At 40.1% G+C, this 123,396-nt stretch overlaps 3 protein-coding genes across 4 annotated transcripts in view; all 3 read right to left on the bottom strand.

Annotated features, from left to right (window-relative positions):
• Positions 1-9,822: 9,822 nt before the first annotated feature.
• Positions 9,823-101,613, bottom strand: sema6bb (sema domain, transmembrane domain (TM), and cytoplasmic domain, (semaphorin) 6Bb). The gene is made up of 17 exons (XM_079466898.1): positions 100,909-101,613; positions 54,722-54,839; positions 53,393-53,507; positions 49,620-49,680; positions 49,464-49,526; positions 43,848-43,946; positions 42,292-42,382; positions 41,287-41,406; positions 40,731-40,819; positions 39,717-39,934; positions 33,709-33,840; positions 33,460-33,609; positions 32,508-32,687; positions 30,122-30,262; positions 27,708-27,785; positions 25,287-25,345; positions 9,823-11,630 (listed from the first exon to the last, which is right to left on the bottom strand). The coding sequence occupies exons 2-17, from the start codon at positions 54,825-54,827 to the stop codon at positions 10,750-10,752; spliced, it is 2,583 nt and encodes an 860-aa protein (XP_079323024.1). The 5' UTR covers positions 54,828-54,839; positions 100,909-101,613; the 3' UTR covers positions 9,823-10,749.
• Positions 101,614-112,053: 10,440 nt separating this feature from the next.
• Positions 112,054-119,614, bottom strand: abhd17ab (abhydrolase domain containing 17A, depalmitoylase b). 2 transcript variants are annotated; one of them, XR_013787310.1, is made up of 6 exons: positions 119,018-119,373; positions 117,880-118,256; positions 117,043-117,237; positions 116,641-116,820; positions 114,697-115,553; positions 113,555-114,602 (listed from the first exon to the last, which is right to left on the bottom strand). XR_013787310.1 is itself a non-coding variant. In XM_079467791.1 (5 exons), the coding sequence occupies exons 2-5, from the start codon at positions 118,248-118,250 to the stop codon at positions 115,328-115,330; spliced, it is 972 nt and encodes a 323-aa protein (XP_079323917.1). In that variant the 5' UTR covers positions 118,251-118,256; positions 119,018-119,614; the 3' UTR covers positions 112,054-115,327. The 2 variants fall into 2 exon arrangements, 1 of the variants encoding a protein (XP_079323917.1); XM_079467791.1 differs by having other exon boundaries at positions 112,054-115,553; positions 119,018-119,614.
• Positions 119,615-120,392: 778 nt separating this feature from the next.
• LOC306900165 (AN1-type zinc finger protein 5) overlaps positions 120,393-123,396 on the bottom strand; it is a 5,903-nt gene continuing 2,899 nt past the window's right edge. The window contains exon 6 of the mRNA XM_079466918.1: positions 120,393-123,293. Coding sequence (XP_079323044.1) covers positions 123,145-123,293 — 149 coding nt within the window. The 3' untranslated portion in view covers positions 120,393-123,144. The remainder of the gene's footprint in view (positions 123,294-123,396) is intronic.

Here is a 123,396-nt window from a genome sequence, read left to right as displayed (position 1 = left end):
TTTCCCCTTTCCTCCTGTTGTTCACGGTGGCCTAGTTCCACTATCTCTCGCTTTCCCTTGATGCCTAAAGGCAGCGTGGGACACGCATCTCTCAAATCTCTTTACGTCTCACTCTCCTTTCATCCCTTATCACAAAGCCATAAACTTCCTCCATTTATTCAGTCATTTATTTTCCTCTATTCTCTTCATCCACAGAAACTGGTAATTACATTTCGGTCCTTTTCGCTGGTAATACGCTTGACATTTTCTCGCACAATGATCGTTCACCCCTCGTCATTATTTATTTGGAAAGCTGAATATACATAATAATACTCTTAGGTAAGCTGAATATAAAGGCTGCAGTCACGTAATTGTGTTAGCGGGTTTTTGGGGGGCTTGGGCTTTTTAATCATGGAGTTTCAATCATTCTCATATTATTTACAATATAATAGTTGTTTGGGTGAGCAGGGAACATTGCACTGGAAGAATACTACCGTCAACTCTCTTAGAAAAACAGAGCAAGAGAGAAGAACATAGAAAGAAAAGAAATATAAAAACATCATCATCTAAAAATGTGTCATCTTCAATCTTTTTACCCATGAAATCATCCTTTTTGTGTTTACGTTTGACTGAAGAATGGGGAATTAGAGAACTCTTGTGGTGACTTTGGGAACAGCACATTCTGGCTTACATAATAGACGCTTATCCATTCTTTGCATACTCAGCTCAGAGACTAAGCTTCGTAAACATCATTAGCATTCATCGACCACTCGAGGCTTTTCTATTAAATGTTGTTAGAAACCTGAAAGCAATTTCAAGATATAACACAGTCTCTTTAACCAGTCTCCGAGAGAAGAAAAGAATAAAGACTTTCAGATGAATTCAAAGTGTGCTTACTCCATCAAATTTAGCTGTGCAAAAAAACTAAATAATAATAAATCCCATCCATTATAAAAGTGTGTCAATTTTCCTGGCCAGTATTTCTGTTTCCATTGAAGACGAACAGCAAAGCAGACAAGTAAATTGGGGCTGAGTGAATAAAAAAGGTTTGCATCAACAAGCAAAAATCTGTAAGTGGTTAACCATGCCGGGAATAAAAACGAAGAGGGAAAAATGTGTGTTTTTTCTCTTCCCGTGTGGAAATTGGAGTTTTGGTACGTGGTGGCTGGAAAGATTAACCAGGCTAAGCACTTCACAGGCACGACAGAGAAAGGGAGAGATGGAGGTCCAGGAAAATGTGGAAGGTGGCTATGACCTACTTATGGAGAATAGAAACACACACGGGGAACCGTAGGTTCACACACTTGTATTTGAGACTGCGTGTTTATGGACAAATGCGAGTTCACACAAACCTTGTCTAGATGCAAGGACTTGGAAGGGATGGGCTGACAAACTCAGGTATCACATCGTGGAAGTGGGTCAGAATATCCTATTTACTCCTGACAATTATCTACATGAGCGATTCAAGGCCGACAGCTGAAGGATCTATTCCATTTTCCACTGCAGTGGTCGCTCCAAGGCAGCCGCGTCATTTTCAAACGCAACCAATTGATTAAAACACATTGGCTAGATCAAAGCATAACCACAACTCACAGTTAATGTCCCTATACTACAGCAGCACCAACAGCTGAAACACGTCCATTTGTGCATAAACAACCACAAATTCAATGGCAGAGCAATATGCAATATCCTGGGAGTAAATCCCATCTGTCCGTCTGCGTGTTTCCTACAAGTAAATTCAGACGGTTATGTTTAATTAGGTACGGCAACATTAGCTTATAGAGATCGTGTGCCATATGGGGGGAGAATTAGACACATTGAGTTGACAAGGCATTTGTTTGTCTCTGAAGTGATGTAAGTGCTATGCAAATGTGAAATCAATGTTGGAAATAAAGCACATAGCCCAAAGGCTGGAAGACTTTTGCTCAGATTTTGCCCAGATTTTCAGTCTGGACTTTCAGTTTTTCTCTGCAAACTTTACCAAGGTAACATTGGATATATTGCATAAGGCATATGGACTGCTTTTACTTTCATTTATAAAAGAGACCAGCTCAGACACTGTGATACATTCGAAAGACTTCATTGCTTCACACAGGCTTAAAACAACATAAAGGGGGAATACAGGATGACATTTTCATTTTTGCTTTGCCAAAGGGATACCTCAATGGCGATGGTTATGGCTCTCATATATAAGACAAAACCATGGAAAGCCTTGTTCAAAGACAGTATGTTCAAGCACAGTGAACCTGGAGAATTCGTAAAAAGGGCAGCTCAACAAAGCAAGCTCTGTATCTGTCTTCAGAAAAGCCTTGTGATTGCGGACTGTCTTGTGATCAGGACCTGTGATTGTTAACAGCTCTGAGACAGAAAAAGATCTTTCAGCTCTGATGGAACACGCAAAACAGAACAAAACAGTTCTGTGCACAACAACAAATCGTAATTCGTGAATAACCGTGAGTGTATTATGATAAGAATTATGCTGATTATTAAAAGAATTACAATAAACAAATGGTTATTACAAAATTGGGCTTCATGCAGATCCACACTTATTTATAAAAAAAAAAAAAAAGTTCCTTTCTCTTTGGTTAAATGACTATTACTAATCATATACTTCTCACACACCCTTGATGCAAAGAAACGTGTGCGGGTCCAAGATCTGTACTTACAAATTATATATCATAATGTTGCACACAATGCATCACGATCATGTTTTCACACCTCAGGTGGAATTATAATGCTGTTCTGTTTTTTTGTGAAAATTGCAGAGCAGCGAATTCAGGAGATGCCTGATCTGGATCTGGCAAAATCTCATCTGTCAGATAAAAAGAAGGATAAAGTAACCCTGACTGACACTTTAAATACATCTAAGATTAAACCTTTTGGCTCCAGTTTCTATTGTGACACAGTCTTAATAATTAATGAACGGAGACATTTCATAATACTTATTAGATTATACGCAGACCAGGTTCTGACAAGCTTGAAAAGTTGTATGTACATTGTTGTGAATGTGCGTGTGTGTGTGTTTAATAGCACAATTTCAAACAGCTGTCTTGAATAGATAGTTTTCAAATGGTTAATGTGTGCTTTTTTGGAGAGTGTTTGTATGAATACACCATTTCAATCCACTCTCTTTCTATTATAGACTGACCCTTGACCTTTGTATCCATGACAACACAGCGTCTTCCAATCGGCACAATGTAACACAAAGTGCGACTCCTGCAGTTTTCCACGTCAATCATTCTCAATCTGTTTTCGAAAAAGAAATTATTTTAAAATGTGTCTTTCAGAGGCTATACAACCCTTTTTCACATTTCTAGTATGTTCTCTCTCTCCCAAAGCAAACCTTTGTGAGGGGCCCTTGTCATCATAGTTGAAATCAGATAAGCATAGCTGTAAACTATAAGATCTTATAATTATATAAGATGATATAATTTAATGCACGTATAATTAATAAAAACTGAAAGACAGAAAAGCTTAGACTGTCAGTAAGAACAATTTAGCCTATAGAGTTAAATTCAAGTTTTTATTCACATTTAAATAATCCTTTTCCTAAAGTAACACATGGCTCTGGAACCATCTAGCTTTTTACCAATCGGATGAAGAAATACAAATAAAGCATGATAGATGTTATACTCATCTATTGCACTGTAACTTCAATAACTGCATTAACTAATCTACTGCTCTGTAACCTTATTAACTGCATTAACTTGTATACTGCACCGTAACTTTAATAGCCAATGTCAATAATTTATGCATACCTAAGTCACTTGCACTATTTTAGTCTAAATTATTATCTGTTCACATCCACCTGTACATTAATGTTCATAGTATATAGCCATCTGTATATATTGTTCATAGTATATACCTACTGTCATATTTTCATAGAACATACCTACTGCAAAATATTTTTATAGTCCATGCCCACTGTATTATATTCTCTCATATTGTATTCTGTATTTATTCTAACTGTATATCCTGCACTTGCTAAATGCACTTCTGGTTAGACCTAAACTACATTTCGTTACACTGTACTTGTATATATGTAATGACAATAAAGTTGAATCTAATCTAATCTAAATATAGTTTTTCTCAAGAAAGCTAAACATATGAAAACACATCAATAATTCTCTAATTGTGATGACACAAAAAATTAAAGACGGACAGCTTCATTTTGAAGCCTTGGCCATAAGTAAAGACTCTGTGATGTCATCACCTGCGCGCACTGCATGATGTCCGAGTATGTCACAGTAATTAAAGTATTACAAAATTAATTTCCTAATGATTCTTGTAAAGTTTGTTACAGAACACCCCGAACGTAGAGAGTTGGTGCTTGTTTACATTATAGTGTTTTTGATTCGATACTCAAGGAGGTCCCCTGGTGGGGCAGGGGCCCTACGCACCTTGCTTATAGGAAGGATCGGCTCTATTTCTTTAATGACTAAGTGACGCGTACATTTGAGAAAGTCCCACTTCAGGTCCTCTGTGTTTTGGTGGCCGACTCGATTTCTTTTGATTACAGATTATTGTACTCAGACAGCTCTGAATTAGATTAATTACTCGTTGGGCCTAGTTTCCTGGTAATATGAACGTGCTGTTCTCTACTGTCTAACTCAATGATCTATATGAAGTTACACGGTTTTCGAATCAACATGTGCCTGAACGATAGCTGCTGATTGGACACTGTTGTTATAGCAACATTGTCATTTAGAAAACTAGAACAAGGCCATAATTATTTATCTTTTTTATAATTATAAATATATGCAAATTACCATTACGTCTGCAGTACCATGCTAAAGTCCAAGGCATCCACCAGCTTTGTTGTTTTATCATGTTGTTTAAATGACCATCCATCATTTTTGGGTCACACTAAATACTTTATACCTTTGCCTAGAAGCTGTTTTTCTGATTTTTTATTTTAGTTTTTTATACTTCATCCAATTTTCTAGTCTTTTCTGGCCGTTCTCTAATAAAGAGACAGTAATTACATATAACCATTCTATCATTACTGAAACATCATTGCTGGAATCTCATGATGGCTTTTGCACAGTACTGCATATAAATTGTTCATAAATTATGGGATATTTGGCCTGGAAAGCTAAAAGATTTTTTATATATAACCGTTGAACCTTTTGTGATAGCATTACAAAACTCTCAATTATAGGCCATTAAGCATCAAATAAGAGCAATAATGTATGTAAATCAAAAACGAAAATATAAAGCTAAAGTTTTGTCCAACAAATTCTAGCTGGAATGAATAGGATTACAAAATGCCAGCTATGACATCTCAAGCAAGAGAAAGTAGACAAAAATGTTATTTCCAATGACATAGTCCAGGCACTACATTCAATTTTCTGTATAACACTGTCCCCGTGTGGACTTTATTAACAACTGCAACAACGCTGCACGGTTTCTCTTGTCAATCATAAAATAATGATTTAAAAAAATCCTCTAAGCGTATCCATGAGACATAGCACCTTCGTCTTATGTGTAATAGCAAGTATGTTCTAATCTTTAACTAAATACATTTTACCTGCATGCTTTTTGCTATTTCGCCGTGCCATGCGATGCGACGCGACGCAGGCTAGAAACGCATTAGAAAACATTATAATAAAAAATGTCGTCCACACTGGATGCGTCTGTCGCTTCCGGTGTAGTCACGGTGTTATACATTTGTGGTTTCTAATCAAGCTTAGGCATGTGTGTGCATGTGTGTGTATGTGTGTGTGTTTTGTAACTTTAACACCTAAACAACATCTGCAAAATGATTTATTCCACTGACCTTCTCCTGGTTACTCCTGAGACACGGTGAGCTTGTTAAAATTCCACTTCCGAGCCAAATCCCGATAAGTTTATGAATTCATCTGGCTCTGAATGGTTGGATATAAATATTCATAAGCCTTGAGGGCTGCAAATAAAATGGAGAAGTTGAGGTTCAGATTCATTATGAGATTTCTGGCATTTCTACAAATAAATGACAACGAATCAGTAATCATGCTGGTTATGTTTCTTGCAGACCACAAATTGCTCTGCGGTGTAATAAAAGAGAGAACATGGTGGTATAAATAATCATTGTGATGATGAGTACTGATCTTAGAACAGTTCTTGGCTTTTATTTAAATGAATACAAGACAAACTGACTGGGAGAGCTCATGTTGTATTTCTCAGGTTTAAAGTTTCTTATTTGAGTAAAGTAGAAAAAAAACAAATAAAAAATATAAATTGAGACATTTAAAGGGACAAGTCACCCCAAAATACTGCTCATATGGCATGTCATAATTCAATTCAATTTTATTTATATTGCGCTTTTGTGCGTTATTCCAAAGCAGCTTAACAGGAGAAAAACTGAAAAACACAAAAGAGGTCAAACACAGCATAGTACATGGTGTTTACATAACAAGTTAAATTATTCTAGTAAATAATATCTAATAAACGCAATCTCCCGGTGGTTTATTTAGCATATTTAGCATTAAGTGAATGCTTGGCTGAAAAGATGTATCTTTAATATAGATTTAAATTGGGTGAGTATGTCTGACCCTCGAATAGTGTCGGAAAGGCAATTCCAGAGTATAGGTGCTACGTTTGAGAAAGCACGACCCCCTTTGGTGGATAATGTACTTACCCTTATGTCTTTTTAAACCTTTTCTGTCTTCTGAAAAAACAAACAACATGAGAAATTTCAGTCTTACGACGTTCTGTGGACTTCCTATAAAAAACGGTGTGTGATTTCTAAAATAACACTCTTTTAATAGGTATACTGTCACTTTGGTTGTAAACCGACCACACATTACCCTCTTAATAATTTTTAAAGGGAAAATATATCAAATGTCATGTGATATGAGAAATAAAACGAGAACGCTCGGTAAGGTTCTTGATGGTTTATTAGAACAGGAAATGATAAAACAGAGCACAGTTTCCATGCTCAATGACAACCAGAACTGAGGACAATGAATTCTCAAATGCAAAAATATGTGGGTGTTGGTAAACGTGTGCATTTGTGCTGTTGATTTGGAAAGCATGCATGTGACTGTCTGATTGGTGGAGAACAATAGGGCGCACAGTAGCATGTCGTGTAGAAGTACACACTACCTCTGCGGACTGGGACCGAGGCTCTGTTCATGCAGATAGTTCACTTAAATTACATTTAAGCACTGAAATAATTATGTACACTGAAGGGGACACGGCTTGTCATTTAATGACAATGGACCCAGTAACACGGAGTAATACAGATTAGAAGTCCATCACGGTAAAAGTGATTTTTTATCTTCCTTTCTTTCAGAAGAAACATCTCCTGTTCGATATTTGAGTACAGGCCTGCACAGTTCTTGAATCAAGATCAACACTGAAATTCAGGTCACAGTCGCAGCAAAATCATTGTCATCATAATTAAAAAAACCACACGCCAGAGAGCAAATGAAATCACTCGCATGAAATCGTAAGCCAACCTAAAACATTACCACAAAAACAAAACAAACAAATATAAAAATGAAGATATCAGTAATGGATAATATATTCTCTACAACTTTACAAAAATGCAGACTCCATTTGTGCTTGTCAGATTGAAAGCATGTCATGTCATTTCAAATCAAACCATTTTGTTTGGATCCTCTCATTTAGGGTGGCCCATTAGTTCTGACAGTTTGTGTCTGGGGGGGATTTAAGAATCTCAGAGCTTTTCAAGACAAAGCAGAAAACAGAAAAGTAGCCTTTCTGACATTGTGAGTGCCTGCAGCACATGTCATCACCGTTCACAGACAGCATTTTAATTGGAAGATGGAGATTTATGAAACACGCAAGATATATTCTGTCCAAACGAAACGAAAGCAGAGGTTTTACGACCAGCTCTATTTATGAGAATGACGACGCAGGAAAACAGTGCAACACGTCTTATTTTCTTTTCCCGGGGAACACATTTTATAGAGCTGGAGTGCAAATGAACTCCATTTCACGACCTTCTTTCCCCCTTTTTTTACTTTTTTGGTTGCTCAGAGATTCACACACTTTAAACCACTTTGCCTTGGTGTTTGTTTGTGGGGTTCAAGATTGTTCCTGGGAAATAATACAATAAGCGATGCTGTCATATCTTAATAAAAAAAAGACTTTGATGCGCTGCATGTCTGATGCTTTCGTTTTTTGCCTGGGGTGTTACTGCCCACATCTAATGTAATTGCCTTCTAAAATCAGGCTTTAAAGAACTGTAAGCAAGTGGGTGACTTTGTTTCTGCACGTCCACATCTCTCATGATCTTCTCTAGCTCTTATTAGGCCAAGACTTAGTGTAATCATGCATGTTCCGCCTAATGGTGCAGTGGAGTGAGAAAGCCCTCGAGATGGGCACAAGCATGCATGGGCGGACAGATTTCTTTTTACCAGGTAGTGGGCCTTAAAGATCCATCTATGGATTTGAGTGTTGCAAGCTTTTAGACTGCAGGGAAAGAGAACAGTGGACGAATGTTGAAATAAACAACAGTGTGAACATTGTTGAACGTGTAAAGCTTAGACGTCACTCATGCATTGGCACTTAAACCTATAAATTCTACACTTCATTAATCTCCATATTCTTCCGATTCAGCGCTTTCATCCATTTGTATTAAAATAACAACAAGCTCTCTTATCAACACCACAGCGGACTTTTCGTTTGGTGCATGTTTTCAAACAGAGACGTATCCTTCATGCTGGAATTTAACATTTTTGTTACCGAGCTTTAGGTGCTGACATGTCAAAATCCTCTCAGGCATCAAGCGCCACAACCAGCTTTTTCAACATACATGACTGCCCTCTAGTGGAGCCACTGGTGTAACGCTAGGTAAATTATGGGCAGCCCTCGGATAGAAAAAGGATATAACGTCGTTCACTGAGAGGTGAATGAATCAGATAGTTCACAGTTCTTTCATGCCTCCCGTGGGGTTTACAACCCCGAAACAAACAAACACCAATCCAAAGAGGGCCAGAGGAAAGTGAACAATGGTTGAAGTGGGCACCGGGCCACGGGCAGCTCTGTGGGTTTGATTTTTTTACTCTCCATCTAAATGTAACATTGTACTCATCTGCCCGGTGATTCTGTGTGGTTTTTGAGGGCCGGCAGTGAATGGGGACCCGGAGGGGCCCGATCTGTCTGGCATCTCATTGACATTCTCCTAGGCTGAGGCCACGACTCTTAACGGCTATTTGTTGTTGGGATGGTCTCCTCTGGCTGGACTGGACAAAGAGTCCTCAGTGTCGCAGATACACTCTGAATGCAGCTCCCTAGCGGTCCGACTCGGCCCGGACAACCATGCTCACATTCTAGTCAATGGACTGCTGAGAGAGGGAAATCAAGCGAGAGAGGGAAAGTGTTTTCGCGCTTCGCTCTAATCAACTTCACTTTACGTGTATGTATATTAAAAAGTTAAGAATAAAAGTAAATTTGTTTAAACTATGACAGTATGACAATTGTAACTGTAAGAATTACTCTGTTACTAAAAGCAAAGCATCTAAAATAAATCAAAAACTATGTTATATTCAGCTCTCTTACTGGCTGATTTTTAATCATTATTTGGTCTTAATCATTCATTCAATTTTTTTTAAATTAAACTTTTGATTTCTAATGAAAAAAACGATATGTTGGCACAATTATATTTTTGTCTACAAAAGCATACCTTGAGATTGAAAGATTTCTAAGATCATTAGAAACATTTCAGAAACGTTTGACTGGTACAGTATATATTGAGAGAGAGAGAGAGAGAGAGAGAGAGAGAGAGAGAGAGAGATTCATATGCTTTTATACTGTATGCTTTGCTCCAGTCTACTTCTCTTGTAAGTGTATGTATAAAACAAAACAAAACACACCAAAAACCTTCTTAGTTTTGGAAACGATATATAATATAATATATAAAACCAAAATAAATGGGTCCACCCAAACATATTTTCCTGTACACAATAAAAGTATTTTCCACAGTGCTTCTCTGCTCTGTGCTGTTAGGGCTGGTGTCCGCAAAGCATGGCCTGATTCATCCATGACTTTTGGCTAACGCTGTTCTTCACCCATTCACATCTGAATAACAGCACACAGGTCTTTAGATAAAGTAACATGGCAGTTGTCTTGATTGCTTCCTGACACTTAATACAGGGTTAGGGGACGGGGAAATCAGTCACTTGACATCAGAATCATTTATGAAACTCCAGTGTCAGGGTCATCCGTGTGGCTGTTTGTGTTCACATTAACACAAATCTTTCTGGCTACACACCCAGTTTTGGCGTTTGCTCGAAAACACACACAAGGAAGATTGAGCGTGTCTATAATTGCCCCAGGACATACAGTAAGGTTGCCTGTTTTTCACAGCGGATCACATCCATTGAATGGTTCACAGGGCGTGAGGTTACACAGAAAGACAATCCGTGACTGCATCTGTTTTGTGAACAGTCCACGTAGCCATTTGCGAGAATATGATTATGTTGCATTTAATCTCCCATCGCCTAAGCAATCCTTCAATTTGATTGGACAGGGCGTGATAGAAGCCGCTAACGCGCTAAGTAGCGTTGTGCCACAAGCTGGGTGAGCAGCCTTGAGGAACACAGCTTCAACACCATCAACCATTAACACTCTTGTTTTCTCTCACTCATGTAATAGCTGGCCGATTTGTCACATCTTCAGAGCTCAGCCACTCATAGGGGATTATAGAGACACTGGATGGCAGTGAGTAAGGACAGGTAGGGCAGAATTACCAAAGGAGAGTCTAATCTGAGTCTGTCTTGGGGGGTGATTCAATTCTGAAGGCCGTGAATAAGCCCAGACTCACTGTCCGTTAGGGTTACGTTCACTTACGAGACCCCGTTGGGTATGGTGGGCCGGTCGCACTAACGCAGCATTAGTGCGGGGCTGAATTGGATAAGGGTGGTGGTTGGAGGGAGTTGCGTTGTTGCTATTAAAATTTAACCCGTCGCGGGACCAACGCAATGGTTCGCCATAGTCCATCTGCGTGGTCGGAGCCGACACAACCCTCCTACGATCGGGGGAGTCCTGAGGGGTCGCTGGATAGTTGTACTCACCCGCCGAGTTGCGGGTTGTCGGGGCGGACACTCGCCCACCCTGATCCCTCTGACTGGGCGGGTGGGAGAGGATGAGATAACGCTGGCGCTCAGAATGAGGGGGCATGTCACCTGATCCCTCTTGCCGCCCACCCTGTAGATATTTCGAACTCAGGTATATGACTGCAGAGTTAGCGGGACAGGGCGTCCCGGTCTGTGTGAGGAACGTATGGGTCTGGTCCCAATCGCAGTCTGTGAGGTGAACGTTCGGAGTAGGACGTTTTTGCTGTAGTGGTGTCTGCTCGGGTGTAGGAAGTCCAGGGTCCATGTCTCCAGACTTCGGCCAGCCATTGGTGAACATATTTTCCACTTGAGAGCGAGGTCGATCGCCACTGATTCGTGTCACGCTTATCACAGAACCACTCCGGCCGTGTCCCAGCATGCTCTGCTCTTTGTCACTCTTGCGTCGACTCCCCAAGCCAGCTCCGCCTCCCCTGGATCGCTGCCTGTGCTTGAGGCTCATTAACCAACACACCATCAGACCCGACAGCGCCGCCCCGGTGGAAAACGCGGAAACTGCCGAAACCACCAGAAGGTTTACAGACACCAAGCCATCTGGTTCCTCGATGAAACTCTCCTGCTGAGGACCTAATCACACACAGAAAAGAAAAACAGTGTGAACATTCATAACAAATAAAATGAAATTACCTTGAGGTTTCTTTTTCATTTCTCTACAAAACATTTTGATCAAGGAAGGAAAAAATCTAACTAATAGCACTCATTAGCTAATGTGGATGGAGATTTAAACAGCTGTAACAACCGTCATCCAGATTTAAAGCATCTATCATCCATTATGTGTTTTGGAACATTAACTTTCAAAAACGTCTAGCAATGAATAATTGTCACAAACGCTGAAGCTTTTAAGTCGTATTTACCAATTAAAAAGTGCCCTGGGTGTCTGTGCGCTGGTGATAGACACACAAACAAAGTCAAGAGTAATGAGAGCAATGGATACCATCCACTTTAAAATGAAAAGCCTTGAGTTCTAAGAAGAACGCCAATGAATAATTGACGATGAGAAAACAGGCCGGAATAAAAACTGCAATAGATCAATTGGGAAAATATCAGGAGGCCTTTTCGCCTGCGGGGTACAAGCTCCAAGGACTGTTATCGATAAATCTGGACTGAATCTATATTTTAAGTAAAATGGTGAAATAGAACACAGAAGCTCCCTCTCCAAAAATTCAGTTCAACAGAGACTGCAGGTGAGCCCAAATAACGTTTGCTCAATTTCAAAGAGCTAGTCACTCAACAATGAACATTTTGTCATCATTTACTCACCCTAGGGTTGTTTCAAACCTATATACATTTATTTGTTCTGTTAAACACAAAGAAAGATATTTGTTAGAATGTTAGCCATTTTCAGTTCCGTGACATCTTCCACAATCATAGTAGGAAAATAAATTGCATCTTTTTTCTTCTGTTGGGAGATATTTTGAAGAATTTAGGAAAACAAACAGTTCTGGGGCACCTTTGACTACCATTTAATTGGTCCTACTATGGCAGTCAATGATTTGAAAATTGCTAACATTCTTCCAAATATCTTTCTCTCTGTTCATCAGAACAAAGTAATTTATACAGGAATTCAATGACATTTTCAACTATCACTTTAAACATTTACAGAGATGCAACATTAATATAATATATTTGCTGGAGGTTTGGATAGAAAACCACAAGGATATCAAAACAGGCTGTAGTTACATCACCCATTTTCTATCTGCCAGTAATTAGACTGAAGATTCTAGGGAGTCTTTGATTGAATAGCAATCTGCAATGTGCAAGATGAGTCATCAATATACAGCCACGAACAAATTTAGAGACCATAACAAATTTTAATTCAATTAGTATTTCTAGATGTATTGTGGTCCAGTCCTGTGTCATCCAACATCAATGCGAAAGACTGACAGCATGACAAGACACACACAAAAAAAATTTTGTTTAAGTAATGTACATATATGAATGTTACATGGCTTAAAAGTAAACCTGAACTTGTTTTCTTTGCAGTATTTGAGGTCTGGTGTTATTTTCACCAGTTCTCCAGTTTTTTATTTTCTGCAAATTAATGTAAATAGAAACATTTTTATTTGAAATTTGGAAGAAATGTTGTTGGAAGTTCACAGAATGAAACAAATATGATAATTTTACCAAAACGCATACCTATAAATAGTCAAGTCAGAAAAACTGAAAATAGTTTTGAAATAGTCTATTAACTTTTCCGTGGCTGTATTTTGTCACATCAATATATTTCTGGGTCACCCAGTGGAATGAGGTGGGTCGCACAGACACTTGCTTGTGGTGTGATTGACACCAAAAAGGTTTTGTCCAATAAATGACTAGCAATGACAAAGGTTTTCATAATGTATTAAGGTTATTTTATTGTGTATTTCCCCCATATTTCCATTTTAAAATATTTTGGGGGGTCTTGAGATGGATACTTGTCTAGGTGGATCCTAAAATGGAAATTTGGGAACCCCTGAAGTAGCACGCAGACATTGTATGGACGACATACTGACTAAAAATAATTGTTATATTGCCGGATTTATTTCTACAGTCACAGCAATGAGAACCACCAGAACAAACTTCAATTATAGATGAAATGCTCTTGGAACAAATTAATGAAATTGTCTGACAGATGCATCACAATGGAGACAAACGGTCACAATTTCACTCGGTGAAAATAAACAGCCGTAATTAGCACTCACAGTTACTTGTTTAAGGACACGATCAATACGAATGCCGCTATGACAATTAGCTCATAATAGTTTCCTCAGTGTGGGTGTTTGTCTGTACGGAGTGTTTTGAATTAAAAGCTGTATCTGTCCGCTGAGTACAGATATAATTTATTGAGACATGTTATGACACTGCCTATCAATTTTCTGGTGGTATACAGTATGTTTACGGTAGTTTTTTGGGAGGGACAGACCACATTACCAAACTGACACCTCCATCAATCTGTTCATGTGAATGCATTTATTATCATTCTGTCCCATTCATTCTGTTTTATTCCTTCTCTTTTTGTGTTTATCACTGTTTCTGCCCGGCTACCGTTTGCTGCCAGTCTCAATTCAACTCATAAACACAGGGTTTCCTGATTTGTTTGTGGTGAGGGCAAGGGGGTACGGTATATTTATCCACTCCCGGACAGATACCAGGTGTGTGTACCTTTTCCCAGTATGCTAATTGCTGAATGAAGGGTGGTAAACTCTTTGTTTTTGTTTTGATCATCTTTATGATTTATATTTCAGTTACTTACGGCGGGATGCGGTCGCATGTCTTTTTGAAGTTGTGTAAACGATGTTGGCATGTGGCGGTTGACATCACGGACCACTGACTAAAACAGCTCGTTTACCGTCTCACAGCCCACTTGGCATTCATGCGGTCCCTGTCAGACACAGGGGAGCATTGGGGGCCGGGTCTGGGAGGATGTGGTGAACTGGGTGGGATGCTGGGATGTAGTTGTATAGACTGTGTTTGTTCGTGTGTTTACATGCAGGATAAGGCAAAGAGGTGAAAGATAATGAAATGTTTCATGGCTCTGACTTTTTTAAACAAACTCTGAAGGAAGGATGGCTCAAATGTGCTGCCTTCTGAAATTGCTTCTTTTCAGGTCAAAGGTCATGATGAACTTGCTGATGGCTCAAAGCTCAGAAAAAACTACAATTATATTGAAACGGGAATAGTTTTCCAAATTGTTTGAGCTACAGTTATTAATAGGAAGTCTGTGAATGTGCATGCATTGAATGGGATTCGATTTTCAATATGGGGGTGTCTATAGAAAAAATAAGTAAGATTATATAAATCTAGTATATTGTCGCTGTTCTTCCCAGAGAGGAGCAAACATAAATCATTATTATTAGTCACCCTTTAAAATATCCTTAAGATTAAACTACAATTAACATGACAATATAAAAATAATTCTAAAATAATAAAAACTCAGACAAAATAAAATGATAATAATTATATTATTTATATGAAGATGCTTGGGAAAGTCATGTGCTCTGGATGTGTGACGTAAATACATCATTTTATAGAAAAGAAAAATGTCTACTTTTGTTAATGCATTTTTATATTTATTCAAATGTTTATTGCTATAAACCTTTAGGTAGCTGTAGTTCCAGTACACCATAACGTGAAAATGAACAAGGATCAGGTTTGAAGAGTGAGAAGTCTTCAATTCAGGGAGATGTGAAAACAAGTTTACCTTCAATCCCCAGGGAAAACTAGTTTGTAAGAAGCATTACGACCTACATCAAACACTCACACAGTACTGAATGTGCAAGATGTTTTGTTCCTGGGCACAGCCTTGATGTTGCCTCGAAAAATATTACCCAGACCACAATGGCCTTTATCCATAATGAAAGAGATGCATTAAAACATCTCTCTTTCTTCACTGTCTCGCCTGCAATGTGTTTATCACAAAAAAAGATATGGTGCATGTACATGATGAATAGATCCGTGCCATTATAGATGTTGCCTTTGTAGCCACTTAGCTTTGTCGTGACTGCTTAAGGAAACAAAACAAATAGATGGGAGTGGATGTGGGGGCACCAGGCCTTTCTTTTTCTCATTCCCGATGGTGTGACAGAATCCCTCTTTCCCCATTCACTTATTAAAAGCTTAATGGAAGGCAGCCGGACTTCCAGCCTGAAGAACAACGAGCTTGTCCTGAGCTGGAAGCTCCAATTACGGGTGAACAATAGTGGTGGATCGGTCTAGTTAGAATTGGTCTTGCAAGGCAATAGGCCAAGTGCTAAAAGACCCAGAGCCCAGGGACTAACTGCCTTGCTTTTAGCTTTTATTCCATAGACCTATTCACTAGTAGATGATGTTTGTTGCTTATCTATCTATCTATGTGAACATCCTCCCTAGCTCGTTCCTTGTTCCTCCACCCCTCCCCTTTCTCCTACTCTGCCACGTTCTTTCATCTTCTGCTGGCTGTCTGTCTCTAGGGATGCACCCTTATTCTTTAATTCCCTGTATCACTCTTCTGCACTCCTCCTTGCTCGCGCTCTCTCCTCTTTCAACCTGTAAGCGGAGACGCGGCTAATGAAATGCTAGCAGGGCCCTCGCCGAGATCTCGTCATTAAAAACCTCAGGTGGAATATGGATTTTCTTATTTCCAACCATCCCGGGGTTTATTAATTAACCGACCTTCTTTCTCAGTGTGAAAAGCGGTTGAACACACAAATGCGTGTGTGTTGCAAGCAGGTCCTTATCTGCTGTGAAGAGATGCTGGCTTATGTAACTCATGCAACTCGTTATTCTTGCAGTAGTTTCTGCATTGCATTAGATTGAGCTGCTGTGTGTGTGTGTGTGTGTGTGTGTGTTAACACGAAGCTCACATGGAGTGTGTGTGTGTAGTGGCTTATGGTTCACTGGCTTAACTCATTATCTTTTCTCTTTCTGTCTGTCTCGTATTCTCTTGCCTTCACTCTAACTCTCTCACACACACGCACGCTTCTTTCCTTCTCTGCAGAAAGACTGCAGGCTATTCTGTGTCTCTCTCTTTAGAGTTCGACTCTTAACTCTTGTCTTGCTGTGCCTTAGTCTTAGTTTTTCTGCTTCGTGGTAACACCAGAGGCACAAGTTGGTTTTAGTGTACTGGTATGCAAGTGACCCTCCAAGACATTCTAACTAGCTTACAGCAAACATTTCACCCACTTTTTTCACCCAATTTGTATTCACCCTCACAAAAGAAGATATTTTGGTACCCAAACAACATTGGCCAACATTGACATTCACTCATTTAGCAGACGCTTTTATCCAAAGCGACTTACAAAGTTGTATGAACCCAGAACCATCAAAATATCTACTTGTGTGATCTACAAAAAAAGAAAGTCATACAGGTTCTGAACAACAGGAATTTTTATTTTTGGATCTCTTTAACCAACATCAAGAGATCACACTGATTGAAGCACACTATTTGCAGGGATAAACATAATAAGTATGCTGGTCTACTAAATGGTGGTCTTATACTTGTTAAAGGGACAGTTCACCCAAATATTTACATTTCTGTCTTCATTTACTCACCCTCAAGTTGTTCCAAATCTGTATAAATGTATAAACACAGAGAAAGATATTTGGAAGAATGCTTGTTACCTAACAGTTCTTGGCCACCATTGACTAGTTAATACAATTTGTCATACGCCCCAAAGAACCATTTGCTTTCCTACAGTATATTCTTCCAAATATTTGATTTAGTGTTCAACAGAACAAAGACATTTATAAAGCAATTTTCCTACTATGGTAGTCAATGTTGGCCAAGAAATGTTTGGTTGCAAGCATTCTTCCAAATATATTTCTATGTGTTCGTCAAAACAAAGAAACAACTTGAGGCAGAGTAAATGAAAACACTTTTTGGGTGAACTGTTCCTTTAATTCACCAAAATAGAGTTACCCAGCACTGCCATACCTTAACAAGTCCAGCATGGTGTTACACATTCTGAGAAAATGGATGCAACAAGCATTTTAGATTAAAGCGTCTGCCAAATGTATAAATGTAAATATAGCCAAGTTACCCTGGTCTGAGCTTGTCTTTCAGAAGGTTTTCATAAAAGCCCCTTAGACAAAATCTGCAATTGTTTTTAACCCGTCTGTTTCTAGATAGGGTGTTTACAAAAAGATAGTGGCATAGACATTTACGGCGTCTTGGCTTGCATTTAAAAGCCCAACTCCCAGATCAATATACAGCCTGCAGGTCTACGGACAGCTCCATGTGTTCTCAATTAGCTTTTCTATAATTTTCAATAAAGAGCGAGCTGCTTGTGGCCTATATCATTCCAATAAGGTGAAAGGCTTCCTGGCACTGGTTCAGGGTTTCTAATTCCAACATAATTGTGCAGCTATAATCCACAACGCTTGATGATGATTAAGATGAAACTAAATAGAAGGTACGGTTTAAAATAATGAGGGCTGTTGAGAGGAGGCCGGACACGGATATGAGCCGCCCCACAGGAGTCGGCGTTAAAAGGGAAACGGTCGACTGCCACAGCACTGTTCCCTATTGTTGCGTGCTCACCTTTTCCACATTTTCCAGGCGCCGCCTAGTCAGCCACAATCAATTGCATTCATTTAGCGCATGCTTTTTCGACATAGCTTCTCTCAATCGTAGCAACTGTTGCCGACAGATCCTAATGAGGATGCAGATGAGAGTCCATTCAGCTGTGTTTAATTATCAAACAAGTATGCAGGATCACGGAAGTGCGTCGATGCACAAACTGCATCACAATGCGAACAGACGGGGCTCGCCTGGGCTATACAGCTACAGGAAGTAAGCTGGTAAATTGATAGCCTAGGTTTAGGAACGAAACAAGAGAACTCTCAAATGAAATCATTAAGAAATATTCCACAGCGGGTTATAAATTCAGAAAGCGACACTGCGCTATTAGTCGAGCCAATTGCAATCTGCATGCGCTGCAATCTCGAAACCTCAATTTAAAGTTAATCTTTCCAGCATGCTTTAGACGTAAATTTCACCTGTCAGTGTGTTCTGCAAATGGAAGTATTTTATCGCAGCTGAAAACACTTGGTTATTGTATTAAGGTAACACTCTGGTATTAACAGTTGTGCTCTCTGTCTAACCGAGATATTGAGTTTGCCGGTTTGGGCCGACCGAGATGTCTGGATTTTCTTTCTGCACACTTTCTGATAATAAATATATTTGTATCAATCACAGTCTGCAGTGGCCATTTACGACAAAAGTTTAGGGTCATTGGCCGATTTTTCTTGTTTATTTAGTACCATTAATCCATTTCAAACACACATTATAGTTTTGTAATGACAGGAATTAATGTGTTATTTTCTGTGTAAATTAAATGTGCTAAAAGCAATTCATATGTTGGCAAAATAACTCCACATAACGAATTTAGAACACACATTTTATAAATTTTTAAGATCACGAAAAGCATCAGTCAAGTGACCCTAAACCTCTTTAAGTCATATATAGTCTTGCTTTACGCACCCTGCTTTACGTTTTTTTCTGTTCACACACACACACACCTGTCTGAACTATCACTTTCACCCAGTCACCATGATCTGTAGCGGAGATTCTTCATGCCCTGTCAACACGCCTGGCAACCGCCACAGCAACATCCTCAACAGCACAACACGCGTTGGCTGTGCTCCAGGCTTCGGTGGCAGCTGCTGTTGTCCTTCCACCCTTTTGAGTCTCTCACTGACTGATGGACGCAAACAGGCCAATGAGGGTGAGATGCACTCAACCTTACATTTCTCACACATGTATTCATGCTAATTTCACTCTCGTGTAGACTAGAAATTATGGGAGGAAAGGGATTGTATAGGAACAGGGAAATATTGGATTTGTGTTGACCATGTGTGTGTCGCAACACTAAATAAATGACTCAAACCTCATCGTAACGTGCAAATATGAATTTCTACTTCAACTACATCTGCTGCAACAGTTTGTCAAGAAAACGGCTCTAAAATGACATTTATATTCAGCAGTACCCCTCACATTGGTTAAGTTTCTCTTTTTTTTGTTTATGGCACACACAGCTCTCATATTGGACATACAGCACTTTAGTCATATATTTCCCTATATATATATATATATATATATATATATATATATATATATATATATATATGAAATTCACTACAGCATTCTTTTACTGAAGGTACTTCTTTATCAAATTTATTTTAAACCTAGTTTACAACATATTAGATTTAACTTTATTGTCATTGTGCAGAGTAAGAGTCAATAAAATGCATCAGAAGTGCACGTCATAGACATATAAATGTGTCTGAGCAATAATGGGGTTATATGTTCATAAATCCTTTAAATTGAAGCTAAAGTCATTTTTACACCAATAATTACTGCCGTCTGCTGTGCTGCACATAAAACTTTGACTTTGACCCGACTCCCTGTTTCTTGTCTCTCATTCCTTCAACCCCCACACACCGATTTTTCATTTCGGGCCACACTGAAGCTTTCTCATTGGTCTCAACATGGCCTATCTGCTTGACGGCCTTCGGTATGGCTCACTCTGCAAGAAAGACCTTCGGAGGCATGTGAAATATGTGTGGGTTTACATACATGTCCGTGTTTCCCCTGAAGTGACTGAAATAATGACCTGGACATGAAGGTCATGTCAACTTCAGGAGAAACTGAACTGGCCCAGTGGGAGTGTTTGCAGGGTCAGAGGGCAAGAGCAGTACATCACTCACAAACAAAACCATCCCTCTTATAAAACAGATGACACCCACCCTACACACTCTGCAGAGCGTACAAAACCTGGTGGTTGGTTGTAAATTTTGTTTTTAACTTGAGTTTTGTCCTGACTGGTCAAGACTGCAATACATGACACAGTTTTCTGTCAATTACTTATTATGCTGTGTTCACACCGAATGCGAATTTAACCATTTGCACGAGTAGATAACATAAAAAGTCAATTCAGGGAGGCAAAATCACGTCAATCGCATCTTCCATGCGAGTTGAAAAGAGCTCATAGACACCTACTGTGTGAAGACACTCCCTTGTTACGCAATGTTTTTGCGTCACTCACGCAAATATAATGAACTAATACCACAAGTAATATTGCAATGCACATAATGATGAAAAATAATATTTTGCTTCGGTTAAAAACATCTGTCAAGTGTGTAAACGTAATGTAAACAAAATGTTGTTATACATTCAGTGAGGCACCCTCGCTATTGCTTGCAATCTAAATCAAATTACAGCAGTTCAGACTAACAAATTTCCCAATCGTCACCCCACAGTGCAAGAATGACACCGTCTAGCATAACTCTGTTAACTTGGACTTCAGCTAAATCATGATTGCAACTCACTGTCTGCCGATTCGAAACATCACCTTTCTTCTGGAAATATTTTTACAGCGGCGTAATTGCTTCCATCTGTGTCAACTCGGTCATTATGCTCAAATGTTTTTGCAGCAACGTACACACAAGAGAGAAAGGCACGAGGGTGAAGTGTAGAGGCAAAGAAAAAACGTAATGGAGAGAGAACAGTTAAACAGCTGGATGCCAGGATAGAGGGTTTGACTAGAAACTCATTTTGCAGCCCATTCATTCGTAACAGAAGCAGAGCGTGACAGTTTTTTCCTACCCTGACATCTCCCCTTCTTTGATGCCTGGTTTAATAGAGGTGACATTTGTCGATGAGCTTTCTGTGAAAATAATGTCACCCGTTGCTGACAGGTTAGTGGTTAACGTAAACCAAGAGCTGCTATATTTTATACCGAATCCCTAAACAGACCTAGCGATTTAACAAAACCAAATATTTTGACAAAGAAAAGGATACTGTTGAAGTTAAACTACCATAAAATCAGCCAGTAATCCGGTAATCAATATAGTTTTAAAGGTCATGACCTGGAAAGGGTTAACAGTGCATGAGGAGAGGATTCGGGAAAAGAAAGGGAAACTGTCTACCCTGGCTGGAATGTGAAATGTCACTGTATCCATTCAGATATTTTGCATTTCTGCCCTTGTACAATGTGTACCCAGCATTTTAACAACAATTTAATTGTTTCAAGAATTGTTGTTTACTTCTCAGGCACAGGCGTTTTAGCGAGTTTAGTCATCGGCAATCATCACGCAAGTTTTCACAACCTGGCAGCTTTCCTAAACACAGGGATGAGGAATAATGGAGAGCAGGGAGAGAAACAAAGACAGAGCCAATGAAACCTTCAAAATGCAGAACGACAGGTGGCTGCTGAGGGCACATCTCGGGCCTTGGAGGGCAGGACTCGCAGGTCAACTAAATTAAAGTGTCTGATGTCTACATCCACTTTGATCAGCTTCCCCTCGGAGCAGCAGGAATAAAGAAGAGCTGACATTTTGAAGCCGAGCGCTAAGTGCTCGGTCAGGACATGGGTAGCGCTGACGCATCTCTAATTACACTTCTCTCACTGACAAGCAAAATGAGAGAGACTGTAGACGCTGCCTGATCAGTTATTCAACACCAGGGGAAGTTTGAGGGGAAAGAGAGACAGAGATGAAGATGGAAGTAATGTGTTTGGGCAGATGACATCCTGCAATGTGGCATGTAACACGATTTAAAATAACATTGTTTTTACAATTATTTCTAATAATTATGTGTGATCAGACTTTTCAGTTTAAAGTAAATGGTCTGTGGACTCATAACATAGACTTCATTTACGGCATTAATAGTCATTTTGTTTTACGTTTTATGTTTCCCCAAAAATTCAATTCCATGTCATTCCAAACCTGTATGACTTGCTTCTGCAGAATGCAAACAAAATACATGTTAAATGGATGGTAGCCAAACAACGCTGACCTTCATTGACCCCCATTGTACCACATTAATAAAAATATCTTCAAGAGTCAGAAGAGAAAGAGTCATATACAGGTTTTGAACAGTAATAAATGATGTCAGAATGTGTATTTAAACAATACCTTTAACCATGGGGCGAAAAAATCTGATTGTCATGTAATGCAATCTCCTGTACATTTATAGACTACAAGGTCATTTGAAAAAACGAAAATTTTCACACTGCAAAAATACTTCCCTTAAAAAATGGATGCTTGAAATTTGAAGCTGCAAAAAAGGTGTCATAAAATTTCAAAAATTAAGACAAAAATTTGAAATACCTTACAAATATGTTCCAGAAAACAACTATTTGTCAAGTTCCCACATTTGGTTTGTAGCACAGTTAAAGACTAAAAAACTAATGCATCATTTTTCAGATAAACTTTTAAGTCAACTCATCAGGTAAAAAGAGAAAAGACACCTACACTGAAACAAAGAGAGTAAAGAAGACAGCAAGGGCGGGCGAGGGAATAAGAAATCATTTTTTACTGTCCAGAAGGCAGCTAGATGTCAGAGAGTTATGGTGGTGCGAAGCCCTTGGGACTCTCACCAGCGTTGATGGTTCTGTGACACTGGAAACATCAGAGCTTGCTCTCTAAATCACTCATGGTCTCACGTCTACACCCATCCCAACCCCCATCATCTGTCCTTGGACACAGGCTCCCGTCTGTCTGACAAGCACCGCTACTATATACACAGCTTATTCCATCTCTCCTCTCTGCAAGTATCCCTCCACCCTCTGCTTCTCTCTCTCACTCCTTGCTTTATGGAGCCCACCCTCAGAAATCATTCAGCACATACCAAGCCAAATAAGAGATGAAAATCGATGCTTCCCTCTGGCCGTTTCCACTAGTCACTTTTCTCCCCGTAAGCAGAAACTGTTAACATCAGCCATCTTTACGTCTGAGGCTATGTACGGACATGCATGTGAACATGTTTCTCAGGTCACGAGAAGTTCAGTCTCGGCTGATCTCACCACCGAGTCTGCCCACCCAAGTCCTCTTTCTGTATCCTCTTAAACCGGAGATGAAAGCCAGTCACAAGCCACAAACAGTGATGGATACAGTGTTACATCCTCTAAACTGCCCACCTCTCAACCCCGGGTCTGCATCTTTCTGGACTGCACGCTCAAGAGAACCAATTTGAGGGGTGTGATGGATGTGACGACCTGATAGGGTCCCTGCCTGGTCCGCCGATCAAAGCCTTGAAGGCAAACACTTATGATTTACTACAGTGGGAAAATTAGACATTCTCAATAAAAAAGTCTAAGGATCACTACTGGGAAGACCAGCTTAAACCAGAATGAAGTGACATGTTGATGGCATTTCCAGTGAAGATAGTTTTAGTAGTTCAGAAAAGCAGACTTGCACGTCAGCGTCCTACACTGGGAAACAACATCTAAAACCCAACTGTTTTGTTCAGAATCCTGTCGAGCTGCCTTAATGTCTACTGCCCACATTCTGTACAGTAGGTAGCTGACTTCTAAGAAAACAATCTAACTTAAATGGAATCTCATAAGTGGTGATTTGGAACGGTCTACGTAGGAAGCAGTTCTGCCTGCCATACAAACAGAGCTCCCCACATGAGACTCAATTGATTTTGATAAAGTTAATGATATTTTACATACAGAAAAAACACTTAAATACACACAGCACACACAAATACTGGGGACAATACAGAGATAATTCAGTCAAAAATGAAAATGTTGTCCTCCTTACTCACCCCCATGTCATTTCAAACCTGTACGAGTTTCTTCCTTTCGCAGAATACAAAAGATGTTTTGAAGAATGTTGGTAACGGCGGCGGTACACATTTACTTCTATTGTATGGACACGAAAACCAATGCAAGTAAATGGGTGCTGCCATTGTTTGGTTACCAATCCCTTTAATTAAATTAACTGGTAACACTTTAAAAGAAGTTTGTATTTGTCATCATTAGTAAATACATTAACTGACATGAACTAATGATGAGCAAAATAGTTTTTCAGCATTTATTAAACTTTGTGAATGTTAGGTAATGCCAATATTATTGCATATTTGTTCACTATTTATTAACTAATGTATGAAACTTAATAAATGCTGTAGAAGTATTGTTCAACTATTACATCAACGTACGTTAACAAATACAACCTTATTGAAAAGTGTTGAATCTGTTTTGTATTTAGAATGTCAACACAGCCAATGCTGCCTAGAAAACAAGGTGCCTTAAAAGAGAGCATAGTTATCTGATGCCTCTAAATATTGTCTGCTATGAAGATCACTTTGTTTTTGAACAAAGCAAACATATGCTGCTGTTTTATGAAGGGTACCTTCACCAGAAAACAGAAGCAATGGTTTGTTTACAAGATGTTATTCATGCTACCGCGAAAGAGGGACTATTTATCCTGATTTACTGATCTTTTCCACTAGCTAACACATGAGCAAATACAGCAGTTGGCTCCAGCACCCCATCACCCTCTGGCTTCTGCACGGCAGCAAAAACAGGGGCTGGGAAACTTCAAAAGCTCCTGATGAGCAGATTAAAATCCAGCCAGGCAGACATGATCATTATGCAATATTTATATGTTCAACTGTTTGTGTCTCGCATACGATGAGGAGGTCTCCTGTGGTGGACCCGGGAATAACGTGCATCGTTGCCTGTGCGAAATCAGCAGTGAGATCAAAGGGGTCCCACACCGAGTGAATATTTCAGAATGAACGATTGATTTTCTGCAACGAACCCCACCAAGAGAGGCTCACAGACGACTGTAATTGGAAATGAAAGGAAAGCTATAAATAGAAAGCGCAAATTGCACCAAACCGAGGCTCAAAGTGCACAACAGAAGCACAAAATGGACGGGAGGCGGAAAACGAGGGGGTAGCGGGTCTGCTAGACGTGAGAACGAGAGGTCAATGTGCGATGGAGTTTTATAGTTGCAATAAAAACGTTCTCTTACCGTCACAGTCGCCCAAGTGAGATGTGTTTCCATGACTGACGTCTTGCTCGAAGGGAAGTCTGTGGTGAACAAGGGAAACAGAAACAGTAGTTGAATCATTCATCAACAAACCACATAAATAGGCCGTAACCACAGCGTATGAATTACAGTAATGCCTGTGTGTTTTTCGCCTTTGTTTGAAAAGACAATTTATATTATGAAAGAAAAACACAATTTCTGCCGATATTGCCCTTTGCTCCTTTGATAATAAGTAATTGAAAGTATGTACAGCGTGTGTGCATGGGTTGAACTCTATCCCGACACGTCATGACGTCTTGAGACATCACAGAGCTCAATTAGAGATGTTTTGTGTTACCTTAAAGCCACATTAATGAAGAAGAACGACCAAAGTCGGCTCAGGAATTGCTTTGTTCCATTCGCGCAAGTCAAACAGAGGAAGGGCCGAAGGCTACATGCAGCAGAAAGCGTTCACCGGGGGACCGGCCTCTTTCCACTACTGTCGGCAATTAGTCAAAACCCAAGACAACAAGGCAGTCAGTGGGCTTTTTTAACTGCCAGGGCCTTGCCTTTCCAGAAGATACGTTTGCACCCGTGTGGTTAACCGGTTGCTGCGAAAGGCCTATAAAATATAATGTTTCAACAAACTGCAGGCGCAGAGCTGTAATCTCCGGAACTCCTCAGAGAGAAGATGGCTTTGGTTTTTAGACTAAAGCCGTGAACCACGTTGAGAATTTAAATGAGCAACCAGAATCAAAACCACCGCTCTCTTGAGGTTAAACATTAGCTGTATTATTTTACTGATTACTATATAAAGAGTGATAAACAGCCAAGGAAATTCCCAAAGAGATAAAACTTGTTTTGCATATTCACTGTTTGTGTATATTAGCAAATGTCAGTAATTGGAAGCTCTTTCACAGCGTTTCCGACTGTGAAATTCAATTGGTATGAAATTTTTTGGCGTTATGCAAGACGGCATCGATCCACAGGTTGACCGTCCTTGGTAAATCAAATCAGATCTGAGCAGTGGGCTATAATTGGATAAGGGTGCTGCGGTAAAACCCTCTTTAAGTTTTCGCTGTCAGAACTACAGGCAGACAACCTGTATTTGCACACAGAACTCAATACACCATCTCCCTGAAGACAGATACACTTTCACAAGTGAGACGGGCTCGTATTTAAACAACACCAACAAGGGAAATTTTTCAAACAAACACGGCAAGCCACTAGATGATAATGTGACCACAATTCTTTTTTATTTTCATATACAATACCATTCAGAGGTTAAAGGGAGCTGTGTGTAATTTTTTTGAGGATCTATTGACAGAAATGCAAGATAGTATACATCACTGTCTTCAGAGGTGTATAAACACCTTACATAATGAAGCATTATATTTGTACTACCTTAGAATGAGCTATTTCTATCTACACACACAATTTGCAACTTCACAACTAGATGCTGTAAAATTTCATACACTGGACGTTTAAAGTCACTAATATATATATATTATAATTTTTTTCCAAATATTAGAGCTACAGTAATAGTAAGTGACAGTGAAAGTTCTGACATGAAACTCTACATGGCGCAGTCCTAAAGTCTAAACCAATCTGGCATAATAACTTTACTACACAGTTCAGCCGATTGTTTACTTCAGTAGCAGCTATTTGCTTTTTATGAAAAAAACTTTAAGTCAAGAAATATTGCAGCGTTATTTATAGTAAATAGCTTATCAATGTGGGTCATTTTCTTTCTAAAATTCATGTACTTTCGCCCTGAAATTACTATCCATCTCAGATTATGTAAATTAGATGGCTTGGCCCCAATCAATTCGCAGTGAAAAAAACAAGCCACACCCACTCTCCTTTCAATTTCCTTTTCAATCGGAAATTTGTCACAACAGGAAGTAAACGATCGCAACTTCCGGTTCACAGGCACTTTAATAACACTATATTAATTCATTTACAAGAATAAATAAAAATAACTATTATTTATTTATAATAGTTCTTTTTGGCCTTTTAAGGCTTTATTTTGATAGTTTACCCTATGTGGCGGGATGAGAAAGGGGAGCAGGAGCCGAGAAAAGACCACTGAACCGTAACAGTATCAAATTTTCATTAATAACATTGTTCAATATAATTCTAGTTTTGTAATAAAAGAAACATAAATTCACAGTTACAACATTGCCTAACTAAATTCAGACATTTACATTACATTATATATGCCTTAAGATCTTAGGTCTGTAAGGTCAGAAGAAACATTTCACTCAAACCGAATGGTAGTGTACACAAATAAGTGTTTTATCTCTAGATATAATCCAGAACAGTATTGTGTTCTTTCTTTGGGCTCACCTAATAAATCCGTGTCAGGCAGTACAGGTGTAAGCTCATAAAATCTATGATACATGTGCCCGACTCAAGACTCACCTGGTACCCGCGCGGAGGAAAGAACAGGTGCTTCCTTTGGTCCAGCCGCAGTATGGGTCCCGTGAGGCAATGCAGTTCCTGTAAAAAAACAGGAAAACATGAATAGTATCCCTTAGCCTGGCACAGTATATAGTTTAATTCCGCTGGATTTCACCCAAGTACGATCTTCCCGGCTCAGTGCACACATTAGACGTGTGACATGTGTTATTGAGCATTACGCCTCAGTAGACTGCATTGATGGCCCGCGGTCCCAGCACACAGCACGCAGGCTGGTGTAAGATTCCACTATGTGCCTGACCACTGAGAAAGAGCTATGAACAGAGCGAGAGTCCAAAGTTGAACCAAAAATTATTTGGCCCCTTGAAAATGCCTGAAGGTCTTTGCATTATATAAGAAAATATAAACCAAGTCATCAGCATCACTTTCAAAGCGAGCCATTTTGCATGCAAAAAAAATGTGTAATAGATTTATAAATGGATTTATTGTTCTGAAGGATTGTGTATATTTTATTGCTACAAGTCAGATGGTTGTAACTGTGCCTCAGATACAAATCTAATGCATCTGTGTTTGTATAGATGGGATAGATTTATCAAATTCATTTATTGGTTGGGCTGAGGAAGTTCCTGCGGATCCCACTTACTGTGTTCCTCACAGGAGGTCCCTGTGTATATTTAGTTAGCACATTTTTTGCCAAGTATAAAGGTCGTGTAACAAAAGCAGTTCCTTGGGCTAAAAACTTTCAAGAATGTTGAGATGCGAAAAGGTCAACATCATGTCCCGAAGGGTTATGCTGCACATCAACTAAATAATTAGCTTCTATAAATTCTCCCTTCAAGCATTTTGGCCAGACTTTTCATTGTTTTTTTGCATCAAAAGAAATCTAATATATTGGCAAGCCTCCCAACCACTACTTAGCACAATACAACAAGTTGCAACAATTCAAAATTAAGCCAGAAGGTATTTAGACTTGGTTCTGTGAATTTGAGGAACATGCCCAAGGCTAATGTCAACTTGATGGTATTTATTTGATTGCAGATAAGGGTTGATATTTTGTATATGGCATTGCACCTTGAAGTGTGATTTATAGATCTAAAGTGGTGCTATATCTGTATATCTTAGAATTCAACAGAAACAAAAAAATGGACCTCATTAACTGAAAAAAAGTTTAAAGGGATAATTATCCCCCAATTTGTTTCATACTTTACTTCCCCTCTTGTCATTTCAAACCTGTATGACTTTAGGGGCTTTTGCACAGCAGGAACCATTTCATAGTTCCGGGAAAATTTGCCGGAAATACCTGCTTTTTGTTTTGTTCGCACTGCAGGAACTGGCAATCATTTTTGTTCCGGAGAACCTTTTAGGAGGAACACTTTAGCTCCTTCTCCTTGATAGGGGCTAGACGAGCAGGACAGGAACAATCTGTGGTGTAAGCAAACGCTGATTGGCCGAACTTCTGTTGTTTGTCTTTGTTTGACGGACGTGCTTAAATGACGTTGCTGTCGACCGGCTTATGTCACTAAATAGTTCCTTTTGCATGTACGTTTGCGATTGGGGAAATGCCCTGAGGGAAAACTAGGTTCATGAACAACAGCCCTCTTTACTCGTTCCGGAACTTTTTCCCCTGAAGTTATCCAGTTGGAATGCGCCTTTTCTTTCTTCAGCATAACACAAAATTAGATATTTTGAAAAATGTTGATGACCAAACATCGGGCCCTATTCACTTTCATTGTATATATTCAAAGCCACTGAGAGTTCCACAGAACATTTACATTTACATTTATTCATTTGGCAGACGCTTTTATCCAAAGCGACTTACAAGTAGTTTTTTTTATACAGTGGCACATTACTGCAGAGCAATCAGAAGAAAAAGTAATATACAAAGAGAACAGAAGATCACATCAATTATATTTTGGGGTAAACTATCCCCTATTTACTCTAAAATATTTAGCTTAAAGGTCCACTGAGAAATTGTTTGGATGATCTATTGAAAGAAATACAATATAATATACATAAGTATGTCTTTAAAGGTGTATAAAGACCTTACAAAATGTAAGCATTATGTTTTTTCTACTTAAGAATGAGCTTATTCTATCTACATACCGCCTGTCCCCTTGCATGGAATTCGTCATGTTGTTTCTATAGTAGCGCTAAATGGACAAACTCCTCGGCAGAACATGATTTAAAGTTAATTCCTTTGTCAAGAAGCAAAAACATGACAACATAGTAGATTTCATACACTGGACCTTTAATTAAAAAAACATTGTCAATGAGATAATAGGAAGTCTCTATTTAGACAGGTGGGTAAACCGTTGTCTTTGTGTCCTGTATGGGTAAGTGTATAATTGTATAAGTAAAAGATGCCACTTTACTGTGTAAGATTTCAAACCCGAAGAGTTTGTGTGTGTGTCACTCACTTCATACAGCGGGAATGCAGCTGGCAGCGCGCTACAGGCACTTTGATCACACAGGATGGGAAAGCCAGGAGGAGGCTGTGACTGATGCGGTCCAGCGTGAGAGAAAGCAGCTGTCTGGCCTGAGGAGAGTCCGGCCCACACCTGGAACAATCACAGTCCAAATCAATTTACCAGAAATAACGAGTGCAGAGAGAAAGTCAAAAACTATGTACACACTTTGAAGCAGGCTGACTTGGCTCACACATAAAGTGAACAAAGTTAAGGCAGCACATGGTCTGATACAACTGCACCTTGAATATTTCTAAATGAATGAGTAAAGGTCGGAGATGTGTGTCATATTAATGTGATGCCACCTTTGCATATGTAACCAATCTGATTGAAATCTGTGAGCCTGGCAGCCGCCCACTCCTCTATGCTTTAACTTAATACGCACTTAGTGTTGAAGAATCACTCGAGCACCTGGCAGGCTGGCTGCAGCGCACATTTGTTTGCATACATATACGCATAAATATGGTTATTGAAATGCTTACAATAATAGCCTTGATTGCACGGAGAGATCCTTAGTACTTTCTGCAATGAATAAGCAATGAGATCAAGCACAGGCTGAAAAATATATGTTGAAAAATGAAAGAAGTCTGAATGAATGATTCATTGCAGCTCTACGGCACCATTTTTTCAAAGCAGCCAAAACAAGTGATGAAGAGCGAAGCAGGAAGAGAGAGGGTGAGATAAAGAGGTGCGACTGGCAGGTATAAAGTGAATTAAGTGGAAAAAACAGCCTCTCTTGACACATATGAGCCGAGGAGTGAAACAGAAGAGATGAAAATGAATCACCGCTATAGTTAGATCACAGAAAAGAAGTTTGAACAGAACGATTAGGCTGAAATAAGCCAAGCAATTTAGATGTTACAGAGGAAGAAAAAAATTAGAGACGTGGAAAATTTAGATCTTGCATCAATGAACATCCAAGCCCTCCTACCCCAATCCTGCTCTCTTTTGGTTTCGTTACTGTGGTTTAATTGGTACCGATGATGAAAGTGCCACTTTAAACAGTGTCAGACTGCTGCTGACCTTCCAGACCCCACGTGTGTCAAATGATTTCCCATTTTACAGTCGTGTGATGAAAGGCAGCAGAGGTTATGTACGACCTTTCATCTACACTCTTGTGATTAACACATCCCTGCTGTGATGGCATTGCCACCACTGTTAAACACACACCTATAAACATGACATAATAAAATAGACATGATGCATTTTACACTGTACCAACTATACAGTATATTCTATCCACTAACCCTCACCGTACCCACAAAGCAAACCCCAATACAAACTTTTCAGCATTTTTACATTTTCAAATCAAAAAATCATTTTGTTTTATTTATAAGCTGTTTTCCTCATTGGGATAAAAAAAATCCCCACAAGGTTAAAAACAACTTTTTGTCGAAATTGATAGCCTCGTGTCCAAGTGATGCAACATGTGGCTCCGGGCGACAGTGTTCGAATCCCGGTCGTGGTCCTTTCCTGATGCTCAACCCCTTCTCTCTCCTACTTCGCTTCTTGTTCTCTCTCCCACTGCATATCTAAATAAAGGCAAAAACTGGTATTCACTGGTATCTGATCGGCACTGACAGCCTCATGGTTAGTGCACCGACACATGCGCTTGTGGCGCCCAATGTTCGGTTTCTTTGCAAAGAGGCACCTTTGCCAATCCAGGTCCCCTATATCCACCTAACTCTTCCCTGTCTGCTCTATACAATCCTGTTGTAATAAAGTAATAAAAACCTGGTAAAAAGCCTTTTTTTAACCTCCTGGTATTCCTATCCTTGTGGGGACATATGGTCCCCTCACATATACATGTATACAGCATATAGGCCTACACAAAAACACACATGCACGCACAAGCCTAAAATTATATATTCATACATTCAATTTTTTAAATGATGTCTTTAAAGACAGGTCCAGTTTGGTTCCCTTTTTAGCTCACATTTTCTTTCACCGATTTTCACAGACTGTGGAGATTGAGATTCGTTTATGTTCACATTTGTCACTTTATTGTTTCAGCATATTCCTTGTTTATTTGGAAATTAAAAACCCGCTGACAACTTTCACTTTATTTACAGCATGTGTTTTTACTTTGGTGTGTAAAAAATGTGTTTTGATTTGAATTAGAGAGCCAGAGATACAGAGAATGAAAAGAAAACCAGACTAAACCATTTAAGAATGCAGACACAATGGTATCCATGGAAAATGTTGCTTACAAACTCTGCACCGCCTTCAGCAAGAGATAATAACCAGTTAATGCCCCATCTGTTTAAATGACTCTTGTGGTCTTTCAACATGTTATATTTACCATAAAATGATGTTTCAACATTAACCTCTTCAGTACCTGTCAGGGTTGTAGCCTTCCAGTTCCTCCAGGAATATGTTGTTACTTGAAACTGTATTGTCTCTGTTTGGAGTGACAAGGAATTTGAGGATGGTGCCTCGACTGGAACCCAGGAAGAGGACTGTCTGGTTGCCATAGGGACCAGCATTCGTGTCCACCACCATTTTATTCAGCTGGTATCTGTAAAAAAAACATATAAAATCCACTCTTGAGACAAAGAGTAAAAGAGGCATTAAAAATTAACTAAACCCTGCTGCCAAAATAGCAAATCACCCGAATCTAAAGAACAATTTGCATAATTGAGACAAACTGGCACATCGAGGGACAGCGGCACAGTCTCAGTGATTCAGCTTTCTAAAATAAGATGATTTCCTACAGGGTTTGAAATTACACAAACAACTTGTCACTATAATTTTTCGTCCTGTGCCCTGTGGGATGCTGTGATACCCCAGCTGCTGGTACCCTGAAGTCTGAACACTGACAGACGCTACGCTAATGCTAGCAGACGTGGTAGTCTAATAGTCAGATGTTCAGAGAATGTGAACTGAAGAGTACTGAAGTTGAAAGAATGACCTGAAGGAACTTCAGTTAACTCCTGAGGTAAAGCGTTTGTGTTCATTGTTTAAAGGTGCAATATGTGAGATTAAGGAGGATCTATTGACAGAAATGCAATATATAAATACAGTACATACAGTGTCGTCTAAGGTGTATGAAGACCATACATAATGAAGCGATTTTTTTATTACCTTAGAATAAGCTATTTCTATCAACATACACGGTGTGTCCCCTTACATGGAACTTGACATGTTGTTTCTACAGTAGCTCTGAAATACGGCAAAGAAGCAAAAAGATGATGACATCTTTGTCCTGTGTCAGCCACCATAGTGCTTAGAAAGGGAGGGGTGAGCATTGGAGTGAGAGCCGCTGGTTCCAAAATAAAGCTTGTCCTTACCTGACCATAGTCCTAACAATCCAAGGTCTCTGACCGAGCGATGGGACAGCTTCATCCATCAATGGATGAGTCTTGACAAAAGTTAGCATGTCATCTGGGAAAGAGTTGGAGGAGTTGAACTTTGACCCCTGTATAGCACATCCACCCGGTCTGAGAAAAAAACAGGCACGTTGTGAAATTTTCAATTTAACAAATTAACTCTCTTTAAAGCAGCAAATTTCCCCGTTATGAAACCATTTCATTTGGTACCTTGGTTTAGGCACCACCTCATCTGGAACAGGTGTCCATATCGACTCGGGTGATTTCTGCTCTTTAAATCTTCCTTCAAACACTCCAGCCAGCTGTTCCATGTCGAAGGCACACACTGCAGAGCCGGGAATACTGCAAAAAAGAAACATGACAGTTTTCTATAATGGCACATTCTTCAACCTGTTCTGTTTTATTCAATAACATGGCTGTGTGCAGAAATATCAAGGAACGAAACACAAAATAGGTTTCATTTATCACAAACACACTGGATACAACATCAGCCTTGACTACATTGAGCCGTTTGACAGTCATTTCAAGGCAAATAGTGCAGAGATCATTATCAAGTGCTGTCACGGGAAACCTTAGGTGACAAGCTCATCAAATTCACTGACCTTCTCCATCCACACAAGATATATTGCCAGTATAATATGTAGCTACACAAACACCGAAGCAGGATGTATAATGTGCAATAATACTGTATGTGTATATAAGATTAGCAGGTAGGTATTTGTGCATTTGTGCATGTTCACACAGAAGACTCCCCTCTTTCTTTCCGTTCTCTCTGCTTTAAACTGTCCTGAAGTACAGTGATTCGTCTCTGGTGAAGTGACAGCTCTCAGCATCACAAAGACTTGCTTAAGAGGAGGAGAGAGTCATACCGAGTGACTCAGAGAGATGTGGGCGTAAACATGAACCGCACCATCTCTCTGTCTCTTCCTCCTCAGCATTTCCCGGCACTGTCAGACGTTCGGAGTGAAACCACAGCTGTATTCTCATGCATCCCTGACACAGGTGACTTATTCCTTGCCTCTCCTCCTCTTCACAGCTTCGCCGAGAACTTTATCTCACGCCGAGAACTTTATCTCACGTCATCAACTAAGGTGCCTATAACACTCCAGAACGCCACTTTCTCTGTGAAAACAGAATCCTGGGAGACACCCTTTTTGGTTGCAATCCAAGGGTTTAACAAATCTCTAAATGACATGCTCAAGTATGCTCCCTCAGCCGGGATTGTAACATAAACCTCAGGAACAGAATCCAGGGAGAGCAGAGGCCTACTATGGCATTGTGGGACACATCTGTAGGCTGGGTTTGTGTGTGAAGCTGTAGGCTAGAAAGCTGTTGATGATGATCTACTGATTGACAGCACTGAAGCTGTCCAAAAGCTCAACGGATTGAAGAGCTTGACCGCTGTGACAACACAAGTCAAGTAATTTTTTGACAAGACCTCCTGCAGACCTCATTAGAGTCATCTCAGCTTGAGAGAGTTCAGACTCATCAATGTCATCAGCCCTACATACTGCAGACCGTCTTAAAGGCCTGACAGGTGAGTGGCTGCAGCAAAGGCTCAGGAATGAGAGAAGTGAGGTTTCTGCTCTTTTTAATTGTCATCAGACATCACTGGATATACGGCTATTAAACCCAACAGGACAAATTTTGCCTTACATCCGGCGCCATAGGGAACAATGGCGATTCACTTCAGGATGCACATAGGATTACGATCAACAACTTGAGTCTAATTATTCGAACACTTCGACAACCAATAAAGAGAAGCTCTTCAGGCTTTCCGTTTCAAGGTACATCAACAAATATGAAAAAAAAAACACTTACTGGAGGCTTGATCACAGAGGCACGTAACTGTGCTCATCCGTAGTGCTGTAGGTTTGCCGAAATTTGAGCATTTTCTTACTAAACACATAATTATCAAAAATCCCTTAAGTGCTATGAGAACAGAAGTGAGCTAGCTGGCTGAGATTTTAACAGAAGTACGTCATCGTTCTGTTTGCATATAACCCATTGTATACCAAATATTTTCGCTTTCTTTTTGTTCACTTCTTTGTCTTGTTTTTCCTCTCTTTCTCCTCTTTGTTCATTCTTGCTTTTTTTTCTTCTTTTTTCTTTCCTTCATTCTTCTCTTTGTTGTAATAAGCCTTTGCTCTTCTGCCCATTTCCACATCTTTAAAGTTGTATAATAATAATTATTTTTGTGGATTTGAAATATTTGAATAAAGTGTGTTTTAAAACCTCAAACTCTCTTTCTTTCCTTCTCTTCCTTTATTTTATTTTATCCTCCCGCTTTCTTTCTTTCCTTATCCGTCTTGAAAACCAATTTACTTAGGAAGTACTGTACTACAACACTGCTGTACTGAAAGAACGTTTCATTATGGTAGCACTAATAAATTTGCTAATCTGAGCAGAAAAGTTTACCCGTGAGAATGTGTGTCTGCGTATCTCATCTTCTCTCTGTCAAATCGCTTCTCCGTTGCTCTTTCAACCTTTATGAGCCCTCTCTGTCTCCACTCTCTCTTTAAATGGTCCTCAGCTGGCCCAATTCTGTGTGTGTGCTTCTCCAGCAGAGTCTGGCTTCATTTCATTTCCTCATTCAATCTGAACTCTGCATCGTCCTCCTGCACTCACCAAGAATCCACTAAGAGGATGAATTCACTCACCTGCAGCCTCTCATTTACAGCAATTCCAGTCTATATCTCCTGTCCTGCCTGGAGCCATGGCCCCACACCTAAAAGCTTCAGGAGCTCAAATGAGATGCAAACACCTTTTTCGGCCTTATGGTTCTGGAGAGGGAACAGGGCTGTAGAGAACAGACTACACTTCATTCATTTTTAGGAATGTATTTTATAATGTATAATTTTAAGAACAAATGTTTCTTCGATTAATCAAAGAACACTTTTGAGAATAAATTTTCATTGCATAATATTCGGATAGTTTTTTTTAAATATTCTTTCATTTTAAAAATATTTGCTTTCAACTACACATGCACAGCTAAAAGCTTCTCTTATGGCATAGGGCTGTAAAACTCTTAATGGCTTTAAGTGGAAATCTTATTTTAAAAGATCGTACAGTCTGGATGAATTTTTACAATTTCTGTCAGACTTAGAAAATAATATTTAAATAATATTTAAAGGGAAAGTTTATTTAATCTTTTACTACCAGACAAACCATTCCTAAACCTGTGCAACTTGGTTCTGCAGAACACGAAAGACGATATTTTAAAGATTGTTGGTAACAAAACATAATTTGCCCCCATAGACTTCCATTGTATGGACAAAAAACAGCAGAGACATTTCTCAAAATATCTTCCTTTGTTTTCAGCAGAAATGAGGGTAAACAAATGGTGACAGAATTTAGATTTTTGGGTAAACTAACCCTTTAGAAATTTTAATCTACATTCAACATCTACAGCAATACTATTGTGTTCATCCGAGCAGAAGTCAGGCCCATTGAGACAATCTGCATTTTGATAACCCTCCTTCCCATAATGCCTCTACCCAACTCAACCACATCCCCAACATGCCCTCCTCTCATTCCCATAGTCCTCCCCTGCTGCTGCGTCTGCCACACGCTAACCAGTCCAGGCAATTTGTCTGAGAGCTCTTTAACAGACCACACATCCTCACGGCAGGCTAGCGAAGCCCCCTGCGCTGTTTATAGAAGACTGCAGCTGCAGACGGGAATGCTTGTTCAGCTGGGAGCTCCCCGCCACCGCACCTCGCCGCCGTCTTATCACAGAGGCGCTCAGTGCTTGTGTACGCCATCCATCTCTCTCTGAGCCTGCCGCGAATCCCTGCCCTCAGGATAAGAGAGGAGGAGAGGAGCACTCACAGATAAGAGGCAGTTGATTAAACGGTCTTTAAAGGGACAGTTCACATAAAAACTGGATAGACGTCATGTTACTTTTATGCTTTTGCTTTCTATTTTCAAACACTTCAATACTCACTCACTATAAATGCATGCAAAAAACGACCAAGCACATGATTCAAAATTTCTCCTGCAAGGTCATATAGCCTTGAAATGACATGAGGGTGAGTACATAATGAGCAAATGTTAATCTTTGGGTGAACTACCTCTTTAACTCCTCTGAAGGACAAGAAGGAGTGGTAGGGGTGCAGATGTGGCCCATTATTGACTTCCTCATTCATTCGTCCTTGAGTGACTGGGGAGAAACACATACTCTTCTATCCCCCTCGACCGCCCCCCCCCCACAGCAGCCATTAGCAGACCGAGATGTTATTAGAGTTGGCATTTGCTAAGGTTTGACCCCTGCTTTGACACACAGTCATACACAAACAAACACATGCACATTTGCATGCTGGGAGTCTTGCCCTTTCTTCATCATCAGAGATTCTTCCATTTCTCTTCATTTGTCACACACACAGGTCTCACATAGATATTACCCATGATGCACGCTCATGCACACATTATGCACACACATTTGCAGACCTTAGTGACACAAATTGTTAAGATTGTATACAGCAACCATATCTGTAAAATAAAATATTTCATTTTCTTTCATGAAAACATTCCCGTTTCCTCTTGTAGTCATTCTTTATTCCCATCTCAAGCCTTCTCCTGAAAGTTTTCCCTCTCTGCTGTTCTCACATTGCTTCCTGTAATTATTTCCAGCAAAATCTGTCAAAACATGCACTTGCTTCCTGATCCCAAAAATATATGTTTCATTGTTGCTTTCCTCTCTATGTGTGATGCACTGCTGACAGACTGTCAAGCATGTGTACATCTATACTCATTCATCCATCCGTCTCTATCTTTCACACCTCCTCTTTTGTACTGCCTCTCTACATGCCACTGAAACCATGCAATATCATTCCCAATAGTCACACGAATGCTCTATATTCAGTGGTTCTTTACCCATAATCCCCCAGGACAACCTTAACCCAGAGCGCTTGTACCCGTTTCCCAGCGCTCAGCTGGCACCACCAGCCTGCGATATTTCCAGCTCAACTGTCTATCAAAGAAGCTGCTGAAGCGCTATATTTGGGAGATCTTCTCAAGAGATACGCTGTCTGATTGGAATGGGGTGGTTGTAAGGATTAGACTATTGGTATTACATCTGGTGCATATTTTGGACATACAAAGGGCATCTGAATGATATGTAATGTGACAAATCACATTTAAGAGCAGGACATTTTTTCCTACACTATACAATAGTGGCCATTAACATGTCTGGGACATTTTGGTGCAATATTTGCATTTAATGTTTCCTTGGGTTTGATTAAACACATAATTGTGTGCCAAGCCTCCTTAAATCCTTCTCAGATCTGAGCTCCAGTTTGTAATCTGAACACAACAATGTAACATGCATACAAGATTTTCAATGCATTTTAATTTGAACAAAATATTTTAAAAAGCGAAAATGTAAATTGTCACTTTTGGCCACTGCTGTAAGCATAGAATATACAGCCGCAAATAAAAAATTCAGAGACCATTTCAAAAATATTTTGAGTTTTTGCAAATTTATTACTTATTGGTATGTGTTTACGTAAAATTATTATTTTAGATTTTATTCTCTGAACTTCTAAAAACATTTGTACAAAATTTCAAAATCTCTATTTAGAGACAGAAAATAGAAAATTAAAACTGGAGAAAGAGGTCAACAGAAAAGATGCTGAAGACCTGAAATACTGCTAAAAAAAGTTCATTCTCACTTTTAAGGAATACAACAGTAATATTTGTATCTAGGAAAAGATCTAAATTATGTGATAACCTCAATCTTTATCAATCTTTCACAGAGTCTTTCATTTTGTTGAAATTCTACACACACTTGACTGGAATGTCCACAATAAATCTAGAAATGCTGATTAAATGAAACATTTTAATGGTCTCTCAATATTTTCTGCGGCTGTACAGTATATACGATATCTTGCTTACATGATGCTAAGTGTTTCAAACAAATCTCTGAATATCTTTCACAAGAACAATGTTAGCAAACCCTGCAACTTGTTCTACCTCAGAAGAACTGGGAACTCGTAAACACATCTTTATTTCACAGCAGACTGATAAACCTGTGCACTCTGATTTTTTGAAACTGGAAACCACCAATCAGATTGGAGCTTGTGATTTCAGTGCAATATGAATCAGATATCTGCGAGCGGTCTGTGGGCGTTGCGCACGATTTTTCTGGTGTTTTGCCGCTGTAGATCACTGATTTCTTAAATGCTTGCCTGTAGCATTTTAAAACGACCACAACCTACCTGTTGGATGGCGTTGAGAATACAGCGAGGATGATATCCTTGCCGTTCATGTGGATGATGGGACTGGTTGAATGTAGGAGGTTGAAGTAGAAGTGTGAATCTCCTGGGATGGAGCAGTTCAGCCGTGCCTTCAGGAAAGATGTCCACTGTTTCTCCAGCACGCGCTGTGAACCACCCTGATCTCCTTTACACACGCGTGCCACACGAGACACAACCACCTTACGTGCGTGCACGAGCAGGGGAAAAACATGTGTTTAAATACAAAGTTTCAACGTTTAAAGAATCATGGGCATCTAAATCTTATACACAACTGTTTGGTGTTATAAAACCCCAAATCGTTTAATCTTTGTGGATTTTACGCATATCCTGGAAACATGTAGCTGGTTAGGCTTATAAAAGCAATTCATGAAAATGTCAAAATGGTTGAAAAGGGGTTCACGGGCCGATTTCAGAAGAGCCGAAAGCAAAGCACAGTGGGTTTTTGTTCTCCGTGAGGTCCGGCAGCAGAAAATGCTTGTGCACGCAAAGCTCTGTTACTGCAGATGTTTTGCATTGCTAATTTTCAGATAAAAGAAGCCTTGTTATTTTGTCAATGTGTTTTTTCAGTTTTCAGTAAATTATATGATGGGCTGTATTTCTGTTGCCCCAAAAACAACAACAATACTGTAGGGAATGATCATCAAATTAAATATGCAGCAGAAAAACGGTCACGGAGAGAAAAGGTCATGCTGCTGTCGGACTGCAAATACAGTAGTTAATATTGACTTTTAAATAATATTGCAAAACAAGACATACTGTAACACAGTTTCAGATGACACTCCCCCATTGCTTCCCTGAACATCAACTACTAAGCTTCTAATAACTCCAATTTTGTGTGTAGAGCTTGATTACATCTAATTCATAGTCCATATAACCTTTTTATTGGGATGAGATTATGTGAAATCTTTAAGGTATCTGGTCAAACCAATGGGCAAAGCTATCTTTGTGTCTGACCATTTGCAAAATGCCTCTCACCTTCTCCAGGTAGTTGAACTCCATGGCCATCTCTCTGAAAAAGAAGTAGACATGCGGGCCCCATTCCACAGCGCTCACAAAGTATGGCTCTGAAACAGACCAAAATGAATAACAAACCTTTAATACTTCCTTTTTAGGATAAATAGAGTTCAAGTAGGCTGCTTTCAACACATTCATTTGCCTCTTAGTTCACAGTCATCCGAAAAAGCAAAAACAGGACTTTCTGGGACAGAAAGTGACCCAGGACAAAGAAAAGTTTGCTTTCATTCAAACTGCAGCATCAGCGAGAGATCACATTAGGGTGGAGCAGCCAAGGATGATGGGAAGAGAGGGGTCTAAGAAAGGAGCGGTTTGACATCAGGTTGGCTGCTGACTCAGATGCAGATCCTTACACAGCGATCGACACTGACAGTAATGCCAGTGTAAACAAGAGCCTTTTAACAACAATGCACAAAAACAGCTTAGCTTTCTCTATCGCACACACACACACACGAACAACATTAATATTACATCCTTCTAAATGGCAACCTTTTCTGTCAACTAATGTGTTTAGTACCTCGAAACCATTTGGAGTCGTGTTTCACTGTTCTGAGAGCAGGACTGTCCCCCAAACTTCTATATATCACAGCATCAATGGCCAGGAAATCGGTCACCGTAGCAGTGTAGAGATTCCCCTCTGTGGAAATAATATACAGAAAAATGTCTAGCTTTGTTCCAAAACCTAGTGAATACTAACCATATTCTATCCCTTCAGCCACCATCTTTGATTTGATTTTCCCTGAGCTCATCGCAATGCCTTCTGGGATTGTCATCTATAAATGGACACTTGCAAAACTGCCTTTGAATTTGGCTTAAACAATGTGTGAGCGATTACATTCTGGGCCAATAGTATATCTATGATGTCATAAATATCACTAGGTTTTGAAACACAGGAACATCTCACTTTTTCCACCACAAACTAAAAACATGGTATCAATATACTTCCGACAGTGTAATGCATCTTCGTATATTAAAAAATCTTTCATTTCCTTTTAGTTCAACAGGGCAGTAGTTAGGCTGTAACATTGTACAGAGAACGTGCTGGACAACACATGAGTGCAATTTAAGTAAGCGATACACATAAATATTGTTCATACGCATGCTTGTGCATGGAATTAAATTAAGGAATAACAGCAGGGACATTTAATGAACTGTCTATATGTATTCCTGTAATATGCAGAGATGAGTTGTGGTCATGTCTAAAACAACATACTGCAGCTGTAAATGTGTTTTTAATGAAAGGGCTAGTTTACAAAGAAATATAAATTCATAATGTATGCATCCTTACATACATGTATATCTCTAATGCCATTTTGGAACCAGTGGCAGCCGAAATGCTTTAAAACTTGCAAGTATTATGACACCCAAAGGCACTTTAGCAAAGTTTATGGCCAAATAAAAACTGCATTAAAATGAATATTGGTATGAATATTGGATATATTAGTGTAGTTTTGTTAATGAAAAAGACAACAAAGCAAATAAACAAACAGGATGAGAGCTGGAGAGATAGTGGCGGTCTCACCTGCAAACAGGGCCACATTGGCATGTTTTGGGTCATATGGGGATCTAGCCATCCCGCTGACAGTTTCACCAACCATCTCTAGAGTGTCACTCTGACACACACACACACAAGACAGAGGAAAAATATACACATCAGTATTGAAAGGAAAAACAACCTTGCTGGACCCAAAGTAACGAAATTAAGATTATAACTTAATACTGTAAATCTCATCAAATATACAAGTTTGCCATTCCAGTCATGAACACAAAATAAGAAAAAAGGGAATGTGTAAAGAAATAAAACATAATATTTCAAATACATCCCTTAATAGTACCATTACAGTTCAAACTAAAAAGAAACCACGAATCGCCCCCAGACCATTAAAACACACTATAAATAAACCCATGCACTGTCTCTACCATCCACTTCTGTCTCCAGAGAGCTTCTTAAACTCCTGACAGGTGTAATGTTGCATTACAGGTGAGCAGTAATTCTTTTCACCGCTCAGATCAACAACAGCGTATTTCAGACCTGACAGACCGAGTTTCTTCACAGTCTCTAGACTTCTGCATACACAAACTTTCATCTTCTCAATTCCCTTGATACTTTCATGAGAATATCTATGTGTGTGTGTCAGGCATGCTGTGGAACACTGACTCCAACAGAGCGGATGATTCGTAATTATGTGTTTTTCTGTTTTATCCAGCAGGTTGTATATCATTAGCGTGATTGGTTTAAAAGGGGCGGATCTGATGCGTGAGACAGACGAGCGGTGCTCAGGTGGGACGTTAATGGATGCGGAATTGAAGTTGATGCTGTAGGTGGAACTGTAGTGGATAAACCCTCCATTTATGTGACTCATGTGCACTGGGGGCGATAGAGTCATTGGACAGATGGATGGAAGATGACACACGCTCAGAATCTTGGATTCAAACAATGTGCGAGTGGCATGACCACACACAGGAAAGTTCAGATTCTGATGTTATCGTTTTATTAGGAACAGCTTTCTGGAATTGTTGGAGAAAGAGTACAAACAAAAAGCAAGGAACAATTTTTCTATTTGGTATGTGTGAGGTCATTTAAAGTTGACGTTTAATAAGAAAGCAAGCTGTGAAGACTGGAATCAGTGTGATGGAATAAATCAAGTATGATTTATAAGAAATAATAAAGATCAGTTAGCAATAATAAAGTGGATTTCTCCTTTTTCTATGTGACTTCAAATGCAAAACACTCTTCACCAAAATGTTTAGGAATTGAATTGTTTTCAATGGCTTTTAGCATGACACTACATATTTGCTAGGGTCTTCTGGGTATTTTCTAGCTAGTAGGATCAGCCAAAATCCCAAGAATCCACACTGGAAACTCTTTAGCTCGGGTCCGTCCATGTAAGCCTCTGGAATTCTGGAAACTGTCCGAGGAAAATAATACGTCTGAACAGAAATGTAATAGCTCTCCTCAATAATCTTTAGCATGATTTGAGGCATAAATCATGTCTAAAACACACAGTGCTGGACGGGTTGGTGTTAGGGTGTGTGTGTGTCATATATGCAGGGTTTCAAGTATCACGGCATACTCACAGTGTAGTTGGCACATAACGGATTGAAGGCGTTGGTCCCGCAGATAAACAATCCGCCCTGCCGGCTGAGCAGAACCTTCATATAGTTACGGCACTCGTCCTAAAAAAAGAAAACAACATTGAAAGTAATTCATCACTTAAATCAAATGCTCTTAAAAGAATTTACCCTCCGCATGACATCACGTTTCTTAGCACTTTCAATTTTATTCCAAGGATTGTTTGCATCTGTACAAACAATTCACTTGGCAAACCAGTGGCACGACAGAGTGAGTCATTCTGCGAAACCTCGGTTCAATTGAATGCACATGTTTAAGCCCTGCACCTGTGACGGGCTTTAGGAGCTGTGGAGAGAAACACAGCGTGTCGTGCCCCCCATGTACTGCCTACCCGCAGGCATACGCAATGTGTTCCCGCCAGCGTGGCACCATTTGATGGGCAGCAACCTGTGGGCAATGGGGCTACATGACTACAGCAATATGTTACTGGATGGAGAGAGAGAGAGAGATGAGGACGTGCAAAAAGAGCTGAAGGGGAGGAGCTGGGAGTGAGTGTTATTCCAGATGCTCAGGTCCTGACAGGGATCTTGTTTTCCGGCGGGGAGAGAGACCGAAATAAAGAGAATACGCTCTTTATTATTATATTGCTTTTTATTTGACAGCCAATAATAAAAGTTCAATATACATAATTAAATAGAGGCAGATTTAGGTTTCTTCGGATTTGTTCAATTTTTTTATTTTTCGTTCTTTATTTCAGCACTAAATTCCAGTCCAAGGATGCAAGATAGATGAAACAATAAAAAAAACGCACCATGTTGATCTGGATTTCTATCAGACCAGTTGTTGCCAAGAACAATTATTTATGTAGTCTCAAACTAACTGTGTCCATTTCTTTTTTCAAAAGAATTTTGAACGTTATTTTAATCATACTGTATGTTACAGCTCTTTTTTGCGCATTTCTGTGCTGCTTTAGCAATTCACATGAAGCTTGTGTCGTGTCAACAAAGCCCACAAAAAGTTAACTTAACATGCTGACTGTTGGCGTATCACAAAATGACTGCACAACAACTGACAGACACACTAAATCACATTTACGTCTACCCACAATGCACTGCCGCATGTGAGCGTTTCTGTAACACAGAGGCATTTCTTATCTTAACAGGATTATGTGTAGGTGGTAGGGGTGTTGGGATGCAGATGTATTCTGTGCGTCAGCGGTATTTATGTTTGCATTCACGTCTCCGTCGGAGCCATGTGCACGCAGACCCTATAATTCTACTGATAAAACTGACAAATACCTCTAAGCGTCCAAACACCCCACAAATGTGAGTTCCTGGCACGGTTCCTGGTCTGGTAAGCGATAAAGCACATCTCCTGGATAAACAAAAGCCCTCTCACTCTACTCCAATTCTTCAATAACCATCACCTGCTCTTTCTCATTTCAAGCCCTTGTTTCGTAATATCAAAGTGGTTTGATTCATTTACACACTATTCATTAGTCCATTAGGGGTTTTCTGTAGAGCTGGGTGTCCACTGCACCATCAGTTCTCCTCCTCGATGCTTTTCAATGGCCTTCTCTTCCCTCATCCCTTTATTCCCTTGCCACCAGCCCAATTATCCTTTTATCCATCGCCTGTATCGTTCTGTATCCCTTGCTTTTTTCTCTCTGTATGTTTTCTGAATCTGTTCTCTGCTTTGGGCCTTCGTTGGCTCTCTTACGAATTGTTATTTATTTGTTGCTTTATATATAATATTGCCAAAGCATCCATCCACGTTCATGTTTTTTTCTGCTAAACTGAAAGAAAGTGTAAAATAGTTATTAAGATTTCTCAAATTATTTCTCTTCTAAAATGGTCACATCGGTTACTTTTGTTTCAAAGCATGCACAGCTCCATCACCGTGTCTATACAGATCGCATGGTCCTGACTGCAAATTCTCACTGCTTGTGTCAAAGTAATAAATTATTTATGCTCAGGGTATGGATAAGCTGCCACCCAAGCTTATGTGTGTGTGTGTCCGTGTGTGAGATTCTCTAAACGGGTGTTGTCTCTCTAACAGATGTTTTCTTGAACAGATGCTGACCTGTGCAAGTGCATTCTCTCTATCCGAGTCTCCAGACATGATGTCTATACAGACACCGCACATCTGATAATACAGTAATTCTCCCTACATTCCATTTTCAGGGATATCTAAACACATTCTTTTATAATGGTGTCTCACGATAGCCAAATCTATTTCAGCAGATTTCCGTTTCTCAAGCACAACTGAGTCTCAAATCTCTTGTGTTAGTAAGTACAGTATATCAACATTGCTGCATAACAATTCATTTAATTCAAGTTATTATTTCATGGTGTCCTAGAAAAAAGCTCTTCTGTTGAAAAACAGAGGTGCATTCAGGTAAACAGAGCAACCGAGAGTCCCCGAGAGACTCGCATTTGTATAGTGTCGCGATTTCAGTTGTGCCTCGAATTTACGCTCCATGTCAATTTTTGAGACTTACTGTAAATTAGATTTGACTCCAATTCTCAGTCTCAGGTTTCCATCCACTGTAGAAGTCAATTGCACATTACTTCAGATAAGCTCTCCTGTGAGAGTAACAAAGGGTCATTTCTGATCCCATTGATGTCCTCTCAACCACTTCAGACATAATGAAAGAGTCGTATTTACAATAAAAAATGCTAAACTCTCAAAAGTTTCCATTGCATACTAAGCCCAGTCTCTTTCTCAGACTACGGGAGAGAGATTTGCGCAGGGATTTGAGAGAAAGAGCAAAGAAAGTTGGCCGTGCCCTTCTTTTCCCCCTCTTTCTCTTCTTACAACACTGTCATCTCTAGAAAAATCTTTGTAATTGTTGTGACAGCAGCCTCGGTCAGACAGGGACCGCATTAACAGCAGGGGCCAAATTAGCACACATCTGCCAGAAAACACTTAAGCGAGTGTGGTTTTGTGTGTGTTTGCAAAGATGAGTAAATTGGGTTTTGTGCATGTGAGTGAGAGATCGTGTGTTTGTGTCATTTCTCTTCCTGTGGATGCTGTAGGGCTCATCTACAAATGTTCTTCAGCTCTGCTGTATTTCACAAACACACTTTGATGCTAATGGCTGGTGAACACACCATGGGCTAACATCAACATTGAAAGCAGGCTGGAGACTAACCCCAGCGATCACAGAGATTAAGGATGCAGTAGTGTGACTGAAAGACTGCGCAGACTACATTAAGGACTACAGAATGAAACCAGTATCCCTGTAAAATGTGACCATTCAGAAAGCAAAACCCAAACTAACAACACATAAACGCAAAAAATGCAATTATTAAAATCCTTACAACCAAATAAAGCATTTTGTCATGTGAGTGGTTCTTTTATTTTCATTCAGAGTGATGTATTTGTTTTCATCCGAATTAGAATCCAGATTCAGAGTGGTTCATTTACATATCATTTTGGTTTAGGATCCAGATTCAGAATGCTTCATTTAAATTTCATTCTGTTTTAGGATCCAGATTCAGAATGCTTCATTTACATATCATTTTGGTTTAGGATCCAGATTCAGAATGCTTCATTTACATATCATTTTGGTTTAGGATCCAGATTCAGAATGCTTCATTTAAATTTCATTCTGTTTTAGGATCCAGATTCAGAATGCTTCATTTACATATCATTTTGGTTTAGGATCCAGATTCAGAATGCTTCATTTACATATCATTTTGGTTTAGGATCCAGATTCAGAGCGCTTCATTTACATTTCATTCTGATTTAGGATTCAGATTCAGAGCGCTTCATGTACCTTTCATATTGCTTTAGAGTCCATATTTTGGGTGGTTCTTCTAAATTCTAGATTCAGACTTGCTTTTCATATCGAGGCGTGTGCACGTAATTGGAAGTCCAACGAGCTGTATCTGCACATTATTCATAATACAATTTGAATAAGCGCTGTCAATCATAATAGAAAGTGTCTGCGAAATTGGCTAAGAATGTATTTTGTCTATGCACCAGCTGCGCTCCGAGTTGATCTGCATTAAACTAGCACCAAAGCCTCGGTGTGTGCGTACTGTATGTGTCAGCCTAGTTCCTTTTGACAGTTGTAGTGAGAGAAGATACTGCATCTGCATTCATCACAGATTCAAAATGGCCTCCTGCAGATTCAGATGAAGAGGCCATAGATGGGAAGATTAAATTTCCCTCCCTATTACAGCCGCGTGGCCTCCTAGATCAGCCGTGCAGAAACATTTAATTACCAAAACCAATTACCCCAGTTGCAAATGTATCACTGTGACAACACAAGGACTCACACAGGAGGACAAGAGGACGATGTGTGTGTCCAGGTGTGTGTGTGTGTATCACTGTCCACTCAGTGTGTGATCTTGGGTTCTGTTTAAGAGCTTGTCTCGTCTGGCTTATCTCTGCATGACCTCTCATGTTTGCAGGCTTATTAACTCTTAGAGGGCAATGCTCAGTCTTTCTCTATCTCTTCACTCTCTACCATCACTTTAATTCCTTTTATTTCTCAAGCGTGAACTGTAAAAATAAATAACATGGAATTTTTTTCTTAAGAATTTCTGATGGAACTAATTAATTTAGTTCTGGTGGCGTAACCTAATGTATTTACATTGATTTGTTGATACAGAAAATTAAATCGTTTTTCACTTTGTACCTTCAGGCTAAATCTCTCTTTAGGCCAGATGTGTCATGTGGAGGAGTCTAGTACAACTTGTGGAGTGCTTTTAAAACCACCATGGATAAACAAAATTCAACTTATATAAGCTAATACAGTCCAGTCTGACCCCTAACCACTGCTTAAGATATTTCTTATCTAATTTCTCTCTCTCTCCTTTTGATTTATGTTGATTCCTGCTCTTTCTGCACATCCTTAGGGCACACAGGTGGGACAGTAGCCCACTTTCTCTTTCCGTTTCATTTTTATGCGTCATCTCATCTGCTTTTTTGCCATCCCTTTGTCTTGCTCACTCTCACCCAGATTCGATGTCAGGTGTCACTTTCGGTGTTAAATAAGTCGTTTTTTCGCCTGGAGGGGATTAAGACATCCATCCCACACAGACACCTTTCAATAAAAACTCCCTTGCAATCTCATTGAAGTCATACAAAATACCCAGCATTCCAGAGGCCGAAGCAGAAAGGGCGTGTGAAAGGAAGACTTCGGCAGTGGTAGTGTGTGGGCGAGACTCTTGGCTGCTTTTGACATCCCTCTCCATTTTACAAGGACACACAGCGGAAACAGTGATTTTCTTGCAAAGTTGTGACCAGCTTCCTATTGATTGCACTTGAGTGTGAGCAGAAACAATGCCACACATGTGTAAAAGCTTTTAATTTAACATAATGTTTAACTGGAGTTTGTGGATATACAGTAAGTAACACGCGCACACACACACACACAAAAACTTACAAATATACATAATGTCTATGAAAGTCAATGGAAAATCTCCACCATTATAAAAACAAACATGGCCACATGTTCCCCCACATTAGAAATGTCTCAGAAATCAAATTACATCTCCTAATCAAGTTTTAAATCATAATTTTAACGGCTTTGTGTCAGGAAATCAATATCATGGTATAAAACAGAAAAGTACATGAATTATAACTTGTATGTCAGATCCTCTACTCACCTCATGCTTTCCCTTCATTCTACAGATTCTGATGTCATTTTTGTTGGATTCCCACGTCCTCTTCTGTAACACAGTTTGGAATAAAGTTCAGTAATGAGGTCTGTTCTTTTCAGCACAAAGGTTGTGTGAAAGTGTGTTATTGGTGTAAAATCTCACCTTGCTGTAAAACATCTCTTCACCTACCACATTGTCCAGCTCCACACGGAAAAGGTCATCCCTGACACGAGAGAGAGACAATGAGATGGTGCCCACAGCAGAGCACAGCACAACTAACATTGTGCATTATAAAACACAGAGACCCTATTGTCTATTAAAGCCAAAGTACTCAACCTGGCATACTCAACTTCAACATATCAAAGCAACAAATTGCGTATCCCTTAAACTGCATGAATTTACCCAAAGCAAACACAGTTAAACAATTCCTCACAGCTCGTCTTAAATAACCACCGTTCTTTGCAATGCAATATGCCTAACTTCCCCTCCATAATTCATAATCCATCCCCACATGCATGCAGTTCTTCACTCACTGAACTCAACATCCAGTGCTCTCACTAAGGGGCCTCCCTTCTACCAATTTAATAATTTCCCCATAACCTTACGGCGTCTGCGAAAGTGTCTTTTAATCTGATCTCTTTTAATCATAGCACAATTGGTGTTATAAAGTAGTGTAGCCTATGCCTGCATATTGATCAAAGGCTAAGAGCTTGTGTATGCGGCCTGACTAAAGAGATGAGGGATATGAAATCTTGTGTGGCACGGAGAACCTCTCTCTCTCACTTGTATGTTGTAATCTGTGAATTTGCAAGGCTTGCAGAGACGTTCATGAGATGCAGTAGTATTGATCTTATCTGTCAAAGCCTTCCATCTTCATCACTCCTCTGTGGAGCACATCAACAAAAACCCATCCTGTGTGTGCGTTCTTGAGCGGAGTCTGTTGAGACGGACTATAAATTATTCAATCCCTCACTGTGTGGTTTGTTAAAGCGAATCCCCCTTGGCTATTCCCTCACTGAGCAGGACGGCCCCTAAGTGCCCTGGTTAAAATTATCATACACTTACACAGTGCTTGCCTTATTTAGAGAGCACAAAGTTTAGGATACGGAATACAATCGGCCATACACAGAGCAAAGCAAAAGGTCTGTTTGGAGTTCCTCAGTACTGTCACATTTACATGAACATAAAAACCAAGTGTTATGGTACACGATGTAACCAAACAACATGAATGGTTTGGACAAGTAATGCCGACCATTGGCTAGAACAGAACACAAAACTGCTTTTATTGCAACATGATTGGGACAAGTGGAAACCATCCGTTCTTCTGTTTGGACACAATTTTGTACACAAACTTGGGGTGTCACAGTATACCAGTATCGACAATAACTGTGAAATTAAAAACCACGATTATCAGTATTGTGTTAATTCTACCCATATCGTTACATCTTAAACGATGTTTAAGCAAACAAAATCTTTTTTTAAATTAGGACTCACAATGGTTGCAAACTCTGTCTCTGTCGCCATGCACTTCTATTTTGTGTGACTCATTGACCAAATAACAGACCGATCACAAAATAAACAAAATTAACTTGAATTTAACTGATGGCATCATCTCTTTATTTGGGAAAAGCAAAATTAGTGTGATACTACCATTACTGAGATTTTTGGTCATCTTTTGGCCATCAAACCGAGTATTGAATATCTGATATCGTGACAGCCCTAACCTTTTTATCTTGTTCATAATCCTTGCTAAAGCATTATTATTTTAGTAATTCACTACTACTTTTTAAAGAAAGCTCTTTTTTACTTCTACTACTTTTTACAGGAATACATTTTTTCCCAGGTGGATGAAAAAAAAGCAAAAGTTTTACATTGATACATTACATAGATCTGGATGGCGACCTTACTGTATCATACAATACATTACTGTATGTTTGGTCTAAGATTACTGTATTCCCTCATCTGGTGCGTCTCAAGAAATATTTGACTGAACATTTATAATCTGACACACTGACAAGCAGCAATAGGCCTAACAGAAGCAAAAACTCTCATGGGGGCCCGACTACATTTAACTTCAGGTTACGAAGACGACAGCTGAAAGAGAAAGAGATTTCTGGAGGCTCTGTCATTTTTCAGTGAGCTCTGACAATTGCAGTGTTAAGGGAGGCATGGGAGGTCTCGCACCATTCGCCCGCATCCCTCAGCATCTGTGGAGGCAGCCGCGGTGACAGCTGAGCCATTGAGATGTTCTTTTTCTCTGTGTCTGTGGATGTTGCACGTCTTTCAGACGGTGTCCGACCTCCGCCGGCCTTTTCGTGACCAGCAGGTCAGCAGGAACCGTTCCCGCACCGTTCGTGACAGGTTTGAGGCTGGAATGTGTTGAGTTTCACTCCTGAGCCTAATTGAAAGATTTGACCTTTGAGGAGGTCAAATACTATAAGGGGGCTGAGGCTTGATTTAATGTGACTTAACCGGGCCGCCGGGCAAGGCAACGGTCCTCTCACTGCTCTCTTTACTGATGACATTCATTATTTATACAGATCAAGAAAGAAACACCCCATTCGTCTTCATGCGTGTTTATTTACGGGTCAGTGTGAATTTTCCCAACACGTCTGCATCTGGTTAAAAGTTTGTAGCTACTTGCGTGGGAGTCCACTCGATGGATTTGAGTTTGTTCAATAAAATAGTTTTGTTTTCTCATCCCTGACCAGGTGTTGGCCAGGTAATACCGTGAAGTCAAGACTCTGGCTGCTTTCCCAGGGCATGGCCTTGAGCGTTATGCTAATACTAACAGGATTTAGCCTCCCTATACCACCTTATCAGACTTGAGCACATCGTTGTGAACTTAATTCATTCATTTCAGGAGCTCTATATCCTTGACCTAAAACTTCACTTTCACACTCTCTCTCTCGCTCCCCTAAGCAGTTTTGCCACCTATTTCTTGCTTTTAATGTTTCCGTCGTTATCAAACGCTCCCTCTTGAGTCATTGGCTAAATAAATCTCCTTTTCCACGAGGACATTTTCTGTCGGCTACGGCAAACACCTCTATTTCCTTCAGACACTGATAGGTACATAAAATTTGCTGAGTTTACACAGTAGGGCTTGAATTTCAACGACACAGTCAACAGCGGCACTACAGTGGAAGGCAAGAGCGATACGGTTGCTTGGCTTTGAGTATCTTACTGACTAAATGACTCAAAGGCAATGGCATACTAAGGCTGAGGACTTCTGGCATTTTATTATGAGAAAATTAATTCTGGTATCTGAAGTTGTATGGCACCTTGTGTTGAATTTATTGTTGGGATTTAAAGTTTGACACGGTTGACGCTCTAAGGTCCAGCCGGGCGACTCATTTCCTGACACAGTCTAAGACTCTTTATTAGAGTAGCGTGTCCCCACTGGACCCATACAGCGTTCTGTAACTATGACCATATGTATCAACTTCCCCATCTGTCCAGCAGCACAGAATTCACAGGACGAAACCTACTGAAGTTTTATTTTTGTTTATGGATTTTTAAACACCAACTCTTATGAGGCAGAAACAACTGCAAGTAGAACTGCAAATCATTACTGACCCATGACTCGAATTCCTAGCCTTGCCAATCATCAGGCCCAAAAGCTCTTCAGACACTGGGGTTATTCTAACCCACCCGTGACAAACACTGTTTGTGTGGCTGGAGACTACATGTGCCCATGGTCTTTATTTACAACCTCAACTACCGAAGTAGAGCTAACATTTCCTCAAAATGGTTCGAAAGTTGTTTAATTATCATGTAGGCGCAGTAGCAATTCAGACTCTTGATCTTAAAAGAAATTGTTTTTGATTTTCAAATAATTAGCTTAAACACACGTCTGTGTGCAGGTAATTACTGATGCCAATTTAAGAATAATCACAGGGTACTCACGCATTAATCTCTATTATTTCACACCCTACCTGGCTCCGATGTAAAGGGTACGATTGACCTGCAGGACTCTCTGAATGTGTAAGGGCTCTTGTCTGAGAGACGAGCGATGAGGTCGGCCAAGAAACACAGGATATCGTCTCACGACTGCGTGGAGAGGAGAGAAGAGTCAGAGATCAATGGAGAGAGGGTTGAGTGAGGGTTGTGTGGTACAACATAAAAACTACTCGTCTTGTTGAGCGCAATCTTTTTATAGAATCTGTATGCATCTGTAAATCATACATCAACAGTTCGTAATGACAATGTATGTCAAGCTTTAAAATCCAGAATAAAGTATCAAAACACCACAAAATAAACCATATCACTTGTTCGCAGTGCTTTTTAAAGCCATAGGATATAAAAGCAAAAGACATTATTCACACATGTATTCTTGTTCACTGCAGCTCTTAAAGCAAATAGGGCACATTTGATGTTTGAGAAGATGTGGAATATAGCGCATGAGTCACATGGACTAAAAAAATCATGCTTTTATTATGTTTTTGAAGCTTTTCTGAACTATTCTCTATAACCTATTATGGTGTAGAGGATATTTTTTTAATTACACTTTTGTGCCTCACTGAGAAAATAGCAGCATACATATTTGGAAAAAAAAGCGTTTTTTTTAGTTTTGGGTGAAATGTTCCTTTACAATTCTGTCATCATTTACTTACCCTATTGTCATTTTAAACCTGTGTGATTTTCTTTCTTTTGCAAAACACGAAAGAAGATATTGTAATAATAATTGAAAACCATTTGATCCCCATTGACTTCTATTGTATGGACACAAAAATAATGCATGTCAATGTGGACCAACACTTTTCTGTTACCAATATTTTTCAAAATACCTTCTTTTGTTTTCTGCAAAAAAAGTCGAACTTGTTTGAAATGATAACATGTGAACTATTCCTTTAAGACAAGAAAATCTTAGATTACTCAAAGAATAAAAACATTGACAGCTGCCTCTGGTCTTGACTGGTATTGATAGTTTTCCCCCATCGTTCGTCCTTCTTGTCAAGTACTGTTGTTACTCTCCTCTCTATCACTTCCTCTCTCACTATGTGATACGATTTTCCCAGGAGCTTCGTGAAGCTCCGCTTGTTAATCCTTCAGCCCAACGAGCGCTATAAAACCCCTGCTTTTCTCATTTTTCAGCTTTGATGGACCCGCAGGAGTTAAGTCGGGATTCACGGGATCAATGCTATTGAACGGTGATCAATCACATGTCTGCTCTGCATAGGAAAGTGAAAGCTGAGAGCTTTATTGAGCAGACAAGGTCCTACTCTGCTCTTGACTGGCTGTGTGTGTGACGGAGAAATCTTTACCTTCGGTGTGGATGAAGTTCAGGGGTCCTTGTTCCTCCGGGAAAATCGCGCACCCCAACCGCAGGAGCCAGAGGAGTCTGATGAAAGGTTTGACCACAGTCGTCATGGCAGCGGGGCTCTGAAACATACAGAGAGAAGAGATCTGAAGATCTGGCAAGATGCACATTTCTGGTCACAATTTAGTTGAGGAAGAAAACCAACACTTGGACTCTTTCTCTCTCTCTCTCTCTCTCTCTCTCTCTCTCTCTCTCTCTATCTCTCTCTCTCACACACACACACACACACACACCTCTATCATCATTCCAACACCCCAGAGATTAAGATCAGCAATTAAGTCATTCACCAATAGAATTTGTGACACTGAACACTAATGGCTATTCGATGGTGTGTTATAGAACCGTCATCAAAGGCGTAGGGCCAAGAACTGAACCCGGGGGACGTCAAACAAAGGGGCTTCAGATTGACACAGAAATGGGGAGGGGGCTCGAGTGTGAAGTGCGATGTCTTGCTGTATATTACCTACATATGAAGCTGGCTTTACACAGCAAACTTTCTCAAATGAAACTTTATAAGTGATTGATTTGAAAAACTGTAGGTTGAAAAACTGATGCTTTGCATTATCGAAAGTCATATAGGGTAATAAAAGGCAGTATAAATCAAGCCTTGATTATTTTAATAAGCTTGTTACAATGCGTTCTGGGATTGCTTTATATTTTAGTTTTCATCTTTATGATCACAGCTTTTGCATTGGCGTATGATGCATAAAAGCACAAGAGGCAACATTCACAGTGTTGTGCCTGCATGTGTGTGTGCTTGAGAATGCTGCAGTATGGATGGATGTTGACTTTTAAATAAAATTCCTAAAGATGAAATGTTGAATACGCAGGTATTGTTTTACCCAAGTGTCTGGCCTCTTAAAACATCTCAGAAACAGAGATGATGTGATAAAAACACAAATTAAAGTGCGTTGCAATCTTCCTGGAAAATTACTTCTGCACTTCAGAGAGTCAAAGAAAAGCTCTGGAGAACTGCCACAATACTATTGTTCGTAAAAGCCAAACCAAATGCTCCTGTGTAAAAAGGATATAATCAGCCACGAAAGCTTCAGAACATAATTTTAAGTAAGGATAGCCAAAAATGTATATTACAGATATTTCTATTATACGCATTATTCACTGCTATGGCATTAAGAACGGGAAAACTATTATTTATGAAAAGTAAAGAATGCTTTTCATACCATACGAATGTATTGTACAATGGATTGTTGTATTAAAAGCCTGGGAAACTACAAGCCCGGACTTCATGCGTTACTGATACATTTTCCACAGTGGTCAGTGGTTTCAATAGCATGAAACACAATATAAGAATGAACAGTCCTCGGCTATCCCTCAACTTGAGCGTTAACAAGCGAGAACATTTGCTTTGAAACTTAAGAAGAAATGCTGATTGTTACAGTCACAGTGCGAACGTAAACAAATCAGAGCTGAGCTTTTCAGAGCCTGGGTGTTAAAACGACACGTACATGTATTAAAATCCAGCAGCCTCAATTTCATTATTCAAAAAAAACCTTCTTATTTTCCTGTGGCTAAGTGCCAATTGAGTTCCACAATGCAAAACAGCCAGCCCTCATTTGTCACGGCATGACCTCGCTGTCCGACACGTACAAATGTACATGAACGCTCGCACACACAACCACAGGCATTGTGGGTCTATTTCTATAGTGAAATGACTTGTGACGTTTTATCAGGGCTTACTATCTTTCCAGGACATTTCTAGAATTCTTCCCATTGAAGTTGAACAAGGCTGCCCCACACATTAATAGTCCAACACCCGATGCAGCAAATTATGGCCAACAATAGGCTTGCATGAACAAGAAGAAAGGAATAAAGGCCAAACGGGAAATAAACGGGAACAGGATAGCTGGAACTAAAAGACGTTGCCACAAGTTGATATCAGTGATTCTATTGTATAGCCGCTATTAATCATTTACAAGCATGCGCCAGGCCTCACGCATTTCATTAACATAATTACAAACGCTTAGCTATAGAGTTTCACAAGACGGCAAGCTAAACAGATGCAGGGGGTGAGGTAAATACAAGCTCCGATACACAGTCCCAGGGCGAGTACAGTTGTAATTATTACAAATGTCAATCAGAACATGAACACATTAATGCTGCCATGACTTCACCAAACAGGTTTAGCTTTTAACCCTTTCATGCATGAATTTGACAACCTCACGCACACAAACAAAAGATAGAAATGTTTTTTTGACTGCGTTTTCATTGTTCTTACGAAATGTAAAATCACATTTTAATCTCATTTAAAGGGACGGTTCACCCAAAATGAAAATTCCGTCATCATTTAGTCACTCTTTTGTCATTTCCAACCTGTACGACTTTCTTTCTTCTGCAGAATACAAAAGAAGATATTTTGTAAAATATTGTTATTGGTAAATTCACTTCTACTGTATGGACACAAAACCAAAGCAGGTCAATGGGTACCGCCGTTGTTCGGGTACCAACGTTTTTCTAAGTATCTTCTTTTGTGCTCTGCACAAGAAAAAAAGCATACAGGTTTGAAATGACAAGAGGGTGAATAAATGATGGCAGAATTTTTGGGTTATCCCTTTGAGATATTTTCAGATGTACTCTTGAGGCAGACGCAGATGAAAGCGGCACAACGTAACAGTGTTTGAAAGTACTATATAAATGGCTTACTTTTTTGGAAAATAGAAACAATTTTACTGTTACATTCCACACTTTCACTTTAAACAATATATGGCTCTTGAACACATCAACTGGATTATATGCCTTTTTAATTCTGTAGAGCTGATTTGAAAGCTCTCCTGAAGCACAGCATTTTTAATGTCTGCCTTATTCAAGACAGCAAACAAACTCATCAGTTTAAGCTAGGTGTGTCAAATAAATAAGACATCAAAATAGCTCTCGAATGGCTACAAAACTTCCCATGTCTGTGTAATTATTTACTCTTGAGATGGTAATTATCTACTGTAAATAAGTCCATTAAGAGACTGTGTGAAACGGGCGACAATATCTCTGAATGACCATTAGGAAGCTGTTACTGATGACTTAAGATAACAAATCACTCACCTAATCAATAAGAGCTTGGTATTCCGCTAAATTAAGTCTGATCTACTGACAATACTCTGAGGAAGGATCGGTCAATTGAGACTAAAGAACAAAAGCAGATGAATGGACACATCATTGATGCCCATGCAGTTAATGAACTACGGGCAAATCTGGTTTTAGACAGTGTGTCAAAGCACAATCGTGCATGTCCAACAATTCAGATCAAATAAAAGCAAAGATTTGATAACTGCAATGCTCATTTCTGGATAGACGTGTTGACCCCAGAAATGCACGGGAATGTGGGATATCCTTGAAGGAAGCATTGTTGTATCACTTGCTGCCTTCAAACACCAACTACCTAAAGAGGACAGGATATTACAAAAATGTTGTGACGATGCCTTTTTTACTATATATTGCTGTTGAAAGCAGCGCTTTTCAGCATTCTGATTTGTTTTTCCATATAGTCACTCAAAACCACATCATACATTTGGAGCTGACTAGCAAGTGGTCCCCTCGCTAATACAGCACCATGCTGCACACTGAGAATAGCACAGACACTTACAGCTTGTTGAAATTCAAATGCTTTGTATATGAATATGGTCATTATGAGCCCTACTTTGAGATGAAATGTGCTGATGACATGCATTCTGGGTAAAGAAAGAAAGGCACTGATTTCATTACGAAGCCCCAAGAGATTTGGTTGTGATAATTCATTTGAGTATTTGAGAGCAAACTTCATTTATGGGTGTCCCAGATAAAATACTGATCATGAAAGTAGAGAATGGAATTAATGAGAAAAGTGATCAGTACAGAGCTGAATTAACGCATTCATTATCTTGCAGAGAACTGAAATTAAACCACTATCCAACATTCGATCCTAATGGGTGATTCTGGAGTTAAATAAGGTCTTGGTTCATTTAAATAACTACGGACTATCATAGTTCATAACTGTGGAAAAATTGAAGATCAATTCACTTGCATAAGGCTCATACAGAGAGTCAGTTGACAGTGTTTCCATGTTGCAAGCAATAGCAACCGACTATTTGGTATGGGCAAATGGTTCATGCCCTGGTCTGAACCTATCATGAAATATACAAACCCACATTGTGACCTTATGTTATCAGATTGCTTTAACAGCTCTTGGATGCAAAACCATGTGATTCCAACACACGGTTCATTCCAAACTTAATTTTTGGTTTATCTCCAATTCCAACACATGGTTTTATTTAATGACTCAAATCAGTTTGTTTGGAGTATCACCGCAAAATATTTATTATGTAAAAATTATATCATTCTTAGTGCTGTCAAATCGATTAATTTATTCCAAAATAAATGTTTGCGTTTATATAGTGTGCGTGTGTCTTGTATATTTACACGTTTTTGTGTATTTATATATACATACTGTACACATGCTTCACTAGTATATACTATATAAACGCAAAAACATTTTTATTAAATCTGACAGCACTAAAATGATCTTCATCAAGAATAGCGACCCAATGCTGTTCCCTTGAAAATGTCACAATACAGAAGTAAAATTTTGACTAACTCGTGTTGGTCATGATTGCATTAAGCAAGAGAAGACAAAACCTCAGTTAGTAAGAAAGCAACAGTTTACCAAGAGACAATTGAATACACAGAAAGTAATGCCAAAGAATGCCTGGAATGCTTTCAGGCTTTTTAGATGGGGTAAAAAAACATTGGGAACCGGAAGAAGTCGGAGCCAAGAGATGACTGATTCCTTCACTAAACATACCCCAAAATCTGCTCCAGTGACCCGAAACAGCTAACCCCCGTCTCGGACCCCAGAGGGAATCGGCTAAACCAGGCAAACTCATTTCAGAGCCCGACAGCCATGTTCTGGACTGTGTTGTTTGGCATTCTGTGTTTACTGCTTTCTAGCATGAAATCCTATTCGTTTTCTCTCTCTGCCACAAGCATTTTAATATGCTGCCCTCCAGACACAGGCCAGTTAAAGCCTCAAAGCCATTTATCAGGCCTGTTTAAAGCAGACCGGTGCCTCTTTCTTTGGTTTTCTCATAGTGGATGAAACAGGGTATTAAAGACATACTTAATGGTCTATGCATGTTAAAGACCAGGCCTTGATATACAGCATCATTCTATATCTCCAGACAGAGAAATGGAAGTGAGAGACACTCTGGCTCCATGTTTTTTTTTCACGGAGCAGTAATGCTAAATTGATGGAGTGTGGCATCGGGGTGAACCAGCAGAGCAGAGTCGTGCAGAGGTACCCCAAGCTATTTTTCACTCACCACGGTTATGAAAAACATCAAGACAGATACAGCAATCCACAAAAAAACGAACAGTTTAGTGCCGAATACACACAGAAACAGACATACAGGAAAAGAGGAGAGAGAAGGAACCGTAGACGGATGCTGCTTAACAGCTTTGGCAAAATATAAACGAGCTGAATTAACAAACTGTGCCTAAGCTAACATCTGGAGAAATTGGCTTTTCTCTATTCAGGCCCCATTCCAAGACTGTGGAATACCTCTTACACCATGAAACCACCGGTTTGATCCGAGTTTTAGTCACCTATACGGTTTGTTGGTTAATTAGTATGAACAAGTTATGCATAATAGAGCGTGCTGATGCGGTTGATAACGTGTAAGTTTTCGATACCGTGACAGACAAACATAATGGTACTCTAGCAGATGTTTGTAATTGAAATTTTAACAATTGCAAGCCAGGGTGATGCAGTGTCTGCGTACAGAAGGATACCGGCATGTTGTCCCAAGTCTCTTTTCACTTTCATATCAAATAAATGCATGAAGTATAAAGCGTATTGTGCGTAAAATAATGCACAATAACCAATTATGGCTGCATAACAAAGAAGAAAAATGCAGTTTATATCCGCAAAAAATAAAGCTTTAAGTTTGGAAATTCTATTTTTATTCTATAACTGAAAATCATATAACCAAAATTTGTTTCTCATTATTCTCACAAGTCTTCCTAATATCTGCTTCAACCTAAAACTAAAGTTTTAAAATGATTCAGCAATTTACAAACCAGAAACAAGACATCGGAAGAGAAATGTGGGATAAAATATAATTTTAGTAATATTATTTAGAGAAAAATATGACTTCTTACTTTCTTCAGCAAAATGTGATACTATCACCTTGTCTTAACCTGACGCGACGCATAAACTGTGGACAAAAATGATTTTAATGTGTTCTTTTGTCGCATCGCGCCGTGCCGCAACCGATGTAAACACGGTGTACCAGTAAAAATACAGCTGAAGTAAAGAACATTCTGTAAAGCTGTGTCAAAGATTCAAATCAATGTTTAGGAATCCAACTTGAATTTATTTTATTATTATAAATAAAAACTTGAATACTGTTAAATAATCGATCATATCGTCACTGTCACATTGGTAAGATACTTGCAAAATCCAAACAAAGGCTGACTAATAATAGTGATTTATGTGAAATTTGGAGATACAAGGTTTAAGAAGGACAGCACCGATATGATCTATTACAGTAATACAGCATTTTATGGCCAGTGTCATGCCCCTAATTTCATAAATAGATTAAAACTTTAGCCTACAATATCACAGACGGAGTCGCAAATTTCAAAAATATAAACTCCATTGATTTTAATCTATATGACTATTCAAGGCCGACCGCTTGAGATTTCGTTTTCACCTTACTTTAGAGCTTAACATTTTGTAGTCATTGTCATTATGAAAAGCACACAGCCAGCTCTTTCTATTTAAAATACTCAACTGAACCTGCTATTAACCTCACATCTTACATCAAATCTCTCCAAAACGACTCTATTCAAAAACATTTCTGTCCTGAAACTGAATAGGAGTAGAATGGGCATATAAGCTGAGCTTTAATTCACCTCAAGGGCAGAAATACAAGACTTCAAAATAAAGCTTTTAATGGCCAAACATCATCATAAACACATCAGAGGTAATGCAGCAGACTCGGGCGAGGTCAACCTCTCACCCGACTCAAGACTGTAAATCATGACAACCCCCCCTTCCGTAAAAGTATGGGAATACATCTACAGAATGATTAAAATGATCCCATCCATCATATCTTCTGCTATAAAAACAGCGAAGAAAAAAACAAGGAGGCGATAATCCACTGCAGAGTCATAAATAAAAAGAAATAGTTCAGGCTAATGACTAAGAGCACTCGAAAGAATCACTAACTTTCCTGAGTTGACGGGCTTATACGCCCGAGACTCCCATGGGGCTGTGTATTACCTAACAAAAATACCCTGCAGAAACGTAATATCTTAACTGCTCTCATCTCAGCTGCAATGTGTTGAGAAAGGCCCGATAGATTTACAGTGATGAAAACCGAACTCGGCGACGCGTTCCGTCAAAGGTGCAGCAGAGGACGGCAGTGGGTGGGGCGAGTTAAAGCCGTCAAGGTCTTATTTTTTATTTATTATTATTTTGAAGGAGTTGGAGGAGAAGAATGAATGAAAGGGAGAAGGTAGAAAAGAGGAGTAGGATTACCAGGAGGAATAGGAAAGATATTGAAGTGTGCATTAGTGTGTTTCATGTACGTCTTTAGGGATGATGCACAATGCGGCCATGATATGAATGGAAAAACAAAGAAAACAATAAACATCTTCCCCCGTATCTTATGGTTCAACAGAATGCCATATAAATAACATTCCTTTGGGAATAAAGTTTGAGTTTGTTAACTTTACTAGAGCAATAAAATGCATATACTGTAATATGTATGCTCGATAAACATATTACACATATGGATAGTTGACAGACTATATACACGTTCGTGTCCACCCCACTTTCAAATGTGTTTGTTAGGATCTTTACCGCACGCCGTCATCGCCACGGAGAAGTAGGACCGAGCAGTCTTCCTGTGTCGATGCGGGCTTCGCGTCACAGAGCAAACTTTAAAAAAGCTCATTGAAAGGTTGTTTTTTGTGATAGTTAGTTGTTGATTTTGTGTAGTCATTGTTTCGGTAGGTTATGTTAAACTGTTTTCTCGATCGGAGTCCTTCTTTTAACCGTAGCTAGTGTTTATGACAAGGCTTAACAGAAATGTGGCCTTCCCTGGTTGTTGTCTGGGTATGTTAAACCTAGTTAACATACCCAGAAAGTCACCCGGTGTTTGTCGAATTGTCCTGTCCTGTCAGATTTTCCTACCGCAGGGCAGAATTTAATATAATCTACACCACATCGACAAAATAAACAGGTGATTATTTTACAATGCAAAGTACCCTGTCAGATATCTTAAAATAAACACATACAATAAATGTACAGAGTAAATACCGTGTCAGATTATCCTACCAGCATAAAAGTAACAGGTGGGATAAATTTACAGCGCAATACCCTATCAAATTGTACTACCGTTATAAAATAAATGTGTGGAATGATTTAACAACATATAAACACTATCAGATTCCAGTAGCAGTATAAAATAAATAGGAAGGATGATTTTGTAGCGGCAAAAAAAATGACGTAACTTTGATGTGTGCATGCCTGATAGGATAATCTGAGGGGTGCGATGAAATTTCAGGACTCCGACTCGTCTCCTCCTGACCGCAGATTCAGGTTAACAAGCTATTTCTTCCTTGGGTTCTTTTTATTTTTTTATTTTATTATACATGCATAAGGCAGCAGTCACTGGGGTAAGTGTGGGAAGAGCTTGTTTAAAATCCAGAAGCAGCATATTGAATATGGGTATGAGAGCTCATATCTCTCTCTATTTCTCAGAACTGACGCTGCTTCAGGCAGTCTTTACAGCCAACACACGATCTGTCGACACATTTATTCAGTTCATCATTCGTCCATCTGCTCTTTCTCTCCCTCTCGGCACCGTTGTCCGTGTCCCCCTTCTGACTTTATCGAACTCTCCTCCTCCCTCCCATCCCACCCCCTGCCCAAATTCGTAGCGCAAAATCAGCCACCTGCTCACCCAATTTACTGAGAATAATGTCCACCCGATCCAAACAGCCATACAGGTGTGCGTGTAGTCTCTCTCACTTTTTATTTGAATGTGTCTTTTCTCCCTCAGTGCACACACTGATACGCGGCAAAACATTCGCAATGCACGCCCATCAAATTCATTCTGCATCCCCTAATTATTGAATATACAAGGTGGTTGCGCACGAACACAACCGAGTGTACATATTGCCAACTATCTTAATGTTACAGGCTGTGCTCCAAGAAGGGGGCTCAGCGAAAGAGTTAGTGTGGTCTTACTCCTCAACCAGGGTGACAGGCATTATAATCAGACCAGAACATTACCAGCCCTACTATACATTTTTCTCTCGTTCGCTCCCTTTTATTCCCTGCCTCTCATTTCCTCCCATATCAGGTTGGTTTTTCTTTGCTATTTTGCATTATGTAGTTGTGTTGAACGCCTCTACACCTCTATCGCTTTCTCACTGTCATCTAATCACAATGTGGCGTATTTCTGACAGACTGTAGGTTGTACAATGTCGATCTAGCCGAACATGTGAAAACTTCTCTGTCCTCTATCACGACTCCTTATCAGACCTCAGACAGCCTGTCTGCGTGACGCTCTGTTTATGGAAACATTGTGGAAGGGATTTTGGAGGCGGGTGTGCATGCGGGTTCTTGAAAGCATAACAAATGTGATGCGTGTGTGTGTGTGTGTGTCAGCACGGCTGTATAAAGACTTCGGGAGTGCATGTTTGTGCGATTCAGAGTTGTTTTGGATTGATCCATACCGGCCTTTCATTTGAATCACATCCACTGGGGGAGGGAAGGTGCAAATGAAAAGATGGAAAGATGGATGGAATAAGGTTTGATGTTTACTGAGCCCGTTGCTAAGGAGATGAGAAACGAGGGACAGATTTTGTCATAACAGAGCCGGAGACTGATGGAGCAACCGACGCTATTCAGAAGGAGAAAAATAACACTCGGATTGGAGGGGATGGACAAAAGTGATGGTGAGAACGAAGAGAGTGGCAAGTAAAAACAGACAAAAGGTTCCTGTGGCCATTAAAATACATAGAGTGTAGAAGGACAAAGATGGAGAAAATTGGTAAAGAAAACAAGAAGAGAGGGATTAACAGAGTGTGAAACCATTATGTTAAGAAACTAAAAGCCTTGGGCCCATTAAATAGCCATATACAGTAGGTGATGACATGGGGTTTTGTGTGTGCGTCTGAATGCCTGAAACGCGTAAAGCATGCTCAAATAAACACGGCTGTCGAGCGCACTCTGAGATGGAGAAAGATGTAGCAGTGACCTTGCTAACCTTTCCATTGGGTCACAATATCTTGCGTTTATTTGCTCCCAGCTGAATTGCACACTCATACATTCCCAGACAGCATCTGAGCGTTCTGCAGAGCAGAAAGTGTGATTTTTGTTTTTAAGCTTCTACTCCGTATCCAGTTTTGTTCTTCCAGCACGCATCCGACGTCCTTGAGCTTCCACTTCGAACCAGGCCTGCTTTAGTTCACATGCTCTGCTTGTACGAGAGTGGTTTACAATCAATAAAGCCTTTTACCTCCGAGCGTGTCATGGTTTGCATTCCCCTGACTGACTCTTTTGTGGTCTTGCTCAAAAACATTGTGGAAATAAAAAAACACTGTCAATAGCCTTGAAGAGTGTAAGGTCACTGAAGGGAAACATAACATCCTTATGTGAGAAGCCAGCTGTGTCCAACACGATATGCTCAGTGAGAGGTATGCTGAGAAACTGCAGATCTCCTTAAAAGAGCACTGGTAAGAAGTCTTAAAACCGGATTGGGATGCTTCTTGCACGTACAGTATTATGACGTCGAGTCGTCGACATATGTTTTACTGTAAATGGATATGTGTATTATCAGTGTGTATGTCTGGGAACTTACTCAGAGGTATTGAATTACATGTTGTCCAGAGCTGATGGATGGAACATCGACACACAGTTATGCTGTCTAGTGAAGATTTCGAATTCAGGAGAATTTCCATTCTGTAAATGTTCTATGCCATTACCACAAAAACAAGGAAAATACCTACTACAAAACTCCAGAAAAATATCCTGGTAATATGAGGTTTTTTTTAAATGCTATTCCTTGCAATGTATGTCTTGTAATGTACAGAATGTGCAGTTCACGATTCAACACGATACACAATACTGGGTATTGACAGCCAATTGAAATGGGTATTGAACAACAAGTTAAAAATGAAGCTGGAAAATAAATAAAGAACAGATTTATTTCCAAGGTACAAACTATTTTCCAATAATTTATGTTAGATATACAACTTGACAACATTCATGTTTTAATGGAACGATCTGTATGTAACTTAAAGAAAACTGCAGCTTTATAATACTAGTCTTGTGTTATACTGGCTCATGTGTTGGAAGCTCAACCAAAAGGACCAAACGTGTTATATCGTAAATTCTTGTATGGTAAAAATGTACAACAATACATTTGTGCGTTGAGTTTGGTATATTTAAAATGCACAAATGGTACTTGTCTAACTGTCTGAAATAATACACAAATCGCTCGATAAACATAGGTAATGAGACAATGTTTCATGCTTGTCTTTTTTTTAAATAGACCTGGTGACACACAGGTCCCAATGCCGTTTCACACTTATGCCAATTAAAACACCAAAGCTTAGCACATGGCCAAGTAAACGCAGTCGATCAAACAAGCTCGAACACTTGTATATTGACATTTTGGAGGGTTTTTCAGCCCTGTGGTTGTGGCAACGGTTGGCGAACGCACCTACAGCCACAGACGTGAATCAATGTGAAGAAAAAAAGTCCAATCCAATAAAACAAAAAAAATCTCCTGTTTGTATTCCATTCCCGATGAAACATTGAGTCGTCTGCTGATAACTGGCTGAGGCAGAGCCGGGCAGATCCAGCCGTGTTTGTGTTGGGTTTAAGAGTGCCGTTACCAAATTGCCAGCCATCTGAAGGCCTCCACGGTGGACCACAGGGAGCACATAATGGACTCTTTTCAAACAGAGGCAGCTTTAAGATGAGAGCAAGTTGTAACACGCATTAGACACACAACACAGAAACAGGCCTTCAATGGTCAATGTTTTCTTTAGGTGGAAAGCGAAAATGGAGATGAAAAGGACCGAATAGGGGACATGAGGGAACATGACACGCCGTGATAAGGCTTCTCTCACAGTTTTGCTCAAGACATGACTGATAAAGACAGGTTCTCCAAACCTTCATTAGCCACAAGTAAATATTTTTCTCGTTTTCTCTCCCTGTCCTTGCAAAGAAGAAAGGCATTCAATTCAATTTAATGGCTAATTTAATGGCTTTGTTTTACGGCTAATGGAAAGAATAAATTTGCCGGTACAGAATTAAAATAAGAGTTTTCAAGGACAAGTCTTTGTTATTTCTTTCTCTTTTGTTATATTACTCCGTGTGGTCTGAAAAAAAGTTGAAAAAAGTTTCCCACTGAAAATTGAAAAACGTAACCTTATTATCTTATGATATTGGCATTCTAGACTAGTCTATAGTCTGACCTCATAAACCTAAAACTGATTGTTTGATAGAAATGTTGCATTAGGAACAACGGTGATGTTGATGTAGAAACCTACTTGGCTCAAATAAACAAGATTACACATCCATCATTCCCTGATAATGACCTGTGTCCTCGTTGTTGCCAAAGCCTCTGTTTTGAGATAAAAGTTCAGACCCGATGCTGAACATCCACTAATCATATAACTAACCGTGCAATGTTTTGCCTCTGTCTCTGCACCAATCCTCAGGCATTCACAGTGCTATCGGGCGCTATGGCAACAGGAGATCCCCCACCATTTATATCTGAGTATTTATGACACATGATTTTCCTGTTGAAACTTGTACCCTCTGTACCAATGACAAAGATGCTCCAATCTGTTCCAAAAACACTTCGACTCATTTGCCACCATCTGAGACAAAGCAAGCAAATATACTCTACCCTTCAACATGATCCATTTCTTTCAGATCTCAGAGGTTTAATCACGTGGGGCTAAATATAGTTCAGTCTAGACTAGTCTGGAAGATGCTTAGTCTCACAAATACGTTGTGCTTCTTTACAAGGAGAAAGGCGGTTACAGTAAGTCGCCTTTACAGGTAATAGATCTATGGACAAAAACATCAATCTGGCTGAGCATGATGCAAATGTACAAGTGAGAAAAATGCTGCAATAAAGTTAGGCCGTATCATATTTTTATTGCCATATTTAAATGAAAATCATCATTTCATATTAAATGAACACACACATTGCAGGAAATGTGTGTGTAGGATGTAGTAAGTGTGTTGAGTTTTCAATTCTGCAAAAAGAAATTGTGCGGACCTTCAAATTCAGTTTTGGATTTGCAATAAGTGTACTGAATCTAAATATGCTTATTATGCTTTTCTTTTTCGTCTTGGCAGTGTATACTAGTAATTATCGCATAAGAAATGAACGTTTTAACATGTTTGACAGCTATAGGAAAACCTTTTAGATTCCTGAAGATTAAAAAGTGAAGATTAAAAAACTTCTGTTTAAAGTAGGCCTACATTGGCATGCATACAGAAAATGCCAAGCTGTCGATAGCCGTTCTTCTTACTGCAAGCCCTTTCTCACAATGCTGTTCTCACTTTTCTGCTCCTCAGATGCTCAGAAAAACTGGGACTCAGTCAGACAAAATCCAGTAAGCCCCTGATCAACTCGGAAGGAAACCCCAGAGCTTCAAAAGGCTCTCCACAGAGCCTCACCATCCCTGCTGCTAAATATGACAAATCATTTGTCCTGACTCACTTTCTCACACCTCAGCAACAATGCGAGTTGATATAAGAGATGAAAACCAGTCGCGGCTGAGGAGCGTAAGAAGATTCCTCGCTTGGAGAGAAGATTGTGTGGGTTGATGAGGTGAGATCTGGTCAGCGGTCTGCTGGGATGGGAGGAGAGATGGTGGAAAATGTGTTATCTCCCTTACATAAACATACACTACATAATAAATATTATGATCCCTACAGAGGCATCAAATTGGCAGACATTCTTGACAAACGGTTTCAAAGTAAAAATACATTTATAATGAGTATGTTTATCTTCTGAGATGTCTGGGTTTTTAAGTGTTATAATAAATAAATAAATAGCACGGTACAATGGCGTTATTCTCTGATATCATTTAGAAAGATTAAAACTATGCTCAAAATTGCTTTTAAAAACGTATATGTTTCCCATTATGATGCAAATCTCTAAAATGCGTATGGAAATGTGGTCTGTTTACAGCTTTTCAGGGCATGTTCTGCTGCTGTTTGGCTAATGCTAAGTGCTTTTCTCCCCGCGTTATCTCATCCCCTCACCTACACACACAGACACGCTGATCTCTTTTACAGCACTTCTCCCTGCGCTCTTCTCCATAATCCAAAAGAATAATCCCACCCACAGCCAAGCTCCGGAGCCCGGAGTCCAGTTCCATCTCGGTCTCCAAGACATCATTTACAAGTCTAATTAGAGATCATGATAATTACAAATGGCATTTGAATAAATCTGATTAATGTTTAACACGAGCTCTGCGCTTGCCGTGCCCTGAATGTTTAAACACAGGCGAAGAGGAGCAAACGCCCGCCCGTCTGTCAGCGAGCTGCCGGGATTTGAGAATCAAATAGAGCTGTGGTTTTAGCTCTAGGGGTGAAACCCTTTTCTAGGTCCGTGGTTTTAGGGAGTTGGCTGGAGGCTCTGTTTCAGCCTGATGGAGTTAGTTAGCAGGCTTGGCGTGACCGAGAGGCAGAGTTAAAAGAAAAGTTCAATCCAAAATGAAAATTCCTAAACTCGTTCACTCAGCCTTAAGTTGTTCTATATCCATTTGAATTGCTGTCTGTTCTGACACGAAGCTATCGGATGGCCTTTAGAAGACCTGGAATACAATGAACGAGAGTCATATGGATCACGTTTTTGCACTGCAATTCAATGCAAAGGACAACATTACCATGAGAAAAAGAAAGATTTACCAAAGGTTTTTAAATAAACTGATAGTGCAGATGTTTCTTTAATAATAATGTCAGGTCTCTGAAAGTTTTTAAGCGTTTTACATTTTTAAAGCCTGATTTTCCATAGACAGGCAAGTGCCAGAATTGTCAAATCCATAATGGTACATATTCCTGAAGAAACATAATAACTGTTTTTATGTTCTATGAAGAGCCATTCCTTGTCGTTGGGTTTTATTGCTTCTGGATTGTACATTTTTTAAATGATAGTTCACCTAAAAATATTTAGTTTGTAATCATTTACACACCCTTTTGTCTTTTAAAAAACTGTAAACTAACTTTCTTCTGCAGAACAGAAAATAAGATATTTTTAAAAAGTTTGGTAACCGAACAATGGTGGTACCCATTCACCTCTATTGTATGGACACAAAACCATTGCAACTGAATAAGCTCCACCGTTGTCCGGTTGTCAACATTTTTCGAAACATCTTCTTTTGTCGTGAAAAAACAGAGTTTAGGAAATAATTTTGCCTGAAAATGTTGCATCTGTAATGCTTGAATTGCACAATTTGAGACACGACAGCCCAATTTCAAAATTACACTCATACGGAAAAGAATGGACAGTTTCTTTAAATGTTGCTTTTTAGTAAGAGTTCGGCAAGAAAATAGAATTCTCATTTTTGGAACACTTAGAAAACTTAAACAGAAAGTCAATAAAGGTCCGTCACCTCGAGAGACCCTGTAGATGACACTCACCTCACCTCTGACCCAAACAACTCCCACAGTGCCGCTAAACTTATTGGCACCCACGCAAGCGAACGGATTAGCTAACTCTTTCCCTCACAGCTCTCTTTTGCTCTCATTTCAGCTGTGTTCTATTGATCATACTATTTCCCCTTTATCTTTAATCAAAAGGCTTCAGAAACTCTGATGTTTAATTAATGAGGCACTGAACGCAGGGCCCACTCACTGGCTCAGAGAGCCCGCTTTAATTAAATATTCATGAGCTGTCTACCGCTAATTATAATGCCAGCAATAGTGCTGCCCACAATGGCTCAATAAAATTCTAGGAGTGGGAGTTCACGAGGAAGAGGATGGAAATGGTGATGACGATGAAGATGATGCTGATGATGATGATTGTGGAAACGATGAAGATGGATAACACTCATCGTAGACCACGGAACACAACCTCTCTGGCAAACTTGTTCAAAAACTGCTCAAAATTTCATTGGATCAGGGAGTTGTGGAAGAGCACGGGTCTAATTAAAGAGAATAAAACATCAGTGGCTGGTTTTCAGCTCCTCAACCGTCAGGAGCATCAGGCGCGCAAACTCCTTTGCCACGCTCAAATTTTCCCCAAATACCTCTAAATGACAGATGTGATGTGGAGATAAATGAGGTTCTCTGATGCTCTCTCAAACAGATTAATGTGAGGTGAAGGTACTAGTCTCTCATATACAGATGCGATGCGTGGTGATGTGTAAAACCGCATCTGAAGCCGAGTGATGAGTCTCTGCCTGGTGTGTAAGCAAAACTGAGATGCTTAAAACATACTCGACGCAGATGCTTCTAGCTACACTAGCTCGCTTTCGTACATCATTTTGTTCTGAAATGTGATGATTTGTAATTCATAAGTATTGCAAGTCCCTCCCACACATAACAGAAAGAAAAAAACAAACAGAGCATTTTTTTTCTAAATAATGTATGAAAAATGTACGTCCAGGTATAATTTACTACTATTATCTAGTAAATTTGTCAACACTTGAGGTAGTTTGTAAGCGGTGGGATGCAAGTTTGGTAGATAGTTAAGTGCACTTCAAATTTGCTTTCAGAACGTGCACACGCCTGCCTCAGGGGCTTTCCTAGCATCCACTTAAAAGTCTGGGAGTTTTAAACAAATCCTAAGCGATTTGTAACACATGACAGAGGTTTAGACTGTAAAACAGGGCCCCTTTTTCATAATAGTACAGTGTTATGCGTGATGTTAAAGAAATCAGCTGTGATTTCTGCTCTTTCTCTGTCTCTCGACTTCTGCAACCTCTCACTCTTCTTCCTCTTGCTGGAAAGAATCTTTCCTAGATTAAATTGGCCTGCGCTGCAGTCCAACTGGCCTAAGTGCCAAACACTCACTTCTCCCATCTCTCATCACAGATAATAACCCTTTTAAACTGCCTCCCTCTCCCTGCCTTTCTCTGCTTTTGACCTCTTCCCTTTTCTCCTTTAGCCGCTAGTCTTCTCCCCATCCGCGATATGTGCAATCTCTGCCTTCAATCTCCTTATTTCCCTGCCTGAAGCTTCTTTTCACCCCTATCATATACACACAGGCAGGGCCCAATGGGTCCCTTCCCATCATGCAACGGCGCTCCCCCCTCCCTTTTCCCCTCGCTGCGACTCTGACCTTGGCTCCATGGCAGAAATGGAGCCTCTGATAAAATCACCAAACCTCCGGTCCACCTCATAATCTCAAATTACACACTAATGGCTCATATGGTGGATTCCCAGAGGGACCCGTTTGGGTGTGATTGAATGTGCATGTGTGTGCATGTGTATTCGTAAGAAGGGCTTTCGAAATCAAATAAAATGATTACAATATGTTTATGTTACCAGATGAAGGAACAGCTCCCCAAAGAAAAGTTCTTCCTAAAAGTTGTTCCTTCACTGAAGTGTATGACGTTTTTTCTATGGAACATAAAAGATACTACACAGCTTTTCAATACAATGTGAAAATGAATGTGGATGGGTAATGTCATTATAAACGAACTTAACGTGATCGTTTCGCATGTTTTTATTTTTTACCCACCCTAATGTCATTTACTTTCATCTGCAGAACACAAATGTAGATATTTTGAAGAATGTTGTTAACCGGCACCCATTTACTTGCATTGGTTTTGTGTCCATACAATAGAAATGAGTGCCGCTGCTGTTCAGTTACCAACATTTATCAAAATATATTTAGTTCTGTGAACACAAAAGCCAATAGATATTTAGAATAACATTAGTAGCCAAAGAACATTGGCGGCCATTGACTGCCATTGTATGGACACAAAACCACTGAGATATGTCTAGAAATATCTTCGTTTGTATTTCGCAGAAAAAAGTCTTGTTGATAAAGATGCGATTCTTTCGTTTTATAGAAAAGAGCTACATTCTGCCTCGCATTTCTATTGCAAAGACGACAGTAAGTCATTCCCACCAGAAAAGACATAAGGGTTATTAAATGATGACAGTTTTGAGCGAACTATACCTTTAACACCCACCTACGGCTTTTTCTAACAAAAATCAAAGGGATCCAAACAATCGTTACATTTCTGCGAACAGTGATAAATTTGCTCTATAACAGGGAGTTGTGCAGGGTGGATTTTCACTGCACCATAAGTCACCTCGCGATCTTCACCAGCACGGCAGGGATGCAGAAATTACGACCAGAGCGCTGCAATTTTAAAATGGTGGCCTTTGTTGTGTTATATACAAATGGCTACCAGCATTTTCAAAACCCTTTTAAAAGCATCTGAAAAATTTTAGGGCCTGCCAGGCTTTATTACAAGGACAAACGTGTTAGAATAATCAGGACATATCTGCTTTCTCGGCACACAGGCGATGAGGCGGTAGAGTGGGCCTCTTGCACAGGCGGTCACACACATATACATGCTGGCAGGGCGCCGGGTAGTGGCGGTGAGGTCGTTGTCACTATGACGACTTGGTGACAAGCTGTCTGTTCCACTCTTAAACAACCAGACCTGCAGTGAAAGGCACAGCCTATAGTTAGTGTCACTCATTGCTTTCTAACGCACCGGCGGGCTAATGTCCATAATGCTGAAAGCCCCATATGTGTGTGTTGTTTGTATTTGTAGTGTATATAAGAAGAGCCAGGAGACGCAATGGCGATTTGTTAGGAGATTCTCATAATTGAGGGACTCTCTCTCTCTCTCTCTCTCTCTCTCTCTCTCTCTCGCTCTATCTTTCTATTATTGGCCCAGTCTGTAAGCACACTGTACAACCAGGCCACAGCGGACCCAAGAGAATACAGCCAAACAAAAAAACACGATTTGATTTGTAAGCTGCTCTAAATTCTAAATATGACCAAAGGCACACACATTTACCTTCTGTAAATACCTACACGAGAAAAGCTGATAGCTGTGTTTTGGAACACGGCAGTTGGGTTTGGGTTGGCCCAAGCTGGTCATTTACTTGTTCAAACAGGCCATTAGCTGGATGACCAGCCACCATGTTTCATGGTACGACCAGCTGGTAGCCAATTGGTTGCCGTTCCAAGATGGTCTATCAGCCTACACCAGCTAATGACCAGCTTGGACCATCTATAAACCAGCTTCCATGCCTGAAAAACAGCTGCAAGGGTAACACTTAATGCCCAAATGTGTGAAACGCCCAAACACCACATCAATGTGTGAAAACCCAAACTCCACATCCATGTGTGCTTGATTTAATTCCAAAATCATAATAGGGAGTCCATAAAAACTTACTAGTCTTCTAACAGGCGTCTTTCCAATTAATCTCAAAGGTGTTTAATGGGGTTCAGGTTTGCTTTGTGCAAAACAAGTACTTCCACACCAGATACAGACTGTGGACCTCACTTTGTGTGCATGGGCATTGATATGTTCAGCCTGAATCATTAAAAACTCTTACTACACACCGTCTATCACTTTGCATATAGCATCTGGAATCTCTACATTGTAAGAAACAATACCATTAACCTGTAAATAATCTGCACATTCATTTAAACAATTATATGTTGGATTAGTAAAAGATAACAGAAACTGAATTTTTTAATGAAAAATGGCTTTGCAAGTAGGCTGCTCCAAGCAGCTTGGAGATGTTGCCACATTTCTTACAGTCTCAGTTTTATCCGTCTCCTGTAATCCCACACTTGATAATGCTGAGATCGTGGGATATAAATGAACATTGAGAGCTTAATTCTGTATCCACGGGGGTTCGTCTGTTGTTCCATAATAGCAGGTCTGCACCTGTCTCCCCACGTTCACTGGCACCCAGGTCAGTCCAAATATAGGGCCTCCGTTCCCCCAAGCCCGCCACAAGCCTGATCTCCCGTAGCGTGCCACGGATAGAATTACACACACACTATGAGATACAGTTACACTCTACTGGAAAGAAATCCCGAACAGGCACCGGCAAGCCTGCCATGCTGTTAGAAGTTTTGTGGGGCGTGCGGTTTGTTGTTTGTTAATAGACTTGTTCACAGTCGCTTTGAGGTGTGGAACGGTACAAAAAAACGTTTGATGGAGATCTCTGGCAGTAATATGTGCAGGATCGATGACTGACAAAGCATATCTCATATGCCGGTGAAATGGAGCGTGCAACGAAGGCACCGCTATGGAAATGATGCTTCTAGGTAATAAAAGATCTGTGGAGTGATTACGGAAATGTCACAGAATTCTTCTCCGCCGTTTCCACCTCTCGTTATTCGGCACCGATCAAAGTCTCGCCGGGTGATGAATGATCGTTATTACCGGTGGAAATAATAACGAGTGCGGTCGTCATGTCAGACGCTCCGCTGTCGGCCTGTCAGGTCAGGTGAATCGTTATGACAAGCATCCATCACAGAGACATGGTTTCAGAGCTGCGTCACGCTTGCGTTTCACAACTTGTAAAAAAAAATGTGTATGGTACTTGCCCCCCTTCCCCAGCTGTTGCCGTGGAAACTGTTTGCGGAGAACGGGAGATCTACTCTATAACAGTTAAAGGGGGGCTATTTCTAACCCTGTGTCAGCAGACGGACCAATAAACCATGACCTGGTACTGTGAGAGAGAGAGCGATGGGAAGAAAGTGAGCGAGAGACGGGCAGAAAGAAAATGTGCACCGTCAGGGACCAGTTTCGGCTACGTCAGAGAACATGGACGGTGCACCATAAGACTGAAGTGGAAAACCTTTCAAGAAATGTAAAAAGTTACACTATGATATGCAACAATATTAAATTTTTGGAGCTATCTACTCCGATGCACGCAGCATCTATTGACCAATGAGCTGTGTTTATGTCTTTGAATTACTATTTAAATCAGCTACTACCAACATATATTTACATAGATGTGGCAGCTTGTCTCACTCAATGTTTTATCACGCTAGGAAGTAAAAATGTGACATCACTCTTCCCTTTCTTAGCATATTAGTTCCTGGAAATCACTACTAAATATTACCTTCCCTGCCAACAGCCCGGGCTCAAAGACAACGGTGCTGGCGGAGCATTTTAACAGACATAATTCTCCCCTCCTCCACTTATTCCATCTTTCACAGCCATCCCCCACTGACATGAGTATTGAAACTATTGGATCTCTCCTCTCCTCCTGAGCCAAGATCATCCATCTGGCCTCATCCTCTTTCCCAGCACATCTTAGTTCACGTTTCTGTTATTCCTAAAGGATACAAGAGGAAGAGAGAGAGGAAGCGAGGGAGAGGAAGAGGAAAGGGTTAGGTTTACAGACATGGAGGGGGTTGGATTAGAGTCTTGGGACCAGTAAAGATGAAAGCAGAATGGATCAAATGTTAATCAATATGCAGCACATGCTCTCTCAAGGTTCGCCCTTTTGCATATGTGTCGGGCGCTACATTTGGATAATCCTTTTTTTTCTCCATTCGTGTTTGTGCGTGTGTAATGGAAGATTGGGAGAATGGTACAGATAAAGCAGTCTCTAATGTCTGAATTAAGCAGTTTTCAAAGATTGTGTAAGCAGTGTGTTCGACATCGGACCTCTTTTTGTGGACATACAGCGATGAACAGTATTCATTTTGAAAAAACGTTATAGTCCATTGTCCGATTTTTTTAAATGGAAGGAATAGTTCACCCAATGAATGTTTAAGAAAACGACATTTGTAATAGCAGCACTTCAGCACTACGCATGTCGAGGACAATTCTCATTGGTTCTTGCATGTCCCAGAACCAATCGTAATCGTTTTTACTCAAAACATATTGTTTAGCTTGAGAAGACATTTTCAAGCCCCGGGAGTCGTATGGATTATTTAATGACATACATATATCTACGCTTTTTGGAACTTCAGAAATGTACTACTTTCCAATGGAAAGATCAATGACATTTTTCAAAACTAAACAAATTGTTAAGAAAGGCAGGTAGGGAGGGAGGGGATGAGAGAGAATATGCAAGCAATAAAACCACATCCTAAACATGTAACAGAGAGCAAATCAATGGAAAATGGGCAGAAATTGTTCATTTATTTATTTAGCTTAAGCTAGTTTACTTCCCAAATAACAATCACCAAACACTATCATGATATACTCCAGAGTCTTGCATGCTTAGCTGTACAGCACCCACGGCAGCTATTGAAGCTCTCTCTCGAGTCTGAATGAGTGAAAACAGGAGAGAGATACTGAAGATAAGACAGCAACACACTCTAGAAATAATATGTTCTGAGTGTCCACGGTTCGTGCTGAAAGCAGATATATAACAGATGACTCATGTCGCCAGCGTAGCTTCCTGTCTCTGTAGGTGTTTGACTCATAGACAGATCGAGATTACAGGTTAAAATGCTGCAAATGTCACCTTTTCAAAAATGTTAAACCAAAGTAAATGAATGTCTAAATCTTTAAATAAGTACATACATCAGACACATCGCTGTCACCATCTTCCACTCTAATAATCTCAGCCCTACTTGGTCTCATCCACCAACCCAAAGAAACGTGGAAGTTTCACCCTCCCACAGAGCTGAACTGAATCGCCTCTCCTCGGGGGTCACCAATTTTAAGCAATATTATACCCACAAAACCTGCATCATCGCATGCTCCACAGGAACCCTCAAGATCTCTTGGCAAGCATAAAGTTGTACCAGAATAAAACAGCCATTTCCAACTCTAGGCGAGGATGATAAACGGCCAGTCGTTCGTATGGGTTCGAGCATGGACGGAATACAAATGACTGTTTATGTCTATGCTCCCCTTTTTCCGTCTCACCGTCACTCATCTAGCTGGTAACATTTCTTTCTTTTTGAGCATCTACTGAAAATAACCTCCTCTCCAAAGCTCATTTAGTTCCAAAAGACACATTCTGGCATTGACAAGTTCTTGGCAACTTTATCAAAGAACAACCATGTTAAATGTGCTTTAGTGGCTTTTTATGCTGAAAAACAAGACTAGACTGAAGGTGCCGGTGATTCAGATCTAAGCGCACTTAAAGTGGATCAATACTCTAATTAAGGGACATTAAAGGTTTTGGAAACAGCAGGGCAGCGATTTTAAATCTGTCGGAGAGCTTTACACATTGATAATGACTTAACTTGATTAAAGAACTAGAGAGGACAAACTGCATTGATCCCCATACAATGCCTTTAATTCCAGGGAAACATCAACCTAATAATTGTGCTTAGATGAAAATATATTGACAGTCAATCAAAATGATCAATGTCAGATAAGTGGGCAGCTTTTGGCCAAGAAAAGCAAAATGGAAAGTTTACTTCTGTGACGGAACATATTTCATAAGGGCAAGTCCCAGTTTATGTCATATTTATGATGATGTCAGCAGTGGGAGGGGCTCACAGAATCCTCTCAGAACTCGCAGCGTGACGCCTACTTACATTATTCATCAGCTATAAATATCATTACAGCAAAGCTACAGCGAACTTCTCTGCTCTCATAGTCAAATTAGAACAGGCAAGCCTCAGAAAAGACTGATGTATTTCACAGTAGCTATCCCTTAAAATACTCCAAACCACAGACCACAATAATGAATCTCTACAAAAGTCTCTCTCTCGCTCTCTCTGTATGTTTGGGTAATGGAGTGCGTTAAAGAATCCATGAGGTCAGAATCATCATACAGAAGATCAAAGCTTCCTCTGAAAAGTCCACTGCCTACGGGCCTGACGGTTAACCAGAGCTCTCTGTCTTTCGCCCCCTCAATGTTTTTTCCAGTTCAGGTTAAAGATTGAATAAAAAGAGCCCCTGGCATGAGGATCAGCCTATTCTGCTTCATCTCACCACAGAATGCACAGTATCTTCAAATGTCACTCGCTGGATTGCTGTTATTCCTACCCTTGCACGCTCACTGGGAAATGTGACAGTTTTTCTGTTGAAAGAGCTAACATAAGTGATAAATAGATCAGGTCTGTCATGAACATCTCTCAACGTCTAAACCGACATTCCTCTTCCTCATCAGACCGTATCGGGATTCTTCTGGAAGAATGGGTCTCGATCTGCTTGGAAGTGACATGTTTACATTACATCTAAATCTCCTCAACAGGAAATGCAATCACAAGTATTACTCCTGCCAAAACGTCGTCCCCGGCCTCGGACGTTAGTGGTTTCTGATCCAAGGTTAGTCTTCAGGTGTTTAAGGTGTGACCAGTAATAATATATAGTAGGCCTATCGAGTTTCAATATCACATTTCCTAAAAAAAGTATACTCTGTCTTGCACACAAGCCCTTATCCTTAAAGGAGCAAAACAGAAAATTGATTTTCATGTATCCTAATGCATTTTTCAATTGTAATGCAATTTGAAATGCTAATGCTCTTATTCAGCACCATCTACATTGAATGTAGATGTTGCTGGTTATCAAGTGGCAGGAGGAGGAAATTTGTGTTTGGTGGTCCGTGACCCCAGTCTTTTATCTCTGGCGAGGGGTCAGTGTTTAAAGAGAAAACGGACACCTTATGCACGTCACCCTCTCCAAACATCACAGTCTCCTCTGATGGTGGATCAGCAGCATAAACATGACCTCTGACCCCGTTTATGTTATCCAGACCTAACGAGGAGACCACCAGGCCATTTCAGAGACCACTTAAGACCACCAGTGACATAGACATGTCAAGGAGCTATAAAACTTTAGAGTTGATACAAATCTAAAAGAGAATATTTTCACAATGCCCGACTTTACAGTATAAATAACGTTTGGTAATATAATTTTTCGATACTGTGTGAGGCCAGTTGTCACATTTACGAAAGACAAATGTTTCTGACTTAATGTGATTAGCTGACTGAATTATATACATTTAAATAGCTTTCTCATAATGATAAGAGAATTGATCAATATTCCTCTCCCTTATATTATTGCATAAAAGTAATTCATGACTTTGTCTTTATTAAGACTGATAGCTCTGATCGACTCAATAATAATAAAAAAGCTTATGTCAAACTTAAATTATGAAATAAAACAATTGACTGACTGACTATCTAAACTCTCCTCGGAGGCTGAAGTCATTCATTACCCTAAAAAAGCACAGTGCTGAGTCATTCCTCGACTCGCATCCCTTCATTATTGGAAAAATCCCCAGGTAGATCCCAGATCTGCCACAGAGCCACGGGAATTGTGCATTTCCTAAAGCCCCCTTCCTCTCATTGTGCAAAGTTACTTTAAGGCTTATTTCCCCCCTAAATCAGCATTTCTTCAGTACTGATAAGGAAAACTTGAGTAGACTCGCTGGCTGACAGAGCACAGGGAAATGTTATTCTGCCCCATTGTGCAAATACCAGCAGAGTATTAATAGAAGGACTCTAGCCAAGTCATGGAGGATAGCTACTGTATACCACACACACGCGCACGCACATACACACACAAGGCAGTTTGACGCCACAGACCCCTGGGCTTCATGGCCCATCACAGAAACTCTTTCCAGCCAGTGTATGGATGTGAAACCAAAGCCTTTTCCCTGCTTATACTGACCTCACCAGACAAACCAGAGCAGAGGGCAAGATTCAGTCGCAAGGGCGAGACATAAAAGAACAGCGACAGACTATGGTTTCATTCAAGATGCAGTTCGGCATAAGAAAAAGGTCAAAAAAAACTGTGGCTTGTATTAATTTACTTTATTCAATTATATTACGTGCAGCTTTTATGCACATTTGGGAAATTTCATTTACATATTGATGAACGAATAATTTGATTTGCACAATTTTGACAGAATTCTGTGGGACACAGTTAATAGAAACCAGAGGTAACAAATGGTGTCTGTCTTCATGACAGATATGCACCTGGTCACATCTGGGTCGCATTGGTTGGCAGACAAACATATTGGGTTTCTGGGAGTGACTGCAGGTGGATAAGGAAAAAGAAGAAGGGAGTGATAGGGAGATAAAGATGAGGCGTCTGGGAAACAGAGAGGAGGACTGTGAAAGCAGATGTTCACTGTTCTCTCCATGCATAACATTAGAATTCATTACGTACCCCTTATCACATTTTACCTCCTCTCCCCTCTAAATCGCTGTCTGTCTCTCTTGTCTTCACCATATATCTCTCATTCCATCTCATTCCAAGTTTTTCTCTCTCCATTTCTTTAAAATTTCTTTGGGATGTTTGCTTTTCAGGGTCATTGGTATAATTCTGGGTGGGCCTAGTGGGTGGGTGTCGTGCAGGGTGGGCACTTTAGCAGGCACAATGTTCCTTTTAAAATGTTACTGCTGAAGTTGTTTCTAAGAGTTCTGAGATACATTTTGTTCTTGGGGGTTGCATCAGGAGAAAAGGGTGAGAAGAAAAACACAATAAGTCGTGGCTATTGTTAAATATACAGTGACTTTTGCAGAACTACCTGCAATTAAATCTTGCGAAACCAAATAGTTTTTGCTGCCCCAAAAGCACTGAGCTATTAAAATGATATTTTTCTCCCTGGGCTTCCACCAATCACATCTTTTATTCTCGTATAAACACACGGGGTGCATTTTAGCCACATCCAGAGAGCCGCCCGTACAAAGCCGGATCAAACATGGTAAACAATACCCTTCGCTCAATGACTCTCATCAGGCTTGTGTGTGTGTCGGACTGAAGAACTCTCCAAACGCCCATTTCATTTCAGCCTGGGCACTGGGAGACGCTCCTCTCCACTTCCGAAAGTACAGGATCCCTCTGGATGAGGACCACGTGGAGCTCAAGGCCAGATCTGAAGTGTGCGTGTGCAGTTTGCCGAGTGATTGTCCTCTGTGTGTGTGAACAGCTTTGAAGTAGCGAGATCTCTTAGTTGAGTCAAGTGCGTAGACCGAAGGGCAAACATTGTGTAATTAGAAAGGATATTAAGTTTATCCTTAATAGTGTGGAAATGTAATTTTTTTGTTCATGTTGTTATTTTTGGGCTTTTGACGTTTTTTTTTTTCAATTAAAGACTGTGCAGAAGGCAGGAAATGATGTGGAAAGAATGGAGGGTGCAAGAGGGAATTAAAATTGCGGTTTTCTTAAAAGAACCATTAATCTACGGCTTTGCTTGACAACCAACAAAAGTCAAATTGTCACAGCCTGAACAGAAAAGAATGTAATGCTTACAAACCTGTTGCAAAACTTTTTTTTACTTTATAATCCAAATTAAGGATGTGTGAATAAAATGTGCATTATTTCTTGAACCGTGCCCAAAACTTCACCAAACTACACAAGCAAACTCCAAAAAAACTATTCTTTATAAGAGATAACATTTAAAATGTGCAATTTTAGTTACAATAACTTCAAAACTGTAAATGCGTCAGCCATTTTGGACACAGTTTATGATGTCCAAAGCCGAAACTAGAATTATTATTTTCCTTCATTTCTTTCCACGTAATGTATATACATGATAACTACAGCAAACCTTTGACGATACAGCAGATATTGACCACAACATGTACTGTCTGAACAAATCAGATTTCTCAACTTATTGACCAAAACTATTTCGATGTGTGTGCATTGTGAGGAGGCACAATGCCCAGTGAATTTCCCTTTGGAATGAATAAAGTATCTAATTAATGAGTTTTGTGTGTCTGGAATACATTCGCTGAAAATGAAATGCCGAAAATGAAACGATTCAAAATCTGTGACAAAGCTTTACGGGTATGAGACCATTCTTTCCCCAAAACACTCTGGCTACATCACTCTGTTTACTTGGATTCCAGTGGTCTTGCAGAGTCCAAGACTAGTATTTTCCAAAATCATACATGCCAATGCACACACACTCGCACTAAAACAAACTCAATTTCATTCTGTTTCTCCCTTTCACTTGAATAAAATAATCTGCCAGTGTTTTATTTTGTCTATTCTCTCTAATTGAAGCGTGTATGTGAACACTAATTAAAGCTCAGAGGGAAATAAATCTCTAGATGCATAGTTGAATAGAGTGTGAGAAAAACAATGCCAGCAATGCAGTAGTAGGGAGAGAGAATCACAGTCTGCATAGAGAATCAATGAGAGTTCAATTTGACCAGTCACACACATACAAAAATCACACAGCAACTCTGAGAAAATATGTGACACTGTTTATTTATCTACTCTATATTTCTCTCATACAAATAGTTCCTTAAAGAAGTGAATTTGGTGTATATGTGTGTACTGTATAACAAAAAACATGCAACCTCATGTTTACAAAAAAGCAAATAGCACAAAACAGAGTTGGAGTTTTTTCCAACTCCAAATGCAAAGGAATATGAACCTATAGTTACACAGATCTAAGTTATTTTTAGACGGTTTCATCTTATCAACAACAAACGTTACTGCGCATGCGCACTTGTGACTTCAACTGAACTTCCGGAAAACACATTCACAAACAATAGAGTGCCTGTAGATTATTTCTGACCACAATCAAAAGAAACCATGAAGAACCGATACTTGGCTAAACTTGTCTCTCCAATATTTTAGACTGTAGTACCAAGCTTAACCACTAGATGTCAATGTACCATGTGGTTTCATTAAATGGGACCGAACTACAGGACCCATTCAACAAATTGTTTATTTATTCAAATGAACATCCAAATTCAACAAATCGTTTATTTAATACAATTATTATGCTAGAAAATTATACAAATTAATATTTACAACTTAAAGTATAAATAGTTATATCTATGGTTATATTATTAGACACTAGTCAAGCTAGTGATGTCAGACCTTTTTGGAAACTGGCAGCATCAAAGGTGTGGCGCTAGAAAAAACAGAAACAGCGGTACGTGTATAAAGTGAACCGTCTTGACAGCCGTTAACTTGAGCTTAATATCTGTCTGGTTGAAAATATTTATTTTGTCAAAAACAGCCAACACCAAGCGAGGCGCCAAAATGTGGGTGTGGTTGGGTCAACTGCAATATCACAAGTGACTCTCTGCATTCTGTTCACACACAGAACAATAATTTTGGGGACTCGCTCTCATATTTCTGTCATGCCCAAAGCTCTGCCAGACAATGTTATTGCGGTTCAGAGCTGAACACCTTCAGGAGAGGTGAAAATTATAGCAGGAACAGAAGCAGCAGACAAGGCAGCACTGTCTGTGCGGTCCATTTCTTAACAATAAACTGAGGCTCAAATCATTGTCAAAGGCTATTTGCTGTCTCTTTAAGGATTAATACACAGATATTATAATGTTCAATATATTGCAAAAAAGAGCCTGTAGTGGAGGTAACAGTACCTGGCTGCTGTTGCCTATTTATTTTTCCATTGCCTCTGCAGCAATGAAAACAGACTTTTGCTTTGTACAATCCTACATTTCTCATGCCGATGAGCACACTTACCATTTGAAACTGTAATGAAATAAGAAACGAAGTTGATGGTTTGATCCATATCAACTTCATGTGCACAATACAAGCTCAGACTAACCTGGAGTAAATAGTTTGCTCAAGGACACATTGGTGGTTCATGGCTTTTCACCTGTGGTTAAGGATGTGAGTAAACCTTCAATAATTAAATAATTATTTTATTTTTATAGCGCTTTTACAATTTGCACTGCATCGATACTGGAGAAATCAAATGTAACTGTGAAATCCTTTTCCATAAAAGTTATTTAAACATATCTCACCAAAAGGCACCACTAATAAATACAACGTACATGTAGTAACTATGCAACTGTACAACAACAGTCCATCTAAATCTGCATTGACTAGAACACGATTGATCTCACTTATATACGCCTGTGAAATGTGGTTAAGATGGTTCTCTTCATGTCACAAAGTGCATCACACTTTACAATTTAGAAACATTGTTGTTAGGTTTCTTTGATATTGTTTAATGACATTATGTGCTGTGATCGTGATACTCTTCACACACAAAAATAAGACTTTCAGACTTCAAAGACCGAATACTGTTTTTACGCCAATAGTTTAATTGTGCCTGAGCTAAAGCACACTTTCCTCCCCCATGTGAAATAAGATGAGCAAATAGCCTGAAACTCAGTCAGAGATCTTGTCTCTAGTGAACAAAAACTGCAGGGGGGTGAGGATAATTTTTTTCTACTATTCTGTTTATCATCCGTCTAATTTTGTGGTTAATTAAGTAAGCAGTGTCTCTAGGGCTTCACTGTTCACTGGAGTCGGAGCTTAAAATCTTTCAAGTGTCTTGTGCTCCTGTTTCTCTCTGCCCTGAACACGGCACAAATGAGCTTTCTCCGTTCAATCAACACACACGGTGTCATTCGGTTCTTCAGTGTCACACCCCCACGCTTTGTCTCACATTTTAAAATGCTCTCTGCGATGGTTGATTAGAAATGATGATGATTCTTAATAATGATCTGACTAAGAAGAGCCATCGGCCTATTTTCCTCCCACTCAGGAATGCAGCTTCCAGGAGAAGTGTGTATAGGTGTGTGTGTGTGTGTCCACTTAATCCCACACTCTCATTCTTTTCCAACCTTCCTTTCCCTCACCCTTGATCATAACCCTCACCAGAGGCTCATACATTTCATCTTGGTGTACTTTTCCTGGCCAAAAGCACACTACGTGCTTCCAAAACAGACCTCTAAACGTCGCAGCGGAAACAATCCAGTGCACGCACTCGCACACAACCTCTCTCTCTCTCTCTCTCGGTTATTACTGTAAACTAAATCTAATGTGAATTCATTGGTTTAGAAACAGAACATGCCGAGTCCAAGAAAAATTTGTCAATTCTTGCTTTCGACTATCTGACAGTTCAAGCTCTTGAGCTTAAATGAAATGCTGATGTTGTTAAATGTTGTTTCCCACGACTGTGATTCCTGAGTAAATACACATTCCTCAATGTCTTATGTCAGATCTGATCTGGGGATATGCTCTTCTGAAACTGAACCATAACCCAAAAACTATGGATATTTTACATTGATGCATTTGGGAGACACCTGGAGAAGTCAATGGGGGGCAAAATCTGTCTGGTTATAAGCATTCTTCCTTTTAATAGGTCAGCAGAGAGGTGGAGAGAGTTAAAGGGATCAACCCAATTCCAAGCCTAGATAACCTTTTTCTTCTGCAAAACAAAAAAGACAACATTTTAAAGAACCTAATATCTCATCCAGGTATGGAATGACATTAGGGTGAGTAAATGATGTCTTATTTTTGGGTGAACTATCCCTTATATATACTATAGACGGTTTCATATTAACAACATAAACATACATTACTGCGAATGCACACTTTTGTGACCCCAACTTAACTTCCAGTACACATTCACAAACAATAGAGTGCTCGTAGATTTTTTCTGATAACAATCAAACCAAGAAGAACCTTAACTTGCCTAAACTTGTCTCTTCAATATTTTGAATTTAGACTGCAATACCAAGCTAAACCGCTAGATGTCAATGTACCATACGGTTTCTGTAAATGCGACAAAACTACAGATCGTTTATTTAATACAATTATTATACAGTAAAATAATCATACATATGAATATGAATAAATTTGATTAAATATAAATAGTTGCAGACACAACTGCCAAACATAAACCGGTAGTTAACTGGGGGTCAGGCATGCGCACGTCCGATGAAACGGTCTATATGTCAAAAGACCTGAGTCACAATGTCTCACGGAGGAATTCACAAAAATAACACCCACATCAAGGACTCCAACAACTACATGGTATCGTGCGCAGTCCCCGGGCAGAGAGTGCTAAAAGTCAGTTCGAACAATGCCACGAAAAAAGTGCAGAAAGGCACAATTTAGAAATCCTGCTCAGAGTCCTCTCTGTCTTGGTTGAGTTGGGCACTCCGGATGGCTGCGCTGATGCAATGTATTTAATTGGCAGTAATCAGGTCACTGGTTAGATGCAGGGCCACTCCGGGATGTCTTACTATTCCCACAGCTACACTCCAGTTAACCTGGGCATCAGCCCCACAAGCACTAACCCCCTACCCAGAATGCCGTACAGTAACTGTATAACTATCACGCCAGGTATTATGTTTTCCCGGGCAAATTCAGCAGGGTCACTCTATCTGGCTATATTTAGCCAGTTCTGTAATGGCCAGCAAATAATGTTGTCCTCTTTTAAAAACAGTCATTCCTGTCAAAATACTCTTTAAAAACACGTCACTGGCCAGTATGGGCCCACATTTGCTTCTCTCAATCTATTATAAGCAGTAAAATCTTTTCCTGCAATATGTTGCTATTTGTGCTTGTTCCGGTTGTATTGAAATACACAACCCTATTTCCTGCAGCCATCGTATGGTGCATCTCCATTTTCCCCCTGCGTTCCTCGGCTCACTTTTCATCTGCATTTTTAAGCACGGTTGCATCTCCGCGTGTAATTATCATAAAACTGTTTACCCAAAAGGCGCGCTTATGTTTTTGCGTTCAGAAGCCACTTTAGTCGCGTATTCAGCGATGCGAATTCTAGCGGGTTATTATTCAAACCGTCGTAGGTCTTTGCAGCTGCGTGATATTAAGACCGCTACACCTGCTGCTTTTTCCTGGATGTATAAAACAAGACAGCCATTATTAACTTTCTCAAGTGCTATAAATCAGCAACACTCTTGCTTGCAAACGCTGCCTAATTGTCAGGATTAATCTCCATTTAAGCGTCACCAGATCTCATCTCCTCACTTTAGCACGTAGCCCCACCAGAAGCGTATTAATGACCGACGTAAGAACGTGTAGGAATATCAGACGAAGTTATCAGACACGGCTAATATCAGATGGAGCGTGACTGAGGAGATTACAGACCTGTTCCAGTTTCTGATTGCTCATGTCAAGATTTAACCAGCGCTCGTGGTCCTAATCACTAACATTAATGAGCATGGTAATATAATGCAGAGAAATGACTTCAGGTCAGCACAGCCGGAGCACAAGGGATCCCTGGAGAACCGGCTCCTCATCAAGCAGCAGGGGCTTTTACTTCCTCCAATGCCTCTTTCTGCAAAATCTGACAGCTATAACAAAGACCAGGACGAATAAGAAGAATCATTGCATTGGCCAGGCATTCACATCTGCATCGCTGTCACGTTAAATGCACTTTTTTGAGTTCCTTGATGAAGTAATAAATATCTGTATTGAAGAAGGATGATAGAGTTACAATGAAATACCTGTGAAATGAAAGACATGTGTCATTTAATGTTAGGTTTATAGAGCGAAAACTAAGCATAGATAAAGGCACTTACATTAAAGGGATAATTCATCCAAAAGTAGGAAAAATACTTCTGGAGTTAGTGGGTCCTTTTTGAATACAAAAGACATTTTTAAGAACGAAGGACAGCAAACAGTTCTGGGGAACTTTGTACTTTTCCCACTATGGCAGTAAAAGCATAGTTTACCCAGAAATGAAAATGACAGCCTGTCGGAACCCAGCTATAAAGTCACATTTTTGTGATTTACAGATTTCCTTCATAAAATCATCCTACTTAGCATATAAAGAACATTCTGTGAAAATATAACCTTGATATATCTATATTATTGACCGACTAAAGCCATGTCAAAGATCAAATCATAGTGAAATAAATGGTTGAAATCACACATTTTTTCATAATTCACTCATTCCAAACCTTTGAAAGTTTGCAGAACGCAAAAGAAGATATTTTGAAGAATGAACCATACTAAACTGACTTCTGAAAATATACTCTTTTTGTTCCACAGAAAAAAACATACAGGTTTTGATTGACAAATGGGTGAATAAATGACTTTATTTTTGGCTAAACTACTTTAAATGCAGCTGTGTATAAAAAGCAATGTATACTTTTATTGTTTGTGCTAGCGCATTTACTTGGAGTTTGTTTTAGGACTAAGTGGTGGCAGACCGACGTTTTTTAAACATTGACAACCATTGGCGGCACACAAAGTTTTGCTGAGATGTTAATCACTGTGAAGCCAAGATGGCAAGAGAGGTTTTTTATAAACCACAGCGTTTAAGAGAGAGAGAGTGATTAAGTGGAAAGGTGACTCTCTCTGGATTTCGCTGGGAAAGAATTAATCAGCAAGGTTTAGCCGAGGAACCGACCTGAATACACAACACACTCACAAGTCCCCCTCGCTTCAACAGAACGACATTCCTGCAACATCAGCTATATTTCAATCCTAATCCAGTATGATAAAATCCAAAACACCCGTCCTCCTCATGCAGGCGCCCCCACTCCTGTCCACTTTATTCTGGCAAGACCCTTTAGATTCAATGATACCGCCACCCTTTCCACTTATACTAACCGTGAGTTGTCTAAGTGGGTCAAGGAGGTCTCTGCGGGATCTCATAAACCACACGGCCTGTCAAGAAGCAGCTAGGTTGGTCTGATAAGACCATCTCGACAGCAGGCGAGAAGCCCGGTGCTTCATTACCGAGCCAGACATCCATACCGGAATGAGAACCGGTGCCCAGAATCACACTAAGCGGAGCACCGAATTTATCACTCCGGGTACAGACGCAGAGGAGCTTGCCACCTTGAATCATTAGCACATATTCTCTAATTAACCTGTTAAAGATCAATAACAGCCTGCAAATGCGGCTCACGCTGACTCCAGAGACCAACACACACAACCGCAGGGTCATACACTGCAAATTATACTTTGTTTTCCTGGTACAAAGGGAAAAAAAGAAGAAAAGCAAGAGGAAGAAAGACAGATGCCTATTTGAAGTAAAAAAAGTATCTTCAACATGAAAACGTCTCCAATAGACGTGGGAGAGAGAGATACGGGGAGATCTAAAGCGAGGGAGAAACGGAGAACAAAAGAGAAAGCATCAGCTCAGATGTTGACTTTGGGTGGAAACATAAAAGATGAGCGAAACTCCTACAGGTTCAGGTCTGGATGCTCATCTGCTTCACACAAGCGCACCAGCAGTGAACTCAAACGGAGAGGTGAGAGCTGTGCTGTGAAGGAATTCGGAGATATGCTATTATATTAATGAACGGCTCGGAGCAGGCGCTGCCTGCAGAGATGCTGAGCCTGTGCTCAGCCGCTCTTTGTCAGTGGCAGCTGGTTTCAACCTGACAGGCAAATGATGCCGTGCCACAACACTCACTGCGGTTGACGCGGATGACTCTTCTCCAAGCAAACACACACTTTACACATTCTCTGAAACCTAAGATCCAACGTGTCCAACCTATGTAAAATACTGGTAGTAGTATAGACAAGGGCTTTTCAATCTGGGTTCCATGCAGGTACCCCCAGAAGGCCTCTAGGAGGTTCTGTGGGGTCCTAAGAAATCTCAGAGAAATAAAAAGGCAAAGAAAAAAATTTATATTATGACTGTTCATATTTGGTGTTTATCTCTTCTCTCTTGCTATATGCTTACTTCCAGAATTGTTTATTTTTATCTTTATAGTGAGTTTTTCCTCACTACAGTTGCCTTTGTTAAGTAGATTTCATAAAGATGTAATGAAAATAGCTACAGTAAAAATACATTCAAATTAAAAAGGTTTCTCTTTAGGATAACACATTCAACATTACTCTATTACAGCCAATTATTTTATATGTCGTCTTGATAATATCACACTTCTTATTTATCTAACAGTTGATCATCTATTTCAGAAACTATGTATTTTTTCTTCAAAAGCTCAATGTAGCGAAAGAAGTTCACCCTGACCCATTAAAATTGCACTTGAGAAAATACAGAATACAGAACGCACCACTTGATGCATATACTAGTAATTTAATGTCGTATTTTGAGGCTCAATTGACGCTTCAATGCAATTATTCTGTCGTCTCCCGTGTGCTTGGAGTTCAGTAGCGATGGTTTATTTAGCCATGTGTCAAATGTTTGACGTCTGCTGACAAATCAGACTTTCATGCATTTGTTAGGTTTAGCTTCAGCAGTCTGTTTATAAAACGAACCATTGCAGTGGAAAGAATGTTTATCTCCACTGGACCCACGCGAAACCTTAAGAGACCGTGACTGGGGACTTGAGAGAGGGCAGAGAAGGTACCGTAGAGTAAAATGTAAGCAACCCAGCTGCTTTATCTCATAAAAGAGAGAAGAAACCTGACCCAAGGCACAGGGTCCCAAGCTGCTCTTCCATAACTAGCGTGAACATTGGCGTGCTCTTCTTCCGCACTGCTTCAAAGGAGCTCACTAATGGTACCGATGACAAGCGTGAGAAACAAGGCAGGTGAAATCGCCTTAAATGAGAGCGTGAGTGAAGGAAAAGCGAAGGCCTTAAAAGCCCATTCTAAAATAAGCACCATCTTAAACATTTGGCAAAGCCGGCGCTCCCCCGTGTCGGTGAGATTGTTCATTCAGCCCTGCAGCTATGCAATTTAACTCCCTCATACTGAGAATCATCAATAAACTTAGCATTACATTTTTTATTCTTGCTGCAGACGTGCACGCAATTGTTTACCGTCACATATTTGAAGCGTGATCTGGAGAGGTATGAATACCCAAGCCAATTCGCTCACAATTTCCACATCAACTCTCATGTGGATGGGAGCCGCACGTTTCCCGTGTTTGACGCGGTGACCTGGCGCTATAACCGTGTTGTGCTTCATGTAAAACCTCACAGATCCCAAAGTAATGACAGACAGGGGGCAGGAGGACAGCGTTTTCCTGGGGATGATGGTCTCCATCTAAACGTTTGTAGAGTTTACAGTGTCGGTATCAAGTTTCCTTGGTGACTGAAGCGGTGCCGTGGGGTTGGCTGGGAGTGGATGAAATAAACCAGGGGTGATATACAATGCTATTTATACTGAGCAATTTGATAATTGTTTAAAGGTTAGGCTGTTAGTAAAGCATAAACATGCATTCTGCGATTCCCCCTCGGCACAAGAGCAAGAGCGCGTCACATGTTTGCCAGGCTGTCTGCCGGGATACAAAGCTCTGTTATGCCAAAGGTCTGCATGTGCCCCCAATGGGGACTAAGAGACTAATGTTGCTCTGCGATTACAGACTAAAAATATGCTCTGTGTGTCTTCAGAGCTATGAGAAAACCCTGAGAAGTTGGGGACCAATGACATATTGCCGATTTATCTCATTTTCACTTTGCAATTCCACTTTCTCAACTTTATTTGTATTTTTTAAATCCCAGCATAACCTTATAAAATGAAACTCATAAAATATATCTTTTGCAGATTTATTGTAGCATGTTTGTGAAGGGAGTTGCATCTATGTTAATGGCAGGGCTGAGCTTAAAAAACCTGCCACATGCTCTCTCTTCATGCGTTTAGCACGACACAAATGCCAGCCGCCTCTGATGTTGACCACAAAAACAAGTTATTAAAAAGCTTGAAAGGGGAAATGAATATTCACACGGGGTATATGAGAGCAGAGGCTTGGCATCAGGGTGAGCAGTCAGGCGCCCGTCTCACTAAGCGATTTCAACACAAATCCATTCGGATCCTTATGAGCAAACCAGGGTGAAAAACATATACAAATATGCCACCACACATGCTTACAGAGGACCGCAGCATTTGATTAGTTGATTAGTACTATTCCTCTTCGCACATGAGGGCAAAATCCATCGCAGTCAATCGTAGCGATTGATTTATAAATGCATTAGCAAATTACCAAGCATTCTAATACCTAATAAGTCGAATGAGAGCTCTATTTTGTTTTGTTTACATGTGTGAGCTCAAAATTTGTGTTTTTCCCCTGCGCGAGGAGATCTCTTAACAAGCGAAGACACTCGACATCAAAGATTTCTGGCTTATTGTCAGGGCGTTTCAGCTGAGTGCCAGATTGATTCATATGGTGTCTGTGTGTCTCTGTGTGTCTCTGTGTGTCTCTGTGTGTCTCTGTGTGTCTCTGTGTGTCTCTGTGTGTCTCTGTGTGTCTCTGTGTGTCTCTGTGTGTCTCTGTGTGTCTCTGTGTGTCTCTGTGTGTCTCTGTGTGTCTCTGTGTGTCTCTGTGTGTCTCTGTGTGTCTCTGTGTGTCTCTGTGTGTCTCTGTGTGTCTCTGTGTGTCTCTGTGTGTCTCTGTGTGTCTCTGTGTGTCTCTGTGTGTCTCTGTGTGTCTCTGTGTGTCTCTGTGTGTCTCTGTGTGTCTCTGTGTGTCTCTGTGTGTCTCTGTGTGTCTCTGTGTGTCTCTGTGTGTCTCTGTGTGTCTCTGTGTGTCTCTGTGTGTCTCTGTGTGTCCATAGCTGACATCATCCCGAGGGTGCAGCAGACTGTGTTACAGCAACTGCCTGCTGACATTAGACCTGTTGCCTCCAGATGGCCTGTGTGACACACACACGGGTGATATTTTGTCATTGCTGCTTCAATAGAAAGAGAGAGAGATAGAGAGAGAGGAAATGATATGAGAGAAAAGTGAATACCCCTGTCAAATTTTATTTTAAGATTAACCGAACAAGACATTTTGACGTGCATGACTATTGAGAAAAATGAGAAAACGTACAGATATTAAATTCAATATTGATAACTATAAATCTAAATTTACTTGGCTCAAGTATTTAGAATATAACCTTGACATTGCAATTTTATGACAATCACCCAAAGAGAGAGCACGAGCCCCACCATATGCACTCCACTGCATGAGCTCCGTATGGCTCCGTGAAGCGATTTGTGCAGGAACTTGTACATCAATTGGTTCCCTATATAATGTTTTAAATGGTCCTCTGCTGCACCACCTGAATCCAGCACCCCACGCAGCAGTTAAATACCCACAATCCCTGTCCAGAGCACCCCCAGAACCTAACTCTCTCCTTTCCCCCTTCTGCATTACCTCACAGCCTGGCATCTTTCCCTCTGCCCTCTGTCCTTTGCCCTCTCTCCATCCCTCTCTTTCCCTCGTTGTGCCCCGCATTCATTTCACTTCCAGTTTATTCCCTCTCTCGCCTTCTCTCATGCATGATTGCGTCCTGCGGGTCACAGAATGCAGTACGCTGTTAATTACCTTGGGCTGAGAACAAGGCACTCGGATTATGATGGAAAACAGAACATTAGACGAAGAAAATGTGGGAAAATGGGGTTTGAGAAATGCATCTAAACATTTTCTGAAAGATTTCTGTCATCGTGTACTCACCCTCATGTCTTTTCAAATGCTTCCTTTTTATAAAATGAGTTAAAGAATTGACTGCATGGTCAACCCTTTCTATGCCATTACAATGAATGACGAGGACAGCTTCATATTTCAAAAAGGACTCAAAAGTACCACAAAACCCAAGTGGTCTATGTGACTCGGGACTTCTAAAGCCATACGATAGCTTTGTGTAAGGAACAGAAAGAGGTCGGACTGATCTAGTTCTTGAGTTCAATTGAATGATCTTGACTTTACCGCTCACCTGAGGGAAAGATTAACAGGGAGTATCAAACTTACATTTCAGTCTTTTCCTCACACAAAGCTATTTTAAGACTGCAGATGACTTGGAATAGTGTGTCAAGTCCTATGGGTCACGTTGAAATTGTTATTGTGTGAAAAGGAGTGACGTAACAGTAAGTAAATGTGTTCCCTGTAGATCAACTGGTAGCGAATGGCACAACGCCGAGATAGTGGGTTCAATTCCCAGAAAACACAAAAACATCATCTGCTTTGGATGAAAGTGTCTACATTTACATTGATGCTATTGGGACAAATACACAATGACAGAATTGTTATATTTACTATGAGACGTGCAGGGACCAGAAGTTACGCCACATTACTGTGCAAACAATTGTTCTTGCAGATTTCCATCAAAGACGACAGACAGAAGTGTGATCTGGTCAAAACATCCTCAGGTATGTGTGTGTTCAGTTTAACTACAGTAAAACGGGAATTTGTCCTCTGTGGCTCAGTGAGTCATATATGCCTTTATTAACACACACACACACACACACACACACACATACAAACACGCTTCCTCTGCACCTGAGAGACAATGTTCTCACACCAGCTGCAGAGCAACACCATCCCAAAACAGCAAGCAACAATGTGAGATTTGGGTGTGTGTAGGTGAGATTGAATGTGACAGAAATGCAACATGATGTGAGAGAAATCAAGAAAACAGATGTTGTGTGTAGATCTGTGTAAGGTGTGTTTTATCCAATTTACACCTGGCATTTCAGGTATTATAATCACAAGTTTTAAATTATGTTAAATCATGGTGTAAATATTTGGGATGCATCAGAACTAACACTTGGAGGTAAATGTATGCAATGCTGAAAGAACATAAATCACGACAATAGTTGTCCAAATGCCTAAACAGTAGTGCCTATGCATCTAACTTTAATTTGATGTGAGCCTAAAGGAAAATAACAAAACTTGACAAAAATGCACGCATTTCACAAGACCTATTAATAACGTTGATGTGAGGCACACAGTAGAAGCACACGCATATTCAGTAAGACTAAAGAAGATCTGCCTTTTCAAATGTTAAATGGATAGTTCAACCAAAAACATTTTTTTCCACTTTCAAGTACATCAAACTTGTATAATATAGTATATTTTGAGAAATCTCCATTGGCGATTTTATGTCCACACAATGAAAGTCAATAGGGTCCAATGTTGTTTGCTTACCAACATCCTTTAAAATATATTTTGTGTTTTCCAGAAGAAATAAAGCCATACACGTCTGGAGTGACATGACGGTCAGTATCATGTATCAATCGGTATCAATCTATCCCTTTAAAACACACGGCGATACCCTGACATCGCGAGTGATTTACGTGGTCACAAATCAGAGCCCCTTAGAAATGCGATCACAAGTGGCATGTCACACATTTCAGAGGCATGTAAAAACCAGGTGTGAATAGCGATACGTCTCGGCTGACCACTTGTGATCCTTACCCGGATGGAAGTTAGCATCAGGTGTAAACAGGGCCTGTGTGTGTTCATGTGTGTGTGTGTGACAGATTTTTCTTTCTGACTGACACTGTTTTCTGCAGTTCCTCGCTGGGGCCTCTTGTTAGCATCTCCCTCATTAACAAATCCTTCTGTGAGCGCTGCCGGCACGCTGTGAGAGAGATGCGAATGGGGCCCACAGAATGCACAACGGCGACAGCGCAACAAACATTCGCATTCAAGTGCACGTACAAACATTCACTCATACTTTTCCTGTTTCTTTTTCGTACACTCACACATTCTCGTTCTCTGTCTGTCTGTCTCTCGCTCTCTCACACACACACACACACTTGCTGTTTATTCACTCCCAGGCTGACTAACAAACTCCTTTCGCCCACCATCTTTTCTCATCACCCGTTCCTTCAGTCGAAAGTCTGTAACGCCACAGCAATCGCATTCAGACCATGCCTGTCTTCTGAAAGCATTAGAGTAATACACAGCCCTCTGTCTGCACACAACAGTGACAAAACTCTTTATCTCTTCAATGTACCCGGTCACTCTCTATACATAAAGCTGTATTTATGCAGCTTAAGCAAATCAAACTTTATCACTGCGTGAGCGTGATGATAGAAGGGTGATATTGGGAACGTAAGGGAAAGTAAAAAGACAGATGAGACGCTGTAAAGCTACACCGAATTGAGAAACTCACACTTTTTCGGAATACATTTGAACATCCGACTGGGTTTGAAAGATGAGGCTGATGGGAAACATGCATCAAAAGTGGATGAGAAAAAGGGTTGGAGATGAAAGGATCCGGATGACAGGATGAGAGAGAGGCTGGATATGTGATTAAACAGCGGGGAGAAGGGGGTCTTCACTTAGGGGGAATAGAGGCGAGGCTTTATTACATTTTAATGGGTGGAGCTGTGACCTCCAGCACCACCTTATGGCAGGTCAGGGGAGGGGTTAGCCTCCAGGGGCAAGAGAATCATGGAAAGTGATGTTTCGCGGGGGTCGCTGATTAATGTGTTTTCTGCTCCCTTGGCCACTTCTAGACTAACCTTCTACAGATATGATGGGAAAATAGGGAATTGCGAGTTTGGAGGACATAGCATTGCCATTGCAAGAGTTGTGTGTAAGTGACTCACGGCTGTGTTTAGAATAAAATATTAGTTTAATACTTACTGAACACAGAAATGTATACTGACTATTTTCTAAAAGTAGGCACTACTGCACAATAAACCTTTCAAACAGTCACATGCTATATTATGAGATGATTGCATCACATTTCTTGTTTTTTTTCTTAGCACAGAGAATGCATGTTTTGTGTTTATTTTATGGGAATCAAAAGAAGTCAAAGAGATGTTAAAATCATGACTGACATTGCATATTTTGGAGAATGTGGGGCACCATTGACTTCCAGAAGGACTTTTCCCTTTTAGTAGTCAATAGTGCCACAGAACTGTTTGGTTGCAAACATTCCTCTAAACATTTGTCGTTGTGTTCAGCAGAACAACACAATTTACGCAGGTTTGGAAACATTTAGAGGTAAGTAAATTACATAATTTTAATTTTGGGGTGAACTATCCCTTTAAGCTTTATTTTGTATAGGCAGGCATACTGCTCATTTTAGAAAACATAACAGATCATCCGTGTATTTTACGCCTACAGAACATTTGCATACTGTGCACAGTAGCGTTTAGAATACATGCTGCAGCAATACTTAAGGAAAGGATGTTCACCTAAAAAGTAATATTATTCTTCAATTACTCACCCTCACATTGTTCCAAACCCGTGTGACCTCAAAACCAGTTTTTAGAAGGGTCAGAATGATGTGACAGTGAGTTAATGTTGATGATTTTCATTTTTGCCTTAGCCTTACCCAAGCCTGTAAGAGAATGCGCTCAGTAGTATGCTATTCAAACACACTAAGTTTTATACGGCGAGTGGACATCTCAACTTTCTTGCGTGCTCTGTGCGAGCCCAGCATGCTCTTCAGCTCTCCCATTCACCTTCTCTTTCCACAAGCTCCACATGCTAAGTGAGAACATTGTTCCGGTCAATTTGTTCCTTTCAGAGTCCCAGTGGGCAGTGTCCTTTAGTATGACAGCACACTGAGAGAAAGCACTCTGTCTGCAAGGGCCTGACATCAAGACAAGAGTGAGAGAGAGAGAGAGAGAGAGAGAGAGAGAGAGAGAGAGAGAGAGAGAGAGAGAGAGAGAGAGAGAGGGAGAGGGAGAGGGAGAGAGAGAAGAGAGCGAAAGCACTGTGCCAGAGAGGGAGGGGCAGTGAAAGGGACGGTTTGAGATATGGAGACATCGAGGCTGACAAAAAGAATGACTAAGAAAAGAGAAAGGGAAGGAAACCGGATGACAGGAAAAGAGAGATAAAGAGAGCGAGGGGATTAAAATTGACGGGGGGATTTAAAGGGATAGCTCAGCCAAAAATGTAAATTCTCTGAACGTTTATTGAAGCTCGATGCATATAACTTTTCTGTCCTTCACAGGAATTTTTACAGGATTACAATAAACCATGACTGAACTATTCAAGCTTTAAAGAAAGGATGCAGCAGACAAACCATTAGAGTTTCATAAATAAACCTGGCTGATACATCTCACATGATATATTATATAGTCTTCTGAAGTAGGGCTGGGATGAGATATATATATATATACATACATACACACACATTTATATACTTCTCGATCTAAAATCACTATGAGATTGAGTCGTTTATAGCGTGCAGGTGTAAAATCAACACTCGTCAAACATTATTATAAATGTATTATCACGAAAATACCTGAAAAGGTAGAAGAACAGCAGAGAAATAGAATGATCATTGGCATTTCATGGAACAAAAGTTGTGTTCCAAATGAAATACTATACACAGTGCACTTAAATTTTGCGCTTTGCACTCAAACGTGTAGTAGTGTATGAGTTTTAGAAGGGTAGTATCGACCCAATTAAAATACTTAACGGTTTTATACTAACCGGAAGTGTATTTCCCAGACGAGCGAAAATGACGTCAGTCGCACGGCAGTATGGATGTGAAGAAAATGTATTTGAACATTGTACATTTAATGTAATTTTCATGTGTTTTGCACAACATGACAATCAGACGCACCTTAAGTGTGTAAATCGTATTCTTGTGTGTCCCATATTCAGAGTTTCCACATGAGAGCGCCCTCTGGCTTTCGAATGTGGCCACATTTATCCGTAATTCATTGAGAAACTGAGCATAAGAATTGCACGATATATCGTCCCAGGCCTATTCTGAAGTCATACGATAACTAGACTGAAATCTGTCCCCGGTAAGGATGGGCACAGATAAGCGGTTTTGCCTCTGATATGGTCTGCAGGGGCACACGGCTGAGCCAGGCGCAGGTGACGCAAAGCCCTAAGGCCAACTGTAAGCGTGCATGTGTGTTTGCACGCGTGCCCCCTGCGCCCGTAGCACCTGTTCCCCTCGGCACAGCGGCCTCAACACTTGCGCTGCAGGCTGAAGTGCGGCTGTTGGGGAGAAGGGTGCACACGAACAGGGCACCCATTCAAGAAAACTTGGAAGGAACATAACTATCCCGTTCTCCCTCTCTCTCTCTCTCTCTCTCTCTCTCTTCATCCTCCTCTTTTAATCCCCCCAAATCGCATTTTAGAATATCCCGCGAATTACATCCTAATAAAATCAGCGGGAGTTTGTTGGGAAAGTTGCACATCTCGATATTAAGTAAGGTTGTTATAAAACAGAGCTCTGTGTTTGCTTGGGATTAGAACGGCTCCACTGAACAGTCTGTTAAAATGTGAAGTGAATTAAAGACAGCTCCAGAAATGACATTGTCGAAAATGGTAACAGACTGATAGCTAAAGCGCTGGCTTTATTTGTCGTGCACGGACACAAAATCTACACGCCGACAAATAGATATGAAACGTAAACATTGAAACGGGTCTATTCGGAGTTGTACGCTTCCTCTGCACTGCTCACATTGTGTGCAGCGGTGCTAATGATAATTCAGTGTGTAATGAGAGGTTTTGTGAGCGCACTCGAAGAGGTCAACAGCTCAACCAGACAAATGCCACCCTCAGTCATGAATCAAGGGCCTCAGGGACTGGTTAAAAACATTGAAACGCTTCAACCGGACTGAAACCAAAACAAAGAAAATGAACGATAATAACCTAATTCATAATACTACGCCGGCCGCACAGCCCTAATGACTGCTTTAGGAGCTTGAGACCCTCGGTGAAAGAGTTTCTGCCTCACAGCAGGATTCGTGTCCGGTAAGCCTGAGTCACACAAGAGGAGAAAGCAGATGGCCTCCCTATCCTGTCCGTATCTTACCTTTTCTTCAATAAAGGCCACAGCCTCCACTGGCAGACCCTCTTTTCACCTCTTTTCTCATCTATGCTCTTGGGTTCTTCTATAGAATGCTTGAACCCTGAGGGACTTCGCTTCTCCCTCTCTTTCCAGCCCACAAACCTTGAGCAGTAACAAAAGGCAGCTCAATGCCTATTTGAATTTGAAACAGGGGAACTATGACAAAAAAAAGTGTCGCACGGCAAAGAGGCTGAGAATCTGGTGCTACAGAGCCAAAAAGATTTCATGCGATTCACCCTCACGTTGGCAAAAGGTGAAGCGTGCAATTCAAACACAAATGTACCAACTTAGTGTAGTGAAATATAAACAGCCGCTAAATGCAGTTAAAAAAAAGGTGTGTTCACAATTAAACATCTGATCAATATAACAAGGCAAAAAAACTAGGTAGTATACAAAAACATAGTTCAGGTTCTAATGTCAATTCTAGAGTTGAGGCTCTAATATCAATGAGAAACAGTGGCTGAGGAAGCAAACGGCACCTGGATTTATGTGCTTTCCATTAAATGTTCACTTTAAAACATATAAACAACCTGTAAGAGATAAAACATAAAATACGAGGTTTTGCAAGCAGAAATACAGCGGGGAAACAAAACGGACGAGCTGTTCAATTTGATAAAGGATTATAAATTCATTTGAACTCAATTTAAATACAGTCAAAGCTGCACGTAAATGAATATGACTATTCACATGTTGAAGGTAAAAGTAAATTTGATGCATTTAAAATGTATTCCCCTCATACCAATCGAAAATCCTCATAGCGATCACACAAGCACAATTTAACACGCAAAAATCAAGCCAGCCCGACGACAAAAACTCTTTTAGCCGTGTTTTAATAGTACATTTCTTTTTTATTACATATCCTGAATAAACGCATCAACAGCCAACAACAAAATGCACGCCTACAATGAACTCAATTATAAGACTAACACAGTTAGTGTGAAAACAGCAGAAATGCTGAATACTGAGCGCGTGCAACGCCTACCCATTGTCGCAACACAGTGCGATGGGGAGGAAAAGCCAGAGACAACTACCGAGATCCAGAACAGTGCGTTATTATTTGATAAACCAGCATACTTACCGATAACAGTCTCGAGGAACGTCAACGACTCGCCACCTCGGGACAATAATCCAGAATGATTTAAAAGAGAGGAGGGGTCCGTTTGAAATCTAGTCCTCTCTATCGCACCTGTCTCCTGCGCCCCGATCTGACATCTTTAAGACAACTGTGTTCGCGCAAGTCCATACCCCCAACAACGTACACAACGACACCTGTCCCCGGGAAAAAACACCACGCCACAAAGCTCGTTTATATTGCCCCCGAACAAATGGCATTCCCGGCTCGGTCCTCCAGCCGTACTGCTCCCCTTCAGACTGTCATCCAGGATTCAAGAAGTCGTTTGGAATACGCTGGGATAGATGAATAGATAGATAGGGTCTAACGAACACAGCTGTGCCTTGTGAAAATGTGTCTGTCTGGACCGGTAACACTTGCTTTAACAATCAAATACTGCTACAATAGTTATTCTGTGCTGCGCAAGATGAATCGGTCCGGAGCGCGTGGCTTGTGCGTTTGTTTGGTTCGAGCTGCACTTCCTCCGATCTGAATCCAGTCTCTAACCCGTTAAGAAACTCCCATTGTCCGGTAGAAATGTCATATTTCCTGCAGTCCCCGGCGTGTAGCCCTACGGCGTTTGGTTTGGAGAGAGAAAGACAGAGAGATCATGGGTTTGGTATCTCGCGCTGTTGCGAGTCTGTCACCCACAGCTATTGAAACACGAGAGTCAATTCCAAAACGTGACGCAGAATCTATCGGTGGACTGGAGCGGAATTAATTTGTCGATTAACGATTTATGTACTGAAATTAATAACGAGACTTGGATCGGTTTTGACACAAACTGTGAAGCTGAAGTGTAAGTAGATATAATGGGAAGATTAAGAGGGAGTTTTAACGAGTATGAAAATAAGAACGCAATTGCTCTCAAGGTGCTCGTTTGGTGAGAGGACCTAGAAAAACTACAGAATAAAAAACTGTCAAATGTAAAAACATAAGTGAACACATCTGTTGCAATGAAATGATGTATAGGAACGTTATTATTACGCCATATGGATTCAATATTATATAGTGATTATATAAATGTATAAGCTGCTTTTAAGCAAGTGCTTGTTAAATCTATTAATTATAATACTTATTTAAAAAAATGCAAATAAAACTCCCAAAACAGGGAAGTAAAAGCAAAAGAATGTTCTTTTGTCTTTTTTCCATTCTACAATCATACTGATCAAAGTTTGTCCAGACAACAATGGATGACTATACTCATTCAGTTCATTCAGCAGGTGATGACCTCACCAGTTGAGCTGAAGATGCCTCAGGCAGGTGAGTGAATTACAATCAAACTGACAATATTAGAGACACAAGCACACCTAAAAATCTCCCTCTCAATTAAAACATAAACAGAATAAAATGTCCTCACCGTGACTCAAACAAATTGTGTTCATGCACAGATAAAGAAAAATGTAGGTGATGTATGTAAATTACTCTAAATGAGGGTTTCGGAAAGAGAAGGCCAACAGTTGCTTACCTCACTACCGTGACACAGTTTCCAGAAACCCTCCACTCCAAGCACCACGTACTTCATTTTTAAGTAGTCCCGGCGATCAGAATAAGTTGATTCTCCAGTTTAAACCGTTTATTAGGGTCAGCGAGCCAAAACTACCATTCATTATATGCACGGATTAACTGAAGTGGGGAATTTGCGAAAAGTGATTTTGTAAAAAGTCACTGTGACAATTCAGGCCCAGCAAACAAAGTAAATTTTTTTCTGACGATTAGTCTATGTCGCATTTGGGGTAATTGAGTTGGCTGAACCTCGATGATTTACAATAACCTACTAATATTCTCCTCACTGTGTTCTTTAAAAAAAAGTATCAAATTAGGCCAAAGAAACTTTGAGGGAAATTCTAAGGAAATTGCTTTGTTCATTTCCCCGCATTTGATCTAAAGTCAAGCACTCACAAGAGAGCGATGCGGAACTGACAACAAATAAATAAACAGAAAAGAAGCACAGTTTTGTTCTAGCTGGCTTTCATCCCACACTCGTGCTCTGAAACAGAGCGTTCGCCTAAAATTCGGGCCACAAAGCCATGTTGGGAAAACGAAAAGGCGCAGTTTATCAGAGACACAAAGAAGCGCAGTTTATCAGAGACAAAGAACTTTAAAGAACAACATTCTTCTGCCTTTCGTTTCTGCAAGAGAAATAACCAAAGATTGCCCAGACAGCACCGAGAGTCATCGGTGATGCTTAAATAATGTTCCTCTCCTCTGTCCCTAGGCCAAACGCTGGTTGCCAGGTGTGCACGTGGGTAGGCCTGTGTCTGGGCGAGATACACGAGAGTGAGATCACCATTAAACTCCACAACATGGGGTGAAATGTGATATCTCTGGGTAATGACATATATCATAGCTCAGGGGCTACACTGCATGTGATCAAGCTCAATCTAATTACTTGCAGTCACAAGCCAACCATCATGTCTCCATTTCCTTGTGATTTGATTGCAGGTCCCGATAGCAGCCAGCAAACAACCGAGTGATGTTTATTCTATATTCATATCCATTATTACTGAAATCTAAAGTTTTAAATGGGACTCAGGCCATTGCTTCAAGTACAGTGTAGCTTTACAGCAGCACAGCCTTCGTTCTTTCAGTAACAGGATTTTAGTCCATAATTCCATATCGTAAAACCAAGTATAGATTATTGTGCTGGCTTAAAACCATACAGCCTAATGGCCTAAGCATCCTCAATGATAGATGTATAGAAGCCGCCATTCCACTTTTAGTGATTTGTTGGCAGCGAGGCCTTATTTGTACACTGTTTTCCATCGAGAGTCAACCACGCAACAAGCGCAAATCACAACAATACGCTGAGCCCTAGGTGACTTTTTGTCAGCCACCCAAAATCCAACCTCATTCTTTACTGTTTTTGCTATAATTATAAGCACATGCAAAAATCAAATCAACAGCCATTATTACTTGCATCACAATAAACATACTCTCCATGGAGGCTTGACTCAACGTTCATGAATGCTAATGCAATTACAGGTTATTTGAACTTGGTAGACGTCCAGCACTGATAAAAACAAAGCTGGTCCGGGCCGGTCGGTCGGATAATCCATTGGGCTGCTACGCACAGGGCGATTAGGCTAGGTGTGCGGTTGGAGAAATTATGGATGAAAGGGAATAAATGGGACAACACATCTACTTCATCTCTCCCTTCTCAGTGGCTTGTGTTGCAGTTGAAGCCCTTGTTTGGTGAGGCAGCTGTGGTCGATGAGGTGTCACGGCAGTCTAACTGGGAGCAGATCAGAGATCTCACCTCACCCTGAGTGCTGAAGAGACTGCGGCCACAGACCCGCTGGAAACACATACCTGAAACACACTCGGACAAATAAACATCAGGGGAATGTAAAAGGGGCTTTGAAAGCCTGTAGATGAAAAATGCACACAGAAAAATAGATTATTCATCTTCGACAGCATGCTAACTGATATCATACTGTTTCTTTGGCTCACTTTGTCGAAAATACACAGTAGGTACCTGTAGCTGTTTACAGCTTTCGCTATGTTGCCCTGGAGACAAGGGTTTTCAGTTTGAACCTCTCTATAAATGTTCAGATGAGTTTGGTAAAATGCTTCTAAAAACGTCGGTCCAGGGGCAGAGGGATGTATTTCTAGCCATCAAACAGGCTGCCCACTCAGGGACGATTTTATAAAATCCGTGTAATGGATCCTGACTGTTAACGGTGCATAACGTTTGAGATATTCTTCAGTTTTGTGCAACATTGGAGTCTTTCCAAGAGACACAAGGAAAGCATTCCTGTGAATGTCATGCAACGGCAATGAAATGTAAACAGCAAATTCCCAGCAGATATATTGTGATGATGGAGTACACGGCGTGATAAATTCACACGGTATATTACAAAAGGCCAGTTTGACCCTCGCTCACTTGATGTTTATTTAAAGCTCGCATATCTTAATCTGGTAATATGTGAAGACAGAATTTTGTAGATTAATGAGCCACGTCAACTGTGCAAGCCGAGTACATGAAATTAATGGACTTTATCCGTGTAAGTAAATTATGATGAAGCCACACTTATGAAAAGCTATCAATTCAACAGTCTATCTGGGTAGCTATTAGATACTTGGATCATTAAATTCACTTCGGGAAGGTTACGTCATTTGAACATAAAAAGGGTATTCAGACATCCATGAATAAATGTCATACTTTTGTCAAAGGTACCCAAATTGTGCCTCAATGTGATGGTTTTCTTTCACCGGAGCATGAATGTGAATTTGAATACGGCTAATGTTTAAAATCTGAATCATTTATGCAGATACGTGGGGTGTAGAAAGACAGAATTTTACAAATAAATGTCAAAGCCTATAAAAATCTTATCACGCACACCCAGCGAAATCAGAAATCGCTGAAAAGGACAGTCGTGGCAGGTGAATTATGTTTTACTACTGATGCAAGGGTGCGTTTTGGAAACTATATTAAATCCACATGAAATATGTTCAAACCCAATTACAGTATTGGTCTGGCCAAGGTCACACACTAATATGTTATTAAATGATAAATGGTCTCAAGACAGTTTATGTATCATATTTCATCTTTGTCATGATTTGTTTCTATAACCTCTGTGTAACCGATACCAAATGTTGCCATGCACGATTTTAGACGTAAGATTGAGGTGTGTGTACATAAGTTTGTGTAGGAGAGAGAGATGGAGCAGTGAGATTTCTCCAGAACCAGATGGCTCATGTTTTACAATGCAGCTCTTACCTTTATTTTGATATTTGGAAAGGGAAAATATACTTCAAGAGAGCTGTGGGTTTAAATGTTGACATACAGGTTTCTGTTCATCGAAGGCAGGGGTTCATGCACAACCCTAGCAGAACATTCTGTGCACTTGCTGTTGCAACAAAATGAAATTCAGTGCAAAGATGATTTTGATTCAAGTTGTGCAATCACTTGTTAAGCATCATGAAGTTAGAATTGCGCTGTGGTACAAAAGCAAAACAAGTCTGTTAATAAATATCATTAAGACAATGCATTAGTGTTGCTCAAAAAGCAGAGAAGATGGTATCACATGTGGTTGGGGCGATGTTTGGCGTGTGGCACAAGCAAATGGATTGAACGTATCATAGGATATCATAAAGCACAAGAGGTCGCCGATATTGGCAGCATGACGACAAACCCATATAACCTCAGGCAAGGTAGCACATCCACGGTTCCCTGCTGTCACTGTCTCTTTCATTACCCAACACCCAGGTCAATCTGGGCCGCAATGTGAACACAGCAGAACCAGATCACTGGACCATAGCTGTGATAGTTTTGAAATAAATATTCAATATTCCACTTCAGTTGGTTTGCATGAACAAATCTATCTCTTTTCACAAGAACGCCGGGTTATGTTTGTTTGTTTGGCAGTGTGATAATAAACATGTGGCAGAACATTACATACACACAAACAGAGACTTTAGTGAGAAATAAACACATATTTCTGATCTACGATTTGAGAGACTGACGCAGATTTTCAGGGGACAGTGAGGCTACGACGCACTTTAATAACACTGATATTTTGGCTGTTATGAGGGCTCGCACAGTCATGCAGACATCATGCTACATCAATCAAATGTCAAAAGGCTGCCTTGTTATTGTGATATCTTAGCACGGCAGTCTGTTCTGTGTTACTCACAAAAATGAACTTTTTCCCCCACAAAATAAACAGCTGCAACTCTGTTTCGCAAAACGTTTTCACTGATAACTTTTCTTAAAGATGGTCCAAGCATTTTCGTGGAAAACAATTCAGATTTCCTCTGGTGTATCTGCCAAATTCTTGTTTCTGTCTGGGACCTGAACAAAGAGCTCTATCTAGAGTGCAGATCTGACAAATGCAAAATACCAACGTTTCAAAGTAGAATGCCAGTTTTCTCTTAAAATGTGTGAAAGGATACAATGAAAGAACAAGTTTTAATCGATGGGCCTTGTGAACGACCCAACTGCGATGCCGTTCAAATGTGTGGTGAGCGCACTCTAGTGGCAGCTGCGGAAATGTACAACACGCGTCCGCCGGCAAGCCTCGGGCAAACATCCTACAAACTCGGTAAACAGCGGTTGACACATCACATTAATCGCGTTTCCTAAAGCAACCTGGCAATCATACAATTATTTTTACTTTTTTGTTCAGCCTTACTTTGAGCGGAAAGATATATATTTAAGTAACAACGTATTACACAAAATCTCAAGCGGATTTGAATGAGTGACATTTTTTTTAATATTGACATATTTTGCCATAAAGTTACACTCGTTTAGTCTTGTAATATTTTATGATTGTATGATTAGACGGTGTAAACATTGTTTTTGTATGCATGTTCACGTCGCGTTAACTACAGAAGCAGATGCATTATTCTGTGTGTGTATACACTACTGTTCAAAGGTCATTTCGGTTCACCAAGACTGCATTGATTTGATCCAGCACAGTAAAAGAAGCCTGTTCTTTTATGAAAGCCTATTCTTAAGAAAATAGTATATAGTTCTGCATATTATGATCAAATGTTTTTTGTATCAATTGTATATTGCAAACTGGCCCCCAACCCCACCAAAAAAGTATTATGGGGGTTGATAGTATCTTTTCTAAATGGTCAAAGTGAAAACGTCTTGCATACTGAAGCATCTGATGCTTTTTGCAACATAATTTAGCTAAAACTAGCCACGTAGACAGGAAGAGCCTGTAAAATTACAGTTTTAGTTTTTACATAATAAACGCTTTGTCAAAGTCAAAATTTTATTTCCCCATGTTTTACTCACCCTCATGGCATCCTTAGTGAATATGACTTTCCTCTTGAAGAATAATGCATCCCTCAGCTGCAGGCGAACGAGAGGCTTGTTTTTCCGTCAAATGACGCAGGCATGTCGCTTATGATTATTGATGTCCAGTTCTGCAGCCGAATGTCCTTTTTGTCCTTCAGGTTTTCTCTGAGGAGGAGCTGCAGAAGTTTCTCCAGAAGATGAGAGAATCCTGCTGGATAAAGGACTAGATCCGCTTGGATATGAAATATAGCCATCGACAGTGTATATTATTTTTCTTCTGATTATGTTGTCCACAATCACATTTGGGGAAAACCTGTATTTTTTAATTGAATAAAAGTGTGTGTTGTTTGGAAACAATGTGTGGTTTGGTAAATGCTACCAGATGGCTGTTTTAGATCTGATTCTGTAAATCGACAACTTGGGTTTTCTGAATATTATAATAAACAATGCTGGTTAATGTATTTCATCTGAAAGCTTCAAATTTGTTTTCAGTTCAGTTCACGTCTTCAGGTCAGTATTTGAATGCAAATAATTGTATATAAAATGCATTTACTTAAACTTACATTAAAAATATAGGTATATAATATACAGTATGTAGCATAAAGAAACTTATAAATTATATGAATATAAATTATTATTATTAATATGAGTATTGCTGCAATTTATTTTTGCCAGGCCTTTACTCTTGACATTATACAGTAACTGGTGTTTGTGGTTTTTCTCTGTTGTTTTCACACCTTGATTAGGAAAGTAGTATTTAGGAAACTCTGTCATGCTTTATGCACATTATACTTTTTTAACTGAAAGACTGAATGCAGTTTGATGGAGGGGGTGCCAATTTGGTGAATTTTTATAGGGAACTCTTCATATGCTTCACAATATCCAGTGAAGAGGCGGAGGCTGTTTTTCATAGGTCTGGTATCTTCAGGTCAGGCCGTAGCTTGAGTTTCTCAGTAAGGGATCTGAGGCATCATATTTGCTTCACACATTCGGACTCCATAAAGGAAGTTGCATTGTCCTAAAATCACTCTGGACGATGAAATATCTGACTTGATGTTGGTCGAGATCAGGGTGATTTGCTTGGGCTCTTTTAAGTGACGTTACATGGACTTCTGGATGATGAAGCATTTGACTTTTGGAGTAAAAAAAAAGTGCATTTGGAGCCGTGTTCAGTCCTTGTTCTCCACTGCTGTCTGTCCAGTCCAGGCGCCAGGTTCTTGGGCTTTCGCAAATTAGGCTACATCTTAAAATCCCTCTGGACGATAAAACATTTGACCTGATCCAAGTGGACATCAAGGTGCTCCTGTAAATGAAGTCATGGTCTCAAAATCGTCTGGTCGATGAGGCATTTGACTGGTTGGTTGACATCAGGCACTCAGCTGTGTTCCTCCACTACTGTCTGTTCAGTCCAAGAGCCATGTTCTCGGGCTCTTGCGAACTAAAGTACATCTTAAAATCCCTCTGGACGTTGAACCAGTTGACCTGATCTTGGTGGACATCACGGCGCTCCTGTAAAGGGCAATAATCAAGTTTTAATAGACTGAAATAAATCTACAATTAACATGTTTGTGAATGCTATTGTAATATGTTATGTTTTTTCCTGAATGTGAATCATCGTTTTGGAGATCATTGTAAACATGCGGTTCCCTATGAGGGTCTGACAAATAGAATGTAGGAATATAATAATGTGTGTAAAATCAAGTTATATAGAAACCTACTTATTATGAGTTTTTTTGTTGTAAGTATAATGTAAGAAATTACTACTATTAGTTTGATGTAACTGACTCTTGTTTACCTCAAAGGGATGAAAATGAAAAATCCGTATTTGTTTACTTCCCCTCATATTGTTCCAAATGTCTTGGTTGCTAAACAGAAAGGAAGATGTTTGGAATAATGTATGTAACCAAACAGATCTCGTCTCTCATTTACTGCCACAGTAGGGAAAATAAATACCATGGAAGTCAGTGGGGATGAGATCTGTTTGGTTACATGAAAATTATGGGTGAGCTGTCACTTCACACAAAAAAGCAGGGCCAAGAACTTTATAATACAAAAAGGAGCGTAACCTTTTCAAAATAATTACGTTTTACGTGATGTTGTGAGCACGCTTTGTAAAACAAAGCATTTTTATAGAAAATGACCAATCATTTTCGCTAGATAAGACCCTTATTCATCGACTTCTATCATTTAAAGCCCTTTGAAGCTGCAGTGAAACTGTCATTTTGACCTTCAACCGTTTGAAGTCCATTGAAGTACTCTCTATGGAGTATAATCCTGGAATGTTTTCATCAAAACCCTTAATTTCCTTTCGACTAAAGAAAGAAATACATAAACATATTGGATGACAACAGGGGTGAGTAAACTATCATGAAAATGTATGTTGAACGTGAACAATTACTTTAACTGCCTGCTCAGTCCCTCTGGCACAGGATGGCAGTCCTGGGATGAGTACAACCCCAGCCAGACCACTGCTCACTTGTATAATCTTATTTGAGTAAAAATTATAATGACAAATGTGATTAAATTCATGCAATGGATATGGCAAATTTCATGTTTACAATATTTTATATTAAGTTTATTATGGGCTAGTTGTCATGTCATCTCTTTACATTTTAAATGCCCCGCCCCATTACTAAAGGACACGTTGACATGATTGCTTGCTTGGCGTCGCTTTGGTGAAGATAACTTAAAGAAGATAACAGCTAAAATATGAAGAATAATAAACCGTATTAAGACCTCATAGTGCCCCTGGACAACAGCTCCAGAGGTGCCCCCCATCCACCTACCTTCCCACACGCAATAATCCACTCATCAAAAGATTTATACATTTAAACTAGATTTTATAAAGTGAAAGTGTTCTATTTGTCAGTTATGGTGAACCATACCTGAAATGTGACCTCTGCATTTAACCCATCCAGTGAGTAGTGAACACACGCACAGCAAGTCGTGAACACACATACACCCGGAGCAGTGGGCAGCTATCACTGCAGCACCCGGGGAGCAGGTAGGGTGCCTTGCTCAAGGGCACCTCAGTCGTTACCTTCCGCCCCTGAGGATCGAACTGGCAACATTCTGGTCACGAGTCCAACTCTCTAACCATTAGGTCACGACTGCCCCCAGTCGTAACCTAATGAATGAATTAGGCCCCCAGTTGTGCGAGCCACAAAGTAGCATGTATATATATATATATATATACACAACCTCTGTATAGTTTGCATGTATGTATTCAAATTAGGGGGACAATGGAACAATGTACAGATTTTCAGGACATTGCGACTTTATTTCTCAATGAGGCATTCACCATATTACAATGCAAGATTATTGCAAGATGATTTATAAAAATAACTTGAAATGTTATTATTGCTATTTTAACTGCTAGAGAGACGCACTAAACATACAGTTTTCGTTGCACATACAGCTTTTCAAACGCTCTTTTAAAGCACATTATATGTATATTCTCCAATCACATAAGCACTGCGATAAAAGTAAAGTTACTAGTTTTAACAAAAGCTAGACCACTATCTGTTGAGAGAAGAGGGTTAGTGCACGTTTTTCGACACACCTCCGCCAAGATTCTCACCCATGTTATCTGCTTTGTTACATGGATTTGAGTAAACTAACATGCGGCCAATCACAAGCGAGTGTTATGTTCTTCCAACAGCCCAAAAGGGCTCATGTGACACCCCTTTTCATCTTTCTCCACTGGCTACCGGTTGAAGGCCGGATCAGATTCAAGTCACTGATGTTTGCATACAGGACTATCACTGGATCTGCGCTGGCGTACTTTCACACCCTACAACACCCTATCAAGAACCCTGCGTTCAGCAAACCAGCGGCGCCTTGTAATGCCTTCTCATAAGGGCACTAAATCCCTTTTCCACTCATTCTCCTTCACAACTCCTTCCTGGTGGAACATTCTTCCCAATGCGGTCCGGTCAACCACATCTCTCACAACCTTCAAAAAACTACTTAAAACACATCTCTTCGGCGGATACTTGACAAATGAAGAAAAAAAAAAAAAGTATACTAACCCTCTTCTCTCAACAGGTAGTGGTCTAGCTTTCGTTGAAACTAGTAACTTTGTATTAGCACCTATTGCTCTTTGTATGACATATCGATTGTTGCTCCCCGAACTCTTTGTAGCTTTGGATAAAAGCGTCTGCTTAAGGGCTAAATGTAAATGGCAATAAACAAACAAACAAATAAAAAATGAACTAGTTTAATGGCTCGACAAAACAAATGTTTCTCTTTAGGAATTATTTTATTTCAATCAAAAAAAGAGGTCTAAGTGGAAGTCAGCAGCTACTCCGTTTTGTGTCTGTGTGTTGGTACTTACAAGAAAAGGACGTAGGCCAGTCACCAATTCATCTTTTTATTTTCTAAGATCTCATACTTTCAATAATTCTGTAAAGGAAATGCATCTTTAAAACTAAAAACAACAACATTAGACTAATGCCTTATAAGATTAAACACACCCATGACTCTGTCTCCCGACCAATTAAGATAAAAAAACAGGTTCTCAAGATTAAGTCTCAAACAATGTTATACAGTACATACATCTTATAGTTTTAAAAGACATTTCTATAACTTATTTAGACAAGAAAATCTTGTAAAGTTTGATTCTGAATGTGTTTGGATGTAGCCTCTGGGTGATACCTCAAACCAATGTGCCCCCCTGTGTTGTGTATATGCACAGAGCATCCATATATCTAATCCTCTGATTCAGTCAGTATTGCTTCAGGCCTCCAAACACACGCCAGCAGTCCACACGATGGACAAAACATCCCCTCTGTGGCTTCAACAGCAGCCGGTATTGTGAGACCTGGCTCTGTCTGAATAGTCCAAGAGTTGCCCCTCCTTCTGCAGTCCACATCCCAGTAGTGTTGACAAATGGCAGTGGGCTGCCATCACCTGTCATTTTTGGTCAGAATGGAGAATGAACAAGCCCCATTTGTGTCAAACAAAAGATTTTATAACCTAATATATGTCGGAACAAAAATACAAATTTGTTGGAAACAGGCTTTGGTTCTTATGTACTATTTTTTTCTAAAGAGTTTATTCCACAACTACACAAAGCACATTGATCATTCTGTATTTAAAGTTTAAACACAACAGAACCCATGACCTGGTTTACTGGAAAACATAAGAAAGGGTTTTGTGGGCAACTTGGAAAAAAAAGGGTTGCAAACAGAATAACGGAACGTATTACATGATTTCCTCCAAAGGCAGCTGTCGAAGCAACTTCTCTGATGACAAAATATTTATCCAGATAACACCCTGACAATGTATACAAGTTGTACAAGTAAATTATGTGGCACTCAGAATTATGAAGCCACAGGGAAAAGTTATGTCAAGTGGTGTGTTATCTTAGTAAAAAGGGTTGGTAAGATTTTATGCATCAAAACAACAACCGTTTACTGGGTATGGCCCTTTAATTCCATTGAGACTGTTCAATTGATCTGTAGCAGCTCTCTTGTTAAGTCACAGTTGAAAAGCTATAAGACGTTACTGAATGATCTCTGCACTAGTGTTACTAAGATTTCAAAGCACATTTTAACCGGTTACCTTTAACAGTCTTGATTTTCAAAACATCATGAAACATGATAACTAAGAGTCATAGCTGCATCAAAATATCAAAGGAAAATGCTTTGAAGATGAGTAGCTTGACTCGAGATGACAGCGCTTGAGGGGAAGAAGGAAGAGTAAAGCCATATCACAAAAAAGGTTTCAACTGTTGTGCCTAATGTCCGTTACAATCAATGGTAATCCTTCTTACAGCCTTTAGAAAAATAACATGTGCCACCAGCTAGTAATTTGACTAGAGACATTTTTTTCATAAAATAAAACATGATATACTTTGCTTTACATGATCTGCTTTATAACTCCCATATTTTTAGCACAACAAAAACCCAAGAACAACAGATGTATTTGAGATAACAGTTTGCAGAATGGAAACTGTATGAGAGTACATAACATTTCTATTGCAGGGTGTTCATTCACATCAAACCACAAACAGGAAAAACTGGCTGCGAGTTGTATGTCATTATAACAGGGGAGACAGACTTCTATCCACGTATGTGCGTTACTTGCTTTCACACTTTTAATCTGCAAGACAGTTCACCCAAAATGAACAACAACTGTCTCTCATGTCGATCTAAACCTAGAACATTAAATTGTGACTATTTGAATTACTCTCTTCCATTTAATTCAGTGTATAAGGACTGGGGCTGTCAAACTCCAAAATTACAAAAAGAGCCCTATAAAAACAGCTAAGAGAAAAGACCAACATATAAATGATGACATTTAAACATCCAGCCAAGCTGTCCATGTCAAAATGAGACATTTTATAATTGCTACAGTATGTTTGCTTGACAGCCAGTCAATTTCCACCTTTATTAAATAGAAAACAATAACCAAGATATTATAAAAAAATCCTTCCTTTGTGTTCTACAGAAAAGGCAACGAAGACAAGTTTGGATTGACATGAGTAAATAATGACAATTAAAAAATTGTAACAGGTTCAACTGCTTGATCCTGTCTTGTAGTTGTGTGAAAACACTATGCCAAAATTCTGGCTTAAGGAAAGTCTTTCTACTGGCCCGGCAGTTCATAACCATGACGTATGGATCTGGTTGTGAATTAGCTTTACTCCGAGAGCATCAAGTGTACTGTGTTTCATGTGATGAATCCCAACCACACCAGTTTCATTGAAATATGATGACTAGGCAACCTTCCGGGTCTCTTCCACCTCAGGGTGTTATGGACACCCTCATATACTACTAAGAGTGGGAGGAGACAGCAAGAGAAATTTACCGATCTGCTGGGGACAAAGACCAACGTCCCAGGATTCCAGCTTTCCTCGCCTGGAGCAGAGCACACCAGGTCACTTTACCAAAAGCCGGTTCATCTTTTACAAAAAGGACAACTCATCAGAGGGCAACACATTTGTACATAGAGGTCAGCATCCCAAAGGGAATACGAGAGTGAAAAACCCCACGCACCTGGACACAAGAGCCATCCCGAGGAGGCCAAATGGTTCCATTAATGAATTTAGAAAGTGTGAGGGAGGTTGAGGTGACACCATGCTAAGATGGGCTATTTTGCACCGGTATAGGACACTTAAAATCATCCACCACCAAATATCCTGTTTATTCTCATCCCTCCGGCAGGGCAGGCATGCTGGTGCTGGGATTGAGCTATTTTAGGTCATCTGATGAGAATTGGTAAGTGAAGATCTCTCGACGGATTCATCATGGGAGCAAGCTGGAGAACCACTGTACAGACGAATGCAGGTACAAAACCGCACCTGGCTTTTTCCTTGCACTGGTTAGAGGGCCGAGAATGACTTCAACAGGAAGAGAAGGGTCTGTCCTCGCCCCAGAGAAATTATTCTTCCATCCCCCAGAGCTTCACGCACGCTTGCAAATACAGGGAGATGAAAAATGAAGGTGAAGAAAAGAAAGCATTAAATTAACAAATCCAAGCAGATCATTTGTGTCAAGCTGCTCCAATAAGACGTCCATAAAAAATGGCAGCCTTCAATAAGTTACGGACATCCATCTCGCTCTCGTTCAGACTGGGGGATGGTGGGGATGACAAGTTGAAGAGAGAAACACAGAGAGGGAAGAGAGCTTAGGCGTGTTGTGTGGCCAGTTCCTGCCCGATGAAACGACGCAGGCGTTCTAGATACTGGCTGTACAGTTCGATGTCGTTGTGTCCGGCTCCCTCCACCCACAGCGGCTCCACAGCTTTGGGGCAGCGCTCGTACAGGGCCAGGCCATGGGAGAAATCGATGACCTCGTCCTCAGTCCCATGGATGATCAACACTGGAGACGTGATTTTAGACACTTTCTCAATGCTGATGAGACACAAAAGAAGATAACGTTATAGACATTTACAGGAAACTACCATTTACATCTCTTTTCAAATCAATGAAATTTTTTTATTATATTTTCTAACCATGTTCAGTAGATGCAGCTTAGGGAGGTCCCGGGTTAAAATGTTAATACATAACTTTTTGTTTGTAAAATGTACTGTTACTATCTACTTTATAGCTTGACCAAAGTTTAACTCATTTAAATCGAGTACTTCATCAAGCTTTAGTTTAAAACTAGCTTATCCAACACTTGGTGTATACAAGTGGTCTATACATGTGTTTTTGTGTGGATTCCCACAAACAAAACAGCTGACAGCAAACAAACCACCCCAGGGCTTGTGTGCTGCAAAACAGTAGTGGTTTTGACTGCAGCTGTATGGTGACCATGTGTTCCACTACACTGGCACTGAGTGACACGATCCACCAAATCCAACAACCTTCTAAGCTCCACAGCCAGCATGCAACAATGACAATAATGAAACCGAAATGTTAAAATCCCGTTTGGCCAAGAGCTCAATGTCCAATTATAAGGGGTGTAACGGTGCCCGTATTCGTACAGAAACGTCACGAGCTGTCACAGGAAAAATACCAAGTCATCACTCCTATGCCCTACTCCCTTCGATTGGCAAAGCCTTTGGAGTTTAGACTTTGGAATGAACAGGGCACTTAGGTGCCATTATGTAGACGTTTGGAATGCACTTGGCAATGGAAGCGACATAATTTCCTCATTATCTTCAGCTGGCATGTTATGTTATGAATACCCCTTCCATTACACCCTACCAATTATATAATCAAATTGGAGAAACAAAATTAAAATTTCTTCGATTGTTTAGACACACTTTATGTCAAACGCAATACAACCATCACAAGATATGAACATCACAATGCACACTGTTTACTCTATTTATGAGTGATTCAACAGCTTTGCTCTTAGCTAATCACAATCTGTGCTGGCCGTGACAAGGCAAACCATTGACTTATTAAGAAATCCAGCGATGAGTCCAGCCAAATCCCCAACGAAAATAAGACATAAATAATAACACATGAGATCAATGGTTTTTCTACTTACTTAGGAAATGCATCAAAACAGTAAGTCTTCTTAGTGTCAGGGAAGGCCACCCTCATGCCAGAGGTGAGAGGAGAGTGAAGAATCACAGCCGCACACTCGTATCGGGATGCCAGGTCCACCGTGGGCACTGTGCCAATGCTTTGTCCATACAGAATTATATTCTCTGGGCTGATGCCATATCTGCTCGAGAGAGAGAGAGAGAAATCCAAAGCTTATTAATGTTTTGCTGAGTATTACAGCCTATTAGCACCAAGAGTGTTAAACAGAATCCACTGGGGACCATTTGTTCAGAAACTTTTCACACGGAGCAGAATCTGATGCCTAATCTTACTTGTAGAAAATGTTTTTTAAAGAAAAAACTAAACTCATTTAGGCTTTACCCTTATATCTTTTGTGTCTTACCGCGAGCGCAGAGCCTGCCATGCTGCGTCTATGTCTGCGTACAGATTCTTTTCTGACGGTTTTCCCGTGCTGACCCCGTAGCCGGAGTAATCATAGGAGAATATGTTACAGTTGATGCGAGTGCCCAGGCCGATATAGAAACTGCTCATCTGGCCTAGATCCACTGCGTTACCATGGGAGAACAGCACAGTAAATCTGGAGAGAAAGGGTTGATGGGATTTGTAGGGCAGTGAAACTAATCTTACAAAGTCAGAGTCATTACGGATTCCTGAAAGACTTACTAAGCTATAATTTCACTTGCTGAATCATTTACTCATATAGGTGGACCGGCTGTAAACACAGTCCCAACAGGCCTCAGGGAATAGTTTCATAACTAGCATGGATTTGTGTATGTGAATGGATTATAATCAGGTGACAAAACAGACTGTACATCAAAGTGCCTCAAAACAACACTCAAGGCCATATGTATTTTCATTTGTGAGGTAAACACATCTATTGTGATAAGACTCCAACAATTTCCCATCCAATAACAAATGTAATCGTCCTATACAAATCACCAATAAGGAGGAAATGAAGCAACAAAGGAACAAGCCGTAAAAACAAAGAGACGCATGATAAAGTAGGAATGCGTTCAGGAAGAAGGGCCTTCTGGGTAGAGATAAAAGACGAACTGAGAGAAGGAAGCAGGAAACAGGGCAACGGAAAGATGGAAAAAGAATAATGGAATGTAAATGACATGTGGGAGGAAAAGAGGCCCGCGGGTCTTCAGATGAGACGTGACACATTACAAGTTCAGCAAAAGACCCAGATTGCCTAATAGTTGTTTGTCCATCTTACCTCGCCGAAGGGGCACAGCGGATATACATGCATCCAACTCTGTTACCCCGACTTGAGCGAGTCAAGAACACTTCCGTGACATCCAGTTCCCGTTGGGAATACTGGAATTCCGCCCGCTCTGTGAGGTGGAGCTTCCAGCGCCCCTCCACTGTGGCATTCCCTCCTCCTACAGAACTCCCACCACCAACTCCTCCCCTTGAGCGAAGCCCCGACGTCCCTGTGGGTCCGGCCGGTACTGGCCCGGCCTCCAGATCGGGCAGGAGGGCATAGGTGGGTTCAGGGGGCAAGAAAGCAAGCTTGGCAGCAATGCGGCTAGGACAGGGAGGGCAACAGAACAGGCAGCACAGCTCACTCACAGAAAGGCCATTCATTGTCAACTGCAAGAGATAAGAGATCGTGATCAATAAACATTCAACACAAGACGGGGATGATTCATTTAACATTCGGATTACAGTACAACAAGGTCAGCAAAAGTTAAGGATTATAGAAGTACTATGAGCACTTAAGAGTGCAATGACTCAAAACCAAAATATGCAACACGTTGTGTAATTGCAAAATAATCTGAGCATGTTAAATATATTTATGTAAAACATAATCTGAGTATGTTATATATACTTATGTAAAACAAACAATTTTCAAGAAAACTTAAACACAGACCGCACCAAGTGTAAACAGATGATAAATAAATAATCCCCAGGTAGAATCGGGAAACGCAAACAGTAAACCTATCCTCAACTATACTGACCACACCATCTCAAAACCGACGGTCTATCTGCTATACGATACTGTTTAGACAACCTATGAAGAGTTTGGTTCCAAAATGAGAGATCATGTTTTTATAACATTAACATATTTTCATTATGTTAGTTAGCTGTTTTTGTTATTATGGCTCACATCAAAACAAACCAACTGCGGTTTGATTGATATTAATTGGAATGCACAATAAAAAACATGACTTTTTAATCTCATTGTGGAACCAAACTCTTCATATCTAAATAATACATAATAAGCAACAGCTTGGTCACATCAGTCCAACACAGCGATTAGCGCAAATTCGAGATTCACAACACATTTAATCTGCAAACGGACAATACATTCCAACAAAATACAAATATATATATACTCTTGTTGAACATACGTGTCTTTCTCTTTATCACAGCCTGCCAACGCCGGATTTTATGTTTTCACACCTTCGCCGCTAAGTAGCTAGCTCGAAGTATGGGGGAAAGGGGAGTTAGCCCGCTAGCTACGACTCAAACAATAAATAAACGTCTGTGCTCCGCTGGAGACATGTCTCATCCCAGGATAAAATGTAGCGCCAGAAATCGAACTCAATATTAGTTTATCCGTCTTCGGCGATGAGTCGACTCCCGGCTAGCGTCCTGCCATGTATTAATCTGCTGGTGTAGGCTAATAGAGTTGTGTGTTTTTTCCACTTCAGTTGTAGACGTCTGGTCGCTTAGCCCGCCCACTCTACGTTGGGCTCACTGCTACGTTCGTGTTTCGTGTATTGTGCTTTTATCACGTGCAACTTTCTGATTATATTAAAATGCGACACAGGACGTCATTCTTCGATTTAAAACCTGTTCAATTGAATGTTAAAATGATTATGAAGTTGTTTTGTCAAACTAGGATTTGCCGAGTACCACGTGATTCAATGCGGGAACCATGTAGAGTGGGAAATATTCACCAGTTTGAGAACGTCTTTGCTCTTCACGTTACCGCATCCGGAAACTACACAGAAAGGACAGAGGAGGAGCTTCTGTTGTCACATCTGCTTGCGTTGTTGTAAATGTCGCCCAGACGGCTAACGTTGATTAAGTCATTTAGAATTTGGATGACAGACATCCATCCAAGAAGAGACGTATGTAACAAAATAAATAAATAAAACTGACTTGTATCTAAAGGGTTCATGTAAAAAATCCACGTTGGAGAAAACACATTGGTTTGTATTGAAGTGTTTTATATGGAACTAATGAACTTCTAATAAAGCAAGGTTATCCTAACCCACTCATGAATCTTTCCTACAAAATCCAATTGACACATAAATTAGGGCTCAACTCATTTAAGACCAGACTCTAAATAACCATGAACAAAACCAGCAAGCAGCTGTAAAGCTGGCAGTTGTGGAACAGGGCAGGGCTGATGTGGCATTTGATGATTCACATGCAGTCACAAGACATCCTTAATGCAAACACATGTTGTTAACACATCTAATGTAACATTCTAATGAAGAAATTTCAGAGGAAGGGCAAAGGCTTTCACATGTGTCTGAAGGCATAAGAGGGTGGGTTGATCAGTAATGATCTCTTATAACTTGCACAAAGAAAACCATGTCCGTCGAGTATTCTACATTAGGCTTTTTGTGCAAAGGAACAACACAGTGGTATTAAACTACATTTTACAAAAGATGCACTTTAGTTGATGAGGGAAAATGAGTGGGAATGCATTTTCCTGATGTTAGTGAAAAAGAGCAGACTTGCATGCACACATAAGAAACACAAGACATTGCATAATTTTAAAATAAACTTTGTGACTTTATTGGTTTTATACTTACTCATACACATCATACAAACCTAAATTTGAAAAGAAAAAGGGTATCTGGTGGTGTCTCTGGGGGACTGGGCACGCTGGCAAATTAATCCATGAATGCTGGTTAATGTACTGCCAATAATGACTGAGCGTCATCTTTCTGAATGTTCTGATGAACTACCGCACGAGGATAATGTCTCAACACCTTCACACATTTCAAGGCAATTCTGCTTTGTGTTAAGCAGAGATTACTCAGTTTTTTCCTCATTACCACATGCAATAATGTCTGTGAATCACTGCTAGTGTAAAAGGGCTAATGCATTAGATTGGCATAGAGTGCCAATTTAAAAACATACGGAAGGCAATAAAGGTAGGGAACTGTGACCAAACTGTCCTTAACCCCATTAGGGCTTAATATCATCAAGCTTGATCAGTATTTGCAACTGGATGCCTACATTTACATCTCAAACAAGACTCCATCCCACTAACCCTGGACATTTGAGCATCCCCATACCCTGACAGTGCCTTTCACCTGTCTGTACACCTAAATCCAAGAAAGGTGTTGGAGTGTGGAGAGTAGGATCTTCAAGCTTCAGACATCTGTGTAGGCAGTCAGTAAGAGTTCCAAATCCTTATTAAAAGGCTGTCAAGGAGCCGGCTCAGCCAACCATGCCACTTACACCTGGCTTTCACAAATGCTCTCTTCAGCTGGCAGCAACGCTGAGGATAATGCTCCAATTACAGTCGGTGCTAACTAAGCTCAGGTTATTTTCTTAAAGAGACAATGTCATTAAATTTCACACCAGGAATCAAACTGCAAGATATTCGTTTAGTGCCAGCCCTGGCATATTTCTACAAGATCGTTCACATCTGCCAAGCTGCCTTCAGGTGTCTTTATATCAGGAAACCATGGTTAATGAACCATGGAAAAGGGTGCATATCAAGAGACTTGACAAATGTCATTGACAAACACAAAATGTGCCATATGGCTGTTTCAGCCCTTTTACAAAAAAGTAAAAACACAGGCCCAGCACAAAACAGGCCTCACAAAAAAGATGACAGAGAACACCATGCTGCAGCTTCCACCTAACATATGGGTAGTTAATAAACACTACGTACACGTAACGTACACATTTTTCTCACTGAACCTTCCCACCATTCTTATAAACCTTTAAACATTCTATTTAGCATAATTCAATATGAATGGCGGCCACGTAGTATTTACACTAGAGAACACGGGTAGAATCCTGTTAATTTGGATAGTAGAGGCAGGCTCCATCCGTCCATGCACTGCAACAACGTGACATTGTTTATTTTACGGTTCAAAATTGCAATTGAAAATGTGGCTGCAGCAAACTGGCCTAATACCAGAGCGAGCATGCAATGGTTATCTGTTTAGGAAAGAGTGTGCACTGTCCATTATGACATCATTTAGCACAGCGGTTTTCACAGTAATTAAGGAAATACACATCTCAGAACAGAAGTGTCACCTAGAAGAAATGATTCGCCAGCTCGGTTTGCATCATTCATTGGTCTGCTGGTGGTTAACAACAAATACCTTGCTTCTCTGCAACTCTGAGGCGAAGGTTAAAAGTTCACTTGTATGTAGCGTGCATTAGCGATAAATGGCCTGCTATAGGTTTTTAACGTGCTGCACAGTTTTGTTGTGTTTGTGCAAAGATACTGAAGAACTTTCATTGCGTTTCGATTCATAAATGATACATAATTTTGTAGCCAAATTAAGTCCTTACAGATACAGACTTCATCTCCATCGACACCAGAACACACAATTGTTAAGATGGATATACAAATTCAACGGAAATGTATGGTTAAGAGATTACATAATGGGTTTCTTCGAATTTTCTTTTCAGGACACATGCTTCCAATCCTCCAGTACCAACCAACCAAATGATAATACAAAAATAAATAGAATGCAATCACACAGTTCAATACGTACAATATATTAATATAGATTTTCTGATGCCATACACTCATTAAAACAGAAAAGGAAGGGAAAAAACTCAGTCACACGTTTATGTCAAGGCCCCAACCCGCTCCCTATTCGAAGCCCCATCCGATAACTATTCATGCACCCAACATTAGCATGATAAGTCAATATATAAAAGAGAAATTGCTTTTAAATGCATGGGCTGGGATTTGATGTAAGGGGTAATTAACCAGAAAAAAAGAATAACACAAAAATAATATTTTACTTGGATAAATGTGGGAGTAGTCATTAAAATCTATATTCTTCAGCAACATTTTGCAAACGCAGAGAATTCCTGTCAATGAAACCCCCACCCGGCCCTCGCAATTTGTACTCCCCAGATTTCCGAACACACATCCCGAGGGTTCCTATAAAAAATAATGTTAATATCCTAACAAAATTAATGCCAGGGTAAAAACTAAAGAGTCCTCCCACCCCCCAATGCAAATGGATGCCCATCTGACAACCAATCCCCTCTTCTCCCTGACTCTCTAGAAAAAAATACAAGCACACGCACAAACGTCATCTTTGAAACTGCCACACATTCATACACACATTCCTGCACCGTCCTTCCAGGAGAGACAGGGAGATGATAGTTTAGGGAGTGGCCAAGCAGGGGCTGTATTCTACAACCACACCCACCTTATCCTACAATGAAGAAATGTACCCATTTTAGAATGGTGTTACTCAGCGCCATGGTTCCAAAACTTGCAGGTCAAACAATTTTTGCTCTGAGCCATCAGTCCTCATAACTTCTGAATCTTCTCGGCCACCACGATGGGGTTCTCCTTGCGGATACGAGCGGCAGCAGCTCCTCTGTAGTCGTAGGGACAGTCATGTTTGTCAGAATAGCGGTGAATAGCGCAAAACAGGTTGCCGCAGCGACAGTCAAAGCCTAGAGACAAAAAAAGGAAGGGAAGTCGTTTCAGTCGTTTAATTGGATGCCTAATTCTGATGGACAGCATAAGTTTTAGTGTTGAGTTCTCAAAAGATAAGTC

Source organism: Barbatula barbatula (assembly GCF_947034865.1).
Source record: "Barbatula barbatula genome assembly, chromosome: 11".
In the NCBI taxonomy this organism is placed as follows: domain Eukaryota; kingdom Metazoa; phylum Chordata; class Actinopteri; order Cypriniformes; family Nemacheilidae; genus Barbatula; species Barbatula barbatula.
The sequence above is the reverse complement of the archived record's forward strand: the minus strand, read 5'-3'. Positions and strand labels throughout refer to the sequence as shown.

Coding starts and splice junctions, on each gene's coding strand:
- sema6bb (XM_079466898.1), bottom strand. CDS start 54,827: ATGACGACTGTGGTCAAACCTTTCATCAGACTCCTCTGGCTCCTGCGG. Junction 33,841..39,716: donor TTCTCAACGCCATCCAACAG/GTAGGTTGTGGT, acceptor TCTTTTTTGCAG/TATTCCCGGCTCTGCAGTGT. Junction 25,346..27,707: donor TTCCTCCGCGCGGGTACCAG/GTGAGTCTTGAG, acceptor TGTTCACCACAG/ACTTCCCTTCGAGCAAGACG.
- abhd17ab (XM_079467791.1), bottom strand. CDS start 118,250: ATGAATGGCCTTTCTGTGAGTGAGCTGTGCTGCCTGTTCTGTTGCCCT. Junction 117,238..117,879: donor CGCTGTGCCCCTTCGGCGAG/GTAAGATGGACA, acceptor CTTTCTCTCCAG/ATTTACTGTGCTGTTCTCCC. Junction 115,554..116,640: donor TGTTTTGATGCATTTCCTAA/GTAAGTAGAAAA, acceptor GTGTCTCATCAG/CATTGAGAAAGTGTCTAAAA.